General features: G+C 36.6%; 5 protein-coding genes across 6 annotated transcripts; 3 read left to right on the forward strand and 2 right to left on the reverse strand.

The window, feature by feature from the left end:
• Positions 1-8,338: 8,338 nt before the first annotated feature.
• On the reverse strand, positions 8,339-25,584 carry lrrc38b (leucine rich repeat containing 38b). The gene is made up of 2 exons (XM_060858348.1): positions 24,725-25,584; positions 8,339-9,456 (listed from the first exon to the last, which is right to left on the reverse strand). The coding sequence occupies exons 1-2, from the start codon at positions 25,350-25,352 to the stop codon at positions 9,209-9,211; spliced, it is 876 nt and encodes a 291-aa protein (XP_060714331.1). The 5' UTR covers positions 25,353-25,584; the 3' UTR covers positions 8,339-9,208.
• Positions 25,585-47,082: 21,498 nt separating this feature from the next.
• On the forward strand, positions 47,083-56,784 carry LOC132838449 (acyl-coenzyme A amino acid N-acyltransferase 2-like). The gene is made up of 11 exons (XM_060858764.1): positions 47,083-47,176; positions 48,255-48,464; positions 48,559-48,658; positions 48,996-49,213; positions 49,886-50,061; positions 53,171-53,287; positions 53,528-53,607; positions 54,624-54,717; positions 55,180-55,260; positions 56,457-56,592; positions 56,672-56,784. The coding sequence occupies exons 1-11, from the start codon at positions 47,083-47,085 to the stop codon at positions 56,782-56,784; spliced, it is 1,419 nt and encodes a 472-aa protein (XP_060714747.1).
• A 716-nt stretch (positions 56,785-57,500) lies between these two features.
• LOC132838182 (protein S100-B-like) lies at positions 57,501-59,237 on the reverse strand. The gene is made up of 3 exons (XM_060858381.1): positions 59,092-59,237; positions 58,709-58,844; positions 57,501-57,651 (listed from the first exon to the last, which is right to left on the reverse strand). The coding sequence occupies exons 2-3, from the start codon at positions 58,838-58,840 to the stop codon at positions 57,508-57,510; spliced, it is 276 nt and encodes a 91-aa protein (XP_060714364.1). The 5' UTR covers positions 58,841-58,844; positions 59,092-59,237; the 3' UTR covers positions 57,501-57,507.
• Positions 59,238-61,250: 2,013 nt separating this feature from the next.
• inpp1 (inositol polyphosphate-1-phosphatase) lies at positions 61,251-69,311 on the forward strand. The gene is made up of 6 exons (XM_060858599.1): positions 61,251-61,442; positions 63,575-63,780; positions 63,861-63,921; positions 64,705-64,905; positions 65,095-65,269; positions 68,123-69,311. Exons 2-6 carry the CDS (start codon positions 63,577-63,579, stop codon positions 68,622-68,624), a joined length of 1,143 nt encoding a protein of 380 aa, XP_060714582.1. The 5' UTR covers positions 61,251-61,442; positions 63,575-63,576; the 3' UTR covers positions 68,625-69,311.
• Positions 69,312-77,431: 8,120 nt separating this feature from the next.
• On the forward strand, positions 77,432-112,817 carry iffo2b (intermediate filament family orphan 2b). 2 transcript variants are annotated; one of them, XM_060858327.1, is made up of 9 exons: positions 77,432-78,328; positions 102,864-102,924; positions 104,051-104,146; positions 106,352-106,510; positions 108,020-108,165; positions 108,428-108,584; positions 108,966-109,055; positions 109,290-109,414; positions 110,633-112,817. In XM_060858327.1, exons 1-9 carry the CDS (start codon positions 77,853-77,855, stop codon positions 110,736-110,738), a joined length of 1,416 nt encoding a protein of 471 aa, XP_060714310.1. In that variant the 5' UTR covers positions 77,432-77,852; the 3' UTR covers positions 110,739-112,817. The 2 variants fall into 2 exon arrangements, with proteins under 2 accessions (XP_060714310.1, XP_060714311.1); XM_060858328.1 differs by having other exon boundaries at positions 106,352-106,486.
• Positions 112,818-116,178: the final 3,361 nt, after the last annotated feature.

Consider the following 116,178-nt stretch of genomic DNA (forward strand, 5'->3'; position numbering starts at 1 on the left):
CCGTGTCGGATTTTACATGCTGTAATCGATGACTGATTACTGAGGAGAAAAAAACAAGTGCTATTAAATTCTGACAATTTGTTGCAAAGAAATATCATCAGTGTGTTAATATAAAATCTTTAGACACTGTTTGTGTTTGATATAGGCTGACAGACATCTCTTATAAGGTCAGATTCTACCCACCTATCTATCCATCTATCTATCTATCTATCTATCTATCTATCTTTCGGTCTATCTGTTTGTCTAGCGATTTGTCTGTCTATCTGTCTGCCTGGCTGTTTGTCTATCTATCTATCTATCTATATGTCTGTCTGTCTGTCTGTCTGTCTTTCTGTTCATCAGTTTGTCTAGCTATTTGTCTATCTATCTGTCTGCCTGGCTGTTTGTCTATCTATCTATCTGTCTGTCTATCGGTCTTTCTGTTCATCTGTTTGTCTAGATATTTGTCTATCTATCTGTCTGCCTGGCTGTTTGTCTATCTATCTGTTTGTCTGGCTGTTTGTCTATCTGTCTGTCTGCTTAGGGTAACAGCACATAGTGTTCCTGCAATGTCTAACAAGGTTACAGACACAAGTATAGATAGTATACAAGTATATCAACACCCTTTATGTGTTGATTTAGATTGTTACTTGAAGGTCATGATCATGTTTACTTTCCATCAAAGACCAACTAGAATAGAATAAGCCTTTAGTTTTGTCCCATATACATTACAGTGAAATTCTTTCTTCACATATCCCAATTTTGGAGGTTGGGGTGAGAGCGCAGGGTCAGCCATGATATAGCACACCTGGAGCAGAGAAGGTTAAGGGTCTTGCTCAAGGGCCCAACAATGGCAGCACTAGGGCTTGAGCCCCAATCCTCTGCTCAACAACCAAGAGCCTTAACCGCTTGAGCTAGCGCTGCTCCATAACTATCAGAGATAAACAAGTTTTGGGCTAAAGTATCCAGGCACTTAGTGAAACTATCAACCTTCCACAACATCTAATGGAGCACCAGCCCCTAAAAACTGTAATTTAGGTTTAATCTGACCACAACGGTGACTCCTATTCGATGGATTTTTGTGGGTTTCTCTGAAGAAAGGTTTGTTTTGTGCAGTCCATCCATACTGCTTGTTATATTCAGGTCATCTAATAATTTATATGGAAATTTGACAAGATTTAAATTATGCATTTCTGAAATTGGGGTCATTGCAATCTTCACTATTCTTCTTACTTTACACTATGAACATTTTCCCAATTCTTGGCTAATTCTCATCTAATCCAGGGCTTTTATTGTCCTGATTCTGCTTAATGCTAGTCTTAACATCTTGTGTATTTTTCTGTATGCACCAATTTGTGAAGGCAACAACTGTCCACTTCTTTTGAGTTAAAAAGTCATGTGTGCAACCAAATCATGTGCAACCAAATACTTGAGTTCCTCAAAAACAAAATTGGGTGTGATTAGTTTCTCCACTACCGTAATGTATCTGATATAAAATAGTATTATTTATAAACACTGTGCTAGCGAAATTCTTTGAATTATTGTACAACTCAAACATAACAGACATCATTTCTTTGCTGATACTTTTAAGGTTGCCAGTTATTTTGAAAATGTACCGTATGTGTAATTAGCAAGGATGAGAATTTAGATGTTTAAATTCATGTACAGAAACCAATTATGAGCAATGTGACTATAGTACAGATACGATTTACAAATATATAACAGATATGAGACAGAATTAAAAAAATTTCCTCTGAAAATGTTTGATTTAAATTCTGAAATATTTCCAGTTCTATAGATTTAGAGTTTCATTGATAAAGTTCATGAAATGTTTATTTACAGAGTAATAACTACCTACTAGATTTTCATTATAAGTGAGTTCAGAGGGAAATTTCAAGCAACTCGGGTGAAAGAGAAATCGAGGCAAATGCTGATGGAATCATTCGTTACACATATTGACCTTGATTTTACTAAATATCAATATTTCTCTCTCTGACAAAGTAGTTCCATTACTGAGAGCATCAGTTCTTCAGATCAAATATTTTATTGATTTACAAATACATTTGATTGAAGAATTAAAGTCCGCAGTTCCTTAGCGTTTGTTTGACGTAAACTGAAAGTTCATTTGAAGTTCATGGCTGTGGTTATCACAAATATGACAGATGCAGTGGATAGAGATTAGGAAATAATGATGGAATATCCCTTTAAACCTTCATGCATATTTTTACAAATACGCAATCATGAGGTCATGCAGCTCTGGAGGACACGTCTAAACAGATTGAGGAGGAGACGACAGTCCCCGTATCCTGAAGCTCAGGACACACATGTGGCCTAATGTGAGCCTTGCCTGTCTATCACCTTTAATCCTGTTCCCCCCACACACACACACACACACACTTGCCTCTCTCTCTCTCTGTCACATTCACCCAGTCACTGATACATCGTTCAAACACTCCAACTCTTTTTCCCAGCTTGCTGTCCATCCTGTCTTGTGTGTGTCTTTGCTTTCTAAGTTAAAGAGTAATAAAGAGCAATTTATTAATTCAGGGTATGAGCTTGTTCGAACGCATAACCGTCCTCATAGAATTGAAGCTCACTGTTCAAAATTATTAAAAAGATTAAGCAGACAATATTAAAGCTTTTAGCATCAATTTATATGATGACCAATTGACTGCCTTCAAAGTGGAAGCTTTGACCTCAATTCAAGTCAACAACATTGACCAATTTTCTAGTTTTCTAGTTGCGCTTCTTTTCATCTCACATGTACAGTAAGTAATCACGAGCAGGTCAACCATGGAAAGATGTCTCTGATATAATTTATAACTTAAATTGGTTATACAGTGGCACATGTGGTTGGTTGCTTAGTAACAGGCATAGTTATCATGTCTAGGATTGTTTAGGATTGTTTACAAGATATAATCCAGCAAAGGTTTTCTAGGTGATCGGACCCACAATCGACTTAAGTTTACTGTCTGTAATGGAACCGTCACATTCACTTTATTCCACTGATAAAATATAGAAAATAGATACATAGATGGTCCCACTGTTCATGAAGTGTGAGAACGATTTTCCAGCAATGTCTAAACTTAGATAGAATCAAAATGCTCTTTTAGGGAACCGATTAGGAATCATTTAACTAACCTGTGTTTCTGTTTAAGCCCCAGAGGACTTACTACTGTAACCCGAGTGTCCTATTTCACCTCAAATCCACCCTGGGATGAAGAGATAGGACTCATAAATCTCTCCAGAGGTGTCGGCTTACTCCTTCCCTGTTCCTCTGTGGGCTTTCTGGGTCACGGCTTACTTACAATTCACTAGCTTCCTGCACTGAGAGACGAGGCGAGCCGAGACACTGAGAAAGAATATAAAGATTACGCTCTGCTTTGTCCTAGTTTATTCTGTATTCAGAGACAGTGATTGAAAATACAATATGACTGCTTTATTAACATGGACTTAACTTGGACATAGACTAAAATAGACCTAGAGTGAAACTGTGCACTGGATGTGCTCTTCCCTCGCATCTTTTCCCTCGCTCTGACTCCTCCTCACCAGGCAAGATTAGATGCCACATTTGTTTAGTGTAGGTGGGCCAAGCAGGGCAGCAGTGCTACAGGTCATTCCCAATCTCTCTTCCCCCTCCTCTCTCACTCTCTCTCTCTCTCCCTCCTCCTCTCTCTCTCTCTCTCTCTCTCTCTCTCTACGCTCACGCTTTAACATCTAACAGTGCCAGCCTCCAGGCTTGTTCCCATGGCAACCTAATGAGGTAAATGGATGCAGGAGGATCCTCGTTTTCTGCTTTTCCTATGCCTTGAAGCGCTCCCGTTGCCTTGTTTATAACAGTAAGTGAGTGCACAGGAGTATTAGCACTAGTTATTTTGCTTTGAGAGTTGACTGATCAGCACAGTCGTGTCCCGGGGTTGAGCTTCCGCCTCCACTCGAAATGATGTGTGTTATTTAATGTTACACCAAGCTGTAATAAACTAATGAGTCTCACATTTAAGGTTGACATTGTAACATAAGAGAAACCCAAACAAAACATTGTAATGTTTACAACCTTGTTTTGTACACTTTCATACATTTTGTCAGTCTACTGAGGCAAAAACCCTGGCAGTGTTTCTGTATTATCAGGAATTCAACACATGGTGGTGTTATAATAGGACAATAATCAATGACAGGACAGCGTGGATTATTGATGACTGAAGGGTTTTTTTCTTTATACTCCAGATGAATAGATTATTTAAAAATGACACATCATAGAGTTTATTCATTTATAACGCTGCTTCATGTGGAAGAACGTTCCAGAAACGTCCCAAGTTACAGCTTTACTTCTGACAGCTGAGAAAATGAGATCAAGACATTCTGACCAATCAGAATCAGAGAATTTAACAGCGCTGTGTTTTTTAATGGCTTTTATATTGGGAGGAAAATTCCAGGTGACATCTAAAGGTTTCTTTAAACAGTCTATTTTCCGTTGACTAATGAGAGAAAATCTAGATATTTTATCGAATATTTATTTATATATTTATTGCTAGAATGATTCACCTGCTTAATTTCACAAAGTGAGCTTACTTGGTATTTTGTTATTTCATTTTATATAATATTTTTACCTGATTTTATGACTCAATTAAATGATTTCTTTTGTTTTGTTTTTTTTTTGTGACTGGATACCAAATGAATCTATTATGTTTGTGTATTTTATGAAAAAAATATATTTTTAACCTTTTTATTTGAGCAAATGTATTTATTGACACATTAACTTTCACTACTTCTAATATATTTCTATTATAAAACTCCTTATAGTTCAATTTAGATCCTTAAAGGTGCTTGTTAGAATTCTCAAATTAAAGATGATGACTTTATAAAATGATTTCTCTTTTTCCTGGATACCAAATGACTCAATCCTTAAATCTTTCCTACACCACAGGGTATTAATGATTAAGTAAAACCGATGAAACGACATCTCTTACGATCGTACAGGGGTAAAAAAAATAGCCCAACAATGTGTTTTGTTCACATTTTAATGTAACTACATAGTAGTTGGATATCTACTGGTATACATGGTGTTCAAGACTCAGGACAAACATTTTTAACTCCATGTTATCATAATGTTACACACATTACTTTATACTCTTTACAGTGTAACAGCAGTAGCATGGTACAAGACACATATGACAATAAAACACAGAATCCTGCTCTCTTTAAAATTCAGAGACGGGTTATTAGATAACCCGTATAAGTTAATGGTCAGTGACCTTTTTTTTTTCTAGAAATGTCCAAATCTACAGAACTTATACCCAGATGAAACAGTTTTCAGGCGCACTTTATTTTACAGTAAAGAAGCATAGCTGTTCCTATAGTAATTAATATCTAATTATGATGTAATTACAAATATTTTCAAGTACATTCTATGAATATTGAATTTGAAAGTAAATTGAACTCGAGACATCTAGCTAAGTCCGCTTATTAGTACACACTGGGACATGCTGTTATTGGAAAATGATCAATGATTGTACATTTTCTTTCTCTTAAAGCCCATTAATTTGCTGATGAAACAACATACCATATATTTTATCCATTTCGAGTTGCATTTAATCTTCCGGTTATCAATTAACACTTTATAATACTTGTATACTTCTCTGGTAGCTTGTTAGAACTGCTATAAAACATTTTTTTCTTTAGCAGCTTCTCTCTTTTTTGTCTTAATTTCAGGAGAGAAAAAACTCAGAAATGAGAAAGACTCCATCCAAACACCTCTTTACAGAAAGCAGAGCTGACTTTGGCATAACCAAATCAATGCTAATACATTTATACTTCTGTAGAACATGGAGGCACTGTTAATAAAATGATAATATTTGTAGGAACGCTCTAGAAACGGTGGTGGGGGGGGACTTATGCACTGTATTTTCCTATTTAAGTGTTATCTATACTGTAAAATAAAGTGTGCTTTAATTTTACATGCAAATTCAGTCGTTATAGCGTGCTGCATAGAAAGCATTCAAAACTAAATATATAGTTTCTGCTACAGAAGAGTATTTGGTTTGGAAATCGTTTTGATTCACCTTCACACTATTCCATTCATCGTAACATCTACAGCATAACCCGTCTCTGAACATTCTCTCGCAGCTTATCTGACAATTTTGAGCACACGTTCTTTTAAACAATGTGAAAGATTAATGGATATTTAAAATGATCAGGCCACAATTTATATGCTAACACATACACACTGAGTATTGGTACAATATAGATATATTGTATTGAGTATAACCAATCAGCAATATTAGGGCGTACGAGGGTATACAGCTTATTAGTCATCATGAAAATCTTAACTCTGTCTAACTCTGGAAATGAAAAATTATGGAAATTTTGACTACGGTCCCAAACAAATAGGCAGTTTAAGATGCCATTCAGTGTGATTTGGTGCAATCACCGCTGCTTGTTCAAATCCAATGGCTTGGTTTTGAGCGCTTATAGAAACGGGTCAATCATTTTGACTTGCTGTAAAAGATTTGTTAAAGAAAAGTTTTCTTTTCATGATGCAGTCACCTAGAATATATAAGAATATAGTATACTGAACACACTGTTCTGTATTGTTCAATGAGAATTCCCAGGTCAACCACAAGTGTCCAATGCTGTGCCCTTGAACAAGGTCCTCAATGTCTCAGTTGTATAAATAAAATACATGTAAGTTGCTCTGGATAAGAGCATCTACCAAATGTTTAAATATACTTTTTATCTTCTGTTTTTTTTATGTTATGCCATCTGCATTAGTGAATAGAAAAGAAAAGAGCAGATTTTTAAATTCATTCCATTATTATACAAGTGCTTCATCGAAACAGAAGAACACGGCGCTCTGCAGCAGATGGTTTTGGCCCCCACAGAGCCCTGATCTCAACATTGTGGAGGCTGTTCTGGGATTTTTTACCTGCACATACAGAAGCATATGTGCACAAGAGCTGTAGAAGTTCACCAAGATGCAGAAATAATCAAGCAGCTGTGTTCTTTATAAATCTGCACCATAGTGAACTTGTGGAAATGAATGTAGTTTGAAAGGGCAGAACGTCTGTCACACAAATATCGATCGAATTATTATTTTAGTTGTTGCTGTTTACTGCCCTTTAAAATACACATCTTTTAAAATAATTGACAGTTTCATTTCATTTTTGAAGACTTAACTCCTTAACCCTTCCATTCATGTGTATGACTGTGAATACAATATGATCAATATGTAATCTTGTTTTGGCTTTTGTGTTTAGAGTCATTTGATTTGCCCCAAGCTAGCAGATGGTAAAGTGATTTTACATGTAACTCTAAAACTTAAGGTTGATTGAATTTTGTAAGAGTTTTTGTGGGATACTTGATTTTTATTTATTTATATTTTTTTTTTGCTTTTTATTGCCCCTGTTTTATATAGTGGGATAAATTCTCCTTTAAGGTGCCAATATCGATCACGAGATCACGGAGTCGATCACGTAACATGAAACAAAAGAAAACAAATGGAACAAAAATGAACTAAAAATGGATGACAAGTTAGAAAGAACAGTTTCTGGTGGGTTCTTGCTTTTCAAAGATGCTCTTCATTGAAACCACAAGGTTCTGTATTTAAAAATGGAACATTTTAATTGTATAATTTTTAAAGAATTATTCATTTTTTTATTATAATTCTGTGTATATTCATAAAGAAAATAAATAAAACTAGAACCTCTATGTTTGGGGCGGATGTCTTTCTCTTTAGCAAGAACTTCTAGAATTTCTAATGCAAAAACCTGTAACTATCTAAATTCCTTTCTGGGAAATGTATTCAGTCTATGTGAGAGACTTTCACTGTAATTCTGTTCATCTCTTTATGGGAAACTTTAAAAGTTTAATGTAGATCAATGCAGACTGCAGTTTTTTTTCCTCACAGTGAGGGTTTTAGCTAGAAATTTATCAGGAAGCTAAGAATCCATAACTAGCATGAAAGTTCATTTTACATTTTATTTAGGAAAATTCTCAAGTCCAGAGAAAAAGTGGACCATAATTTGTGATGCAATTTTAGAAAAAAAATAAAGTGGGCCTAGTTTTTAATCATTAAGCTTAGTTTTTTCCTGTTTCTATTAAAAACGCAATGTTAGCTTGGTTTAAATATTCGTGCATGTTGTTTCTCTAATATAAGATAAGATATACCTTTTATTTGTCCCACAATGGGGAATATGGCTCCAGTTTTCTTTGTCAAAACCATTTACACAATCTTATGAAATATGGCTTTTTTGGCTAATTTGTACAGCTAAATTGCTAAACTGAGGGCTTTTTTATTATATGAATGCTTTAGTTTACACAGGACAACAATCAACAGATATACCAATATTTCTTTTTTTTTTTTCTTTTTTTTCTTTGAATAAGATGTAAGCAGTGACATATCACAACATGAAAGAAGTGTATTTCTTTCCTTGCCTCCATAACTAAGTGAATATCTGGAAGCATGATGCTGAAGTTAAATAAGCTGTATCGCAAATACATTTAGATATGTCATTTGATTATACATATTCACACGTGTCTGAAAGCAAAAATAAATCTATATATATATATATATATATATTTTGCAACACACCTCCAGCTTTTTAAATCATTTAAAACTCTTATTGTCAGTCATTTCTAAGTATCATCTTTGGCAGATCTGGGCAGGTCCATTAGGTAAGACTGGATGTAGGAGGACATTTATTTTTTAAAGTGCATTTAACATTTGAGCTTTTCATTCCTTATCTAGATATCTTACATTTTTGTTTGTATGATTTTTTTGTTGATTATTTTAAACCTGTGGACAAAATAGGAAACGATTAAATGGTTTCCTTCCTTCCTTCTATTTTTCCATTTTTTCTTCCTTCAACCTGCAACTTTTCCTGTTTCTATTAAAACATTCTTAATTAGGCTTTCCATCCTATCCGCACTAATTTGGCACAATAAAATAGCAGCAAGTCTTTTTTTTTTTAGATTATTAATAATATCTTAGAATATTATGATACTGATTGTAATCCATTACACCATAATGTAACAATTTAACCACAAAATTGAAATACTATGGCTACTTTCCATGTTTTCCGTTTTACCCATGGATTGATCGATTGATGGGAATAATCAGCCATTTTAGTAGTACAGGTGTGCCGTGTTGTTCTTCTTATCCACTTTGCTTGCTCATGTAGCTGGTGTCTGATTGTTCACACAGTCCGATGTGTTTGATCCGATTTCCTAATTCTTATTCTTCGCTCTCTTCATCCTCGCCTTTGGTACCTTTGCTCCAACGCTGGAAGCAGTGCACGGTGGAAGCCAGGAAGAAGCTGGCCATGATGGCCGCCACGGACACGGAAATGCCCGAGAAGATGATGATGAGGAAGTCAGTGAGGGTCAGGGTGATCTGACACTCCCGGAAACTGTCCTGGGAGAGCTGACTGAGAGGCACACGGCGGCCATCAGTGGGCAAAGAGCACTCCATACTGTCCATACCTGCAAGAAAACAGAGGTTTATATTGAATATGAATTCAAAGATACTGTCATGCAGTAGTACTGACTTGTTGGATTCAGCTGTAAGCGAATGAAGTCTGAAATACAGCCAAAAACTTTTAACTCTTTTGCTTATGATTCATTGTGTCCATGTTCAACATTGAACGTCTTTAACATGACTCAATCCACAGTGGTGGTTAATATGATGCTCGTATTAAAGCGGACTTTAAGAATCTGTACTGTTTTATAAGTATTTCTGCTTTACCTAACTGACTATAGGGTGGCAAGGAAAAGCTCCCTGAGATGATATGAGGAAGAAACCTTGAGAGAAACCAGGCTCAGAATGGAACCTCATCCTCATTTGGGTTTCACTGGACAGGAAATAATAATAATTATGTAAATAATGTCCTTTCTACAACAGTTTATAAAAGTGCAACCGAGAGCTCCTGAGGAACTAATGGATCATCGCAAACTCTGAGTTCAGCACAGACCTGATTGCTGATAAAGACCAGACCATGCTGCTGACTGACACAACAAAAAATATTCATAGAAAAGTTTAAAAAAGCGGGTTAAAATGGTTAGCTATATTTTCCACACAAATGTTAATAGTGATATCAAACCCATTTCTGCTTCTTCATAACCATTAAAATTCTAAGTTTATCCCAACAGAGTGAAAACACACATCTCACACTGAAATCCAACAGAGTCCTGGCTCATTTAATATCAGACTTGCACTGAAATAATTCCCTTTTTTTTATTCTGCCAGATAAAAGGAATGCTAGTTTGTACTTGACAATATCTTGATTATGGTGGAATTGATCCAGTCGTTATGTGATTATGATAAAACAAACATCATCCTGACATGTTATATTCCTCTTATAACATAGCACTTTGTCAACAGTTACATTTTATTTTTATTAAGTTAAGAACGACGTCAGACATATCCGTAAAACAAGACAGAAAAACGCATCTTATCGTGTTACCAACGTCTGTTCTGACTCTTACAAAAGGTTCTGGATAAACATTGGATAAACATCTCCTTACAGAAATCAATGTACAATGTAAAACTTACAGATCCTTACAATGATCCATTTTTTCTTTACAGTTTTTTTTATTATTAGTTATAGATTACAGTATGTGCTTCCTACATACTATACAAGCACTTGTTTAAGTGGTTACTATAGAAACACTATAATATTAGAACAGAAATCTCTGATCAATCAGGTTCCAGAATTTAGTAGTTCTGTAGTATAAAAGCATATGAAGCCTATATATAAAGCATCAATTTTTTTTTATTCTTTTCTATATGTTATTTTATTTTCTGGAACTGAATTCTAGCAAGCTGTACAAACAGAACCAGATCACTTCAAGCTTCAAATAGGTACACATCTGTAGAGATAGGTTTAATTTAAATTTGTAGTGTGGTGCATGGATCAACTGACACTAAATTAAAAGTCCAAAATGTCTTCATTGCCTTTAATAAAATTATGAGCATGCTGATCAGATTTCCTCTGTCACAAATAAAAATGTTCAGCTCCTCATTAAAATTATTTTATTTAGGAATGGAAGATGGTAGAATCCAGAAATAGCCCAGGATTTATGGCATCGTTGGTGGGGGAAACCTTGACCAGCTCTAAAGAGAGAGAGAGAGAGAGAGAGAGAGAGAGAGAGAGAGAGAGAGAGACTATAAATTTGACAGCGAGAAAGTGCTCTTGAATTCTAATTAGCTATAAAAGAAACGTCTCTGTTCTCCTTAATGTACCAGCTCTGTCACTCCAAAAGACTATTAAAAAAGATGTCAATAGTTTCACAAGCTGATTCTACTTCCTGTCACAAATATCTTCTGTTTGGAAAAATAAAATTCTCATTAAGTAGAAAGACAGAAATCCGAATTTCACTGATTGGTTCATAAGCTGCTAATATGAACGAATATCTGATATTTCGGAATAACCGAAAACAAATACAAATAAATAAAGTTACACAGTGGGTAAAAAAAAAGCTTTTCACAGCATATGTCCTGCACTCTTTCATCTTCATATGCTGCATATGTAACTGTATATCAACAACACATAATAATACAGTTGTATTAATATTTATTACTTATATGTTCTACTATATGAGATTCTTGTGCACAAGGAAAAATGTAATCATAATTGTATGCTAATCATCTTCAATTCTAATTCATTTCATTTGTAAGCGCTTCACAGGAATATATACAGTCAATGCAATTTATTTGTATTGCACTTTTAATGAATGGCATTGTCTCAAAGCAGCTTTACAAAAAGCTTAGAAATTTTTGGGTTCAAATTTAGTTATTATTTCTCTCTAACATCTATCTCTAATGATCAAGCCTGAGGTAAAAGTTGCAAGGAAAAACTCCCTGAGATGATATTAGAAAGAAACTTTGAGTGGAATCAGACTCAAAAGGGAACCTCATCCTCATCACTGGAGAATAAGATTTTAAATTATTTCTCTTTTATAACTGTGTACTTTTTGTTCAAAAAGTGATTCATGTAAGCAGGTAATTTCATTCTAGTTTGAACATGAAGTCTGTCTTGTTGAAGTTATTTAATGTTCAATAATGGAGACTTGCAAGATGGAAAGTGCAAAACTGTTCCTACCAATTGCAAACCAAAAGCCAGCTTCATGGTTTCTAAGTGGTACCATCTGCAGCAAACGATCTGTAATGTGTTGAAACATGCATCGTCAATGGCGGGGATCAAACCCGGATCACCACCGTACGATCGCTCAGCCACATCAGCAGATCAGACCCAAATTCAGGAATTTGTTATTTAACAAAAGAATAACACAACTTACATTAGTCATGACAGAATCAAATCATAACTACGACATGGAAGCTTAGATAACCTAAACAAAAAATGACTGTGTTATAAAAACCTGGATAACACAATGTCCGGCCTTACGGCTCACACACAACGTTACATCGACAATATCAACATATATAAACATAATGACTGACAATGACCAAGACATCAACACAGGGGAAAAAGAAGGGAAAACACATTAGGAAAGGGCATGGCACAGTGATATATGAATAAACCACTTGCTAGGCCCCCTGGTGGTCTAGCAAGGAACTGTCCCAGTAACTCCTGACACTATAGTGTTGTAAAAAGATTCATACTAACATCTTGCGTGGTTCATGCTAGCATGCAACATTTTAAATGTGCTGCCTGTAGTTTGCAGGTTTTATCACTTAGCCGGTTTTGGTTCCAGTTCCAGTGCACTAATCAGTGTGTCAGTTGATAAGGGTTACATCATGATAGATTTTTAGCAGATTAGCATCTCATGCATACTGTACTAGTTATGTACGTACACTCAGAGGCGCTGATGATCTCTGCTAATTCCCTTCACCAAGTGGAAAATAAACCTATTCTTCCATTTTTTGTCACTCACAGGTATAAAGTAAAGGTTCTGAATGGAGAACTAAAGAAATGTCTCAAAACACATGACACAGGATTAATCCAGGTAATTGTTGGATTTGTTGCTTTTGCGTCGTTCTTTTTAAGACGTCCCCAAAGTTTGCGTACAAACATTTGGATCACCTAGATAAAAGAATAAAGTGCCAAGTAGATGATCATCACACTTTGCTAAATATCAGCAGAGCTTGTATCAGCAATAGCGCTAATGAGATCCATGGGGAACGTAAAGCATTTCATTTCGTCTGTATTTTAAAAAGTTTGCAAATTCTTAATCTCTAAATGTCTGGCCTTAATGATTTCGTCTAAGCATTTAAGAGCAGATTGTAAGACAGCACAGCTTGTCTGATGGGCTATACTTAAGCATCAACCAAACTCACAGGAGGAAAAAGAGATAAATGGTTTCTATTTATATTCTCAGAGTTCTCTCAGGCCCAGACTCATCTCCCTGTACTATGCTAAAGCAGCAGTCTTTGGGGGTTGTTTTGGGAGGGAAGAGGCTGTTTTTTCTTACTATTTGCCTTAAGGTTGTCTCTGAAAGCTGAACAATACATTTATATTTTCTAATATTCTTCTAATGTTAACTTTTTAATGTATGACTAAAGGCTTATTTGGGTCATTAACGGCCTGCTTTCAGGAGACACTGATGGAAGTCATTGTTCTAATGGTGTCATGCATCAATACATTTCTGGATGGGAGAAAATGTTTGACCTCCATTGATTGTGATCCGAAAATGGTGGCTCTGTGATTTACAGTATTTTGGATGCTGAAGTTATAAGGAAACCTGCAATGTCGTAAAATGAGCTCTAACGTCATCTCAAAGCACTCTCAAGCCCTCTCAAGTTCTGTGATCAGTTCAGGGCACAATGTGAGGGTGTACACATCAATGTAGGATTAAAATGTAATTGTAAATCTGGACATTTTGATTTTTTTTACAATTCCTTCAGGAGTTCGAGTTTGCAGAAATGATCACAAAATCTGGTGGAATATGTTAAATTCAAGCGTGCTTGCAATTTTTCTTCAGATTTGAGTGACGTCATCACGACACGCATTCAGCAGAAACCCTCTTCCATTCATGTGCAACTACTATTATTGAAATAATTGCATACTGTATGTGTTTTCACTGGTAGGTTTGTAAAAGAATCCTGTGCTTGTGATTTCTCCAATTCAAGTAGATTATACTATAACTACAAGCACAGAAAACATCAGGTGATATAATCAATCTCTCTAGAGAAACTGGATCAGCTAATATTATTCAGCACACAGGAATGTTTCTAATTTAGCAGCCTTAATTGAGATCTAACAAGTGCTGAGTGAATGGTTACCTAGTTCTGAAGCATACTGGAAATAGTCTGAGTTTTTTCTATTTCACTATATTTTTAGTCCTTGAGAACTCTAGTAGAATCTCTCCTGTTTAATGCCCAAGTCATCAAACTCCATCTGCGTCTCCGGGCGCTGGATGTCCTCTGAGATCGATTATAGAAAGGTGTTTTCTGAAAAAGTGTTTTTTTTTTAAAAAAACTTGTAATTTGTATTTGAGCTGTAAAAAATGAACAGACAGGCAGACATAAAAGAGCGAGCCTTGTTCAGAGATATATACGAAAACTGAAGCTCTTTAGAACTTAGAACTTGTGTTGGTTCTGTTTAGATACAGTCGAGATTTTAAAGAAACAGAGACTCATTTCACCCAGCGGTGGGTCCATAATGAGTCATCCAACATGCCGTCGTTTTGCCCTTTTCCAAAACTCACACAAAAGGACAAAGATAAAGGGCAGGAACAGAAACATTACTCCCTCATGTACATCTGTGTCACTCTGAAAAATCCCAGTTTTTAATGTCAAACCTGCCGTTAGGAATAGGTTTTGTATTCACAGCAGTAGAGTTGATCACTCCCCATGCTGATGAGGGCAAACGTGAAAAGACAGAGCTATTGTTTGTACCGATGTGAAGGTTATGTCGGGCTGGAGTTAATGAGATGAAGCAATCAGGCATGTTTGTTGAAGAGACTCCAATCATGACAACAGCTCGAGAGAAGCCGAACAGACGGCCAGGTTTCCCCCAGTGTCACTACTTGATGGATTGCAGTCAGTGTAAACGGAGAAGTAAGAAGAGATGGAAAGCTTAAGTGGAAACAACTACACTTTTCAAATATACCATTACCATATAGCATTACACCTGGCAATTTCAGAAACAACTGCCACGCCCATAACGAGAAACTGCTTGGAAGAAAATAGAAAATAGGCTTTCCTTAAAACAAGTTAAATAAAAAGGCAGCTTTTCAACTTCCCCAATTTTCATTCGATTTTATTAGATCAGTTCGCAAGAAGGGGGCACGGTGGCTTAGTGGTTAGCATGCTTGCCTCACACTTCCAGGGTTGGGGGTTCGATTCCCGCCTCCGTCTTGTGTGTGTGGAGTTTGCATGTTCTCCCCGTGCCTCAGGGGTTTCCTCCAGGTACTCCGGTTTCCTCCCCCGGTCCAAAGACATGCATGGTAGGTTGATTGGCATCTCTGGAAAATTGTCCATAGTGTGTGATTGCGTGAGTGAATGAGAGTGTGTGTGCCCTGCGATGGGTTGGCACTCCGTCCAGGGTGTATCCTGCCTTGATGCCCGATGACGCCTGAGATAGGCACAGGCTCCCCGTGACCCGAGGTAGTTCGGATAAGTGGTAGAAAATGAGTGAGTGAGTGAGTTAGTTCGCAAGAAAGGCTGATTTAAAAGAACAATGGTTTTTGACCATTGAGCAGGTAGGCTGATGGTGTGGCATCATGAAGGCATAATACCCAGGATATTTTAACCTGAAAACCCGAGGCGTTTTGTTACCGAATACATTTTGCTAAAAACATCAGTTTGTAATCTGTAAATATCTAACACTGTAATCTTTTTGCTAAACCTCTTTGTACATAAATATCATAAATACAATCCTTTATAATGATAGAACACATATTGTTTCATTAAACAACTTGGCTTTATTACATTCATTTAAAAAAACAAACAAATTAAATGTAAAATAAAAAAAGCAGCCTTAACCGTGTGTGGATTAAAGCATCAGACAGGGGAAGGGCTGGGGGAAGCAGAGCTCGTGTAGGCAGAATATTAAATCGGAGTATAAACCCATGGGAGGGTGGGAGAGGAGACGCTCACGTGTCATACACACAGTGTGAGAGAGAGACGGCTGAGTGTGACTCACATGCATCAGGAGAGGTTTCCCTCATGCAGGGGACTTGATGACATCAGTCACATGGTATTTTCTCAAACACAGTAGCTAAACACACACACTTGTAATGTAGAGTCATGTGTAAATACACACTCACATACACACTTAAAAATGTGGAGCCATGTATAAGAACACACACTCACATATATACACACACACAGACACACACACGCACTTATAATGTGGAGTCATGTATTAGAATACACACATATACAGACAGTCACCTACACACACATATACACACACAATCTCACACATACACACACATATACACACAGTCACCTACATACATGTACACACACACTCACACACGCACTTAAATTGTGGAGTCATGTATTAGAACACACACACATACACACAGTGTCACCTACACACATATATACACACACAATCACACCCACACACACAAACATATACACACAGTCAAATACACACACATATACTGTACACACACAATCTCACACACATATATATATATATATACACACAGTCACCTACACACACACACACACACACACACTTATTATGTGGAGCCATGTATTAGAACACACACACTCACACACACACATATACACACAGTCACACACACACACACACATATACACACACAATCTCACACACACACACATATACACAGTCACCTACACACATACACACACACACACACACACACACACACACACACACTTATTATGTGGAGCCATGTATTAGAACACACACACACGATCACACACAGTCACACACATATACACACAGTCACCAACACACATATACACACACGCACACACAATCACACACACATATACACACAGTCACCTACACACACATATATATACACACACTCACACACTTATTATGTGGAGCCAGGTATTAGAACACACACACACACACACACACACAGAGAGAGAGAAACCACAAGCAGCCGGAGAGCCTGGCTCATGATTGAATTTTCTAGTTAAAAAAAATGTATTTAAATAAAAAACTACTAGCAACATAATTTACAAGCAGAGTATTACAGCTCCATAATTATTGGCACCCTTAATGCCTTAATGGAGAAAAAACTGCTGGGATGGCACAGAGCCTTATTTAAAGCGATGCAATTTTTGTTTTGATTTTATTCATTTATTTATTTTGCAAATCTTTAATTTCAAAATTATTGGTGCTTTTACAAATTTCCTTTAATGCTAGAATTGTAATGGTTAATAGACATTATAGTTGACATTTCTTAGAATAAGTGGTCTATCCATCTAAGTGATTTCTTTTCTATTCAGTTTACCTTTGACAGTCATTTGTACACTTGCGTGGGTGTCAATAATTAGAGAGTCGACTCTAATACAAATAGTATGTGGGTTTTGAGATTAAAAATATAGGGAAGCTGTTTTAATATATTATACTTTGGAAAAAAAATATTTTTAGTACACTGATTTAAAAATTATTGGCACCCTTACACCATTGACTGAAATGTTTATCATTTTAATAACATTTTATTAAAGAAAATATAATTTCTCCAGCTGATAACATAAGATATTTAAATTGGGTTTTGAAGGGTGTCATTAATTCTGTATTTCAAATATGGCTTTTTGTAGAAGTTTTCCATAAACCAGTCCTTCTCTGGCACTTTACTGACACATTCTGATTGCTGTAAATGAAATAATCAGTGGCTGGTAATTGGATAAGCCTCCATAGAGAAATCAACACAGTGACCCTGTCACATGAACCGCTTTTTCATGCACGCCTGGGCTTGTATGCAGTCTGGCTCTCAGGACCACAGAGGAGCCGTGACGCAGATGTTCAGCCTGTTTAAACTACCGCTATAGTTTAATGATCAAGCATGAAACTGGTGGCTTATAATTTTCATCATAATCTGAAGCACATGGTACAGGTGCTAAACTTGTGCTAGTTCAGTGTTTGATATCAACACTGCTGACAACGAATGCTCCAAATTAAACATGTGGTTTGTCTGCGTTTAACCAGGACACAAAGCAGACAGCAGCGGATCATGTGTACACACTTTTTCCCATTAAAAGATTCATGGCAGTGTCTAGTGCTATACTGGAGGCCACTGGGGGCTGTTTCTCACCAAACTAGCTCAAAGGATGAGCTGTACAGACCTTCGTTAGGCATCAAATTCTTTACAGACTCTTTACAGACCTTACAGACTCTCATGACAATGGGAACATATGATAAAATAAAAGCTTTCATGGATGTTACTGCGTATTTTTTGATGGATGGTACTCTTCATGTTTTATTCTACAACTGGCTCCACACATTTAAGATTTATTGTTCTTTTTTGTTTGAATTCAATTCAAAGTAAAGACTTTGTATGTAGCCGCAGTGCTGTTTTTGAGACTATGTAGGTCACCGGAATTCACCTTACTATAACGTATTACAAAATTCTTTACAATGACAAGATTTAATTTGGAAACCGGTACTGGGGTTTAGTTTTCATAGCTGAATTTTGTTGCACGTGGATGAGAGTTTTTGAACATCTGATCCTACTACAGAGAGTACGCACAGCTAAAGATATTTTAATCCATTAATCCTGGATTCTGTGTGTACATAATGCAAAGAGAACAGAAGCTTGGTGTGTGTGTGTGTGTTTGTGTGTGTGTGTGTGTGTGTGAGAGAGAGAGAGAGAGAGAGAGAGAGAGAGAGAGAGAGAGAGAGAGAGTGAATGAGACCCAGACCCAGTTAAACACCACAAGGCAGACCCAGATACAGTACAGTGTTGGGTCATGACTACTACAGTATATGAAACCTTGCAGGAGATTATACAGAGATCCTTGTTTTTTAAATGGACTATGATCTGTTACTCATGCCTTGTTTCAATTACACATGGTAAAATCCATCACAAAACACACACACTTAATTATTCTGGTGTGATGGCCATCCATGGACAATAGTAAATAAATGCACATATCTCACATTAACAATTGCATAAAGTTAAACAAAGAGCCTGATTTCACCACAAATTTCATAACAGTGTACTCTACTGATTATGAGGATACAAAGCAGCTAGTCTCAGTCTCAGACATCAATCCCACAAACCATTGGCTGAACGTCTGATGCGTACATGGCACGCAAAATTTAGAAACACTTCAGGAGTTTTGAAGTCGTTGTCTGATTGGTTGGATTGTATGCTGATGTTGTTCTAACTTAGCAGGTCATGTAGCGTCATATTATTCTTTAATGTTCAGTAAAAGCCTGATTTGGTCAGAGTCACCCAGGACGAACATGTGAAGCTTCACACCTGTGCTTGGGATTGAAATGAGGAATCTGCAACGTCTACCTGGATCTGAATCTGAAAAGTCAACACTAAGTCACCTCTAAACACATATATAATTATATAATATAATTATCTCTCTTTCTAAAATATGAGATGTCATGCATGGGCATGTAAGAAAAACGTGATTAAATCCACATTTAGGGACCTGTTCTTTTACTACAATACATTATGGCAGTCATTTGACGAAATGAATCAAATTACTATGAATGAACAACTGAGTTTTAACATTACTTTTAGTACATCAATGCATAAGGGTTGATTTACTGTAAGATGATATCATGTAATTATGATTAAGAACGATTTCCTGCTTGTTCCTGGAATAACATTTACTGTATAACCCCACGCATCAAGACGACAACCAGCTGTAATACACACCCTTACTAACATCACACAGCAGACCATCACTCAACAAATAAATCTTCTTTCCTAGTATTTCTCTTTATTCTCAGAGATATTATAGAAGAATCATTGATTTGCACCAGTCAGAAAATCCATCCTTGTGTTTAAAGGGATTGTCCATCATGTACAGTGAGTAGCTCACATCTAATGGAAAATGAGCAGCTTTCTGAGATGAGCTATCTGAAGTTCAGACTGTATCTCTGTTGGGTTCAAGAGGGTAATAAACCTTCACAGGGACATGAAGGCTGGTGTCATATTTTGATTTAAAACTCTGTCATCCTCAATACCAAATGACCAGACAGTGTTTCTGATGTGTGTCATGAGATAAGATATAACTGGGCCAATATAATGAACTCTTTTATTTCTACTATTTTGAAAAAAAGCGATTATTTAGCATTCTTTGCAAGGCACTCTAGATATGATCAGGGCAAAACATCTTTACAAACTATTTATGTCTCGGATTCTTGCAGGAAACACCCACACAAAAATATATATATATATAAAACTGTAAAATAGAGGTTCATGTTCCATACCTTCTTCCATCTCCTCTGAAAGGCCATAGGGGGTACTAACTTTTGCACTTGAGCGTAAGCTTTTCTTTCCACGTATTTTCTTTTTCTTTTTACGATTTGTGCTTTCTATTCACACTAAAAATGCTGAGAGGATTGGAAAAACATTTATATTCTGCATGTTCATGATACCTAAACCAAAAAGCAGAGCACTTCACCCATCTGTGAAATTTGTAAAATTTTGTTTCTAAACAGGGGGGGCACGGTGGCTTAGTGGTTAGCATGTTTGCCTCTCACCTCCAGGGTTGGGGGTTCGATTCCCACCTCCGCCTTGTGTGTGTGGAGTTTGCATGTTCTCCCCGTGCCTCGGGGGTTTCCTCCAGGTACTCCGGTTTCCTCCCCCGGTCCAAAGACATGCATGGTAGGTTGATTGGCATCTCTGGAAAATTGTCCGTAGTGTGTGATTGTATGAGAGTGTGTGTGTGCCCTGCGATGGGTTGGCACTCCGTCCAGGGTGTATCCTGCCTTCATGCCCGATGACGCCTGAGATAGGCACAGGCTCCCCGTGACCCGAGGTAGTTCGGATATGCGGTAGAAGATGAGTGAGTGAGTGAGTGAGTGTTTCCAAACAGATCTGTTCATTTTGTCTCAATCAGTTCTCTAGCTGCCTAGCTTGTGAATCAGTATATCGTGTACACGGGTTCATTACACATTGAGACTGGTAAAATAATTCTAAATTCCTGATCAGTCACCTTAAAAACCCGAACAAATGAAGTATATAAGTTTGTTTTTGTTCGTTACCCTAATTATACATGACAGAATCATGTTATGTCAAGCAGGATTGTAGGTTAGCTATAAGATTTTTTTTTAATAGTCATTACACATGTAAAAGTTTTTAGACTCTTTAACAACCAAATATAGAACGTTGTCTCAAGTAAGTAATCAATTGCAAGCTACAATTATGATACCAAGCCATTTACATTACAACTCAGCTAAGGGGGTTTTTTGTCTCCCATTTTTATGCTTCAGAAAATATGTTGATGTCTAAACGAGAAACAGCCCTTAAAATGGCCGATCTCAGGATCAGTGCCCTGACTGCTGAACTAGGGAGCTGATTGAGATGCATCCAGCATCTGTGAAAACTACTGAATTAACATGTTTTCTACGTGTTAAAGCTAGATCATCTAACACTGATTTGATCTGTATAAACTGAAAATGTCATTCTTTTTTTTTTTTTTGAAAGTGTCTTATTTCTGTTTTTGAGGATAATGCTGTGAGTAAATGAGGAAAAAACATTCAGATGTGCTTTTAGATACACATTGGTATGATATATATAGAATGCCCGAGCCAGGAATCCCCCTCTAAAAATATGAAGTATCTTTACAAAAATTCCGCCCCTAATAAATCATTCCTTGCTTTTGTGGTGTGCTCACATTTAAGAAACCATTTTGGAAAATCTCCATCTTCCACATTGGAAAGGCCATTCTGGTTTATTCTATTCATGACCAGTCAGAGTTCAGCATTCCCCTATGTCATGAGAAGCCACTAATGCAGAAATAAGCAGTGAGGTGCGATGTAGCTTCTAAGTGTGTTTGGAAGAACAGACATGCTGTGCCAGTTGGCATGTATGCCAAAGGCATGACTCTGTTCACAGCTTCGGGTCTGCTGCTGTCACTGCCTCTGCTGCTGCTGCTGCTGCTGCTGCTTATTTTCTCTATTGTTCCATGTAATGCCAATTCACTGGACAGAACTAAATATCCATGGTGAAGGCATTTGCAACCCCTAACTGATAGAATTCTGCCAGTTTAGCGGATGCCAAAAGGAGCTTTCCTAGTCACTACACTGAATATCCCTCCTGCCCAACCCTTGGCTCAAAACTCTCTAGGAAGTACCAAAGACAGCACAAGGTCACGCTGATGTGTAAACATGCTGCCAGGCAGGCTTCTCAAAAGAGTGCACTGCCAGTACTAGCTCTACACCGTTTGCTCATCTGATTCTCTGTTTATCTAAAGAAATTTACCGTATTTCTGTTCACTCTGAAAGGAAATGTCATCCTGGAAAGTGTCCTTGAGTTCAGACCATCACAAAGTCAAGCTTTAAGTGAGCACAATAAGCATCTGCCCCTTGATGAGAAATGACCTTGGATGAGAGAATGTGTCAGCTGGGGCCATTTGATGTAATATATTCACTTTCCATCTTTTTGTCATTTCAATCTGCTAATGGTCTTATTTGGATGACATCTGCATAGAAAATCTTTATAGTTTGTATTGCAAGTTATTACCTTTTCAGCATGTGCCACCTGATCTTTCATTAACTGGTATCAGTGATTAATTGCTGGTAGATAGTAATTACTCTGCTTGCATTCTGCTCACTGGGTCACATCTCCACATAATCAGATTATGTGGTTCTGTAAATCACTTCATCTTCATCCCTGAGAATTACCAATGGCTGCATCTGGGAAAAGATTTAGACCAGTTCTTATACATTAATAAGGTTTGGGAGAAGATTTGTGTATATTCTTTGTTTTTACACTTTGTATGCTAAACAGTGAAATGACAGACACTGATTGTATGAATTTAGACAAACATAATATTCCTCTCTCTCACTCTCACTCATTTTCTACCGCTTATCTGAACTACCCCAGGTCATGGGAAGCCTGTGCTTATCGCAGGCGTCGTCGGGCATCAAGGCAGGATACACCCTGGACGGAGTGCCAACCCATTGCAGGGCACACACACACTTTCATTCACTCACGCAATCACACACTACAGACAATTTTCCAGAGATATAATATTCCTTTACTGGTGTTTTCTCCAGATGGATAATGTAGCTTAGTGGTTAGTAAACTTGCCTTGTAGCTTCAGTTTGATTCCTAGCCATGTGTGTGTGTGGGGTTTGCATTTTCTCGCCGTGCTTCAAAGAATGTGTGATTGTGTCCTACAGTTTGGCAGACTGTTTAGAGTGGCCCCCACCAAATGTCCCCTTGGATAGACTCCAGTTTGCTGTGACCCTGTGTAGGGTAAGCGGTACAAAAAATATATGGATGGCTGGATAGCTGGATGAATGGATGAAGTTTTCCACGTAAAAATTTTTTTAACTATTTTTTAAAAGATCCTGTGCTGTGATGCCAACAACAAAGGACAAACTTGTCTGAATCAGTTGCTTGAAATGACTGTTGAAAGTATGATGAAGACAGAGCACATCCCCATGTGGAGTGGAATGCTAAATATGAGACGGGCTAAGAATAAGGAAACATGCTGTACCCATAAGAGCCTGACAGGATGCCTTATCGGGCTGGAAATTGTCTAGTGCAATGATGCCAACAAGCACATTAATTTCTACCACAACAAAGGACAAACCTATATTAATACTACTTCCTGAAATAATAAGGTTTGAGCGGTTGTGACATCCCAGGGTTTTTCCTCATGTCTCCTAATGAATTATAATTACATTTTGGAGAAAAATCATGCCTGAAGCATCACTTTCTTTGCAGGTAACCTTTTGTTTTCTACAATATTGATGAAGGTTCTGCAATCAACACCTTCTAGTCAACACCTACCCAATAATCTTTAGTGGCAGATTTCCTACGTAGAGCAATTCAAAAGCAATTCAGCTGAATGTTTACAGTTCCACAATCAGCTTTCACATTATTTAGTGGAGGACACGGTTTCCAATTGAACCCTATGAGACTCAATATGAAGTAGTCTTTTTTTATGCTTTTATGCTTGCTTTTAATCTGTTCTCATTGTTTTATATAGTACATTTTACTTAGATTTTCTAAATGCAGTGTGTGACACAAAGAAAGAAAGAAAGAAAATAAGAAAGAAAGAAAGAAAGAAAGAAAGAAAGAAAGAAAGAAAGAAAGAAAGAAAGGCTGTCACTCCAAAGGTCGTTTCAAAAAAGCTCCTCCATTAACACCCTTTGTTATGCAGATCATCAATCAGAGACACAATGGCAAGTCTTGACAGATTTTCAGCAAAAGAGATTTCTGGAATAAGTATAGATACATACAATATTTCTACAACTGGCTAATACACATACAGACCTGGAGGAGAACATCAATTGCTTGGCATGGTTGTCAAAAGTATGACGTAGACAGAGCACATCCCCATGTGGAGTGGAATGCTAAATATGAGATGGGCTAACAATAAGAAAAGCATGCTGTACCCATAGGAGCCTGACAAGATGCCTTATCAGTCTCAAAAATTGTCCTAGATTATACCTCATTATTCTGGAACTTCATTCATGTTGGTTGCTGAAATAAATTTAGACCATAGGAAGGGTTCCCTGTTTTAATTGAGTTACTATAAATAGCAAAACCTTGACTGAAAATATAACAAAGATGGAACCATTTGGTAAATGATGTTTAAAACATTGATGTTTAAAACATTTGTGTTTGTGTTCAGAAAATTTCAAAAACTTACCATTTGGAAGCTTGTAGCTGTTCTCAACTAACCAAGCGAAAAGATTGGCAAAGTTGCAATTGCACACCCAAGGGTTGCCCTCTAACCTGACAACCCGCAGAGAAGGCAGCTGGCTCAGTGCACCAACCTGGAGACTGGAAAGGGCATTGCGCTCCAATTCAAGTTCTCGTAGTGAGGTCAAGCCCCTGAAGGCATCCTCATTGACCATACTCAGATGAGGATTGTTGCCCAAGCGCAACTTGATGAGGCTTCGCGACTCACCAAATGTCCCTTTTGGGATCTCAGTCAGGTTGTTGCTGCCCAAGTCCAAGAAAACTAGCCTAGAAGATGTGCTCAAAGTTCCTGGTTCAATGTGTGAGAGTGAATTGTTCCGGAGATCCAGATATACCAAGTCACTGTAAAGCACTAGAAAGTCAGCAGGAATGCGAGGAATCCAGTTGTTGGACAGCAGCAATCTGCGCACATCCAGCGGGATCTCCTCTGGGAGACGAGTGAGTCCTCGACCGCTACAATCTACCGTGTGAGGGTCCGGGCACTTGCAGGTGGCTGGACAGGTTTCCCCTCGTGTCAGCAAGGCAAATGAGATAAAGGCAAGGAGAGGATGGACCCGGCAGACACATGGCAACATGGTCAAGTGGGTGTGAAGATAGAGAAGGGAATAGAGGGTTTGGGGCAATTGTGGGGAAAGGGGAGGGTCAGGGTCAAAGGGCAGGAATTTAGGAGAGGGAAGGGGAAGGGGAAAGCACAAAGAGAGAAAGAAATCAAAGCCTGCATGGAAGCATCCTGCTGTCCTGGCGACAAAATGTTTAAAAAGGTCTTGCCTTAAGAAGGAAGTAAGAGATGTGCAGGCTGTTTTTCCAAGAGACCATAGAGGAATCAGCTGTAGAGAGAATACTAGGCTACTGGCTTTGATAAGTGAAGGGAGGAGAGAAACTGTGGGAGGGAGTGAGAGAGTGAAAGCGAGAAAGAGAAAGGGGAGGGGAGGTGAACGGAGTGTAGTAGAAGGGGAATTTTAAGGCAAGCCAAGAGGTAAATGAATGGATTCTTTTCGTTGTCCTCTCCTTCATTTAGCCACCGTCGCTCATGCATGGCAAATAGACACAAAAGGATCACGCTCATGTTGTCTCCAGCATGTCTCTCTGTCCTTCCATTCGTCAACCAGCGTCATCCCCCAGGACTGATCTCAGCGTCTATCAACGTGAGCTTAAGCACCTCGGAAACCAAGCGTCACAAATCGGTCACGATCCTAACAGGAGAATTCCCTCAGTCGTACACTGTAGTCCACCTTTTGCTCGGTCTTCTGTGTGGCATGAATTCAGTTTCAGCCAATAATTTGCAATACGGATTTGCAGCTTGGTTGCTATGGCGCATCCACAAAGAAATCCTCTGCATACAGATTGCACTTGCAGAAATCGCTGTGCTGCTCAGCTGCTGTGCTTTTGTTTAGTTGCCTTCCTCTCCACGGTTATGATAAGTGAATCAGAGATGAGTGAAGCATGCAGTCAACATGTGATGTCACTTCCTTGGGAAAGGACATGCCAGTCATTTTCTTTTAAAAACATTATTCCTTAATGCATGTACAATTCATTGCATTTATTGTATTGTACTGTACTATTCCTCAAGTAAAAACTTATTAGAATTTATATTCATTTATATTCATATTCATTTGAGTTCATAATAATTCCCAAGTTAGTCATTATGTTTAATTGAAATGTTTAAAACAGCTGTGCTGATTTGCTAATGTTGTGAGCAAATCTTTCTTCTTTCATGATTTTCCTTCTACATAACACGAAGCATTTACTTGAATTGTGGACATTACAGTCTTACAATTATATAGGAAATTATATCTTGTCTGGGATTATATTTACTCTCTAAAACTTTTTAAAGTGGAATATGTGAATTATGCCTGTAACACTTTGTGTGCATAATGATTTAAAATGGAAAGCTTTAGGATGTAGAGAAATGTCATAAACCATAAAAAAAGTATTTGAAATTATGACCTATAAATATAGTTTTTTTTAATGTAATAATTGTAAACATTATTATAGTTATGTTGTAAATAACAATAACAAAATATTTGTCATGAATTATTTTTATTTCATGTCACGGTTTATTTGCTAATGTTTGCATGGGTTTCCTCTGGGTTCTCCAGTTTCCTTCTTTTGTCCATAATATTCAGAAAGGTGTACTGATTACAGCAAATTGCCCTTCATGAAGAGTTTCCTGAAGATGAATAAACTAATCAGATGGATGGAATAGCTAGTGCTGTCTAGCTAGCTAAACCAAAAGAAATAAAAAAGTTTTAATAAGTCACATATGACTATAACAGATACTACTACAATATGGCGGCAAACTTAGTAGCTTCAGAGCTTCAGCTAAAGTAACAGCACTAGTGAACACAATAGTAGCAATGTTTTTAGTAAAAATATATATAAATCATCAGGACAAGAGCAGTTCATAGTTCATTCATTCATTCATTCATCTTCTACCGCTTATTCGAACTACCTCGGGTCACGGGGAGCCTGTGCCTATCTCAGGCGTCATCGGGCATGAAGGCAGGGTACACCCTGGACGGAGTGCCAACCCATCGCAGGGCACACACACACTCTCATTCACTCACGCACTCACACACTCACACACTAGGGAGAATTTTCCAGAGATGCCAATCAACCTACCATGCATGTCTTTGGACCGTGGGAGGAAACCGGAGTACCCGTAGGAAACCCCCGAGGCACGGGGAGAACATGCAAACTCCACACACACAAGGCGGAGGCGGGAATAGAACCCCGACCCTGGAGGTGTGAGGCGAACGTGCTAACCACGAATCCACCGTGCCCCCCCAGTTCATAGTTATAAACTATTAAATGATTAAATCATGGATATAAATACACTCAGCAGTTACCAGTTTAATAAGAACAGAAAGAATTCTAACTCAAATAATCACTTTTTATAACCACACTGAGCAAAATAGCATCTCAGAACTCACAACTTTGAGTCATATGGCCTACGGCAAGTGGACTACATCAGGTTCCACTCCAGGAACTGAGGCCACAATGAGCACGGGTAAGATTGTTTGTATAATCTATTTCCAAAACTGTCTGTTTTTTCAGTAGAAGCAAAAAAAGTATTTGCTACTAGAAGCAAAGTATTTGAATTCATTCAGCTTCTACAGGTTTAATCAGCTTCTTCAGTCACTTAATCCTCTTTAGTTAGAGCGTGAACGTAAACGCTGCAAATATAATCATTCTCAATGATGAATTTTCCACACAGCACGTCAGACAGGCAAATGGAATTAAATGAACAGACAGATGTTGTAGCATGAGTCAGAGGAGGACAAGTGTAGTAGATTGAATTGGGAAGGAAATGTCTATGGCCATAATGGGGGAAAACTGGCATGAGCTGAACGGCTAATAGGTTATGACCTTGACTGGCCTGGAATGATTCAGTTAGATAGAGAACCTGCAAAAAATAGCCTTCATGTACAAAACAACATGGTTTACCGGGTGCTGTAAATCATAACGGAGTCAGATTTGTTTACAGGGAGCTCATATCTGGTCCCTTGTGTGCTTCATTAGCCATAAATCAATTCTGACATGTTGGGAAATGAGAAGCTGGAAATGATTGTACAGTATATGATTTACGCTGTCGGACGCAGACGTTTGCATTCCTACTGGGAATGAAAATACACTTAGAGCATACCGCTTAGATCTGAAGACAACTCAAAAGTTTACAACCACTAGTTAATTCACTTGAAAATGATTTAAGATGCAAAAAGTCCAAACAGAGTCAAACACGATAATATAACCGTCAGAGATTTGCAAAAAATAACATCCTGAGAGTGATTAAAATGTATTATTATTAATAGTTAAATAAAATATAATATTGTAATAGTTCATAATAATTTAATCATTAATATTTTATACTTAAAAATGTGTTACTGCTAATACAGAAATAAAGTTGAATTTGCACTAAAGGTCTTGTTGGTTGTACTTTGCACTTTGCTTTGCACTCAACTGAACCTTAAAATTAAAGTAGCACCTTTCAAAAGAAATCCCAAAACACAATGAGACACATTGTGTTGCATATAAAGGTTTTTTAACAGCAGGTTTTGGTAAAATTAATTTCTATATTTAATGAATTGATACGCTGCAGATATTGTGCTATAACAGAATTTAAACTGAACCTTAATTTATTTAACTGTATTTTAGAATAGGCAAACCATAACCTGTGGGAATTTACGGCACCGCAAGGACTCCTAAAATATTCTGCCATTGTGTACAGAACCTAGCCATTTTGTTTCCATGCTGTTGATGAGGAAGGATATTACCTAGTTAGAGGAGACCTGTAATGAGTGACATTTAATTCCTTAAACCCTGCTATGGAATGATTTCCAATGAACATAGTCACCTTCATGGGCTGAAGGAGCTTTAATAGGAATTCAATTTTTATTCTTTAACAATGGACATTTGATTCTTAAGACATTTGATTCTAAAGACATTTTATTCTTTAACAATGGACAATGGACAAGCAGCTTTACTGGAATCTATAAATTCTGCTAGACTACAAAAATGATACAGTTCAAAATTACATTTCATATTTATCCCTAATGAGCAGGTCAAAGGTCACAGTGGTGAGGACAAACTCCCTGAGGCCATATGAGGAGAAAAGCTTGAGAGGAATCCGACTCGAAAGGGATGTCAAATCATCGATAAAGCTGGAAGTTATTGTATCTGTGTACAGATGGATAGATGGATCTACAGTATATGCAACTAAAACCATTTCTCATAGAATATCATAAAATGGACAAACTCACCACTCTTTGGAGCTCGTCTGACAGGTTTACGTCCATGTAAGTGTGTAGGAATTGTTTGAGTGCAAGGCCTAATGTACAAACGGCCCTACACACATTTACCTTTCTCACATGCTTTTTATCGCCCACGTTACAGCATTCAGAAAATTCCCCATGGCAAAAAAAACTAAATGCAATGCATAAAATGTGTTTGGTATTACGCTAAACCATGGTGTGTCACGCTTGAGACGAAAGGTTTCAAAAAGGTTACAAATACGATAACACTCCAGCAAATATTTATCTTGATATTAAAACACGTCTATATTTGGGCTTATCACCATCTCACAGCAAAAATGATTTCCAGTGGATGTTCTTCAAAATGGCACACCATGCTCCATCAGCTTTCGGAAACAAACTAATCCGGGATTCTAACCTTGCTATAGCTACTTAGATACCCTGAAAGTCAGCTCTGTATTTGGAACTGAAAGTTAAGGTTATCTGTTTACTGTGAGTAAACTTATCCTATAAGTATATGGTACAGTATCATATCTTGATTTCTGGAATATCACCTAATCCAGCCATCTAGCCATCACAGATCTTAGTCTCACGTAGCCAGAACTTCAGACTGACTCCATAAAACATTTTATTGGCCAAGGATCAATCAAGAGGGCGTCTGACTGACATGTCAAGCAATGGATCATCTAGTATAGGGGCCTGTTTAGGGGCATGAAAATGTAAAGTCGATGTTTTTACAGAAATAGCCCTTAAAGAAAGACGTCCAGATTAATGGGTCTGTACCATGAACTTCACATCATTTAAAAAATCCAGCATTTAGCTGATCCTCATAAGTGCTCATTATCACAGTTGGAAACATGAAAACTTCCTTCTTCCATACAGTAAGGGAAGTAGAGCATCACAACGGCTTTGTTTCCAGGTGGACCGTTGAAAAAAAGCTGTGACACACAAGTCTCCTGGAAATCCTGTAGAATCCAGAAATCAGATGACCTTTGAAACTCTTGAAATGTTACCAGTTTTGTGTGCTGTACACATCACACAGTTTGTGGGCATGACGTCTGAGGCTGAGACCACTTAGATCCTTTCGCTTGCTCATTTTTGCTGCTTCCAAACATCAACTTTGCTGCTAATATCCCACTTCTTGTCAGGTAACATTTTAACTATATAATTAGTGTTATTCCTTTCACTTCTCATTGGTTTAATGTTATGGCTGATCAGTGTACATCTGCAATTTGTAAATGAAACTGCTAGCAAATCAAGTTTAAAGTTTCTAGTTTATTCTCATGCACAAAAAGACTGTTAAAACATATATAAATTGTGTCATGTGGTAGCCTAGTGGTTAAGGTGTTGGACTGCTGATTGGAAGGTTGTGAGCTCAGATAACAGGTCCACTAAACGGCCACGGCTGGGTCCAGAAGCAAGGCCCTTAACATTACATATAAAATGTAAGTCACTCTAGATAAGGATGTCTGACAAATGGCATAAACATACAATACAATTTTTAGGCTACAATTGTACACCCCTACCCAGACAAAGCATGCAGTCATACAGTGGTATAGTGGGAGATAATGCACATTTTCAATACTAAAGTATAAATAATTAACACAACTCTGCTTTTATAGAAAATAAATGAATGAAACTTTCTCACCAAACACTTTTGAGAAGTAACTAATTGCACTGGCAAATAATTAAAACATTAAAAAAAAAAAAAAGATGACAATGCTCTAATTTCCTCTATAAACCTGCCTGAAGCTGTGGTTACTTTACAATGACGAATAGTCAGGGATAAAAAGCAAGCCATAAAAGTGTATCTGGAGCAGTGCTTCTGCCTTCCATAATTGTCTGGCCTCCCCTAGGTCCAGTTCTCTGTTGTTGCTCCATAGTTAACTGTGCGTGTATAAAATTAAGTCTCTTGCACTTTCCTCCTAACAGACTGAGGCCTAGTACAGAAATGGAAACCTTTGAAGACTCCTTTAAATTATGGTCTTATTAGCATATGACTTTTAACAGTAATTAGTTTATCAGCAAAAACAAACAAGGAGAAAATATGCGACTATTTCATAAGAATTTCATGAGTTATATTTAGAAAATGTGACATATAAAACATTGTAAAAGAAAATGAAATGAATACTCTCCTCTTCTACTCAATACTCTATTCTGATTGGTCATAAGGTGTTCATTTTAATTATTTATATATATATATATATATATATATATATATATATATATATATATATATATATATATATATATATATATGTAAAGCAACTATGTTCTAATATATGATAATATATATAAAACTTCAAAACTTCATATATATGTTCTAATACATTATTGTTTCTACGGTAACAAGCAAGTCATTTTAATAACCAATCCTAAATTGTTTAACCAAGAAGAATTGTAAGAGTTATTTAAGATAAACAGAGAGTTGTTAACACTTGATTTGTTAAAACGTTTTGTTAAGGAGATGTCTATGTAACATTTTTGGTAGGAGTCTCCAGTGCCAGAGACAAAGAAAAAATAAATTGCAATAATAATAATAATAATAATAATAATAATAATAATAATAATAATAATAATAATAATAATAATGTTACACTTCAGGACATGCTGTTATAGTAAAATCAACGCCAAGGTAGAATTAGTAGAAATTAATAGAGACAATTAAACAGGTCGTCACACCACTCCAGCTTTAATGATTTTCATAAAACAGCATCCCTCTGAATGTTTTATTCTCTACACCTCATCTCATGCTATTGGAAAAAAGTCAGTCTTTTTTTCAGCTGAGAAATAAGAAACCAAACAGTTTATGTAATGACTCACGGTTTAAAGTCAGCCTATATTTTTTACATTATGTAATACAACACAAGCAACATAACATAGTTTTTCTGTAACTATCATTATGTCCCAGCAGCATCTTCTAAACAAGGACAACAGATAATTAAACTCTCTGCAATCAACCCAAGGGACCATTATGTTCTTTGTAAAATATTGATTGCTGTACATGAGGACTGTTTGTCAGTCTTCTCAGGTGTGCAGAGACTGGGTGAGAAATTGAAGAGTCATAAAACCAGGTCAGACTGGTGACCTTGTCTGTTGTAGCACCATTGATCCAGCTCATGTCAACACTTGTAATACAGAATAGATTAAATACTGTAACCACCATTGACTGTAAAGATAGAAAGGAATTGCTCTCAAAACATTTCATCCTTATTTTATTGCTCTTCTTTTCCTGTTTAATTACAGTTATCTTCTGTTTGTGATTTTTTTCATACTTTCTTCCCTCTTGGTTCTCCCTCTATTCAGTGAATTTAAGAGTACAAACAAACTAATATATTTAAAAGTTATCCATTTGTGATGAATACTTACTGTCCTTCTATTTAGAGGAATATTTAATTTCATTTTCTATTTAAAGAGCATTAAATTGCCCTCATAATGCACTCAAAACTCTTTTTATGAAAGTAAAGCATATTTTGATAGATAAAATATATCATTATATGTGTAGACTGGACTAATTGCTTGATTTAAATATGTTGAACAAAAGCCACAAAACCACCATACAGTGCATATTGCTCATATCATAAATGACAAAAAGTCACTTAATCTTGTGTTTCTTATTTACATGGATCATCCCTCAGAGAGATCACCTTTAATTCTAATCTAATCTGGTCTTAGATGCATTCAAACAAGGATTTTAACAAGTCCAGAAGGATTACAAGAAATAACTCTGACAAGCATGCAAGAGTGTTTTTTTTATATATATATATTATTTTATTGACCGACTACACAACCAACAACATGCAGCCCTCTCATACATACACACACATACAAACAGGCCATAAAAAAAACTTTATCCATACAAGACTAACGAGACCAATCACGAGCTGCAGGTGTAAACAATCTATGTTTTCAAAAATAATTTATTTGAAAAAGAATTTAGGCATTTGATAGTCAAGGAGGTTTTCTACATGAGGAATAAAAGTATGAAAAATATAATTGTCTGGAACTTAGATATTTATTTATTTGTTTGTTTATTTTTTAGCTTTTATATGTTATATAAAATAAATTATAAAAAAAATATAAAAAAAGATTATTATAATCGTATAATCTTAATTTTAATAATACTCGTAATATTTACTTTTATTTTAATATTTAATTTCATTTCATTTTATTTTAATAACAAATATTTTTCAATAAAGTTCTTACAGTCCTTTAAAAGTAGAACATGGATTGTCAAAAATTGTGAAAATTCTTAGTTATATGATTTTTTTTTAAAGTGTGTTTAATTTGTCATATTCCCTGCATGCCATTTTTTTGGAAACATTACCATCAAATAAAAAAACTAGACCTTGGGATCCATGCTTGAATTTATTTCATGCTTGAATATTTTGTAATATTAGAAATTCAAACCTTAGAAATTCTGATGTTTTCTGGCTAGAGAATTGCTCATTTTACAAGTATCTTTATCCACGTTATCTACCATTTCCTAGCATTGCTAGTTCCCTAATATCAGTAACAATATCTTCAGAGTCCTATGTTGAAGAACTGAAATAAAAACAGCAACTTATAGCAGGTTGATCATAGATTTATTTTTCTTTTTTTTCATGTTCTATCAATTCTAACAATAGATGCTTGGTAAGAACAATGTGATTTTTGTAAACTAAAAGTTCCAATGATAAAATAGAACAGTGTAATCAGGGACCAATAGAAACACCACATAACTATGGCTCCAAAAATACAACTGCATTTGGAAAAAAAGACCTGAATAAAATTACGGTTAATCAGTCTGGAAAGTTTAAAGCTGTTTATCTTTGAAGAAACCCAAATGCTTTTGTCAGCTCATTCATAATATTATGGGCAGCTGGCCTGTGGGACCCATTAAGTCTGAAATGTGTTTTCCTCGCAATGGCTAAAGAGAATGAGGTTATTTTATAAGACGTGTAGTATAAACACACTTCCCATATTGGAAGATTAAATTACTCTGAATTCCTTCCAACACACATACACACACAGTGGTTTCATTAACAACACAATCTACTTCCTTCAGCTTAAACAACTTCTTTATGGATGCAGGGTGAAGCTGCTTGGAAGAAATTGAGCTACTTTTAGACATTGGTTTCAGCACTTTTTAAGATTGGTTCTTCTCACACTGTATCAAATGATCCTAGTAAAATCTTTCCTGAATTGTACAACAGACTGCACAGTACTGTTATCTCTATAGCTGATTATATGATAAAGTTACTAAAACAATAGACTGATTTATAGAAAACTATTCTATTCCATCAATCAATCAGTTGAATAAACCCACATTCTTTGAGTAATAAAGAGGTAATAAAGAGTTGCATTATTAGCTGATTACTTAAACTTATGCTAGCTAGCCAAACTAAGCTAAGGTTTGCTAAATGATGTATGCTCATTTAAAATAAATTTTAAATTTCAAATTTCCAACGCTCTGTAAAAGTTCTCAAATCTCAGTCCGAAGGACTTTAGCTTTGTTATCTTTATTGGAAAGCAACATTTCAGCACTAGCATTTATACATGACTAGCTGGATAGTTTACAAGCTAGTATAGTACACAAAATAACAAAGTAGCATGTAATACCTCTACGTGTTAATACTTAAACATGGCTAATATTTAAATAATGCTAATATTTGCTGGATGGAGCATAAGCTCAAGTGAAACATCAACTTTTCAAGAATATAGAAATGTATCTAGGTACTTTTTCTTTCCAGCTAAACTAGACAAATGTTTTGTTTTAGGTAAGCAAACAAGAAGAAGCAGTACTAATTCAAAGATTCATTCTAGAATGAATGTTGATATTAGCATTTGGACCTTATTCTATTTAGTCCAAATTTTAAAAAGGTGATCAAATCACAATGTTGAAGTGGAAGGGTTACCTGCATGCAAGTGTGAAATTATTTAAAGCTGACTTGCTAAAGGAAATTTAGTTGAACTACACAATGTAGAGACACTGTTTCTTCAGGGCATCCACTGCACTGGTGCCATCCACTCGGGGGTTGTAAATACCACGTGAAATAAACATCTACTTTGGCTTGAATGACGAAAAAGGGCACAACCAACCAACAATACCCAGCAGGAGCTGATGGGTGAATGGCTAGCTGCTGAGAGCACAGAAGCGAAAAGCTCCCCAGACGCAATTAAAATCCTCAGGACATCAATAAGTAATGAATGTCAACAGCAGCGTGTTGTTTGACTTGGCAGGGTGCTGGTGGCACACGGTTTCTGATGTCCAGGGCATACGGGGGAACAAATGCTAGAAAAGTTTGCTCATTATCAGCCTGGTCTGGGATCAGTTTTCCAAGATTCTGAATACAATATACATGCGCTACACTGATCCCGAATCAGCAGAGTAAGGGACTTCTGGGAAATGTCATGTGCCTGTGGAATGTGGCGGACATTCAAGATGTTGAAGCGGTTGGTGTCTTAAATTGAAGTCAGATCTTTATTTGGAAGAATTATAGAACAGCAGATGATCTGACATGTATGTGTAACAAGAAGATTGAATTTAATCCATCAGCAATGTTTCAGTTTTAAAATCAGGTGTTAATATTTTTCTGCTCTGTAATTTTCCATGTCATGTGCAAAGGTTTGTGTACCCTTTGGGTATAAGCATGTGCTCAAATATTGAATATTTGCTTGTATATTTCACCTGAAGCATGTTGTCTTGTATTAACTTTAAAATAGTTTGAAGATTTTATGTCTGCATTCATTTGTTTCACACTTTTGCTGGTGTATGTGTTTCTCCTAGATGCCCATGTCACAATTCTCACTTTATTACCAGACTCAAAAGTGTAAAGTCACACAGTTTCCACTTACTCAATACAACCGTATGAAAGAGATTTGGGGTGGGGCGTTGTATGTGTTCCACTAGATAAATAAATAAAATAAAATAAAAAAACAGGCTTAGATTAATCACATACTGTAAATGAAAGATGTGGTAACTGAAAATGAGTTGTTAGAAATGTCAGAAATTGTAAAATATGACAAATGTAAAATCATACTTTTGTTATTTGCAGTCCCAGAGCTATAGTGCTGTATTATTTCTGGGCTTGATTATGTTCTCAGTATTTGAGCCAGTAAACAAGCACCTCCTTAATGAGTGCAACCTAAAATGTTTGTGGTATGTGTATTAATTTATTCCCTTTTTAAATCTAAGGATGCAAGACACCAGCTCTAATACTGTCCTGGGAATACACAATGCAGACTGTGGTCTTTCTTGTGAGTGTTAAGTGTGTATGTGTCACATCTCACCAGTGAATAACAGGTCCAAATTATGCTGTTCCAAGTTAGTACCTTCGAGAACAGGGGGAGGTGAGAGCGACACGGCCCGCCTTAATACAAAAAAAGAAAGCAGAATATCGCCGCCATCTCTTCATCACTCGGACGTTCCTCGTCATGTGATTTCACTCATCCCTTTTCCCAGACTGACGCGCCGGTGAGATTACGAGATGGTCATGATGTTTCTATTATTCTCAGAGAAGCACATCTCAGCCTGGTTCACACTTGTGCTATTAGAGGAGCTGTTTATGCAAGTGTGACAGGCAGGCGATGAGAGGACCGTCAAAGTGAAGCCGACGGTTTCTCAGCATCTGCACCTGCCTGCACTTGGAGATTTTTATATCCATCAGCCTGAGGGAATTAAAGGTTATGTTATTATTATAATAAGAATAATATTTCTATTTGTACATCACCTCATGGCATGGGTTTTATTACACTGAAACAACTTTACAGGAATCTAAAATCAGTTCAGATAAAATCCATCAGTACAAATAAATAGTGACTGAAAAATTATAAAAAACTACAAGAGATATGGTTGCTTTTGAATTGCAACCATATTGAGTTTAAGAGTCTTGGTGCATATAAGGTGAGTCCAAATCACATATTATTCTGTGCCATTGTGGTATAAACAGTGTGCGCCATGTGTTCAGGCTGACAATGTCAACATGAAGATATTCACTACACCCGTATGATACACTTATTATGCTGGCTTTGTAGCTTTGCTTATGTGGAAGAACCAAGCTCTGATGCTGGATGAAACGAATGTCAAAATGGCTGACAACACTCCAGTGAAATCATGTTGTGTGATTTTTATTTTTCATGACTAAAAAAATCACATTATATGCGTTTTGTAATTTGTCATTGACTGTGAAACAGAAAAAAGTGTTCCATTTAATCCCCATCAAAAATTCACACACTAGACACTAGAATACATAGTGCATAGTGTCTGTTACAACGTTTGGGACACTACTATAGTCTTTGGCTGGAAAATAATAGGTTTTATCTACAATAGATCAACAATCAATACATAATTTCAGTATATACAGTAACTTGAATGAATTGTATAAAAAATTATCCATTTATCATGTAGATTTTTCACCTAACAAAAAAATCCCACTTTTATCAGGATTCAGCTTTAAAGACTTGTTTGACCGAGTAAAAATGTATTTTTGTTTATGAGCTGCTGATATTCAGATGACGTAAATATATACAGTTTTTATATGCATAACTATAAAAAACTAGAAAGAATGAGTTGAGATCTTAAAATAGATCCCTGTGGATCACCACAAGTGATGTAGTCAACAAAAAAAACAACTCCGTCCAGTGCTTTGATTTTAAATGTGACTGAAATGTGATTATACAGTATATTAAATTGATTTATTTGGGATTGGATGTAAGTGTGTTTAATTTTCTGATAATGAAAGTGTCTTGTGGACACACAACCATGGCACTCTGGTGCTGTTATAATCCACATCCACACTTCTTTCAGGATTGAAGTGCGTGGGAATTGAGTGGATTTTAGAGCACGGCTGTGGCGCTTTTATTCTATTGGCAGATAATTTAGCTTGTTTCTGTAAAAAAAATCAAAAAACAAGAAACACTTGAAATAAGCAATAAAAGCCAACAGAATTACAATTTCAACCTTGAAATGAGTAAAACATCTAAAAGTCTAGGCTTTCAAAATCCTGTATTTAAGACTACAACAAAAACATTAGTTGAATTTGCAGATAAAAAAGATATACACAGATACCTCACTGACAGACAAATATACAACAACGAAACAAATTTGCTAAAACTGCATTGCATCTTTATCTTAAATAGCACATTTAAACTATCTTAGAAAATATTGTATACTGCATCGCATTTATCACACAAGTCATTTTAGCTTTGTGCAGTTCCATAAAGTCCCACATGAGCTGAAGGAAATATTATCTCATGGAAAGAGACCTGCATACTAATAGAAAGGGACAAAAGGGTCATAATTTGTATTCAGTTATTGAACTGTAAGACAACAATAAATAAATCTTTAATCCTAAAATGTCACCAGATAACCCGAGGATTCAATTTGGAGAAAAATGTGCCAAAAGAGAGGAAGATTTGAATGGGTTCCAGGAGTTCTGTGAGGTTGTTGGAGACAGCATGAAAATGCACTTTCTAAAGTCTGTAACTTTTAACCTCTGAGAGTCTGGAATGTTCCACAATAGTTTCTCTGAAAATCATATATTCAAGAATAAATAAATAAATAAAAACATATAGAATTCTATACAAGCAATTAGTAAGGAGTGAAAGCACATGTTTCTTGTGTTCGATTGCGAGAGAAAGGAAGGCTTTACAGCATAACAACTATTACTATACAACATACATTTATAGCATTTAGCAGCTGCCCTTATCCAAAGCGACTTACATTTTTATTTCAATTTATACAACTGAGCAATTGAGGCTTTAGGGCCTTGCTCAGGGGCCCAGCAGTGGCAACTAAGCATCCGATCAGTATTCCAACACCTTAAACACTAGGCAACCACGTCCCATCAGCAATACTTATCTATTAAGACACATTTTTATGAAAGCATGCTTTAAAATAATTCAATTGGTGCAGTTTCTACATGGTCAATAGGTGGGAATCAATTCAGGAAGTTACCCACTATGAACAAACTGAGTCAATGGATAGAACTTAAGTGCTTCTGAAATAATACGAGGTCTTGATATCTGGAGGAATAAAACACAACTCATTGTTTTCACCTCATTGTCTCTGCAGTTATTTCTACTTTATTAAGTTTCACCTGATTTAATTCTTTTTACATTTTTCAGTCTCAGTCTTCAGTCGTCTCACTCTCAGCCTTTCTCACTGTCCCTTTAATTATGAACGGAATATAAAAGAAAAAGCTAAATTGCGAACCAACAAACCATAAATTTAGAAAAGGAATTGCCATTAACATTCTACAGATCCTTATGTCCTTGATGCTGGAGAGGATAGAGGCATTTTGTCACACAATTCAAGTCTGTGTGTGTGTGTGTGTGTGTGTGTGTGTGTGTGTGTGTGTGAGTGTGCATGTGTTTACACTCTGGGCCAATTGCAAGAAGATATCAGATACAAGTACGAGACAAAAATTTGAGGAGCTAATGAAGCTGCTTTTTAAATTTAAATATTTTTCACATTTTACTATATAATTCTTTTTTTGAAGCAGATTATTTTCTGCCACATTTGTCTTTTTTCCACAGGCGCATTCAAGCGATGCACTTGTTTTGATCACATCCTTTCCAAAATTGTTTCACAACAACAAGCTTCCCAAATATTTCTTCTATGTAAAGGTTCTTTCCTTTGCCAGTTGCCATGGTTACACTAGTAGCACCAATGTGAGTTTGATATGGCCACAAATGATGAAGTGATGAAAGAAATATAAACTTGAAACAAATTCTCAAAATCAATTCTGCATCAAGTGTCTCGCTGCCCAATAGTGTGACAATGTGAGAGCCTAAAAGATAATAAGCTTTTTGCAAAAGTGTCTATATCACAGTTAAAGGACAAACACAAGCACTTTACTACTGTATATATGTTCAAAGAATACTTTAAACCTCTAATTAATATTCATGATCAAATAGAGAGGTTTATACTATGTCTATGTCTGTGATTATAAACATTTGTTAATTGTGCGAGTTGTATTTTTACCGCTTGTGCAGAATTTGTTCTGAGTCTTATTGAGGCAGTGAATCATTTCACATGCAAGTGAGGCTCTGTGTTTAAATCGACAACTTTCCTTTCCTTTTTTTCCTTTACATGTTCAATGCAGAAATGAATCAGAGTCCCTTGAGTCATTGAATCAGTATAGTCATAAGTAAGATTTGCTTACTCTTGCACCAAAAGTCAAAACTGAATCAAAAACTGAGTGAATCAGTTGATTCAGTGATTTGAGTTTGATGAGAAATGTTCAACAAATTCATTTAAATATTCAAAATAATTAACATTCATAAACATTTTGAAATTCCTCACCACCACTGTGGAATATGATCAGAATTCAAAACAGTATCAAAATATTTTAACATCCAGAATTAGGACTATACCACTCTCCTTTGTGAGACAAAATCTGTCTCGGTGGGATTCTCATCTCTCAGTGGAAAAATAAACAAGAAAATAAATTTACACGGTCTGCCTCTGCTGAGTAAGTGACAGGATCTGGATTCTGACCTTCACTTTCCGTTCCAGTCTTATAGTTTTGTGTCACATCTCTGAGATTGACACTCTTAGTGAAAAACCCAAAAACAGGCCACACATCCAAAGCTTTTAAGCCAATCGATATAAATTGGGGTGGGTTTATGGGGCTTCACTGTAGCAAGATCCCTATTATTATGTTTGTCTGTCTGATGTGACACTACAGATTTTCTATAATAAGTAGGAGCAAATGTTAAACCTGTCTTCACCAGATGAAATATAGAGTGAGGCTTTAATGCATTCTTTCAATGGACGAAAATAAGAAATCTTTCAGAGAAATAAATCAAAATACAGACACAGTGGCAAACATTTTCAGGACCGTATTGAATTCAAAGGTTTTCTGGGATGGAATCTTTAATTGTTTATTGCAGCATAAATATTTCAGTATTTGTATATTTAATGTATTCGTTTGGATGTCGCTTTTTAATTTAATACTTCTGGATATTTGAATTTCATGGTGAAACTCATATAACATTTACATTTAAGGCTTTTGGGAGATATCGTTATACAGTGATGAACAAAAGTACTCAATGAAAATATCAACAATGGTTTACAAGGTCACAGTGCTAGTTGAAGTGTTTCAGGAAGAAGTAGGTCTTCACCTGTCGTTTGACGATAGCCAGTGACTCAGCTGTTCGGACATCTAGGGGAAGTTCATTTCACCACTTCTGTGCCAGAACAGAAGAGTCTTGATGTATACCTACCTCTTACACTGAGAGACGGTGGGATCAGTCGAGCAGTGCTAGTAGATCTGAGGGAGCGAGGTGCAGTGTGAGGAGTGATAAGAGCTTTGAGGTAAGAAGGAGCTGGACCTTTTTTTCTTTGTAGGCAAGCATCTGTGTTTTGAATCTGATGTGTGCAGTTACCGGAAGCCAGTGGAGGGAGAGCAGCAGTGGGGTGTGGTGTGGGGTCTTAGGCAGGTTGAAAACAAGTCATGCAGCTGCATTTAGGATTATTAGGAGAACAAATTGCGTTCATAGGTAGACCTGCCAGTAGGTGAGTGATCAAGTGACCGAAGACCGAACAAGCACCTGAGCAGCCCATGTGGATAAAAACAGCCTGATGTTGTACAGAAGAAACATGAGCATGTCACATTAACAACATGGAAGGAAAAGGACAGTTGACTGTCCATGGTTACCCCAAGGTATAACACAAGAGTCTATCAAACTAAACGCTGTAGAACACAAATTGCCACCATTTATGAAACTCTCCCTGAATTTTTCCCAGTAATTTGGATTGATGTGGTGCATATCCAGCCTTTTTTCCATCATGCGTATATATTTATTATAATTTAGTAGGGCTTCCTCATATCTCATCTTTCACCTTAATGGCAAACATTTCCTCCCAACAGCATTGCAGGTGCACCAATCTCAATTCAGTCATGCATTAAGAATATAAATGAACCTTTCGCATACTACTGGGTTGTTTCCACCAGAAACATCACAACAAACCCCAAATGCATGAACATCATTAATATGGAGCCACCCAAGGCCAGGGAGAGAGGAAACCCAACCCTGAGTTTAGAATAGAAATAATAAATAAAGAAAAGAAGACTCTTAATCTGTCTCTAATCCTAAAGCTTCTTTCTCAAGATCTATTCTGAGACATATCTGATAACTGAAGCTAAAAAGGGATCCACATGATTATATAGCGTACACAATCTTCCTGAATGTCTTCAGGCTTCTCTCCCATTTTTCAGCCTCGACATTAATCAACTTGTTCGTAATTATTGCCACCCTTTGCGAATGAAAAATAGTTCATGAATAAAATAAGAATATTTAAATTAGCATATAAAATTATGCATGTTGATCTATTTTGAACTTAACCCTTTAAAGTCTTAAGATGTTTTTGGTGGTTTTTTGTTATTAGTCTTTTTTTAGTTTTGCATTATTATACTAATTGAAAATGTTTTTACGTCATATGTCAATGTTTTAATTCACTTCTAGGTACTGTATTGATGTAGATCATTGAGACGTATGCATCAGAACCGTTTGTGTCTTATAGCTGATTGAAATGTCTGTGCTTGGTATGTTGATTCTTTGGTAAGTCTTAACCTCCTGTTAGAGACAAACAGAGTTTGGGTTCAAATCTAAAATATCTTGGTACTTGCCAAAATTTATGATGTCTCCACTGATCTTTAACCATTTACAGTAGTTTTGTACTCTGACAAGTCACCCCTTTTTTACCAAGCGTACCGAAAGGCCAAAGGTTTAATTTTGGTCTCCTCAGACTACAAACACAATATAATTGTATAATTTCTTCTGTGAATTCCAAGAGCCACCATTTGGTGGGTTTCTCTCAAGATCTTTGAATAGCTTATTCAGAGATTTATGAGCCAATGCGAGTTCACTGCGTGACCTTTCTGCTGAAGGGTGCCAATAATTCTGTAGGAAGGTTTTGCATAGCCTCAGGAGTATGATGAAACGCATAGAAAGGACAGTTATCTCCTCATTTATTTCTCCTCTTAGGAATGGACGTGTGATAAAGCAGATAAAGTCAATCACTGTCATGTGGAAAGGACACACAGGCTGAGCTCCATAGGAGACGACTCTAAAGACATCCTTCCTGTTCACAAGTAGTCAGGGACATTTTGTTGGAGGGGTGATGGTGAGGACTGACACACACACACACACACACACTTGAGGGATAATGTGATGACATTTGAGCAGTGTGGGATGTCAGCACCCTTCTCCCAGACCGAGAGCTGAGTTCTCTCAGCAGGTGATGGAGAGATCCGGTAAAGGGAGATAATCTGTCACACACACACACACACACATACACACAGACAGAGAGAAACATGTACTGTCATATTAAATGAAGCTAATTTCAATCTCTAATTAAATGCACACTTTTCAAACCATGAACTGAGAAAAGTCCATTTAAAGACATTTGGGAAAAAATGGAAATGAATAATGTTAATGAGTTAGTGTGATGGTCTGAAAAAACCCATCAGACCCATCAGTTTTGACCAAACATTATTTTTTTTTTTTTTTACGATGAATATTTTCCAGGCTTTATTAATCCAAACACATAATTAATACAAATAATGTGGGTGTGTATTTTTTTTTTCTCTGTAATCTTTCTGTCTTTCAAATCCACATCACAGATAACAGGCTTATCAGAGGAATGTTTGTAGGATGTATCTGATCAAATTCCAACTACAAAACTGTAATCTTGGCTTTTCAATGTCAGAAGACGGTACCCGTTTCTCAACGTGTTTCTGAGCAATCTTGCATCTTTGTGCACTCGTCTACTTCATCGTCCGCTGCCGAAATTAGATTCCAATACTGAAGACTTCAAGTACTGGTGAAATTGTGAATGCTCTGAACTTACTTGAACTCCCAGAAGTCAAATGTGGCAAAAACAATGGTGGATCATGAAAGCCTGACCCAAAACATTTTAACAGCAATAATCTAAATCTGAATTTAAAACGAATTATTTAAAGGAAGGATTTAGCTTTAGATATATATGAGATTGTTCCATCAGAAGTATTTTTAATTAAATTATGGTTTATTTTACATTTGTAAAGTTCTTAGGTTTTTGGCAACACATTTTGTGAGTAGTGTAGAGGACATACTGCAAAAAATATATATAGGGAAAGGCTGTTATTTAAAGACTGTTATTTAATTATTGCCAGGTCTACACTACTATCTTGTGGTCAAATGGAAGAAATGCATGTGTGTGTGTGTGTGTGTGTGTGTGTGTGTGTGTGTGTGTGTGTGTGTGTGTGTGTATATGCGTGTGTGTGTGTGTGTATGTGTGTGTGTGTGTGTGTGTGTGTGTGTGTATGTGTGTGTATGTGTGTGTTTATTTTTTTTAATTTCCTAGTTTTAAACTGTATTGTTAATAGCTACATTAGCTACACTACATTTAACAAGGTAAAATCTTCTACTTTAAAGCAATGTTGTTGAAGTTTAATAGACAGTCAGGAGAAATTGCTTTAGCAGGTCAAAGCTCATCTCTACGTTGTCTTGGTAACACCTCCTGACTCTACACAACTGATGTGCGTCTATACATTACATCATTTTAGCGTATTAAAATACGGATATTTTTTGCATAATGATATATACTATTTTCATTTTTTTTTATTATTAAAACATATAACGAATGTAAACTCTGAACACAGTCAAATTTATTACGCAGTTTAAAACTACTGAAGGGCAAATGAGTCTGTTGAGCACTGAAAACAAGGCACAGCAAGATCTGGTGGTGTGCAGACATTACAGCAGTCATATATTACAGCAAAACCTTTTTTTTTTTTTCCAAGGAGGTCCACATGCCTGTCTATCTCAGCAACAGCCTTCATATGGCCTTATTTTTTCTCTATTATCATCATCATCATCTTCAAGGCCTTTCTACCAGGGATGATCTATATAGGGTTCAGAAGATAAAAGACCTTGAAGCCTTCATTTTCAATCACTGACACAAGTTGGACATCCAGCTGAGGATCTAAAAGAAAATATAATCCTATGCCAGTGTCATTTAATCTTATATCAATGGTTTTAATAATTAACAAGGTAAACAAAAATGTAATAAAACACTAAGTAGTAAAGAGTAAGTTTTCAATACGGGATGAAATGGTCAAAGTGACATTTTAAAAGGCATCTTGGACATAATGTATTAGTGTCAGTATATCAGAAAAAACAGGATCAGTATCAGAATAAAAGGAAAGATGTAGAAGACAGTAGTGAGACCAGCTATACTGTATGGGTTAGAGACTGTAGCGGTGAGGAAAAGACATGAGGCAGAGATGGAGGTACAGTAGCAGAGATGAGGATGTTGAGGTTCTCTTTAGGAGTGACGAGGATGGACAGGATTAGGAACGAGCACATCAGAGGGACAGCTCAGTTTGGCAAGGTCAGAGAGGATAGACTGAGATGGTTTGGACATGTACAGAGGAGGGAGATGGTTTATTGGTAGAAGGATGTTGGAGATGGAGCTGCAAGGTAAGAGGTCAAGAGGAACACCAAAAAGGAGATATATGGATGTGTTAAATGAGGACATGAAGGTAATTGGTGAGAGAGTATACAGGATGCAGAGGATGGAGCTAGGTGGAACCAGATGATTTGCTGTGGTGAGCTTTGACTGGAAAAGCCAAAATAGAAAAAGATATCAGAAGAAACATGATTTGGATAAAGTATAGAATAATTACGGATGCACTGAAGGATGTGGTGCTGTGGTAGTTTTTCTCTGGCATGAGGACACAACTGAACCTCAAAATAATATAAAATAATGATTCATTTGGCAAAATTATTATTATTATTATTATTTAAATAAATAAAGGAAGGAACATTCATACATAATACACATATTTGTGACAGAATAATAATTTACCTTAATTATAAATGATTAACATTTCTAACATGTTGTTCCTATATTTTATTAGGTCTTTCTAAGCCTGTCCGTGTCAATACCATTGTAAGGAGGAGGCATACGGCTGGGGATCCATTTGCAGCAATTTATTAAATACACACAAACGAAGTCAGACAGGCAGTGATCAGGACGGGCAAAAACACTAGTATCAGAGGACAGGCAAAAATCAGAATCGAGAACAGGCAAAAAGGTCGGGGCAGGCAGCAAACAATCAGAAAAGTCAGAATCAGGAAACAGAGTCGCAACGGGAAATCAGAATACATGAAAACGCTCAGAATGACCGTACAAAGACAAGTCGAGACCTCGCACTGGTATGAAGTTCAAGTGTGGTTAAATAGAGAGCGGAGATGAGGATCAGGTGGCGGTGGTAATCAGAGTGACGGATGGTTGATGGGAAGTGCAGTCCGGAAGCGCGCTACTACTCCGGGGACGCGTCTCTATGGTGACGCTCGGACGGCGGCTCGTTGCTCGTGACAACCATACCCAGCACTTCACACATTTACACACACACACACACTGAGCAAATGAGAATTTCTAGCAGCGTTTTTGTCATGTTCTACGTAATCAGTCACGTGTTAAACGTAATTCGACCCAAGTTTCAAACCAGTGGGAGAATAAAGGTGTTATTCTGTTGAGAGCAAATCAGTGTGCGAAAATCAGACGATGATGATGATGATGATGATGAGGGGGACAGTGCGTGTTCGGTCTTTCTCAGAATTGTTCCAGAAACAAATTCTTTGTCCTCGCACATTAAAAAAGACTTTACAAGGTAAGAGCTGTAACATCAGTTATTTATTTATTTATTTATTTATTTATTTATTTATTTATTTATTTGACGCGCCTATTATAAAATAGTTTTTATTTCTTTGGATGCTATAAATTGTATTTTATTGTTAAAAAAAATCCCTTAAGGACATTTTGCTGATTTATTCTAATAAGATATTTAGTTTGATAGTCTATCACTGTTAATATCTGTCTATAATAAAACTCATATCTTGAAAAGCTATTAACACGTTTATGTTTTAACACGTTTTTATAAACACACGTGACCTTCAGCAGTAAAACGTTAAACAAGCACACAGGATGATTTCAGGTTTATTGGCTAAACTGAGAGTCAAAACATCATTCATTTTAAGCATCAAAATTTTTAATCAATTATTTATTTTACTGATATCTTGAACAATTTATTATTATATTGACTTAGTATCGTTAAAATAATGAGATGATCTATTGAAACATAATAAATAAATGAGTTCACGATAAAGAGATACAGTACTCAATTAAACAGATCTCTTGAGTTAATGAGTTATCAAGGCAAAATTATTTGTAATGAATTATTAAGTCGTAATAAGGTGTCCAAGTTTAAATAATTACACAGAGAAAAATTTGTTCACACCTGGTGGTTCTTTGATACAGAAGTGTCCAGAAATTAGATTAATTCATGGGAGGTCATATAAGAGTGTGTGCTCATAATTAAACTTTTGAGTTAGTTTGATTGATTTTTGAGTATCTAAAGGTGTTGGGCATTTCAGAGAGAATTCGCTATGACTGAGCCATCTTCTAAGACTCTCAAAGAAGAAATTTGGACTTTTGTTTCCTTGGACATTTTTCCCCTCTTCTGTGTCATATAGACCTTCCAAAGTTCACATTTTCAGCTTTTCTTAACACTTTAACTTTGTAGATCCTTAACACTTTATTATTATTACATATTTATTATTACACTTATTATTACAGAAGACAACATCCAGGATGAATCACTACACCAGCTATAAACCTGCATCTAACACATAATTTCTAAATGTCTCATGTACTTTCTATTTCATGTACTTGCTCTCCACTCTGTGCAGGTCCAGTGAGATGGACTGCAACATGTAGACCAGCTCCATTATTAAAAGCAACACCTTCACGTGCTTTAATTGATGAGCTGATCACTATAGAGGCTCATTATCTGCCACAAAACACCCCCGTGACCATGAGAGCTCAGATGACCTGTGAGGATGGATATTTGTGGCAATCCATTGCTCATTTTCACAGCGATGAGGATGGAGTCGTAAACCGTAAGTAATAATAGTTCGTTTTCTTTCTATTAGAATGTACAAAGGTAAATAAAAGGTAATAGGTAAAGGTAAATAAACTTTACATCTGTAACAGTGACAAAACATTCCTCTGTCGGTGGTTCGTACGTCGGCTGTAAACCGATGGGCCTGTTTTGGAGTCTTCAGCATGTAACTGTTGAAAAACAAGGTATAAGGTAGGAGGACAATTATCTGTGTTTAGTTCTGTTTATAATGAAACATGAAGAAAACTTTTTTTTTTTTTAAAAAAAGAGACAATTATTTTAAAATTGCCTATTAAATAAGATAATAATACAGGCTTTTGTATCCTTAAGGGAGTTTAAAGAACCACAACCTTTGTACATCTCTGTTACATCTGAAGTTCAGCAATGGTTAAACAGATCTGGTTGTATGTCACTGCTTGACCTTTGACTTTTAATTACTTGTTACCAAGAGCTCTGTAAAGATTTCCTATGATTTATTAAATGAAATTGAGAAACATTAGAATATCCATTTTCTGTTCCATTCTTTAAGGTTGAAAAAGAAAGATGTGGAGACTCCATACACAGTGGAGGTGTCTGTGCTGGAAGGCCACATTTCTCCTCTTAATTCCTCCAAAGATGAGCAGGTTAGCAGAACGAATGAGCGTGAGCTGGCTACTGTTTCAATTCAGCGCTGGTACACGGCGCCAGGCATGAGGAGGTTAGAAATCCGGCAAAACCGAGTGGTGGGGACTTTATTCCTCCCTCCAGGTAAGTTTGAAGCTTGTACACCACATTCATTTAGATTGACTGACACAAAAACCATGCCTTCTTTTGGAAAGACTGGTACTGCATCTGAAATTTCAACCTACTCCCTACACCCTATAATCACGTGCATTCTGTAATCCCTATAATCAAGTGCATTCTGGGGGCTCGGCTTTTCATAGGGCACATTTTGTGGGATTTAAGAAGTGAATGGTAAAACCTCCTAGCTGTTTCCCTATGTAGTGAATAGGTTGTGGAACAATTGAGATGTCAGAGGTGCATCCTGAACCGAATACTTGAGGCGGGGCTACTAGATGCTGATACCATATGGACAAAAAAAAAAATCAAGATGGCTGATGGCACAATCTTAGAAATGTATTTTAAATTAGCAACGTCATTTGCCATCAACTGGGAAACATCCTACATTTCCAGTTAGTGTTCCATTTGAGATGATGCCACCATTCTAAAATGTATACACTAGATAACAGAGTACACAGTGAAAGTGCACAGTGTTTAGTACATCATTTGGGATACAGCTCTAGACTTCTAGATCTCACTATAAAAAACAGAAACTACTCTCTTATCAGTATCAGTATTATAATCGGTATCAGTATACCGTACTGAATAGAATGTTGTGTGAGGTTTCCTCAGAGAAGAACGTCTCTCAATTTTTTCAAGGTCCAGGTCCGTTTCCTGCAGTTATAGATCTGTTTGGTTTGGTTGGAGGTCTGGTGGAGTACCGAGCTGCTCTGCTCGCCTCACATGGTCTGGCCTGCATGGCTTTATCCTACTTTGGTCACAAAGATATTCCCGGACCCCCAAAACGTTTGAACGTTGGAGACTCTTACTTCAAGGTAAGCTTCCAAAGAGATATGTGTGCACCCATTATTGCCCCTTCCAAAGAAATTCTAACCACTTGTTCCCACGTCTACAGAAAGTTTCAATAACTCAATAACTCACTCACTTCAATAACCCACTCCCATTGTTAATATTGCCTACCCGTCCTTGCTATATTATCACTTCCATACTTGATACATCTTTCACATTTCAGTTGATTGCTGTTTTGCACAATACATTACATTACCTCATGTAACTGCTGCTATAATACTAAAGTGTTCATTCCAGTATTTCTGCACACATAATATTGATTGGACAAACAGTATTAACACCGGTTGGTTCAATTTTTGTGAATTTTTTTGTGTCTTGTCTTTTGTGTAATGTCTTGTATTTTTTGTTTGCAGTCTTTTGTCCTGCACTGTCTTTCTGTCTGTTGTCCTGCACTGTCTTTCTGTCTTTTGTCTTACCCTGTTTACACCAGGTTGCACAGATGCACTTTATGTAGCCAGGATTACTTACTAAGTCCTTAGCTCTATCTTTTGTTCTGTGTAGCACCATGATCCTGGAGAAACGTTGTCTCATTTGTACCTCAACAGCTATATATAGTTGAAATGACAATAATAGCTTCTTGACTTGACTTGATACTAATATATAATATGAACAAGTTAGTAATTTTAACAACTGTGATCTTCTGCAGGATGAAGGAACACAAGATGTACCCCCAAAAATCTTTGTGTAATATCATGTTATCACCTGGGATTTTATACCACTCTTATAGGGATTGACACTAAACTCATCTTTTATCCTTTCATCACTTTTCATCCTTTTATACTTTTATCAACGTCAGGCATCCTCATCATGGATCGCATGATGAGATCTTTAGCTGAAACATGATCAACTGAGCTGTTGTACATCCCTGAAGACCAATCCCCTTGTTAAGACCTTGTGATCTGCCTGGATAACTCTAAGATCTGTCACGCAACCTTGTGGTAACTATGAGAGCCCGACGGTACTTCTCTCCTTGCATCGCCTCGCCTCACATCATCAATAACATTAGGTGTTTATTTCTATCCCCAGATCCTACACTGGTGCTTGATCAGTTCCTTGTTATGTCAAGTCTGGTTTACTTCAACTTATCACATCTTACTTTGTGCATTGCTTTCTTAAAAGCTCTAGCACTGCTTGTTTGCACTTATAATCGCACAGGGAGCTAGAAAGTCATGGATTAACACTCTTTTCCTGACCTGGCTAGTAAGTCATGGAATAAACTTCCTCTGATATTTCAAATCTTTTATATATATTTTATATATATATATACAGGGAGTGCAGAATTATTAGGGAAGTTGTATTTTTGAGGATTAATTTTATTATTGAACAACAACCATGTTCTCAATGAACCCAAAAAACTCATTAATAGCAAAGCTGAATATTTTTGGAAGTAGTTTTTAGTTTGTTTGTAGTTTTAGCTATTTTAGGAGGATATCTGTGTGTGCAGGTGACTATTACTGTGCATAATTATTAGGCAACTTAACAAAAAACAAATATATACCCATTTCAATTATTTATTTTCACCAGTGAAACCAATATTACATCTCAACATTCACTAATATACATTTCTGACATTCAAAAACAAAACAAAAACAAATCAGTGACCAATATAGCCACCTTTCTTTGAAAGGACACTCAAAAGCCTGCCATCCATGGATTCTGTCAGTGTTTTGATCTGTTCACCGTCAACATTGCGTGCAGCAGCAACCACAGCCTCCCAGACACTCTTCAGAGAGGTGTACTGTTTTCCCTCCTTGTAAATCTCACATTTGATGATGGACCACAGGTTCTCTATGGGGTTCAGATCAGGTGAACAAGGAGGCCATGTCATTAGTTTTTCTTCTTTTAGACCCTTTCTTGCCAGCCACGCTGTGGAGTACTTGGACGCGTGTGATGGAGCATTGTCCTGCATGAAAATCATGTTTTTCTTGAAGGATGCAGACTTCTTCCTGTACCACTGCTTGAAGAAGGTGTCTTCCAGAAACTGGCAGTAGGACTGGGAGTTGAGCTTGACCCCATCCTCAACCCGAAAAGGCCCCACAAGCTCATCTTTGATGATACCAGCCCAAACCAGTACTCCACCTCCACCTTGCTGGCGTCTCAGTCGGACTGGAGCTCTCTGCCCTTTACCGATCCAGCCACGAGCCCATCCATCTGGCCCATCAAGACTCACTCTCATTTCATCAGTCCATAAAACCTTAGAAAAACCAGTCTTCAGATATTTCTTGGCCCAGTCTTGACGTTTCAGCTTGTGTGTCTTGTTCAGTGGTGGTCGTTTTTCAGCCTTTCTTACCTTGGCCATGTCTCTGAGTATTGCACACCTTGTGCTTTTGGGCACTCCAGTGATGTTGCAGCTCTGAAATATGGCAAAACTGGTGGCAAGTGGCATCTTGGCAGCTGCACGCTTGACTTTTCTCAGTTCATGGGCAGTTATTTTGCGCCTTGGTTTTTCCACACGCTTCTTGCGACCCTGTTGACTATTTTGAATGAAACGCTTGATTGTTCGATGATCACGCTTCAGAAGCTTGGCAATTTTAAGAGTGCTGCATCCCTCTGCAAGATATCTCACTATTTTTGACTTTTCGGAGCCTGTCAAGTCCTTCTTTTGACCCATTTTGCCAAAGGAAAGGAAGTTGCCTAATAATTATGCACACCTGATATAGGGTGTAGATGTCATTAGACCACACCCCTTCTCATTACAGAGATGCACATCACCTAATATGCTTAATTGGTTGTAGGCTTTCGAGCCTATACAGCTTGGAGTAAGACAACATGCATAAAGAGGATGATGTGGTCAAAATACTCATTTGCCTAATAATTCTGCACTCCCTGTATATATATATATATATAAGTAATCAAATTTTTTTCTTTCTTTCTTTATATACTGTACCAACCTCTTCTACAGGGATTTCGACCTAAACTCTGACCTAGTGAACTAACATTAGGTTTTGTGGAGATTTGTTTTTGATAGAGACAACAAAGCACATCTGTAAGGTGCTCTTAATAATCTATCAATGCTGTGTGTGTGTGTGTGTGTGTGTGTGTGTGTGTGTGTGTGTGTGTGTTTCCATTCCCTAGGCAGCATGGCAGATTCTGTGTGAACACCCCCAGGTGTGTGAGGATCGGATTGCGATCATTGGGATTTCCTTTGGGGTCTTTATAGCTCTGCGGATTGCCACATCCTTGCCAGTTAACGTAAGAAACAGTGATGCTAAGCAACTCATCACATTAAAAATAATACTTATATAATGGCTTTGATATGTTACAGTACAATAGCAATCATTTTAATGCACATGTACTGTATACACTGATAGCACTTGGAGACAGCATCAACTAGCTTCTACACAAAACTGAGTAAACCACTAAATTCACTAAGCAGCTTCTGATATATAAGTGTATATATATAAATTTGTATTCCTTTTGTAACCTGTCTAGCCGAGGTGCATTGTTGGCATCAACGGGCCGTTCTCCAGCATCAACAAGATTTTCGGTGAAGACGGAGAGAATATTGATGAGTGAGTAACTGTTCAAGTGTGATATTTTATAGTACACACAAATTTTAAAATGTGCACTATGTATCTGAGCATGAGGAAAGAGGACAGCTTTGTACTTTGTAGTCTATTAGTAAATAACAAGCTGCACATTTTTGTCTTTGTAACTTCAAGATGGAAAAAGACAGGCTGTTTATAGCTGCTGTAATCAGTCCCTCCAGGATTTAAAGGTTTTGTAATTAAAGACATGAACACAAAATCAAGCAAACCTCATGATATTCTGAGGAGCTTGCGGGAGATTTAGGAGATTTTTTTATTTTTATTTTTTTCAAATTACCGAAGACTTTCCGTAGATTTAGGCCAGAATGTGTGAAACATTTGTACAGCTATAACAGAAGGTAATTACATATATGTTTAAAGGAAGAATCCTGTGCTTGCAATTTTGCCAATTTGAATAACAAAATAAGCAAAAAACGGCAAATTTTGGGGGGAAACGCTGCAAAATTAAGCATTTTTGTCACAACATCCACAAAAAACTCCCAAAAGGACTGTATAATGTAAAGTACAACAGGAAAAAACATCTTTCCTGAAGATTTTATGCAACGTTAAAAGCAACAATTCACAAATAGAGTAAAAGAATTGGTAATGTGTTGGCAAATTCCAGCATAAGACAAGAAGAGGAAGTCAGGTAAAGTCGATTATTTTTTTAGAACATTCATGTCACATCAGCACGCATTTGTCATTTTTATTAGAATACATATTATAGCAGCTTACCTTGTCATTTTTATTAGAATAAATAAAATGTTTGCAAATGCATTTAGGACTTTCATCTTCAGAAATGATGACACAACAATAGTCCCTAATAGCTCAGATATGCAGTGTTTAGTGTTGTGTAATCTTTTTACACTACACCAGCAGGGGGAGACATTTTATTATATTATTCATGCATCACAATTTCTTATGTGTGCCACATTAACCTTTTTTTGTTTGTTTGTTTTGTTGTTGTTGTTGTTGTTGTTTATCATTTAACATCTTTCCAGAGAGCAAAAACAATGGTACATTAATGATCAAGGCTACGTGAGTTTCAGGGACTTCTCTTTACCTTGTAAGGTTCCACCTGAAAACGTTATTCAGGTAAATAATCACAGGTGAACTGGATGAAATGATTCATTCACTTTATTATTATTTTTCAGACATTGAAATAAGAGGCTTGTTTGGAGCTCAATGTCCATTATCTGTTTTTAACTTTATTGGAAATTATGTTTGTATTAATTATATTAATAATATCTGTTATATTTATGTTCTATTAGTTGCTCAAGCTGCAATTACGTAATCGTGCTTAGTTTACATCATTATTTGCAGTAAAAGGGACATCACAGACATTTTTTTATTTTGAACTAAACTATCCCTTTACGGTTCTGTTTATTATTAATACAGAGTTAAAGGCTTTTCCATTCCTTTTACTCTCTACATGTAGCTTTTATGTTAAAATCTGACTTTTTGGCCACAAATTTACCGGTTCTGATGTAAATTGATTATGTTGCTATGGTAACACTATGACCCATGCATGAGCTGAAACACTGTGTGTGTCAACAGGTTGAGAAGGTGCGCTGCCCTCTGCTCTTCATCATCGGAGAGGACGACCTGTGCTGTCCATCTTTAGAGATCACATACGAGGTGAGGGAGACGTAAACGTAGAAGCCCACAGAATGATGTTTAAGTCATGTTGTAAACTGTGATAACTTCATAGATATGAGAGATAAATGTAAGATTTATATCCAGGATGCAATGCTGCATGTAATGAACCTCTTCTTATGCACTCTATCTATCTATCTATCTATCTATCTATCTATCTATCTATCTATCTATCTATCATGACATTATCACACTACAGACAGGATTAACATTAACTGATTCACCAAACCAAATGTAGCATTTTTTATATCTCATGACCAGTAGGTGGCGTCATTCTGTAACTACTCATGCCTCCTCAATCAGGGTTCTTATACACAAAGTATGTAGTGAAGGAGCCTAAGTGTTACAGAAATGTTCATTTTGGAAGTAAAATTAATGCTAAATTCTTTCAGAAACTTTCTTTCTTGCTTGCTTTCTTTACATTTGTTCATAAATTCTGTATCATTTGTCCTAAAAGCATGTAACTGCTATGTTTAGGTTCAGTAAAGCATGAGACAGGACAACGACACAATGAAATGGGATATCATTCCAATGATATCCCATTTCATTGTGTCAGCCATTTTGAAGTGTGTGTTACAAGCACATGAGTACCTTTACAAAACTAAGTAAGCATCATTGTCTTGTTCCAGCTCCAAATTAAGCACTTGCATGCTTGATAACTTATACATAACATTTTTGTGTGAAGGCACATAAAGTGCTTGAACCCTGATAATTGCTGCTATATTTTTAATTGGTATGATGATACAGTACCTTTGTCCCCTCCTACAGAATCCTTTTCTTGTATATGTTTTCACACATTTCTATTATAGCTGATGTCAGATGTTGGCCAATAATCTGAGCGTTGCATATCTGCATATCTGTTAATCTTACTGAGAGTTTTACTGAGAAATTAAATCTGTCCTGTTCAGCTCTGAGGTGAGTTGAGAAACTATCATTTGTCCTGGCATGTTCCTTTTCTACAGAAAATCGCTTCGCTGTGTCCTCATATCTGATTCATTAAAGTTAGATGTCTTTCCTTAAGTGTACAGAGAAAATCTGAATAATGTAACATATCTGTGTAAATATGTCTAAAAGATTCTGCACAAACACGAAAAGAACAGGTCAGTCAGGTATAGCCGGAAATAATTATTGAGTCGTGACTCACGTGCTTGTTTCAAACCGTTTTATCTGATCTTCAGATTGAAAGACGGCTTCGCATCGCAGGTAAATCTCACCTGTTCACTCGGGTGTCGTACCCTGGAGCTGGTCACCTGATCGAGCCACCACACACACCCACTTCCCACAGCTCCACCTGGGCCACTCAACCCACTCAAAGTCAGTGTGCTTTCATTCTTTAATTACATCCCTGCTGTACAATTACTGTAGCTCTTTTTATCATTTACATGTTATTCAGCTGTGATTCAATGGGGAGGAACTCTGGAGCAACACGCAGCCGCTCAGGAAGACTCGTGGCCACGCATCCTGACATTCCTGGAAAGTAATTTAAGAAAGGCAGACGCAGCTTAGTTACAACACACCCTTTTTTCCTCTCCCTTCCTTGTGGCCTATTGCTCATCTCAAGGGTCGGTCCTTTACATCATCAGCTCGCATGAAATGAATTGCATAAATTAGTTCATGCATCAGCAAGTATTTACTTGAATGAGTATTTAAATATTTTTTTTTGTATGTTTTCAGAATCAAGACGGCTGATCAAGCTTTAATTTTTCTAACTCCAACAAATCTGCACATCAAGGACCGGTGGAAAAAATGGGTTGAAATTGATTGGTTGGATGGAGTTGCTGATTTGTTTGTATGTTTCTCTTTTACCAGCTAGATCTTCAATATCATACAATGTTTATCATGTAGAGAAAGTAAAGACTAGCATGTGGTTTATTAGAGACACCTTGAAGCCAGCCAAGCATAACCAACTGGTTGTACTTACGTGAGCTCATGGACACAGACATAAGCTCATAGAGGTGCGCAGATTGCTTGTCAATATGATTGACAGGGGAGAGTGTACGGTGATTTTACTTCCTTGACCCTCAGCTAAGGTTAGGCTTCGAAGTCACAATCTCACCTTAATTGTGCAGGTACTTCTGTTACATCAGTGGGGCGTCCCGTGATGGCTTAATACATCATGAAATAAATACAACAGAACCAAGTGCAGGATTCTTTCAATAAAAATCCAAGCGTCACTGAAAACAGAGTTTATTATTGGTGATTATCTGTAGTTTATTTGAGTCGAGTGTGTTAATGATCTGCCATGAACAGATCATGGCACGCTGATGTCACCATGGCGATAAGAGGAATGAACTCTTGAAAGTCGATCTCTCGATCTCCGTTCTGATCCAGATCAGAAAAAAGCAAGTCAAGGGTATCCTTGTCCTGAATTTTCTGTGGGGACATAGAAATAGGCACAGTCATTGTTACCATAACGATGTATTGATGTCAGTATTATCAGGCATTTTAAAACTTTGGTATCTATTTGATATATATATATATATATATATATATATATATATATATATATATATATATATATATATACGTATATATATATATATATATATATATATATATATATATATATATATATATACGTATATATATATATATATATATATATATATATATATATATACGTATATATATATATATATATATATATATATATATATATATATATATATATGGATTGAAACATGCTGCTCTGTAAAAGAAAAATAGAAGTCATTGTTATGGTGAAGCTTTCTGTAAGGAGATCTTTATTTAGCATTCACAGGAGGAGTTTTAAGTGTCTGGTATCTGACATTTTTTTCCAATGGGTTTAAAATGTTTTGTGAAAGCTCAATTCCACACAATGATCTGAGTCACTGAACTATAGGTCTTAACTGATTAACAGCATCCAATCTGAAAGTAAAATAAGTCCATTTTTACACTTATACTAAATATACATTGTTACTTGTGTTAATGAACAAACGTCTCTTTTTCATTTGCTTTTCGTTATCGAACAAAGAGGGTCTACAAACTTTTGAACTCAAATACGTAAATCCAATCATCTCAAATTTTTAGTGATTAGGCCATGTTAAACATGGATTGATTAGTGTGATTTAAATTGAATAGTTTATGTGATAAAATTAACCTGTACTGCAATATTATCCTGTTGCTGAAAAAAGATTACAAATATTGTGCTCACCTTCACTGTACATTAAATAAAACCTATTTTGTTTTAAAGAATAGTGACAGTGATTATGTCCCTTTTTTAATATTTTGGGTGTGTCATTGTGCTTGAGAAAGCTCAGCATAGATCTGCCTCATACTTTGTTTGCATAATTTGGTAGTAAAAATGTGGTCCATAAACCACAAATGCAATGAAAATGAAGGTGAGAGACTCCTTTCACACCCATTGCATTGATTCATAACAATGTCACAAGACTGATCTAACACTCACCATGATAAACTGGGTCATCTCGTTGTTAATGAGATCCTTAAGGTCGGCTTTTTTCAGCTTACACTTGTGTCCGGAGTATTTGTGGAAGATCTTTACGATGGTTATCATTGCTTTCTCGAGCTCTGAAGACATAGTTCTGAAGCATACCAAAAAGAAAGGGTGTTAGAATTATTTTGTACAGTGGTCCAGTGCACATTTCATTCATATAGCTGTCATAACCAGTTCGCGAATGATGTAATACTAAAAATTGTCAATCACATTAAAGATAGAAATGACCCAAATAATCTGAATATCATCAGGATCATGCACTACTGTCAATATATAAAGCTCATGAATAATAATAATAATACACCCTATTTTTGTATTATTACTAATATAATTACCTTTAGAAGAATGTCAGTGTTTTTGCTCAGAGTATAAAACGTCTTTCCCTGTTGCAGCACCACTCCCTGTGAATAGGACGACTATAGAGAGATGGAGTTGAGTGTGTGAATCTATATTGATTTTTTTTCATCCTTGAAAGGCTAAAATGTGGTGAGCACTAACAGCAGAATGTGGTTTGGAGAAATAGATACCATTAAATGTCATTGATGCAGAAGTTGCGCTGCTTGTCAGGACTTCACAAATTAGTCAGCAGGCATAACAACAGAAATTTCAAAACTACAGTCAATAAAAGTGACTCAGTGTGCAATTCATTAATTTCCTCGGAACAAACTTGTATCCGTTCAAAGTAAAGGCATTTGAATGCACTCTGCATGATTTGCATGCATTTTCATATTCATCATGTTTAATCATGCTACCATTTCTGCAGAACTGTTCATACTGTACCTGTAGCACCTCATTGTTTTCAGTTTCCTGTGTCTTGCTGAGAACCAGGCTATTGATAGACATATTTGAGGTTACCCATGCTTCCTTTCAGCGTATTTTTCTTCTTTAGAAAGTTTTACTTCCTAAATCAAAGTTTTCTATTCCAAATTAGACATTCTCTTAATTTCTACCATAAGGCAGTCCAGCTACTAAAGGAGGATACTTGAGAGAGAGTCTGCATATTTCTACCTCACAAACATACACAAAACAGTTTACACTATAATTAATCATTCTTGCACATGGTATAGTTTTTTTGTATATTATATTACATTCCACTGTAGTCTTCTTCATCTACTTTTGGCTTTTCCAGTTAGGGGTCGCCACAGCGAATCATCTGTACATTTCTCTGAAATCTATGATATTATATCCTGTGTTTATTGTTTGGTCATATGTCCTTAGTTTATTACTTGTGACTCTATGTGAACATTACACATAGTTTTTCATCCATTTTCTATACCACTTATCCTACACAGGGTCACAGGAAATCCTGGAGCCTACCTCAGAGGACTCACAGCACAAGGCTAGGGACACATTTTAATCTTCGTGCACACGAACACACACACACACACACACACACACACACACACACACACGCCAAGGAAGAAATCAGAGTACCCTGAATAAACTATTTTTTTGTTTCATTCTGCTTGCTTTTTGGGATACCTAGGAATTTTAGGAAAATTAAATTAAAGACTGAAGTGAGAAAGTCAGGCATCTCTGAAGCCCCGTTCACACTGCAAGTCTTAAGCCCCGTTGACACTGCAGGTAAAAGTGGCCCAAATCTGATTTTGATCAGGCCACATATGGAAGTGGTCTGAATCTGATTTGAAAAAATCAGATCTGGGCTAGATTTGAGTGTTCACACTACTCCTGAAGAAGTCTGACCTGGTCACTTGACCCCAAAAAAAATCAGATTTACCTGCAGTGTGAACGTGGCCTAAGACTTGCAGTGTGAACGCGGCTTTGGAGAAGAATCCTTCAAGCAAAGAACTGTTGTATAAGGGATGACGTGTATAATATATACACATAGACTTATATTTATTTATTCGCTGTACAGTACATACATATGACATATATATATATATTATATGTAAACATACTGTACATACTGTACATACTATATATGATAGAATGTATTTAAAACATGTTTAACTCATAGAATATCAGAATAGTTTAAAAAATATATATATTACATGCTGTACATATGTTTACATATATATATATATATATATATATATATATATATATATATATATATATATATATATATATATATATATATATATTACATGTAAACATATATACATATTACAAGCTGTAAATATGTTTACGTATATGTTTGCACTTCTGGTAGATGCCAAACTGCATTTTGTTGCTGTGTACCTGTACTGACAATGACAAGAAAGTTCTATTTATCTATCTATCTATCTATCTATCTATCTATCTATCTATCTATTAGTAAATAAGGGATAAAGATGGGATATTTTTGAGACCACGACAAGCAGGAACATTATTAATTTAACAAAAGGTTTCTTTCATAAGTTGCCTAGCAACAGCATTAGCATCGTGACCGGGGTGAAACGTCAGAAAATCGTCAGAGAATCAGAAAGGCCACCGAGACGGTTCTGCAGCCTCTCCACGCAGTGCGCATGCGTCAGATCCCTTGCGCATGCGCAGTGCCCTGCAGACTTCAGTTTTACAGCAGCGACAGGCGTTTGTTCAGTCAGATGGAGGTTTTGATAAAGGAAGTGCTCTTGTTCTTATCGCCTTTCCTGCCCTGTGTCGATAACAAACCTCGAATGAGCGCACTGACCATCTCGAGTGAGTGAAGTCAATCCAGAACACACAGAACAGCTCGTATTTATAGGTGAGTATCAGCTTCCTGGATTTGTTTTGTTTGTTATTGTTTGTTTATTCTGTGTTTTCTGCTTGGATTTGTACAGATGTTGACATCCAGATGTGTGTATGTCGAATCACAGAGATCTCTAGAGACTTTAACTTACTTATAATCTGTAGGTTGATGCAGTAAATGTGTTAAAAACATTAAAAAGCTGAAGCTCTTCAGCATCACAGTGCAAAAATTTTGCCTATATTATTTATATTTGCATTGGATTTGGATGCAGCCTCTGCAGCTGGGCTCGAGAAATATTCACAAAATAATGACTCATTTCAGTTTATTTTTTATTCGTAATAAATGTCCAATAATTAGATTTAATCATTTAATATTTTGGGTTTAACTATAAAGAAATGACTGATATTGACAGTGGGGGGCACGGTGGCTTAGTGGTTAGCACGTTTGCCTCACACCTCCAGGGTTGGGGGTTCGATTCCCGCCTCCGCCTTGTGTGTGTGGAGTTTGCATGTTCTCCCCGTGCCTCGGGGGTTTCCTCCGGGTACTCCGGTTTCCTCCCCCGGTCCAAAGACATGCATGGTAGGTTGATCGGCATCTCTGGAAAATTGTCCGTAGTGTGTGAGTGTATGAGTGAATGAGAGTGTGTGTGTTTGTGCCCTGCGATGGGTTGGCACGCCGTCCAGGGTGTATCCTGCCTTGATGCTCGATGACGCCTGAGATAGGCACAGGCTCCCCGTGACCCGAGGTAGTTCAGATAAGCGGTAGAAAATGAATGAATGAATGGTCATAGCATAAGTGATAACAGGAACTAACTTGTTTTGTAGACGTGCCACAACAATAAACATAACTATTAATGGATAAAATAAAATGTCTTGTTCTTTAATTTTAAAACATTTTAGCATTGGACAGTTGTTTTGGTGTAACAAGAATAAAACACTTCAGGACTATTAACAGGCTGTTATTGATAAATTACTGTTATTATGACAGGATGTATAACACCACACAGATGTTGATAGTCCAAGTAAAGTCCAAAATTGTCATTCAAAATGTCATTACTTGCCACATTAAAATCATAGGATCTCTTTGGATGCAAAAGTTTGTATCCCCCTGATTTCTACTGTTTATCTTCCAAAAAAAACATCTTTTCATTGGTGCTTACTAAAGCCACAAAAAAGACAGATGATTAATAAAATAATTAACACTCTCTGACAAAAGATCTGAAAAGGCAAGTGGAATAATTGAGCGTTTTTTGTTTATAATTTCATTTGGATGTATGACATGACATCATTTGCTATGGTATTTGGTCTTGCTGGAGGGTGGGGCACATGGTAGATTAGTGGTTAGCTCATTTGCTTTACGCCTCTAGGCTTTGGGGTTCACTTCCCACCTAATTTAGTTGTGTGATAAGTTTGCATGTTCTCTGGGCTTCAGGTAATATGTTGATTGGTCTCTCTAAATTTTGTGTATTGAGTGTGTGCATGATTGTACCCTTCGATGGTCCAGAGGATGGGCTTCAGGTTCCTTGTAACACTTTGGTGCAGAAAATGAAGATATCTATCTGTCTGTCTGTCTGTCTGTCTATCTGTCCGTTGTCCGTCCGTCAGTCAGTCAGTCATATAAACCATTCATTTAAACCCTAATAACGTTTTCTATCTGTCCCAGTTAGTGTGATATTTTTATGCCCTGTATTTTAACAGCCTGGCCTGAATTTCTCATTATAATCCTCCTGGAGCTAAAGAATAAAAAGGGTACAATCAGCACTAAAGCTGTAATGATGATAATGCTCATATAATAATAACCAAGAATGTCATTAACCAAATAAATATAATTTAAGAGAAGAACAAATGACCACAAAGAGTGAGACTCAAGGCCCTGTACACTACATCAGTAAATTGTTTATGAATCATCAGTTTCACTGCTATGTCATACAAGTCGACTACAGTATACTTGTCTAAACCATCAGGTGACATGAGTGACACTAAGTTACATAGTTTTTCAATCAGCACAAGGATTAAAATGTCAAGCATGTTATTAACAGATGGTGTAGAAATTAATGACTGTCAGTCATTTCAGTCTTGTCACAGAAAATCATAAATTCCTTTTAAAAAAATGTTAATATTCTGAACTTTTCACTTGTTTATTTTCAGCGATGGCAAATTTGCTGCGTCTGATCCTGAGCGTGGCTGAAAAAGCCGCCAACGTGGCGCGAGTGTGCAGGCAGGAGGCGCCGTTATTCGAGTTGCTGGTGCAGGAGAAAACCGGAGCCGACAAGAACAAAAAGTTCGTCCAGGACTTCAAGACGCTCGCAGACGTTGTGATACAGGAAATGATCCGACATGACGTCTGTGCACAGGTGAGTGTTGGATTCTCACTGTCACTCACATCTGGATTCTCACTGTCTAATCTTTGTCTAATCAAAACTCTATGTGGCAGTTTCCAGAGCTGAATGGCTTCATTTACGGGGAAGAATCCAACAAGTTTGAGAATGGACTCGGTGAGCAATTGATTCTGTACAGTCACTAAGTTTACTAAAATAAAAAAGAGGCAGAGTTTCCAAAGTTGCAGGGTCGAGGAGAGATGTTCAACCATAACGCAGCCATTTCTTAGGCTTTAAGAATGTATTTAAAACATGTTTAACTCATAGAATATTGGAATAGTTTAAAAAAAAAAAAAAAAGCAGACTTTTTTCTTGGTTATTTGTCTTACTTTTATATAAAGCAATGCTGTAAAGCAAAGATGCCTACAAAGAAATCATGAAATTAACATTTGAGTACATGAGTAAACATTGTAGAGAGCAGGAAAAAGTAAGAACACAGTAATGTCAATATTTCGGTGTGAAAACCAAGTAAACTTTGTGCATTTGTGTTCAGATTATTATTATTTTAAATCCTGACTCATAAAAGCAGATAAAATATAAATAAATAAATAAAATAAAAATTATAAAGTTTAAAATTAATTACTATTTATCTCTAATTACTATTTACTATTTATTGGTTCTATTTTATTTAAAATTAAATAACACAAAAATAAAATTGACCATTTATTCCTAATGAGTAAACCACAGGCAATAAATTCCTCTATTAAACTCTATAAGGAATTAAAAAGTTTCAAATTGGCGTTTTTACAGGTTTCTTAAATCATCTGCACACCTGTCATTAGTTAGGATCAAATTTCTAACACCTAACGTGATCTTTGATAAAATAGAATAATCTGTTGTGTTTGATCCACACAGTTATAAGGTAATGTATGATGTTTACCTTTTTTTGCCATCTTTAAGGAGAGAGCGTGAACGTTACTGTATGCGCTAAACAAGAGGACACGATGACTTTACTAGCCAAAGTGCTGGACGGAGACGGAACGGCCGCTTCGCTTCTCGCCGAAGCCATCCATCAGAATCTGCAACTCCGAGACGAACTTGCCGAAAAGCTACAGCTCCCTCTGAAACCCGAGGACTTGGCCATCTGGATCGACCCCATCGGTATTAAAGAGTCTACCGTATGCTTTATCATTACTGATAAGAGATTATGAAGGTCAATATTGTGAGCACTGAGGAACACATTTGTGTTAAACAAGCATCCCTGATAGATTTAACACCATTTTTTGTCTATTATTGATTATTGCCTTAATCCTTGTTATGAACCCCTCAATAATTCATCCTTCTGTGCAGATGGTACAAGTCAGTATATTGAAGGGAAGGAGCGGGAGATAGCAGTTGAAGAGTTCTGCCCTTCCGGTCTTCCATGTGCACTCGTTCTTATCGGTGTTTACCTGCGTGCAACCGGAGAACCCGTGATGGGGGTCATCAATCAGCCATTTACACGCAAAGACTCAACCGGGAAGAAGTAAGTATCACCACTGTGTCATTACTGTTAAAACAGACATATAGGTGTCATTACCATGAAGATAGATGTAGACTAGAAACTGCTTATGATCCAAATCATCTGATTTATACACCATTATGTTAGATTAATGTGTTTGTTCTAGTGTTACTGCTTCTATAGCCGAGCTATTCAATTGGTGGACCGTGTTCTGTTAAATTCAGCACGAGTCACAGCACAGAGCAGGAGTCATGTGACATTAGGCGAGTGATGCGAGCAGTGCTTCCTGTGAGACGCGATGACTGACAGGATGATGACAGAAAAGAACTTTTGTTAGAATCATTTCTTCTGTTCATTTCTTCCTTCAGTTTTTTTTTTTTTTTTTTTTTTTTTTTTTTTTTTTACAAAATTGGGAAATTCGGTGAAACATCATCTCTCATTAGAATGTAGCCTAAACATTTGCCAATTATTGAGATTGCTGTTGTAGATTAAATACTCATACTAAAATCATTTATTTTGACAAAAAATACCACAAAACAATATTTTCAATATTGTGAACTTTTTTTATGTGCACTTAAGTCTCAGTTAATTGAGTTAAGTTCTAAGTGAGTGTGATACGGCTCACTGGTTTACACATTTGAATGTAGAAAAAAATCCACTTGGGCGTCTTACAATACACTGATGTTGTTATGCAGAAAAAAACAAAAGTTGGCTGTCTTATGGTGCAGAAATCCAACATATCGTCGCTGTCAGGCGGAATCCTCGTATCTCCAAAACCGTTATTTTTCAGGAAATTAAAAAAACGCCGTACCTTATCTGCAGTGCACAGGGTTTAGTCCGCGTTGCAGTGGATTGTCTTGCGCAAAATTCCTGTCCTCAGACGAGCACCAGAACTAGCGGGGGTCAAGATTTTTTTTTCTTTGAGCCCAGTGTTTTGAAGACATTTACCTCAGAAGACGTGTTGATTCGTTGCGACTCTTCTTGAGGAGAAATATGCCGTGAAGCTCTCCCGCGGAGTGAGGAAGAGGTGGACAGTTGAAGTGTCCAATGGAGTTATGAGATTTGCGCTCAAGCTATTTTCAAGACTTTAGATTGGTTAATAACTTGTAAAAATAACAGACCCACGTGGGGACTGACCAATAGCATCGATATGTGAAAAAATATGAAATTGACCAAATTTGGACATACGAATTTTCCGCCCGACAGCGACGATATGAGCCTCTTGAATTGCTCTGATTTATAGTCACAACTAATTCACCAAGACTTGCAACATGGAAGATTCACATAATCTAAGACTAATCAATTATTCCAAGCAAAGTCTTCAGGACGCACTGGACTGTAACAGGACAAGCCGTGATTTTACATGAGGAGCTTTTAGAGAAAGGAATAAAGAGAAGGTGGTGAGGAAAGATTTTATGAGCACAGGAACCAGCTCGCTTTACCGAAACTGCATAACATGAAATGTCATGTATAACTGGATACAAATAGGACTTTCTTTAATCAAGTAAAGCTTAGTGTTGGGAATATTCAGTGATGTACACTAAGTGTGGTGTGTTATTAATGTATTAATGGTGTGATAGTGACATCACACAACACCGAGGGGTGGATTGTAATGTGACTGGTTGAAACATCTGAACGTGCCGCTACAATTATCCAAATTGTTATCCAGTCTTTCATTTGAAGCTTGTGTAATATTTAATTCAATTCAATTCAGTTTTATTTGTATTAGCGCCTTTAACAATGGACGTTGTCTCGAAGCGGCTTTACAGAACATAAGAAACAAAGATTAATACAATACAAAAGTTCAAGATTAATATTTTACTTATTATATTAACTTGTATTAAGATATTAACTTTACTAGGATAGCTTTCTTTCTTAGCAGATGAATTAATATTAATATGTTAATATGTTAACATGCTCTAGGTCGGATTATTGTAATGGCTAATTGTCCAGAGAGATGAATATTCTCCATAAAAAAAACTTCGGGAGATAGTTGAAAATATTCGTCTGTGGTGTGATAGTGACATCATACCATGCCGTTATTTATCATTATTCTCAAATCAGCACACGGTGACAGTGTTGGCACAAAACTGTAATAGGATACAGGATATCTTTGCTGATATGAAGGTTGTGAGTTTGAATCCCAGGTCCACCAAGCTGCCACTCCTGGCCCCCTGACTTAATCTGTAAGATATAGTCGATGTTTACACAGTGAAGTCATCCTGGCAGACTTTCTTAAAATAATACTATGTACTGCTAGTGACGGAGCGTTCAATGTGCAGTGTGATTCATCCCTAAAGCATGTAATGATGTTCATAAATAACTGCTTTTATTTTCATTCCTTTTTTTCATGTAGACTCCTGTATGAACATCATGTAGAATCACTGCTGCTTTTATTCGATTCATTCAAATGCATTCTTTTTCTTTTCTACTATTCATCATCTGATAGATTATGATTGTCAATATACAATATTTGCTCTTTTTTTTTTTTTTTTTTTAGCTCCTTTTTCTCCCCCTACACTAAACCGTGGCACTTTATCATCCGAGATGTTCCTAGTGCTTTTAAACTCACCACTCGGTGATAACTGTAAGCGAGGATCACAGTGGAGCGGCTCTTGTGTAGCTCTTAGACGAATACGAGCACCTAAAAAGTAGCGTGCTTGATAATATGTAGCTTAAAGGTGAAATCTCTTGTCAGTTTCGCTTTTCCTGTTGAAGTGATGTGAACTAACCGAGTGATTTAATGAGCAGCGAGTTTAAGACTTGAGTTGCAGTGATAATGCAGCTAACAGGAATGGAAAAGCTTTCAGTTCAGCATGCCGCTTTACCTCTCACTTCCCTTACACTGTGCATCATCGCTGTTTTTGTTTCTTTCAGATGGCAGGGTCGGTACTTCTGGGGAGTTTCGTATGAAGATATCAACATATGCTCCTTCACACCATGTCAGCGGCCTATGGGGAAAAACCCAGACTCTCTCTCTGTGGTCCTGAGCTCCAGTGAGAAGCAGGAAGTGAAAGATACTTTGTCACAGCTCTGCGATGGCCAGCTGACCTACGCCTCAGGGGCGGGGTATAAAATCCTGTGTGTGATTCAGGGCTTGGTGGATATGTACGTGCTCTCAGAGGGCAGCACGTATAAGTGGGACTCGTGCGCTCCTCATGCTATACTACGTGCCTTTGGAGGGGGTATCTGTGACCTCAGCCAGTGCCTTTCTGCTGTCAGGAACGGCAATAAGGACCTCAGGGCAGAACTGACCTATAATAACCCCTGCGCTGGGTGTCAGGGGGCTGAGCAGTGGGCAAACAAGGGGGGTTTAGTGGCATATTTGGACTCTGCAGTTCTGGCCAGAGTGGTTGAGGCACTTGCTAAAAAAATATGATTTTTTGTTGTTGTTGTTTTGTTAAGATGTTTATTTTAGGGCAAGACTGGTTTTATATCCTTTACATTTTCGTGCAATTTATCAACATATTTATGCCATAATAGATTTTGACAATTATGTAAAACAATTTTTTTTTAGGCTGCCTACGTAGGCAACTTTGCCAGGTTGCATTAGCTATAAGTCCCGGGTCTCTTGTCTGAAAGCTTGAATCGAAGCTTGCAAGCAAATTCACATATACATGGGGTGCTAAAACTTGTGACATACGGTAAAGCCTTATTCTAAATCATCGATAGTTAAAGATGAATTCCAAATGCAATGTTGTGATCTCATAAGCTAAAAATAAATGTAAGGAAATATTGTAATGTCACATCAGCACATGACTACAATTATGTGTCCATTTCTATTATATAATGTACAAGGCTGCTGGTTTCTAAAGTGTGTATAGAAATCTATAGATAGAAACAGTTTCTTAGTGAATTGTGTTGTTTATATCAAAACAGCAAATCCATGAAGACCTCTGTCATTATTATATTTACCTTTATATTACTTTATTAAAATTACAGTTACTGGTTAAAGTCTGTATGTAGCCAGTATGCAATATACTATTTTATAATGTCCTGTACAGTTTAAGATGCAAATGTCATTCTGTTATAAATATTAAAGATATGTATTACTGGGTAACTTCAATTGTTGTTGCTGTTTTTTGGTTACAGCTGCAATTACATTCATGTACACAGCTACACTTAAAAAAAATTACTTTCAGGATTTTAGAATTCTTATTGAGATGTTTTGGTACTGTTTGCACATTTCGGATAAGTTTATATCTCAAACTTTAATTATATCTTACATTAAAATTTATATAATTTCTCTGAAGCTGCTTTATAAATTTAGAAATTTGATTGATAGAGCCTATATGAATTAAAATGTAATTGTAATGAATTGATGCTGCTGCCCCCTGGTGGCCGCTGTCTGTATTTCTGCTAATGGTTTACAGTTGGCTATAAATGAAACTTCAGTTGTTAACCGCTAGATGGAGACAAAGCTTTCATAAAATCCACAAAAAAATTAAATGTTTGGCTGTACTGTAATATTTTATTAGCAAAATGTATAATAATAATAATAATAACAAAAACAACAATAATAATAACTACTACTACTACTAATAATAATAATAATAATAATTTTCCTTATTGATCAAAATTATTGATGGTAACACAGCAGACTACAAAACTGTACAATTAATTTTAACTATATTCTTGTAACAAATGTACATGATCAGCCAAGACGAGTTGAATGGGCAGTTGATCTCTTTTGCACAGTTAAATTGTAATATAATTAAATTAATATAATTTCTGTAAAGCTGCTTTGTAAATTTAGAAATTTGATTGATAGAGCCTATATGAATTAATATGTAATTGTAATGAATTGATGCTGCTGCCCCCTGGTGGCCGCTGTCTGTATTTCTGCTAATGGTTTACAGTCGGCTATAAATGAAACCTGTTTCTAACCGCTAGATGGCGACAAAGCTTTCATAAAATCCACAGAAAAAATTAAATGTTTGGCTGTACTGTAACATTTTATTAGCAAAATATATTATAATAATAATAATAATAATAATAATAATAATATTTTGGGGGGGGGTCGATTCCTGCCTCTGCCTTGTGTGTGTGGAGTTTGCATGTTCTCCCCGTGCCTCGGGGTTTCCTCCGGGTACTCCGGTTTCCTCCCCAGTACAAAGACATGCATGGTAGATTGATTGGCATCTCTGGAAAATTGTCCGTAGTGTGTGATTGCGTGAGTGAATGAGAGTGTGTGTGTGCCCTGTGATGGGTTGGCACTCCGTCCAGGGTGTATCCTGCCTTGATGCCCAATGACGCCTGAGATAGTTCGGATAAGCAGTAGAAAATGAGTGGGTAAGTGATCAAAATTATTGATGGTAACACAGCAGACTACAAAACTGTACAATTAATTTTAACTATAGTCTTGTAACGAATGTACATGATCAGCCAAGATGAGTTGAATGGGCAGTTGATCTCTTTTGCACTGATTTGCACAGTTAAATTGTAACTGACCATTTTACTCACATATTTCTTACTTAGGCTTAGTCCAAAACATTCATTCATTCATTCATTTTCTACCGCTTATCCGAACTACCTCGGGTCACGGGGAGCCTGTGCCTATCTCAGGCGTCATCGGGCATCAAGGCAGGATACACCCTGGACAGAATGCCAACCCATCTCAGGGCACACACACACTCTCATTCACTCACGCAATCACACACTAGGGACAATTTTCCAGAGATGCCAATCAACCTACCATGCATGTCTTTGGACCGGGGGAGGAAACCGGAGTACCCGGAGGAAACCCCCGAGGCACGGGGAGAACATGCAAACTCCACACACACAAGATGGAGGCGGGAATCGAACCCCGACCCTGGAGGTGTGAGGCAAACGTGCTAACCACTAAGCCACCGTGCCCCCTAGTCCAAAACAGAGTAATGAAATTAGAAAATCTCAAACATATATTGATCAAAATAGTTATAAGTGCATTGGAAAGTTACCTGTTAGTTAATAAAGACAGCTCGGTCTTTGAAATTCCTCAATTTCAACATAGCAGCCTAATTTCTTAAAATTTATTTTTACTTGAATATTACTTGAAAGTCTAAATGCACGCCTTTGGATACTGATTTGAAGTGATGCCAAACTATGTCCAGTGTTAAACTCTGCACTTTTGCTAGGTTTTATAGGTCCATGTTGTCCACAGCTGCATTAGGAAGCCTTTATGTGGTAGCTCTTGACAGCATCACTGAAAGGGGGGTGAAGCAGCATGGGAATAATAGCAGCACAGAAATATATAACTTTTTTGGCAAAACAGATTTTCTTTGAGTAAAAATTTGGGCACTTCATAAAAGGCATTTTTATAAAAATTGACTGCTGTCGAACTGCTGTCGGAGGTCACCAACGAGTACAGATATGCCTTTAATAAAATATTCTCATAAGCTGTCAAGACTACCGATTAACATGAATGAATTATTATTGTGTTGTCAGGTCAGGCTATGAAAAATAAATATTTTTTAAATGTTCAAATTTATGCAATGCACAACGCCAAGAAATAGACAGACATTTAGTACAGCAGAACTTGATTGTCAGTTGATAGAAATCTGTTCTTCATAAGATTGCAGCAATCTTTAATTTTTAATCATAGCAATCTTCTCTAATTGACTTTTACATGCTTTTACATGTTTGGTCTTTTGCTTGATTAAAGTGAAGGCAAACTCACCTGTCGAGTAGATTGCAGTTATCACACAATTAACTGCCAAAGCCAACAGTGACATTTCTCATTTTCTGACTAATATCAGGATCAACAGCTGCTTATGTCCATAATGTTTCTAACCATAAAAGTGCTGAAGATGTATTATATTCAGTTGTGTGGTAATTGTGTGTAAATATGTGTGCATAAGTGCATGAGTAAGTTTTGCTTCATTGTTAAACTCATTCCTTGTATATTTCATACAGTTGTTATGACTGAATCATTACATACAACAGTTACATACAATCATTACTTTCAACTTAAAGCCTTAATATCTTATCATGTTAGTAAAATAATCCTAAACTGTTTAATTAATTTTGTGCAGGACAATTATTTTTTTGTTTTTGTTTCATTTATTATTAAGCAAATAATTGCATGGTGTCTCCTGTGAATCTAAATTATTCCAGTAAACAGCATTATACCTTTCTACAGAACAATACTGTATGTAGTGTTAACTTAAATAAAGTTACTAGGTACATGTACACTTCGGTAATGAAGGGTAGAGATTTACACCTTTAGTATATATCTTTTAATTGTATATATCTTTTAATTATCTGATTTCTGAATATATTGAATGGAAAGTCTGAATATATAGAATGAATCCTGAATATATTGAATGGATCCTGAATATATTGAATGAAAAGTCTGAATATATCGACCTGTGTCAAGTAGATGTGCAGATGGTCCGCTGTGGCGACCCCTCAACGGGAGCATCCGAAAGAAAGAGTTCGCCTTATGACTATTTTTGTTGTTTGCGCATCAACTGGATGCCTAACTTCTTCTTTTTTTATAGCCTTTGAGCTGTGTTTTTGTTTTTTTTTTTACATGACTTCTTTGTTGAATATGAATCAGTGAGTGAACCCGTCTCCACTCTCGCTACTAAACATGAATGTATACAATACTAGGGTTAGGGTTAGTACCCATCGTTGGACAGAAAAGGTTAAAGCTACAAATAAGTTCAACAGCTTTAATGTAATCAGTCACCGAAGCATACTCATGGAAAGTTGGATGTAAGGGAAAAGTGTGGTAGGAAAAGGTGCACAAGCAAAAGGGATGACTGCAAAAGGCAGTCAAAAACTTGAGAGAGCTTCACAAGCTGTGCATCAGGAGCCTTCACTCACAGATGTCTTCAGGAAATGGACTACGACTGTTGCCTTCCTAGTGTCAGACCACTCCTAAACCAGACACAAACACCAGAAGCGTCTTACTTGGGTAAAAATAACTGGACTGGTGCTCAGTGTGTGAAAGTCCTCTTTTCAGATAAAGATTAATTCTGCATTTCATCTGTAAATCAAGGTCCCAGAGTCTGGAGGAAAGTGGCACAGAATCAAAGTTGCTTGAAGGTCAGTGTGAAGTTTCCACAGTTGGTGGTGATTTGAGGTACAGTACCATGTCATCTGCTGGTCTTAGTCCAGCTGTGTTTTGCCAAGTCCAAAGTCAATGCAGATGTCTACCAGTAGATTTTAGAGCACTTCATGCTTCTGTCTGCTGGCAAACTTTATTGAGATGCTGATTTAGGACTTGACACCTACCCACAGTGCCAAAACTACCACTAATTGGTTTGCGCACCATGATATTACTTGGTATGATTGGCCAGCCAACCTGCCTGACCTGAACCCATAGAGAATGTGTGGGGTACTGACAAGAGGAAGATGAGAAACACCCGACCCAACCAAGCAGTACAGACAAGCTGAAGGCTGTTAACACAAAGTAACCTGGTCTTCAATAGTGCTTCAGCAGTGCCACAGGCTGATCCCCCTCCCGTGACATGCTGCACTGATCATTTTTAGAAGTTGGACATTTCTGTATTGTACATGATTTCTTTGATTGATCTAAGTAAATATTTGGATATTTTGAGATTCAGGATTTTTTTATTTTCATAAAATGGCATCACAACTGGCATGTTACACACATTCAAGTACAATATGTTTTCTTTAATGAGAAACAAGAGATCAAAAAATGCAGATGAGTTGAAGGCCACTGTAAAAGAAACCTGGGCTTCCGTACCACCTCAGCAGTGCCACAGACTGATCACTTTCATACCACGCCGAATTGAGGCAGTAATTAAAGCAAAAGGAGCCCCTACCAAGTATTGAGTACATATACAGTAAATGAAAAAAAACTTTCCAGAAGGCCAACAATTCAATAAAAATGTTTTTTCTATTGGGCTCATGAAGTATTCAAATTTTTTTGAGATAGCGAATTGGTGGGTTTTCGTTAAATGTGACCCAAAATCATCACAATTAAGTGCCAAAGACTTAAACTACTTCAGTCTGTGTGTACTGAATTTACATAATACACGAGTTTCACTATTTCAGTTGAATTAATTAAATAAATGAACTTTTCCACGACATTCTAATTTATTGAGATGCACCTGTACATGTGCCTCCTTGAGGAGGGGGACCTTGTGGGCGCTGAAGGATTTCAATCCATGGCGGCGTATTGAGATCATTCACATGCTTCTACCATGTAGTTCTGGACTGATCCTTCACTTTCCTCATGATCATCCTTACCCCATTAGATGAAATCCTGCATGGAGCTCCAGACCGAGGGCGATTGATGGTTATTTTGTATTTCTTCCATTTCGTGTACTAGTCTAGTTCTCACCAAGCTTTTATACAGTTGTTGTTAGGAGCACCTTCTTAAATTAATCTGTGTACCACATGAGCCCATAACCAGTCTGTGGGAGCCAGAATTATTGTTGGTTGGTAGGGGATCAAATACTTATTTTACTCATTGAAATGCAACTCAATTTATAACATTTATATAGTATGTTTTTTTCTGAATTTTGGGTCTGTTTTCTGTTGTAGTTGAGCCTATTTTTTTTTCTGGAACCAAGCTTAAACCAGTGGCATTTATACATGTATGAATAGCGTAGGATTTGTACCATTGTAAGAGGGTAAACCTTTTGTCAAAGACATTCAAACTGTTTTTTCTTCTAGGCTCTGTGATGGCTTAAAGGCGCTTGGTGTCTTAGATGCTCTCCAGAGATACCCTCTGCAAATGATGTGTCTTTTGTGAAGCCTAAGAAGGCTTCAATAGCAGCTGATCTGGAGAGTCTGTTCCAAATTATTCATTCTGTTGAGAGCCAGTGGCATGCACGAGATGTTATCAGACACTGGCATGTACGGGATGGAGTTACGGGACTCTACATACCTGATTTTACATTCTGGTTTTCTTAATACTGGTTCTCAGGAAATAAATAATAATAAATATAAAAGGTACACCACAACCAATTATTAACTTATCCGTCAGTAGACAGACGGACATAGATAATACAAAGAGAAGGAGAAATAGGGAAAGAAAAGTGAAACGTAAGGTGAATAAACAAAGAAAGATTGATGTTAAAATACAAAAGGTTAAAGAATTGGTTGAAGAGTTGAAAGATTTGAATATGAGTGTTTAGAAGAAGACACAGAGGGATCAGACGCTGTACCTAGACAGCTGGAAGAAGATTCCAAAAGAAAAGAAGTCTATAATGCATTATGTGTTATTATGTTTTATAATATCCAAGGGAAGTAACAGGGAGTAACCTGCATGCTCAGTGTTTTATAGCTTGCTATATTCCACGGCGAGAGAAAGCTTGAGTCCTATATAATCACAGCCTGAGAAGTCGCAGGAAGTATGACCATATATGGAAGTGTTAACCTTGAGGATAGAGAAAAAAACAGAGCACACAGAGTCAACGGCGAGATATGTGTGTGAAATAAGATGGTAGCCTTCTAAAAGGCACAAAGCCAACCAAACCTGACAGCCAAATCCAACTGGCCACAGTAAAAAAGTATAAAAGCCCGCCTTGAATCACACTGTGTGTGCATTCTATTGTAGACAGCCTTAATGCATGTTATACTTTAGGTGCATCATAGAACAAACGCAAGTTTACACTTGAAGAGTGTATTCCTTGGTTTGTTATAATCTTTGCATCTTAATACCTGTTACTTATTCTAGTGCTGTTTGATTATTTGAAGGAAGTTTTTATTTGTAATTTTTTCTTTTTATTTTACATATATTACACACACCTATCTGTATTACACTATTTTTAATAAAAACAAGGCCTCCCATTGTGAGGATCCTGAAAAGACAAAAAGGTATAAGTCTGCCTCCTTCATTTAAAGATTCAAACAATAGATTAAGTAGAAGACTTTGGAGAGGAGCCTTTGTTAGAAGATAGAGGGGACTTCGAAGGACACCTGCGTTCAAGGTAAGACCAGCTTTGATAGTTGATCTTGTGTTTCCAATACGACCCCGTGCCAATTAAGACACATTCCTTAGCGGGGGCGCGCAGGGTTTCCTACGCAATCCGAAAACGTGTCGCGAAGGGACAAGTACGTCAGTATAATTACTTCAATTCTTAACGGGGGAGTAATCGATTTCAACAGGAGTGCCACACTCTTGCTTTTTGGCAAGACTATCTTCAGGATGCTGAATTTAAGTTCCCTGTATAGTACAATGTTTCAGAATAAAAATAATATTTCACTCAAATGTTCTTTACTCTCCAAATTGTTTTGGTTGCATTTCACGATTTTTTTAATGTAACTTGTTCCTTGTGACATTTTGCCATTTATTTTATTCAAAATATAGCATGCATACTTTAAGCTTTGTTCGTAGATGACTTTAACTTTGAAATTTCACTTAAACCTTAAAACCATCACATCAAGCTGACAAAGAATGAACATCTGTTATGCCACCTGTTTACATATCTAGCAGACATAAATCAAGATCACTAATTTTGGATCTCTTTTTGAAATAGCAGATTTGGTTGTAAATTTTAAATAATTTTATTGTTATAAACTTTCAAATTACACTAGGTCATCTCATTGTACCCCAAAGACAGATATTTGAGGGTTTAAAGAAATTTAACCAAGTCACCGGTCTTGTATCACTTTTCCATATTATGTCAATTCAGCAGCAATATTAATCATCATTTTTTCTTGTTGCTCTAATTCTGTTTTTGACAGTTGAGAAAGATGTCTCTCTGGAAGAAATTCTTGTTTTCTTTACTGGATGTGACCACATTCCTGCATTGGGTTTCTCTCCAAAGAGAACTCTTGAGTTCATCACCCATTCACCATTTTCATTGGCCAACACTGTTAGTGTAATGTTAGTGTTCCTTTTAGATAATACCCAGACCAGTGGTGCACAATGTTACTCTCAAAGATAACATCCTATGTATTAACACCACAAAATATGTAATTTGCTGGAACCACAACAATGAGAAGGAAAAGTCCACCTCGTACAGTTAGAGATAAAACTGTCATGTCATGTTAATTCCTTCTTAAAGTCCAGAATGGATTTATTTATTCATGTATGTATTTATTTATCTAGCTGGCCTTACATGGAGGTAAACTAAGCAATCTGGCAACACCTCGCTTGTGTCTTATTTTGCGCGTGAGTGTGAGTGTGCGTGTCCGGTGCGGGTAGGGGGGGCGCTGGTGGGGGGGGCGGAGCGGTTCATGCGGTAACAGGGAGCCGGTTAAAGAGCTGTAATAAGATCCAGAGGCGCTGTAACAGTTTAGATATCTGCGCGAGGACAGTAACGTGCGCTCCTGAACACCGTGTTGTACTACCAGGACCTCTTGAACACCGTGTTGTACTACCAGGACATCCTGAACACCGTGTTGTACCAGGACCTCCCGAACACTGTGACTGCGGCAGAGCGTTAAAGGAGCTCCGGGGTTTGAGCCGCTGCTTTCCGCCGCATCCCAGCGCAGAGAGGATGATGATGATGAGTTGACACGGAGTCGACTCCGTCTGAATCAACTAACGCATGTGTTATCGAAATGTGGATTTTTAACATTGCGACAAAACAAGACTACCGACAGCTATGGTGACATCACGTGCACTCGGTTCTGCGGATCTGGACACTCTCATCTCTGACCTCCTAGTTCTCTGCCTGTTCTAGCGAGCTCGAATCAAACCATGAACTCGCTGCTGTTCGGAGACACGCTGTCCGCCGGGATGCTCGCCATGCTGCCCGGAAGCGGTTCCGGCGCGAGCGCGCTGCGCGACGACCTGGGCTCGAACATCCACGTGCTGAAGACACTGAACCTGCGCTTCCGCCGCTTCTTGGCCCGCGTGCATGAGCTCGAGCGCAAGAACAAGGTGCTGGAGAGCCAGCTGAAGCACGCCGCCGAGAGACTTACCTTCCGTCCGCTGTTCCTGCGCGACGTGGCTGTGCAGACCGACTCGACCGAGCCGAGGCTGCCGGGCACCATCTGGAGCTTCACGCACGTGCGGCGGCGCGGGGAGCGCGTGGAGACTTTACACGGGCCTGGAGTCTCGTGGTCGCACCCGGACGGCGTGGGCGTGCAAATAGACACAATCACACCGGAACTCAGGGCGCTTTACAACTTTCTGGCCAAAGTCAAGCGAGAGCGGGAGGAGTACAGGAACAAGTGAGTTACATAAAAAAATAATAATAATAAGTAATAATAATAAAACATTATTTATATATAAAACAACAATTATTGCACCTTTTAAAAATGTTTTGATAGGTTGCGCCTGAAGTGAGAAAATAAGTTATAGCACTTCATCATTAGAACACGTTTTATTTTCATTGGGCATTGTATGTTTGTCTACTCAACATCACATCCATGTGTTTCCTGAACATCCCATTCAACATGTATCCCCCTTTGCTCTTATAATAAGCTCCACTCTTCTGCAAACGCTTTCCACTAGATGTTGGACCAGAGATGTAGAGGTTTGTGTTCATTTAGCTACAAGAGATTTAGTCAGATCAGATACTGATTTCAGACAAGAAGGTCAGGTGCAGTTTATGTTCATGTTCAGGACTCTGTGCAGGACTCATAGAGCTCACACGCTGGACCCGGTTTGGATTCCATAACCATAGGTGACTTAAAGGTGGCTAAAATAATACTTTTAATTTGTGTTATGAAACTTAGTACAGTGACAAACATGTATTCAGTCTGCAAAAAAACACAAAACATTTATCTATTCTATAGTTTATTCATTTCTAATTAATACACGTGCGAAAGCCCAGCATCATATGAAGCAGTGCACTCATGACATCCCACAATACACTAGAGTTGGTTTGTGTGTAAAAGATGCAACTAGGGATGCAGATCATCCATAATGCGATTACAGGTTATATGTAATTAATTACTCAGCTTAGTAACATCTCACCTTCTTAAAAAGTCAAAATCAGTGCCACTGTGCAATGCAAGAACAGCCACAATTTTAATTGCTTCCTTCAATATTTCGGGACGTTTTTTTATTCTTGAGATAAAAATGTTTGATTTTGCTGCAGCTTTTTCACAATTTGCAGTGCAAGTTTTGAAACATTTAGAAATCTCGATCCACCGAACTAACTTGGTGCATTCAACACTTCGAGTTTCAGCAGTTTTAGAATACTGTCAAGGTTGCAGAAGTGTATTAGTACATTTGGCCGAGTTACCCTGTGTAAACTCACTACTCGCGCTAAAACTATGCGAAGAATGACATTTGAGATACAGTTTATGAGCTGGTTGGCATTTTGGACCTGAGGCTAGTTTTACTGGATAATTATAGTACAACACATGTAGAGGTTTTTATTTCAGGTCTAATGTATTTCCTGTCTAAAATGGATTTGTGAAGGAATAGGTGTTGTGTAATAATCCTTATTTGTATGAGGAAAAGTTTCTATCTCTTACTTATCATTTACAATGAATCAACTGACTGAACATTATATACCTGAACCATATATATATATATATATATATATATATATATATATATATATGTGTATATATATATATATATATATATGTATATATATATATATATATATACATATACATATATATGTATATATATATATATGTATATGTATATATACACATATATATATATATATATATATGAACCTACTGTAAGCTTTAAAAGACATTTGGAGTGTCAAACACCCACTTTTTAAATATTGAGGTTTTTTTAATTATGTCCAGGCCATGTTGAGTTGAGTTTGTTGAAAAATTAGATAAGGGCCAGTATCTTTCCAAACTGCTCAGACTTGACAACAGCATGACATTTTTAGAGTAAAGTCATATCCACCCTCGTCCATATACCTTAGCTCACAGACACTCATAATTAGCCAGTTTTGCTTTGAGTGACAGGGGTGGGAGAATAAACTATCCCTTCCACCCAAATATTTGACTCTTGTTGTCTTAATTGATAGCTCTGGCTACATCAGATGGAAGACATTTGATGCATGATAACTTAAAACTGCTTGAACCCAAAATAGAGCCTCATGATATTTTACCAGAATCTCATTCCACTACCTGGACCTACGAAGCAAACAAAGCTTACCCAGCAATAAATCCTTCAATCCATGAATTAGCAGTGCCCAAGCTACATCCCAAAACCCTCAATGTTTCTCAAATGATATCTTAATAATGTAATAATCCTGAATTGGTGCTTTTGATTGGTTTTTATTTTACCTTCGATCCTGTTTAAATTGCAGACAGTCCATCAGACTTATTGACTCTCCTGTGCAGCATGCTCTATTATTAACAAGCTGTTAATATCGTCTTATGGTCTCAAACCCTCTCTGTGTTTGTTCTGACACCACTCATATGCTTCAATAACATGACTTCATGACGTTAGTATGACTGTTAAAGTAGGAGAAGTCCAGGGGCGTAGGAATGGGAAACTCACCCAAAGCTTTGTGCTGCAGTCTAGTGCCTCTGTTCTACATTTTTGAGGTCAGTGATTCATTGCAGTTTGAAATCTTGGTAGCAGGACAATAAACAAGTAACAGAAATGTGAAAAGAAACTTATTTCTTTTTTAAGGTTCTATTTAGCTGCTTGGATGAAATATAGAGGGCTTTTTGACATGTGTATAGTTTATTATTTTGTTAAAATTGTTTTAAAGTCTAAACTGTAAAAAAAATTCTGTGTTCTGTTTGAGCTTTCTGTGTGGTTTTTGCCTTCTCCAAATTGTAATTGTGCTTTCAATCACGGTTGAGTGCATTTCTAAAGAATTACAAAATGCCTATTTAGGCAAAGACCCAACACAGAAGGAGCTTTGTGTATTGTTAGGCTTTATTTACGGTCCTTTATTGAACGGCTGCTACTCTTTTTGGAGTTTATATCCAGCTGTCTGGAGATCCTTTCACTGTAACTTATGCTCGAAAGGTTTACTTGGGATGTGACATGCTATATGCACAGGAGATCTCTTAATTTTGTCTGCAATCAAACACACTGGTTGAAAATAGAACAATTCATTTGCTGTATGTTTTCAGTAATTCAAAATGTACCCCCAGATAAAGCTGATATGTAAAGTACATAGTTAAAAGGATGTGAACAGCTGACATCGCCATCACACACATACAGTATGTGGCTCTTTCGCAAAAGTTGGGAGTACACAAAATTTTATATAATGTGTGAGATTTTTCTGGCACTAAATGGTCCAGACCTGTTCCAGCATGTCGGCGTTCCTGTGCATGACTTGCCACAGTTGGCATGGAAGAACTTCAGCCCTGAGTTCTGACCTCAGAACATGAGGACAACTTTGGGATGAATTGCAACAGACCTTCCATCTTCTCTTTCAGCGCCTGTACTGACTTAATCCTCTTTTGTCTGAATGAGCAAAACCAAAAAAAGTCCAAACAACCTATCAGTTTCTTATAACAGTTATAAGTTTTATACGTTTTTATAACAGCAAACAATTCAGAATTAAATGCCCATGTTGTTCTTTTTCTAATTTGGGCACATATTGGTGTTGGGCACATGCTTACTGATTTATTGTGGTTCAGTTTATTATTCAGTTCATTTAGAGGAATGAATTGTGAGAATGAATTATGTCCCATAAATCTGGCATGTGGCAGTATTTCATATACATTTGAAGTCTTAATTCTGATTGGTCCGTAGGTGTTGAAACAGCAGCTCTGTCTGCACATCCAGTGGTTGCATGTGAAGGAAATTTGTGTTGTTTTTTTTATCTATTTAAGTTTTCTTTGGGGTATGTTTTGAAATCAGCACTCAGTATTAAAGCTATAACAGGAATGATGTCAAGATGGCGGAGATTGTGGTTTGTGTTTCTCTGTATTACATCTTTATGTGTCTGATATATAACTTCGAGAGAGACTAAACAAGGCTGGTGAAGGAACAAGTGATAACAGGACTTAACTACCGTACTTGTATTCCACTTTGCTAATAACTAAACATTTATATATGTTTCTGTTTCAATTTTGTTGGGTTTGAATTTCAAATATGAAAATGAATTTTTTTTTTACATAATAGCTAAAGTATCACTTAATATTATTTTTAAAAATAGCTTATCATCTGCAGTTGCTGTTTTCTCCTCACATTTCATTACCGTTTTAAGAAAATAAATGAATCTCAGTTACTGACTAGTAATTACTATATTGCAGTGTGTTTATATGTGCTCACATATTAATTACAAGCGTATGAACATTAATGCAGCATTAGTCTGCGTGAAATAGCTAATGTAAGAACTCAGTAGACAGTGGTAGTATGAGGGTAATGCAGACATGAATAAAACATCCCTATACTAGCTGACTGTCTTTAGACTGATGAGTATTTTGAGTAACCACAGCCTGAGGTGTTCTTCTGAACCATTGTAAGAATGTACACACACAGATCTGAGCACAGCTCCAAATCTGTGGTTGTCCTTATCTGTCCTTAAATGGAGCCGTTATGAATGAGATTTCATCTTAATTTTGGGGGTAGATTAAATAATGCATGCCTGAATGATCACACAGAGTTCACAGAGGACGCAAGAGAGAGCGAGAGTGTGTGTGTGTGTGTGTGTGTGTGTGTGTGGTTCTGCTACTGCCTTTTCATCCAGGCATGTGCTGACTCACTGGCAAATGCAGCTTCACTACCCAAAAAGACCCAAAAAGCTGATGTCACGTGTACTGACGTCACGTGTAGCCCCGCCCCCAAAATGAGCGAAATCAAAAATGTGCTGTTTTGCTTATACTTTATTTAAACCTGTGTGAGTTTGTTTCGTGTCCCAATAAGCGGTTGCTTCCTGAATAATGGCTTTGTCCATACCGACACTCTTGGCTGCATTGCCGTGCTGTTGACTGGAGCCTGTGCCAACATCTGCTGTTCTTGGTCTAATTAAAGAGAAATGTTAGAGAGACTATTTAAAAGCTGGAGTTCTTCATTTTATTTTGCTCGAGAAATAGCTAAAATGGCTATTTTAGCTAATGGCTAAAATCATTCAAGAGAAAATGTACACATCCTTTTACTTGATTTCCATTGAAATCAAATGATCTACAAAGTTAATGTAGCTAAGAGTTACATGAGGCATATGACAACCAATTAGCATCAAGCAGACTGTCTGGCAAAATGATCACAAAATGATTAATATTTAGTAAAAGCTTTTTATTTTAAGTACTAAGGCACTTCAGGTAAAACTCTATTATTTTGTCTTATTGAGTTATTTATGACTTAATTTCTGACAGCAATATTAAATTATGCCATCGTGTGAGTTATTCCACAGCGCAGTCAAATTCTCAATTCTGATTGGTTTAAGAACATGTCTAATTGTTGATACAGTGATGTTTTCTGTAAGGACATGTTTGTTTAACATTTATAGAAAAAGACTCGGTGCTTTATAACTGTCAGAAGTGAATTATGGGAATGTATTCAGGACGGACGACTTGGCGTGTTTTTTTGTAACATGACAAACTGGATGTCTTAGTAACTTCACAAGCGTGAGAGAGAAAGAGAGAGAGAGAAATATCAGAGACATCATAAAGGAATGAAAGTTTAGAGTTGCTAACAAAAGCGGTAACAGGAACTAACATTCACAAAATCAAATAGATGCAAAAATATATAATGCGTTGTTAATTAAAAAATGTCTGCAAATTGCCAATTTGGGTGCAGAGAAGCCTTCACTTGACTGCACAGGTGAGATGAAAACAATAGGTAGATGTTTTATAAGTCTATTAGTTTAATGACGAGGAATTTTGTTTCAACACGTCAAATCTGCATTATTTCTAAAATAAGTCTTTTCCAAAGAAAAAGAAAATCAGAAACCAGTCTCAGGGAAATAAATCTCAGAAAATCACTGCAGCAGAATAGAGCAGTTTTGTGTGGTTTGGCATGCGTCACAAAGCAAAGACAGGTTTTCTTTGTGTGGAAAATTAATATCTTGTATAGAATAAATTCAGTGCTTATATAATAAATATATTAAAACTCAGTACATTTACAGTACACTCAGTGTTTAATACAGCAATGCTATGAGTACAGATTCCAGAAAGACCATTTAATTACATCACATTGGCTCTCGTGTAATCTTTTCCTTACTCTGCTCTTTGCTCAGCGGATCTTTTTATTTTTTTAAAATTCGGAAAGTTACTCTAACCATAAAGTTACTCTAATCTTACAGAAGATTAATTTAACTTTCTGAAATATTTGTAAATGGAAACATACTTCCACCGTTGCTGTCATTTGCATGGTCACCAGTCTCTAATTACTTCTTCTACATTCAGCTTTTCCCTGAAACGGGTCGCCACAGCGACTCATCAGTTTCCACCTAGCTCCATCCTCGGCATCCTCTACTCTCACGCCAATTACCTTTATGTCCTCATTTAACACATCCATATATCTCCTTTTTGACCTTCCTCTTGACCACTTACCTGGCAGCTCCATCTCCAACATACTTCTACTAATATATCCATCTCCCTCCTCTGTACATGTCCAAACAATCTCAGTCTATCCTCTCTGACCTTGTCCCCAAAACAGATAACAGATGTCCATCCTTGTCACTCCTAAAGAGAACCTCAACATCCTCATCTCTGTGCTGTTTGCTAGCTAGCTAAATCACACCATTCTTTAGCTAGCATAAATCCACTTAGCGCTAAAGTCTCTATGACTAGGCAACTTAGAACTTTAACATATGTGCTAAACATGTGTTTTAGCTTTTTAGCTGCGGTAAGTTGTTAGAACAAATGCTCAAAATAAAACACACAATTTTACTCTACATAAAATCTTAGTGACTTGGAAGAAGTGGATTCAAATCTTCAGCTCTTTATTACTTTTCAGTATTTCTTATCATCATTCTTTAAAACACCACAGTAGTTTAGCACTCCCTGGTTGCCAGTCAGATGTTTAATTGTGATGTGAAAGTTGCTAGCATCATCTCACTCCACTGGCTTATTACATTCTCACAATGTACATGTGCACAGAAGTAAAGTGATTGCTTCCAGTCATATTTTTAAAGCTTCGGTATTTGATTATGTCTGAACACAATGTGGAAATCTGTTCCTGGTGTGCAGAGTGGATTTATTTACAAATCCCTGTGGAAAGCATCAGAGTACAAAGTTGTTAACAGAAACTGTTATTTAGAATGAATTCAAGTAATCTGGGTGAGGCTTAGGAACTTGTTTTGACATTTTCTGGCATCAATCCAATATTTTACAAAAACATATCAGGATTTTCCTAACACAAGACAAAATGCTCTGACAAAGATTCTTCATGTTTGGTTGTTATGTAATACCAAGCTGTTTTCATTTATATTCATTTATATTCATGTTTAAATTATTTGTGCCTAATATTTCCTTTATTATTTTCCTTTTTTAAATGAAATCTATTTAATATTCACTTACATTAGGACTGTACTGTATGACATGCCTTGTATTATTTAACATATTTTTATGAGATTATTACATTTAAGATAGAAAACGTATTTTAAAACGTAAAAAAAACATTGTATTTTTTCCTATAGATTTATTTTTAAGTGCTATGTGAGTCATTTAACTAAGCAAATGAGGGGAACCTCCTGTTTACATAGTGCCTTGCACGGTTTTTGTGAAGTCATGTGTTTTTGTTCAGATTTCAGTGCTTGTATTCTGCATATAGCTATATACATGCTTGGAGGAGAGCACTAACTAGCCTCTTACATCATCAAGATTCAACAGTTGCACAAATCAGGACCTCAATTTAGCTTTATGTAACTCAATCAATGTACTTGCAATAAATAAAAATTCTCATATATTTTGTCAATTTGTATTAGCACCATTATCAGATTGTCTTTTTTTAGATTTAGCTCTGTTACCTACAGTATAAACACATGTGGAAAGTCAAAAGTCATGTCATGTGTTCGTGCTGAGGAACAGTATGAGACTTATTCAATGTGCATAGACTGTTTTTACCTTATCACTTGCATGTGTCTTGCAAAACCCAAAGCTGTTCCAGACACAGAATAATAAAAGTATTGTAAGTGGCTTGTGGTTAAGCTGTGTAACCCTTAACGAAGCTCTTCAGAGCCATGAACGTAATGGTAGTCTGAAGAAAGGGGCAAAGGCTGACTGATTACTCCTTTCACCTCTTTTTCTCTCTAACAGCTTTTTGTAGGGTTAAAAGGTAACATCTGTGAATTTATGGTCACTTTTCTATTGAAATGAGTTGAATTGAATTAGACTTACACATGCATGAGTGGGCACATATACACCCAGCCCTTAAAGGCTAATAATAAATCACCTGAAAAACATCTGGCCATTCACATAATAGAATACGCTTTAAGAGGACCGAATATACCATCTGTATCACTGACTTTTTGTATGTGCAATAGGAACAATGTTTGCTGAGCCTATTTGATGCTTTCATTTCAAAACATACTCTGCTTTCAACACTTTTTAAATGTGTGATGTGATGCTGTGTTTTTATTTCACTCTGACACTAGCACTAAAGCCATCTTGAGTATTTAGTACACAGGTTTTACGCCGGTGTAGACATGTTGCAGTATTAAACACTAATGACTTGTTTGCAGAACAATCTTGGATTTCAGAATAAACCAAACTATACAATGTAGTAGGAATGTAAGAGGTAGGAATGTAAGTCTGGACCTGGTTGATGGCTCATGCTTATGTTCTCCAGAATAAGGTTTATTGGCCAAGTGTGTTTACACACACAAGGAATTTGGTTCCAGCTGTTTGTGACTCTCAAAAATATAGACATAAATAACACTGAGTAAAATGTAGACATAAATAACACTGAGTAAACACTCAACATAAATAACACTGAGTAGACTAAATAACACTGAGTAAAATGGATTTAGTTTTTTCTTACATTGAGAGGTACAGTTGTAAAGATTAGTAATTTGATTTATTGAGTTACTGTAGCCTTTCTATCAACTTAAATTAGTCTGATTCCCTACTCTACTCCCTGCCCTTTCTCAATACAGCATTTATACAAAATAATAGTTTAAGAACAGTCAGCACGATGCAATATATTTTCTCTCTTTATTCTTTAAGCACAGGACATAATCTGCTTGCATTAACTTTCAAATGTATACCAAAATTCCAGTGGGTGGAGCTGGATCTCATCAAACTCATCTTATAAGCCTAATATTATACCTAACCCTTAACTATAAGATGCACAAAGAACAGCACTCTTAATAAACTAATCCAGCCTAAAACACAATGAGTTGTCTCCGACCCCCTTGGCTTTAGGTTTGACTCTACCCAGTTTTATCTCAGTCAGATCCAACTCTATCCCATGGATTTAGTTTTTTCTTACATTGGGAGGTACTAAGATATCGGACTTTGGCAGATGTATCTACTGTATTAAACACACGTCAGTGGGCCTAATTAAGCAGTGATAAAGAGTTATGTTCGAGTGCAGGCAACATTTTGTCTCGGTCGGAGGAAAGATTATCGATTTCACAGTTCCTGTGCTTTTTTATTGCCATAAAGTTCAAAAAAATGTTTATAGTCGCTGTAGCTGCAAAGAGATGTGCTTGCTTTGACATGCATTGATATGAATCAGTGTGCAGTTTACTGTTTGAGGTATTCTTTAGTCCAGTGCTGCAGTCAGCATGGTCTAGAAGATTGATGCGATGTAGAGCCATTGCCCACTCAGCACTGTGTGTGTGTGTGGTTGGGCAGAAAGCCACAGAGAAATCAGTGCAAAACTGCAGTCAAGCCAGGGCATGTGTATCGGTGTACAGATGAAGATTTTTCAGTTTACATCATATAATTTTTCAAATTAAAATAGTGTTTCAATGAAAACATAAATAACTGAGCAATCTGTCAATGAGAGCGCTGAGGTTCCTACTGTACATATTGAGGCTGTGTTGCTAATTGTGAAGAATAAGCTAAAAGAGGAATTAATGCTGAGGTCACTGAGGTAAAGGTTATTGATTATCATGTGTGTCTCGCACCTCTGAGGTTGTGGGTTTGATTCTTGTCTCCTGCCTGTGTGAGTGGAGTTTGCATCTCTTGCCCTGGGTTCCAAGAGTTTCCTCCAGGTTCTCGGTAAAAAGACGTGTTGTAGACTGATTGGCTTCTCTAAATTGCCCATATTGTGTAAATGTTTGTGTGAGTGAGGCGCCCTGAGATGGGTTGGCACCGTGTCCAGGGTGTCCCCAGCCTTGTCCCCCAAGTCTTCTAGGATATCTTGTAGGTTCTCTGTGACACGGTGTAAGATACTCAGTACAGAGGATGATGGATGGATCTTACTGCGTCTATTATTTATTTATTCAATAGACAGAAATAAAGAAAAAAAACATGTTGGAATAATGTTCTAATGGTAGAAAGCAGGGGAAATCCACATGTAGATCAGTGACTTTAATGCAGGAAAGTCTAGAGCGTGTGCTAGGAGCATCAGCCTTGTTATTCATCAGCACAAAGCAGGTGCCACTCTGGGCCTGTGGACATGGAACAAGGCCTGGCACGTGCCAGCTAATCTCCTGCACTTCAAATAACCCGGGTGCAGCTCAATAAATAAATAAATAAATAAATAAATAAATAAAAGCCTTTCCTTCTTGATCTAAGATCAGCAACTCCGTCAAACTCTTTCCCTTTCATGAATAATTAAAGCACATCAGAATTTAGCTCTTTGCTTTAGATCAATAGAAGTAAGAGTAACATTTTGGAGCTTTCTGTAACAGTCAGTTTTATAGCTGAAAAGCACGACTAGCATGCCAAGGCTACCTAGATCCCTTGAGAAACATTAAGCATGTTTTTATTCTATCCGTGTACATAAATTTGCCACCTTGGGAACCGTAATTAGATGAAGAGGAAGTGGTTCAATCAGTAACTACTGATCAAGCTGCTCCACAACAGTCTGCTAAAAATATATACTGGATATTATTATGGAATCTTTCAAAAGCTTTACAGAATCTCTTTTACCTCAGGTTTACCATTATATTCTGTGTTTTAGACTCATTTTCAAAAGTTAAAAAATTTAGACCCTTAGCTCAGAGATCTTGAAATTTTTGCACTTTCTGGTTCCTTAGTAACATCGACTTGGGATAAGGGAACGAACTTTTATAGCTGCTGCAATCAAGTGATAAGTGGGATAATCCACAGCAGTAAATGTAGCTATAAAAAGATAGCAAGTACATGTTTGATAAATTAAAATGTCCAGTGGTTAGAAAGTTGTTGTGGTATAAGGGAAACTAAGCACTTTTGGACATAAAAATAATTAACTTTGAACTGGTAACAGTAACTAGTTTTGTAACTAGTAACCCCAATGCTGATTATGTTTCTATAATAGCATTTATTTTAAAAAAAAATTTTTTTATTGTAAATGGTGCTTGGTTTTCTTTTAGTTTCAGAGATAGACATTTACTTCCTAGGGCTTCTTTATGCTAAATATAAAAAACAATTCTACTGCTCATTTTACTGAAGGTAAAATTGTCAAGGAATGTGGGGATAAAAGCAGACCCAAGTACAGAAATAACAAAATAAAAACAGATTTTATTAACAAAACACAAAAAATGAATACAGGAACCGAAACACAGAAGCCGACATAAAATAAGGACTCTGCGAAGCTAACCGCAACTAAAGCTTACTTGGGTTTATTTTTGCAATTCTTATCGTTACCCAAGGAAAAAAAGTGAAACTTGGTTTTGTTTTGGTTTAAGCAATCAAGGATTTGCTTCCTGGGGTTTTTCAAAAAAACTATGAAATGTCTTGGCACACAGGAGATAAAGGAATCTTTATCAATTCAGATATACAGTATGTTACTCAGGGTTAATTTTCCTGGATGTTTTAAAGATAAAATACAGTATAATCTTTCCAGATGCATGCTCACACATTCTGTAAAATACTGACATGACTGAAATCCCAGAGCTACTCCGATAATAATTACTTTGCCCCACTTTGTCGTTTAAAACTAATTAAATCTAAATACTGCTTAAGATGCTAAAAATAAATTAAAAAAAGAAGTACCTTCCTGATATTAATGAGTGTCTTAAACACTGTCCATATCTTTTATTAGTTTTTTTACTGTCCATATATAAGTTTTTTGGTAATCCTTATCAGTTACCAGGGAAAAATAAAACATTTTTGATTTAATTTTTGGGTTATTTTTATGGTTTTTTTTTTTTTTTTTATAAAAAGTTAAGAAGAAGGGGAAGAAACTTCCTGAGATCTGTAAATACTATTGTTTCTATCTATAGCAGGTTCAATGGAAAATCTGAAGAAACCAAACAAGATAAAACATGTAATGCACTTTTCCAAAGACAGCTGATACAAAAATTGCCAAAACAGTCAGATGGACAGCTGAAGGTTATAAATTGTTTTACTTCCCATATGAAATCCAAAAGGAACACTCTCCATGGGTTGTAATTTGGATAAAAGTTGCGTGAGATGGAGTTCACAAGTCACATCACAAACGTTCCAAATTATGCAGGCTTAGGCTTGACTTGGGTTGGGACTGAGGTGTGGCACTAAATTCGAGAGTAAGTTAGCTTCAAATCGGTACTGCACCCTGTACTGGTATGAAATGGACAGTTATATGCCACACATACGCACACACACAGACACACACATAAAACACTTCTGAATAATACTTATTTGCTTTCAGACTAGAACCCATTTTCCAGCATAGAGACAATGAGTTCACAAAAATATGAGCAACGATTCAGGTCACAGATGAGACATGCGAGCTGTTGTCATAGTGTTACCAAACAAAATGTCAGGCTGGACATCAGCCAGCCACTCAGTGAGCCGAGTCAATTAATCAGAGAGACGAAGCCCAAATGTCATTCCTCTCTCTCTTTCTCCCACCGCCTGTTTCCCCCATCCCATCTTTCATTCATCACCATCTACAGAAGCAGTTGCTTCTTAATGAACTGCTACTGTATGAAACGCTGTCTGAGACACATTCAGGATATTCCGATCTTTTAAATAGCTCAACTTTTCATTTACGGCTTTTAAGGAAATAGTGTCAACTTCGTGTCAGCTCAAATGGAAAGCTATTAAAAGGCTTTTCAGTGTTCTCGAACATGTGAGGAGACTGAAACACCGAACCTCCCTGTGCGTCGTACAGCAGACACTTCATACGAAGGACATCCGGTGACCTTAATGCTGAAAGAGCTTGCAATGTGATACTCGCATGCCTGAGGACTTTCTGTGGCCAGACTTTTGTCTGCTGGCTAAATGAGCTGGAAACCACAATAAAGCTACACAATTAACCAGATTTAAATTGGGATTAACAATTTTGTTAGATGTTGTTCTTTCTAAGTCCAGTGCATTAATTTATAAACCCTACATTAGACTGTGGGTTGTTGTTTTTTTTTTTTATCTCAACGGGATGCTGGCAGAGATGGAAATTATAACTATATTATTACATTTTTTTAGTTACATATACATTTGAATAAAGTCAATTTCATCTGCATTTTCACAATTTGCGGCACCAAATCTATTGTATTGTATCTATTGTATATAAATATAAGGACTTCTTCCATTTTGAAGTGACCTATAGAGACCCACTGTTATACACACATACAATGGCATTAACACACTTGAAAGAAACAGGGTATTGAAGACCCTATAGTGAAAGATCAACATCCTGCCTCATTGTCATTAAGCACTTCTTTTAACATGTGGATGATTGAAAGACTTTTTTTTATCTTTGCAAACAGTTCTTAGAATGGGTTAGTACTCAGGACTGAAATGGCTTTACTGGTCAAAGACCATCCTTTGTTGATGATTCAGAAGCATATACAAGCGATCAAGGCATTCCTGAGTGTAGAAAAACACTCATTGCCAGGCATTTGTTGGCAGTCCTTGTGGTGAACTCATTTCGCTGCTCTTTGTTTTAATCCTGTTTGTGCAGGAGTTCCAACAAACTTTCTGGTCCACCCAGATTTACCGATTAATGCAATTACCTATTCATCGATGTTAAATCATTATCACTACTCTTTTATTTTGTACATGTTGCTCCAAGCAGAGCCATTTTACATTCTCACACAGATATATATATCAGGGTTTGGCAGTTTTCTAGCCACAGTTACAGGCAGTAATGTGTTTTCAGTAGAAATGGCCTTTGATCAAAGAGCTGTCAAAACAAGGCTTCGTGACCACACCTCGTCCCACCTGTTTGGAAAGGTATATCTCAGAGCCAGGAACATATTCGTTCAGGGTGTGACCCTAATAAAACGGCTTAGTGTCTGACGGTGTATAGCTCAAGGGGTGATGAGATGGTTTGGTTAGGTATACCACAATGTTTCGTGATGAGATAATGAGTTTGTACTGAGGAAATAAGGTGTGGACTGGGTGTTGTAGGCATGGATGTGAAGGTGGATTCGTGAATAGCCTGGGATTACGAATTAATCCTTAAATCATACGAATTAATCAAATTAAATCATTCCAAAACCATTATGTAACCAAAATAACAGTTAAAGGAATATAAAAGCACAATTGTAAGTTAAGCAACCCATATTCATATCCATATCCCAAATGTATATTGATTATTGATATATATGATTTTTTATATATATATATATATATATATATATATATATATATATATATATATATATATATATGATTATACACACACACACATGAAACATTAATAGGGACACTTGTACACATTCTTTCACATTCATGCAATAGCAGTGAAGTGTATGAAATAATGCGGACTCAGGTGAAGAGCTACAGTTAATGTTCACAGTAAACATCAGAAGGAGGGAAAAAATGTGATCTGAGTGACTTTAACTGTGGCATCGTTTTTGGTGCCAGATGGCTGGTTTGAGTATTTCAAAGACTACTGCTATCTTGGGTCTCTACAGTTTACACACAAAAAAACCCTCCAGTGAGGACAGTTCTACAGGAAGAAATGCCTTGTTGAGGAAAGAGATCAGATGAGAACAGACAGACTGGTTTGACCTTCACAGGAAGGGTACTCTAACTCACATAACCATCTTTACAACTGTGGTGAACAGAAAAGCATGTCAGAACCATGATGCCAATGGACTACAACAGCAGAAGACCTCATCAAATCCTGGTATCTAAAGACAGGAATCGGAGGCTACAGTACACACAGGCTCGCTGAAACGTGACAGATTTTAAAAAAAAAAAAACATCACATTTGGATAATTACATGACTGTGCAGGAGGTAAAACGCCAGTATATTGTCAATATGTCTTAATCTTTGTTATAATGATGATATCAAAATATTCAGATTCATATTTATAAACACTTTCAACCACTTGACAATAAGAAATAATTTCATGATTTCATTTGATCCAAAATCAGTCACTCGTTTCATTAATCTCAGATCAAACAATCTGAACAACCTCTCTGTAAAAAAAAAAAAAAAACATTATTTTTATTAACGAAAAGCATAATGTTTCATTTTTGGAAAGTTTGTTTTTAGTCCTATTTCACCTCCACACACATTCCTCAGTGCTTTTGATTCCCAATCTGATAATGTTGGCTCCCGTATGATTTAAAATCTCTCTGGAGCTCCACACCTTTCTCAGAAAGCGGGCACTGCCAAGGTAAAAGGGAATTCCACTCGTTTCATTTCCCTTGGAACTGTATACTGGATCTCCTATTGTAGATGTGCGCTTTGTTCATTTTCCCCTATGCTCCATGTTCAGAGGAATCTGTTTGTATCCTGTCCTGAAGGTGTGTCCAGACTTGAATGGTCTTGATTTTGTGCCCTGGTTTGCAGGCACATGAAAGAGGAAGTCTCTAGGCAAGGAAAAAAAAGCATCATGTCCGTGTTATGCACGTTATTATATTATTCATTACGGAAAGGGTTAGTTATTTTATAAACATTTCTGCAATACTGAAATGATCTAATCCAGTCAAGCCCAGACTGATCATTGACTACTGAACAGTGGCTCGTGCCAATTCAGGATTTAAGGATTTGTATGTACCATACTGTTATATAAACCACAGCTGTGTCTGTAATACTAAAAGTATCCATGAATATTAGTTTGAGCTAGGAGTTATTAAAGCCTGGAATAATAATGTGGTTTGTTATTAAATACTGATGGACTGGAGACATTCTCTGTCATGTGGCCATAAAAACTAGGATGGCCTCAAGGCCCTCTAACAGCAGTACGAGCTTGTAATAACATTGAAACTCTCCAGCTTTTTATGTAGATGGGTCTTAAGAATCAGTCAAATAAATACATTTACAGAATAAAACACATGGGGTTGTTGCGATGTGGTAAAATAACCAGCGATGTGTGATGTGACTGTATGTGAGAGTTACTGTGTCCATATGAAAGTAGATTATTTTCCTACACCATGTTTTTTTTAATAATTAAAGAACCATACACACCATACACACCATACTTTGTAACTGTTTATATAGCTATTTTTTTGTGGAAATGGCAGAAAAATAGCAAAAATTCCTGTTATTGCTTGCATTGGAGCAGTGATAAATAGTTGTTTTACTTACAAGCTATGCTTTTTTTCTATTACGACAAAAATTGTAGTACAGTTTGATTTACAGAGAACCTGGTTTCCTGAAGACTTTGTGCATTGGGTGGAAATCACGCTGACTAATAAAAAGCACTAATGCTGGACACGCCTTGAATAAATGTTGACAAATGTCACCTGAAAAAAATTATCATTTCAACAACAATTTGATTTAATGTATATTAATTACATTAGATTATATAGTGTGATTGAAAATTAAGCAACGTGTACTGACCAATAAGATTTGAGTACACATTAATTAATATTAATAATTTTCACATACTAAATGTCCAACATGCCATACATTCTACGAATTTTCCAACTATCATCTTGGTTGTGAATAAATTTTGACTTTTATTAGCGTTTATGTTTAATATGAGAGAAAAGAACCCAGGTGTTATATAAAAAAAATAATCAAATAAAGTGTCAATTAAATATGGTGCAACAATCACAGAGCTACAAGCTCCCAACAAATGAATGTTGTATATCGTCGCTGTCGGGCGAAAACCTCGTATGTCCAAATTTGGTCAATTTCATATTTTTTCACATATCGATACTACTGGTCAGTTCCCACGTGGGTCTGTTATTTTTACAAGTTATTAACCAATCTAAAGTCTTGAAAATAGCTTGAACGCAAATCTCTTAACTCCATTGGACACTTCAACTGTCTGAGAAATCTCGTAACTCCACCTCTTCTTCACTCCACGGGAGAGCTTCGCGGCATATTTCTCCTCGAGATTAAGAGTCGCAATGAATCAACACGTCTTAAAGTCATATTTCGAGGGGCTCAAAGAGTAAAAAATCTTGACCCCCGCTAGTTCTGGTGCTCGTCTGAGGACAGGAATTTAGCGCAAGACAATCCTCTGCAACACGGACTAAACCCTGTGCACTGCAGATAAGATAGGATTGTATCTTACAATGTCAAGGCAAACCGTTATGTTCAACCGTCATGCTCATCACTTTAAGCAAGCTGGCTGGCTTTTTGCCTCGTTATTATACCTAAACATGCCGTATAACTTAGTGAAACGATAATTTGAACTTTATTAATTTTATTTTTTGGGTGAACTATTCCTTTAACTATGATTTTATCAATGTTTATCTGTGTTATTGATGTATTTTAAATATCTATTTATTACTGCTTATTATACATGTTCATTGACGTTTTAAAATGTTTTTTTATAATATAATATTTGAATTAAATTGAATGTTTTGGATACCACTATTAAATTATTATTTTTATTATTATTTTACTGACTTTAACTCAGCCAACTTATAGACAATGCCTCTCTTGGCACTGTGCATGTAAAACACTGTTTTTTGGACACTAACAAGTGACAACAGTTAGGTTAGATACATTTGAGTAGGTCTGTTTTGTTAAAAATCGATAGCTGTAATGCTTCTGTGCAGAAAGAAACCCGTGAGCCACGAAGGTAAGTTTGCGAGCAGATTAGACTAATTTCCACCTATTAGACAGCCTAATCAGCTTATCGTGTTTTGTATTGCATCACTTATAGCTCTTAAACCTTTAAAATAGAGTTTAGGAAGATGTATGTAACTACAGTCATTAGCTTTGGTTAACTATTGAAGCCTTTTCTCTTGTCAAAAGGCTCAACGTGACCGCAGACTTTATTGAACACTGCTGGCAGCAGCGACATCTGTGTCCGTACCATTCTTATCAATGACGGCATAATCTCGTATCTCCCTGCTCCCAAGTCATAAAGCTTGTATCTCTGATAAAACGTGACTTTGGGAAGATGTTGTGTTAATGTTGGTACACAACGGTATATGATAGCAATATAAGGTATAATAACAACTTTAACGATACAATGTTTAATAACTCAAAAAAATACGGCGTTTCCTGAAAAATAATGGTTTTGGAGATACGAGGATTCCGCCCGACAGCGACGATATAATGTGGTATACAAAAAATGTTCATTAACAGTTAATAGGCTAGTGAGAGCGTGGGACATCATTCACACAGCATATATTTTACTGAAAGCTGATAAGTCTGTGCCACTCATAGCACACATTCCATTAAACAGATTTCCTTTCAGTGACACTATACAGCTGAAATACAGGTTAAAATTGTTTATGTGGAATGTTTGGAATATATGACCTCTGTATGACAAAAAAAGTTCTTTTTTATCATGTGAATTATGAATCGTGTGAGTTTAAGGAAATACTTCTACTCCCTACACTTTGTCTCTCTTAGTTCATCTACATACTTGTACCAAATGCTCATGAGCCCATCAGCTGTCCTCTAAGTACTTAGTGTTATTGATACATTTGGAGATTTGAGGTGGAGGCTATTTTCTTCTGCTCTATTTAAAGTGCTCTAATTCTGACTTGTCGAAAGGGAATCTTGCCTTAACAAACTACGGCCATTTGATTTAAAAAAAGAAAAAAAGAAAAAACGCCATTGTTTGCAATAGTAAGTTTTGTAAGATTGTGACATCATAGGAGATATATATTAATACTATTGGTAAACATGTAGTTATCATAAGAGAGTAAAACCAAGCTACCATATCATAGTACCAGATTATAGTTTCTTAGGATACCACACATAGTAGATCCAATGTCGTAGATCCAACATATACCTCAGTAAAGCAATAGGGTGTCATATACCATGGGTAAATATAGTAGTATACCATGGGGAAAACGATAGAATACTATAGTAGAACTATAGTGTTCACTAGTAGAACCAAAGTGAATCATTGGGAAAAACCATAGGGTTTTATAGTAGAAACATTGAACATCAAAATAGTCATTGTATCATAATGAACCCAAACTAGTACAGTATATGCAGTAGGTCGAGGAAGGACTCAAGTGTGTCCTCAGCTTGTCCTTTATTAGCTTGTCCAAATCCAGAAATCAGCATTACCACATAGGTTGGAGGCGTGAAACAGGGGGTAATCCATAATCACAACCCGAATACATTATGTTCTTACTATAACATAATCATTTTTATATTAAAATAGGCAGAGCCTTCTGAACATGAAAAATATGTGTCAGGACAGATTAATTGTTACTAGAAATGGACAAGAATACAGAAAGAGATATCACAGGTTATATCAGCACAAAAAAGCATCTAGATCAATTTAGTAAGCCCTGGTTGTAATCTGTTGAAGCAGGGAGGTTTTGTCTCACCTACACTTTCTCCAGACTGAATATTCATTAACACTCTGTATGTGTCGCAGCCTCTGTGGACAGAACAGATTCCTTCAGGCTGTCTGCATTACACCTAATCAATAATGAGCAAAACCCTCATGGTCTGTCTGTGTGTGTATGCATGAGTATGTATGTGTGTGTGTGTGTGTGTGTTTGTGTGTGTGTGTGTGTGTGTCTGTGCTTAATAAATGGATATGGGGTTTCACGAATTCAGTATGGAGCGAAAAGGTGGAATCGAAGCAGTATGGAAGCACAAATGGGCTCTCCATAAACTATATCCATGTACAGTATCATGACCCAAAATTGCACTGGGATTATATATTTCATGTATTCACTCGGCATTCATTACAAATGGGGTGCAATGGGATATGGTGGTGCTTGAATTTTAACTCACAACATTTCAGTCATTACAGTAGCACAGAACCATAATCCTGTAATTTCTGCCTTATGCCCTGCATCCAATATTTCCATTAAGAAAAAAGAGCCAACTCCATTAAATAAATGAGCAGATAGGTAGGGTAATTATTGACTTAATTAAATATTGTTTGATTGATAAACATATATAAGTGTGTATTATTTCTGCACAAATTACTTTTATTTTATTTTAGTTTAAGTTTAACTTCCATTGACTTATGTTATAAAAATATTGCCATTACATACAGGAAATATGTCAGGAAACAGGAAACATACAGAAACAATATGATTCCTATTAACACTTTCTGAAAGGGCAAAAAAAAAACATTGACATAGAATGAAAAGTACCAATGACAGGAACATGACGCTTTTATTTTTTCATGTAAATGCTAATAACAATATAAAAAGCTTCTCTGAGACATCCTTAGCTGCATTAGCATATTCATGGATGAGGTATTTACATACCAAAATCTAGCCTACTTTTTAAGTTTTGTTTTATTGTGGTAAAAAGTCTTTACTCTCTGGTGGTTAGAGGCATGCCGGGTTTGTTTTACAGTGAAATAAAGTTTAAACATACTGTAGCTTCTTTTAACAGGTTTAGCCAAATGTGGTGATTTATGTAGTGTTACTCCATGCTAACTCATTAGCTGATTGTCTAGCAGAGTAGCTGATGGCTAGCTATTTTATTTATTTCACTTGAAACCTATAAAATATACTTTTCTAACTTTTTCTCTTCCTTCTGACATTTTTAAATGTTAGCTTTAATCCTCAGTATACATACATATTAGCTAGCATAAAAAAACACAGCTATATTAATAATGCTCTCACTCAGTTAAGCTCATACTTACTCAGCATGCAATCTTTCCTAACTACTCAGATGACTTTGGAATTTTTGGCCACCCTCTCAGGCAGTTCCGAGTCCTTGTAAGGTGACTCTTTGTCTATTTACAACTCAGACAAGAAGGACAGGCAGTCCAGAGCTCCTTATAAGCAGTGTGATGGCTGAGAATTGAATGATTTCACCATGTGCTACAGTTTTAGGGTTGGTTGTCATTCCAAACTAGTCTGCTTTGCAGAGCTGCTCTATCTTAAATATTGTGATGCTAGTATCCTTCAGATGATTGATTCTTGATAGTTGATCAGTGGCACTCATCAGTGGTAGTGGACAAACCACTGGATTGTTTATTGTTGATTGGAGGTTGGAGTTCAAGCTACAGCACTTACATGTTGGACCCCTGAGCAAGGCCTTTAAACCCTCTCTCTGCTTCAGGGGTCTTCTATAATCTCTGACCCCAACCTCCAGCTTTTTAAATCAGCTTTAAAATAGATAACACAAATATTCTGGGGCTAGTTCAAATGTGGAATCTCTGAACATGTGGGTTGAAAATAATATAAACTGTGATTCACGCTTGTGGGGCATATTAAAGTGGTATTATAATGAAAGGTTTACCATCCCTGGGCTCTGAGACCCATTCTACTGCCAGTGTTTATTTATGACAAACTGGATTGAATGGGTATGTGCTTGATTTTTTGTACCTGTTTGCCATGAGTATGGCTGAAACACCTGAACTCAGTAAATAGCAGAGGGTCCACATACCTTCGGCCATATAGTGTGTATAAGCTTGAATATGTATGTACATATTTTGTTAGGAAGGCTTTAAAAAAGGTTGTTATTTTGTCTTACTATCTTGTATTTTCAAGACAGCATGTTAATAACTCATTACTTTGACTTAAATATTCAGTGATTCAAGATATGCTATGTTATTTTCTGATTTCATCATATCTCGATATCATTAAAGACATTACTTTAATATTTTCATATTTTTTTAATTACACACTATTTCAAAATAGTTATTTCGCTTTTTCAAGACAGGACGTAAATAATTAGAATTTATTTTATTTAACACTATGCACTCTGCTTTTGCATGATCTTGTTAATTCTACATATTATTATTACAACTTTATATTTAATACTTTTAACATTAAATATGATATTTAATATTAGTTTATAGTAATAATAATTACTAAAATTGCTCTGTAGTAGCTGTATCTTCACTATTATTGTAAAAAAAAAAATGGAAAATTGTAAACCTTCCACTGCGTGCTGTAATATTTATCCCTGACAATTTCGATCATGCTGTACGCCCTAGTGCTCATATTACATTCAGTCACAAAAGAAATTGTGCTAAGCTGCTGTGTGTGTGTCATGACGTGATTGACTGGAAGTGATGTAACTGTGAACCTCAGAGACCTTTACGGCTCATCACACCATAGCTGTGTGTGATTTAAACACGGGTGAAGCAGCTGAGACAGCAATCTGGACACAAGTCTCTGATTATGGTTGCAACCTTTTAGCACCAAAATTAAGGGACTAGGGCCTGATCGATACATCGTTAGATGATACTATTGACCGATCATATGGATTCCAGGATTTATTGAACTGTTGAGGATTAGAGTGATGTAAGAATCATGTCTTTGTAAAGGTTGTGTTAGGAAATCACATGGATTGTTATAATAAGCATTTCATATTTAGCAGGATATAACAAATTTAAAACGAAAAAATTTTAAATGGTTTTTCTAGAGATTTTGTCTTTTGATTTGAATTGGTGTATTTTATACACATTGAAATTACTTTCCTTCCTATTCTTTATTTTATTTTGTAAATAAATTGTAAAATAGAAGTACATTTTGTTTCAAATACATAAGGTGTACATTCTTTTGCACTTAAATGCTTACTGCTGTTTATGCTGTTCATGTTCCTTTAAGAAAAGAGAATCAGAGAGTCATATTCAGTAAAGAGAATCAATTCAGTAAAGCTAGTTCCTACTTATTATATTAACTTATAATTTATATTATCAGAAGATTCAGCTCTTGTTTTTAAATCTTAGATGGATGATGAGAGACTATTATTATGAGTATTTATAGACCATGCATATATGGTTAAAGACAAAAAAGACCTTTTTACTTTTCTGTGGTTTTACATATGACTGGTTCTCTTTTAGATTAGAACCGAAAGGCAGAACGGAGAGCGCAGGCTTCTGTTTCAATCCCGTGAATCTCTTGTGGTTAGAGGTTCGTGTGTGTGTTGTGGTCCAGTCACTTGGTTCAGTTCTCAGTGAAAACAGAGCAGCAAGGCTTATCTGTATGCCGACACTGCAGACGCTATGCTGCATTGTATGGGACGGTGTTTACCGTTTACTGTTTGTGCACCATGGAAACAGACTGTCCTCTTTAAAAGTGCAGCCCCGATATATCACTCAGTGTGTGACAAGAAGCTTGATGAGCTATTTTGGTGTCTCCCACGAGGGTTGCCATAGCAACCCGGGACTTATTCTTTTAAAATGATCTGAGTCTCAAAGAGCCCTGCTCCTTAGGTGGTCAGGAAATCCTTCTTCTTTACTGCCACCAGCTCCAGCTTTAGTTTAGTTTTATACTTGACATTTTGAAGCAAATGATCTTACAAGTTGTTTATTCACTGCATTGCAGGGTGGGTGGGTGGGTGGGGGTGTGTGTATGTGTGTGTGTTTGTGTATTTCAAAGGGAAATTACTCAACATGCGGAATTAAACCATGACTCTTAAGCCATTTCATGGGGAATCTAAGTGCTTTCTGAACTGGGATTTCCCTAACAGAAGATAAAACCCCTTATTTATCCACTGAATATTTAAAGTACTTTCCAAGCGTGAAGGTCCAACATCAGACTGAACATTAAATGTTTCCAAACAATTCCTGTGGCTTTCTGATTCAGAGACTTTTTTGAGATTTAATGCATTGCAGCACTAGGAAGAGAGATTTTCTGAATGAGCGGATTCTGTGCTAGTCAATGCACCCATTTTTTGCGTTGTTTTCCATATAAATGCAGAATCTGTCACGCAGCTCAATCTTTGGATGAACCCTCTGCCCTCAGGCTGCTGATTCCTGGTCTGTTCTGCTGCATCGAGATTAAATTACACTGTGGCCTGATAAACAGACTACAGACGCCTGGGCTTCACCACCTTGAGCCATTTATACCTGCTGGGTTTTAAGGCGATGTTTAATACTCGTGTGCTTTCCAGTGAATAGCAATAAATATCCTGATGTCTGAAACACTCATATTTTCATCTCTTTTCTAATCAGTAGAACCCGTATTTATGGAACAAGTTGTTTCCTGTGTTTAGGGAACCTCCTTATGGCAGAGTAAATAACAAATGGATGGAAAACAACACATTGCAATTTTAGAATGTTAAAATAAAATAAAATTTAGGAAAACTTTTATTAATTATTAATTTATAAAAATTTTTATTAATTATAAGAGTATGAGGAAATACAAATATGTATTACATTTATTTTTTTCAATCTTTCAAGCTCACTATATCAAGCTTGAAATGAGGTTCTTCTTTCATTTCAAGCATTTATTTCTAGAAAGCTGCTCTGAAAGTAAGAATATTTTAAGAATGAATGTAAATGTTTTTAGTTAAGATCATTATTTAAAAGGCAAGATTATTGAGGTCATATGATCTCTAATATGGATATGATTTGATTTTTAAGGTTTATCAAAGAAAATATATGCAGCAGAATCTTTCAAGGAGAAGTTGTGTGTTTGAGGGGAAAAAAAATTTGTGATAAAACAAATGTAATATGGTGTTAATTTTCTCACTTAAGCTCAAATGCACATCTGTTTTAAGTACATTGGTCATGCTCTCAATTCAGGTGTGTGTTGTGTGTTGCAGGTGGCAGGAAGAACTGTCTAGACGAGAGCAGATGGAAGCGATGCTGGAGTCACTGCAAGAGGTGAAGCTCACCTTCACACTCACACATGCACACACACACACACACACACACACACACACACTCACACACTCTCTCTTTCTATCAAGACATTTGGGTTCTTTCCTTTTAAATATACTTTTATATATTTTGTAGCACATTATACAGCATTAGAAACCTGTTAGCAACCTCAGCCATGTAGCTCAATTGAGAAACAAAAAAAAGCAAATTTCAGCTGAGTAAATACAGTTAGGAAGAAAATGTATATATTTCACTGTATTAAAAAAATCATATATCGTAAAATTAATCGCTCGAATAAAAAGTTATTACCCGATCATCCAAAAATCATCCAACACACAAACCATGCTGGATTTTTGTCTCAGTTTCTCTACGCTACAGTGATGTGCAGTAGAGTTCTAGGTAAGACCAGAGGTAAGACATCCAACACCATAAAGAAATCCTGCACACATTACGAACCAACCCCTGCATCTCTCACTCGACTGGACTCGATCAATAGACAACTGCGCATCTGTTTGTACAAGTGTGTGGTTCGGCTCAGCAAAAAAGCATGAAGAGACTATTCCCATGAGAGCCTCAAGTTCCATATAACCTTTAACATTTTGTACTGAGCCACATGGGCTCACACATTAACCTTCATCTTTTTCTCTGGGCCTGCAGAGTTTCAGTGCAGGTGTGGAAAAGAGAATGACATTTAAAAGAACTCATTATTAGACCAGTATGTATAATTCAAGCAAACTTTTGGGGGGAAAATATAAATATTCTTTTAATTATAGTTATCTTTTAGTTATTATTATATTTCTTTTAATATTATTTACTTGTTAACCATTTTTCCAAAACGGTTATCTTTAAATATCAGCCTGAATCCTGAACGTAGAAACTTTTAATAATAACATGAAAACATTAAACAACATTTTCAGTTATTATGTGAACACACTATAAAAGAAGGTGTCATATGGTACAGTGGGTATCACTGCCCCGTCACATCCTCCAGGGTACACAGTTTGATCCTGAGCTCAGATTACAGTCTGAGTTCCCACCAGAAAAACAATGGAATAGCGTATAGCATGTATAATGAAAAATAGATTTCTTTTTTTTTGTTGTCACTTGAAACGTGTGTGTGTGTTCTCAGAGTGCTCAGGAGTCAGAGGCCATTCAGGAAGAGCTGAGGAATAAAGTGGAGAGGTTAAAGGCTGAATTGGTGGTCTTCAAAAGCCTCATGAGTGATGTAAGTAAGCTGTTATAGACCTCTATAGACTTTATTAGTCTCTTTGCTCTAGACATTGTGGTAAGGCTTGATCAGTTATCCACAATCCAGCATTTTGTCATAGTTGCCAGTGTTAATTGAGTGTACATTATGTAAGTGATTATATTTGGTTCCTCTTCTTACCCAGTTCCCATATTAGTTAAGCTGGACTATATACTGTAGGTGGAGCTTAATATAGTGCAGAACCCTAAGTGGTCGAATGGACTTAATTACATAACAGTCCTGATAAGGTTTCTGGCTGGAACTAGAACTGCATGGCGATCTTCATTAGTAGTGTCATGATTTTATTATAGAATAATTTAAGTTAAGAATTAGATTCATTTCTTAGCACTCTCAGACCATGCCAAGTTCCAAATGACTTTCTGTTGACTGTTTGCTCTTCACTTCAAACAAGACATAATGCAGTTCAGCTCCTTCTTAGGCACTACATTTACAATAGTTTAACATCTCCTAGACCACACAAACTTTAAAATCAATGGTTTTGTTTTCCCAAAAAAGCTCTTAACGTTTAGTCATCTTATTCAGCGGCAAGACAATAAACCAGGTGCACTCTAGTCACATCATATCAGCCATCTCTAGTCATAATACGGTTATCATGTCTTGTGATAGGAGTGATGTAGCGTCAACCTAATTTGTACTTTTCCCTCCAGCTATGTGAGAACACAGCTAACACAGTATACCAGCAGTGGCTTGGTAAGGTCTGATCAGCTCGAGACATGATCTCAAAACTTATAAACTACAAGCCTGCTGTAATGCATCATCCCTGACCTGATTTGTGAGGAACGAGTAAACAGTTTATTGAGGTGTCGTCTGGATTTCCGTCTGGATTGGTCTTGTGTTCTTTATTTTAGTCACACTGACTCATCCTGTCAGCTAAGGAATTTAGCAGATGGCTTAAATATGTCTATAGTAAAACAGCTTGTTATCTCTTATTTCTTACTATTTAAAAAAAAATAGCCAAACATAATGGACTACATAGTCCATATACACACACATAGTGGCTTATAAACATACATAGTGGCTTATACACATACTGTGGCATATGTATATAGTATGTAATAGCCAAACATAGTGAACTATAAACATACATAGTGGCTTATAAACATACAATGGCATATAAACATGCATAGTGGCTTATAAACATACATAGTGGCTTATAAATATACAGTGGCCTATGTATATAGTAAATAATAGCCAAAAATATTGGACTATACACATACATAGTGGCTTATAAACATGCATAGTGGCTTATACACATACTGTGACATATGTATATAGTATGTAATAGCCAAACATAGTGGACTATACACATACATAGTGGCTCATACACATAGTGGCTTATAAACATACATAGTACATCATCAATTAAACAAGTGTATAGAGGCTTATACATGTGCATCATGGCTCATGCAAGCATACATATGCACACATTTTTCTTTAATAATGGGAAAATAGTTTCACGGTTGTCAAAGCTTTCCTAATATGTTATCATTGACCTTCACTGTAAAGGGTCGCCGGCATCCTGCTTCTCAGTCTAGAGCTGCAGAAAATAGGAGAAGGTTCCCTGATCTGAAAGTAAGGAAGAGGTTAACATGCAATGTGTGTTCTGCAAGACTAACGCCTGGTGTGACAGTCATTACAACTGATCCATGTTGAGTATTTGACAAGGAGAAAGCAAATCAGAAAATGCTCTGTGTCTGTGTTATTCTGGTTTAGTGCTGTCAAGTAGCAATGATTAGGAATGTAACATCAACTTGTAAATAAAATGAGCTTGTTTTGTTTAAGCCTTAACCATGTATACATAAAATGTGCACAATTTTCTCATTATCCCAAAAAAAAAATATATATATATATATATATATATATATATATATATATATATATATATATATATATATACACATATATATATGGATTCTAACATGAAGTGAAGTGTGAAGTGAAACTTTAACCATTTCTCATCTGCGGGTCTTATACAACTAATAATGTAAAGGTAACTGTTGGGAATTTGTTATAGTTACATCATGTCATGTGACGCTGCATCTTTCCTCTGTTTATCCAATGCAGTATGCTCAGTCCAGAGAGGATAAGTGGTATTAATAATATTTTAAAGGAAAGTTTTAATAAGCACAATGCTATATAAATAACCAAGCTATTTATTTGTAGCAAATGTCTGAGCTGGACACTAAAATCCAGGAGAAAGCCATGAAAGTGGATATGGACATCTGCAGGAGAATTGACATCACAGCGAAACTCTGTGATGTAGCGCAACAGAGAAACTCTGAAGAAATCATTTTCAACGTGAGTCCGTCCAGGGCCCCAATGGTGCGTCTTACAAGCACACAGACACACACACACACACACACACACACACACACACACACACACAGTGAGTTGTCATTTCTCATTTCTCTGTTAGACATGTCTCTCTCTCTCTCTATCTATCTATCTAGCTATCTCTCCCTCTCTCTCTCTCTCTCTCTCTCTCACACACACTCACACTCACACACACACACACACACACACACCCACACCCACACAAAACACAGAGTCTGTTTGACATTAAAGCATATTAACACAAAAGTGACCAAACCTCACATACACATGCATAAACACACACACACACTCACACACACACAAACCACACACAGGGACAAAGCACAGTCCAACAGATGTGCTGATGCAGGATCTTTGCACATCAGGGTGTCATATTCCAAGTACTGAGCTGACCAATGCCTAACACTGTATCTGCGCAGAGTTTACAGAAACGGTTGAGATTTAGCCAGATTTATGAGTCTCTTGAACAAATCTTTACTGTCACACCCTTTATAGATTGCTGTGTCATTATGTCAGAATATCACTACAGTGAAAGAGCTGGAAATCTGGCCGTGTGTTTGTGTCTATTTCCAAGGTCAGTGTGAGGGGGGTGTGAGTGACACAGTTGTGTTATAAATCTGCCAGAACCCTTGTACATCTCTGCTGGGTTTATGTCATTATGCTCAGGAAGTTTTTTATTGATAACCTTCAAACCACAGCATTACAATTAATAGCAGTGAAAGATGTCTGCAGTAAATAATTTTAGTTTAGAGTCTCCATAGCTACAATGTCAAAAAAAGCTATTTAAAGCTACACTGCACACGGCTTGATGAGAAGGCTGTATCTTTGGACAGCAATATTCTGCATTTACATATACACATGATTATAAACATGTAATAATTTTTAACCATGGGTTTGACTTATAGAGATTGGTATTTGGGTCAGAAAGCTGGTACTAGACAGCAGCATTGTATCAAACAAACACTACGCTACTGAAATAGTATGCTAATTCATCTAGCTTCCCAACATAGCTAGTTAGTGACAAACAAATCTGTAATTGTCTTATTAATTAAGTAATTTACCTTTGAATACTTACATTTAAATACTAATATTTTGAGAAAATGATAAAAACATGACATCCCAACAGGAAAATCCCACTTATTGATGCTAGCTTGACTAGCGTACTTAGCTAACGTTGTTAGCTAACTGTTTGAGGTGACCGGAGGACATGGATAACATTCACTTTATTTAACAGATTCATTTGATTGGATTAATGGATTAGCATTAAATAAATTACAGATTATTTTAAATTAAACAATGCAAACAAAATGCGTTATATAATTAAGCGGAAATATTTCACGATTTTGGTAAAACTGAATCAAATTAATCAAATGTATTTATTAAATCCTATTTGTCTTAAATCATAAAGTGATGGGTAATAAGATCAGGTGTATGTGATGAGGGTTTAAACAGCTCTCAGATTTTGTGTGACATAATTCTGCACGTGTGTGGTCTCAGGGGCCTTTAGCCTGCAGGAGAAAAGAAAAGAAAGCTTTGTCAGATGAGGAAAACTCAGAGATGGATGCAGATCCGAGCACGTCGGAAGAGGAAGCAGCTGGACCACTCAACATTACTGATGAGATGAAGCGCATGCTCAACCAGCTGTGAGTTGTAGTTCAGAAAAATGCACTAGTGATCATAAAAATCCTCTCTCGCCATCATGTGGTGAAATGAAAAGCTGCACATAAAAATAAATAAATCTCTGTCTAGATCTGATCTTCTGTCTTTCCTAAATTATTTCACATCTTTGCTATATCAGCTATCCTTTCTTTACTCTCTGCTCTTATTTTCCGCCTTTTTCCGTCTCTCTTCCCCATTTTATTTCTCATGCTGCAGACATTGCTCAGATAATTCATTTGTTGATAGGCGGGAGACTTTTGACATTGAAGACGATTGTGACAGTTTGATATGGGAAGAAAACGAGGAAACGCTGCTGCTGTGGGAGGACTTCACCAACTACAACGTGCCCTCCATTAGCACCACAAACAACGGTGCAGACTGCGGAGGAAGCAGCCAGGAAGCCGTGAGTTCATGTTTAGCTTTCAGATGCCTGGCTGAGCAGCCTAATCTCGACCTATTCGTCTTTTACACTTTACCAAAAATCATTTCCATATTATTTTCCATGTGCAAAGAAAAGAATGGAAAAAGATGTTTCCTTCAGACTCACTTACAATTAAAGTCTAATGCCAGTCTTAGACAGTAACATATTTGTGTACCTGAATTTTTCAACACACTTAATTTTTCCAGTTAAATTCATACACACCTGCAGAAGCAAAATATGTTAAATTAATGATGGCAAGAAAGAGTACTTAAATTAATTTTAGTTGCTGGTATGCATTCTTTCTGCCAGTGAGATTAACTAATAAATTCCCAAATCTGGTTTGTCCTTTATCATGTTTGGCAGGATTGCAGTCTGGGAAGTCTCATCGATGAGACCGAGATGCTCTTCAAGACCAGGGAAGAGGAGTACCAGGCTACGATCGGCCAGATCGAGGTTAATATCATCTGTTTTTCTGTTTGTTTGTCTTTTGTTTTCCAAGGGTGATAAATAACCTTTTTGTTCCACAATGTAATTTACTCTAGTATAATCTGCCAGATATTAAAGAAAGACTTGGTTCTGTTTTCACACTATGATTTGCGAGTCAGAAGAATGTTTCCAGCCAACTGGCTCCTTGTTCACTCTTACATTTACACTCTCGCTCTTTTTACTCCCCAAACTTTTTTTCAGATGGAGTTGGCTACAGCTAAGAGTGACATGAATCGGCACCTTCATGAGTACATGGAAATGTGCAGTATGAAAAGAGGGCTGGATGTACAGATGGAGACGTGTAGGAGAATGATCAAGGGGGGGAGGTAATGACCTCTGACTTATTCACAATTCATAGCAATTGCATTTTCTATACCTTCATGGTCCTGGTCACATAGTGCTCAATGAATCGGTCACTTAATGGTTTAAAAGATTTGCCTAATCAAAACAGTGTTGTGTTGTGGGGTCAGATGAGATGTTTTAATGTAAAAAGAAAAACAGCTATAAATTACAGTAGTTGATCAATAATATTTTCAGGATTGTCTTGAAAGATTTATGAGAATTAACATGATCATGAGTTCTTCCAATTGCCTCTGCCACGAGGTTATTACTTGGCCATAGATAGAACTTGAAATGCAGTGTTTTGCAATTTTTTCAGGGTCAAACCTATAAATACAAAGAAACAGATATTCTGCATGTAAATGGATTTAAGATCACTCTTACCTTAGTCTTACTTTGTAAGGCTAATCTTATTTGCTCTAAGAGAGACTTACTCCTTTTATATGTCCACTTTTGCTCACTTTCACAATACATGCAAATCTTTCTGAAGCTGTAAATTAAATACTGCTCTAATTGAATACTTTATACAATCTCTAAACACAAATACAGCTTTTAATTAAAATAGCAAAGGCACTGTAGCAGATTTGAGTCCTATATTTGCGAATGTTGAAGTAATATTTTTGATTATTGTTTATTTTAACTTTGATGGAGCTTTGATAAATCAAGATAAAGATTAAACCTTTAAAAATGTACTGGAGATAACAGTTTTAATGCTAAACCTGAAAGAAAGCCCCTTAGCCTCTAGCGTTCGCTAATTAGTCTGATATGTTTCATCAGTAAACATGGCCTCCAAAGAAAGAGCATATTTTCCCAGGAGAAAACATACACGGTTATCTTATTGCATCACCTGTGGCTGCTTCACATAAAACTTCAGTAACATTTAAAAATGGTGTTTTGCATATATAAAAGATCCAATCACTGAAGCTTGCAGCCAGAAAATGGGTATAAAAGGTATAAGATGATTATCTATTACCAATTGGCGGCCTTTAAACAAAAACAAAATACAAAAATCAAAACTTATTATTTAAGGGTATTAATCAACACTATAGTCCCCTTTCTTCACATCTTAGAAGCATAATGTCATTTCTTTGCATTGCATATATTGCATGAAACATTTCTTCATATCTGTGTTATATAATGAAGCATTGCATCATAATATTTTATTAACAACCATTAACCATTTTATTTTTCTGTTTGTGCCATAGAAACTCTCCGTCTTTCAGCTCAGTGGCAAGCAGTGACTCAGGGAACACCGACGAGATCCAGGACGAGTCAGACAAGGACGGAGACACAGAAGGAGTAATCAGCTGATATTTACCCTCCCCTCACCGAGCTCCTATCAGCTCCGAAGCGACTCAGCATTCGGCCAATGGTATCGAGCAGGATCAGTCCAAAGGAACTCTGATGGACAGGTCCCTTTTTCCTGTAGGTGCTTTAACGTCTCCTTTCTAGTGGCGAAAGGGAAGAGGGACGTTCCCTTGACTCTTAAGTATTGTGCCTCTGCACTGATGTCTTAGGGTATTCAGTCAGTCAAATCAGTCTGACCAATCACAAGCTTCATTTACAACCGTTTTACAGAGTAGGCAAGCTGTACCGTTTAAACCACAATTCAGTATCGGTATCAAGACGTGACAGAAATATACAAACAGAAAGAGCCATTTCGCATGTGTGAACCTTTTCAAGTGGATGGATATCCATTAAGATGCCAGAACAGTTCTATTTTCTGTCTTGTATTATTCAGAAGGCAAAACAGTAGCTTTGACGGCCATCTTGCTGCCTCTTAACACTAATTGACAAAAACCCAGTATCGTGTGTGGACGGAATGCAGCACAGCTCAACCTATCTCTAAGGTCTATGCAAACGGTTAGCCTTATTTCGTATTTTCATGTTAACTGATATTATGTGTATCCTGATTGCCATGTCCGCTGGGAAGAGGGCTTCTAGAGGAAATCGCAAAGCCTGTAATGTTTACAAGCTCAACGGAGGGAGCTGTTGTGAGGAATAGGTGCCTACTCGACAGAACTCTACTTAAAAAAAAAAAAACCCTGTGTTGAAACATCGTCATTCTGGATTGAAAAGAGCCATGTGCCTGATCTTATGACTGGACTTTTTTGATTTTGATGGCCATAATGTATCCGCTTGCTTTTTTATTTTTATTTTTGCAGCCTACATATTTGCTTTGATAGACATTTTGTTTTGTATGTCTTAAGGTTTTTTGCTGTATTTTCCAAAGACAAAGCCGCTTTATTTTGTTAAGCGGCTTGAACGATTTTAAGAGTTTTCGGGTAGCAATTCTGATTGTGGATATTTTTGTTCAGTGCCGGTTACTGTCACTAATTCTAATATATAGTGACGATGACCAACCAGATATGCCAGCATAATTTCAACCATAATATATGTAAACGTCTCACATTAGGCCAGCAGAGAAAAATTAAGTCTGTTAAGTTTATCTCTGTAACTGGGATCAAGAATGCTCTTGGGGTTTCCTTTTTTTTTCATGTTTTGATTTTTTTGCCATTTATGTTATCAACTATATTTTTTTATATTCATTTAAATTTCATTTATCTAGGATTTCTCTAGGATTTTTTTTTCATACTTGAACTGTGTATTTGTGTAAAAGGAGTCCTAACATTAATAACAAATGATTTAATGACAAGGTAAAATGATTCCATACAAAACCTTGAACATTGCACAAAACACTGTTGCAGTCATTTGAGCCTCCATTAATACACAATTATTAATCCATAATATTCAGCTTTTTATTATAATGTGTTATAATCATATTGTGGAATTTCATATGAAAGACCTGTTTAAGGGTTTTGTACGAATTTCCTTTTTTAAAAAAAAAAACAATATTCAGGGTTATTTGGATGCTTTCTCTGGTAAATAAGTTATGCACTATTCAAAATTTTGCCTTTTAGCCTCAATGCTTCTTTTTATATTCTTTAACACAATAACAGAAAGCTCATACTACACTTCTTTGTACCGGGCCAAACACCAGAAATTTCAGTAATGACTTCCTTTAGTGACTAATTTAATCATTAATATTTAAAAATAAACAGTTTACATGACTGTAAAAGAGATGTCAGGTTTAAAGGGGCAGTTTGTAAAGTTATAGACCTATACCAATTAGACCATTTCAAACTAACCTGACTGACATTTGCCACACACATTCAACAGATCCTGCTATAGTTTCTTCATATAATGCTTCCCGTTGTGAAATTTTTAGTTATGTCCATTTTTCATAAAAGGCAATTCACAGGGATCCAAAGTGTCAACAGGATATTTACTGTGTTTGAGGGGAAGAAAAAAATGCTTGTCAGTTTTTACCCCAGTTTCATGTAATCTATTGTACCAGAAGGTGTATTAAATTACAAACTGCACCTTTAAGTCTATGTTACAGCAGTAACTGAGTGTTTTTGTGCTGTGAGTTCTTGAGCAAGACTGTTGGCATCCTTACAGTTTCACTTTGTAAGTTGCTTGTAAGGTCCATATGAATGTGCCGAAATTCTGTCATTGTCGCTGTCAGATGCTGGAACTTTACTGAAAGTAGGAAGAAAGATGTGGCCTGAAACACCTGGTTTTATTATTTTTAGTAACATCTTTCAATTCACTGTTAATTAAATCCTGATACCTCAATCACTGAATATCACAGTAAACATCATTCAATTCACTGTTAATTAAATCCTGATACCTCAATCACTGAATATCCATTATGTCCATGTCCATGTCCATGTCCAACACATCACATGTAAGGAAGCAGTACTGTTTTTAACACACCCTCATCGACTTCCCCTCACCACCATTTGAGCTGTTCTACCATCAATGTAATAATCTAGTTAGCTAGTTAAATTATGATAGACCTAGGTCTGTATTCATGACAATTCTTAGTGCAAAGAGTTTCTCCCAATGACAAAATTCTTAGTAATGAGGTTTAAAATGAAAGAGAAGATCCTAGTAAAGATACGTTTTTCATAAAGCATCTTAACCCTTAGAAGAGATCATAAGGTCAATAAGTGTTGGTGTAGTGAGGAGGACTTTTAAGAGGCTTAAGAGTTTCTTTATCAGAGGAGAAAATGGCTGAAAGGTGAAGAGGAAGAATAAATGTATTGTGTACAATATTTAATAATGATAGTGAGTTAATGAGACGGTACAGAGTAGATCGTGTAGAGATTATTTTTCGACCGATCGTATTAGAGATAACATCTCAGACACAGTACAGAAACGCCACGCACAGTATATAGGCTCAGATGCGTCATTTAAAGTTGATGTGAAAAACAGAATTAGATAGTAGATAGTGCTAGGATTATTTTTGTTACCAATCATATTTAGAGATAACATCTCAGACACCTCAGAAATGATATAGTTTGGCGCTATGACATTTCTGCTCTGTTTTGGAGATGTTTACATTTACATTACATTTATAACATTTGTAAAATACAGATGTTAGCGCATCTCTAATATGATTGGTCACAAACACAAATCTCTACACGATATAGTCTCAAATATCTTAACCTAGAGACAAAGTGAAGGTTTATAATAGACCAAATTTTTTAAATCTTTTTTTTTTTTTTTTTTTATTGAACACCCAATCACAATCTTCAAAAGATTGTGTCACCTAGTAACAGGTTTAGCCCCGCCTCCTCTCTAAGTTGTATTTTCTTTGCTCAGAGTTGCTCTGAGTTTGGTCCTGAATCACTGTTAAGATTCCTGATTAGAAATTTTCAGGCTAAATTAGGAGCTCTCTGAGATCATTTATAGAAACGTTATGAATATGAGCCCTGGAGGATAGGTTGCTTGAACTGTTTAGTGAGCAGTTTTGACTTACAGCTCATACAGAAAAGCACCCGCAAGAGCGATAAGGGATAGAGGGCACAAACGCAATACTTTGTAAGAGCACACCTATCCCCAAACACAGGAGTCTCTATATTCATTGACCACAAATTAAAGCTGCACACAAATTAAGACCTTCAGAGCTCTTAGCGGAATTAAAAAATTTTATCTTGCTTTTCATGGAATTGATCGTTCAAATCTATATAATCTGTTTATGACAGAATGTCAATATGTTACTGCAAGAAAAAAAAAAAGCTTTAAAATGAACAATACCATTAAGAAGAAGAAGAAGAAGAAGAATGTGGAACTAAGATTGGAAAAGACTGTCCTGTATAAACGTGCTGTCCAGCTGTAGCAATCGTATGACCTTATATATACATTAGAAAAACTGACAAGCAGCAGACTCAGTGGGTATGAACTACACACTCACATTTAGCATCAAACAGTTTTTTGATCTGTTGCATTGTAAATAGTTGGGAATTAACTGGGATCAGCAAAAATAGTGGGCGTTATTGAACATGTGTTTCCTAAACCAGAATCACTGAATGATAGCGTAAGAAGGGGGAAAATGATGCAACGTTTAGAGATGCCTACAATCAGAGACTAGGAGCACCACATACACCAAACCATTTACTCAGAACAGATATTAAGAACTGTATGGAAAGAAGCTTTAAAATGGGATTTAAAGAGCATTATCATGAGATGGCATGGTTAATAATAAGCATCATTAATGCAACAGTTAACAATGTATACTTTGTCCCTGATATATTTTATCCCCTTGTGCTGCAAGTGGCCACTCATGTAGCCTGAATGGGAAGTCAATAAGTGTGCTTTAAAAACAATATTGGAGTACAGGGACAGTCTTCCAGTTTTAAGTAAATGTGTCATGTGTCAGCAGTGTGTCATGGGGAGGCTTCTTGATATGAATATTGCCTCAAATGACCGGTTTCAGCATGGAATAAAAGACTGTTGGACCGATCAGCCTCTTATCACAGTCTTCTGTGATGTTGCACAGTAATATCGTAAAAACGCAAATACAATTTCCATGCTTACGTCACTGCATTGCATAACATTGCCCTTTCTCTTTATCAAAGAGAGACAAACATTAAGTAAGAAAGTCAACATTGTGGTGTATTTTTTTTAAGGAGACCAGTCCTGTCCGTATACTGTATTACATGCATTTCCAATATCTCAGCCATAATTTTCATCAGTAGTACGTCTTCCGGTGTAAATTTACGTCTTCCGTCTAGATGTCCACACATACGCATTTAATTTTTTTTGACATTTTTCATGACTTTTTTAAAGTCAAAAATTACACATATGTATATATTTAAAATGAGCTTTTCTTGTTATTTGTTAATGTTTTAAATATGTAAGCCTTTGCAATCTGGTGTGAGGGATGTAAAGATGTTAAAATGATGAATGTGGTTGGTGCTGGGGTTTTAAACCAAAAATATATATATATAGATTAAAAAATATATATAGATATAAATAAAAGATTTATTTCTGGTTTGTGTTGATTGGTTGAAGGTTATTTGATAATACTTTTGATTGGGCCTCGATGTCACCGTTATCTTTAAATATATATATATATATATATATATATATATATATATATATATATATATATATATATATATATATATATATATATATATATATATGTATATATATATATATATATGTATATATATACATATATACATATATATATGTATATATATACATATATATATATATATATACATATATATATATATATATATATAATCAGAATAAGATTCAGGTTTATTCTATAAATAGAACCTTCCGGTCAGAAACTGCTGCCATGTGATTGGCTAAGGAAAGACGTCTCGAATGGCAATTGGCTGGTTAGAGAATCGCCTCTCCGGCGCGTTCCATTTCGCATACGCAGGGG

This window comes from Tachysurus vachellii, chromosome 22 (assembly GCF_030014155.1).
Source record: "Tachysurus vachellii isolate PV-2020 chromosome 22, HZAU_Pvac_v1, whole genome shotgun sequence".
NCBI classification, from domain to species: Eukaryota; Metazoa; Chordata; class Actinopteri; order Siluriformes; family Bagridae; genus Tachysurus; species Tachysurus vachellii.

Coding starts and splice junctions, on each gene's coding strand:
- lrrc38b (XM_060858348.1), bottom strand. CDS start 25,352: ATGTTGCCATGTGTCTGCCGGGTCCATCCTCTCCTTGCCTTTATCTCA. Junction 9,457..24,724: donor CAGCTACAAGCTTCCAAATG/GTAAGTTTTTGA, acceptor GTTTTCTTGCAG/GTATGGACAGTATGGAGTGC.
- LOC132838449 (XM_060858764.1), top strand. CDS start 47,083: ATGATGATGAGGGGGACAGTGCGTGTTCGGTCTTTCTCAGAATTGTTC. Junction 53,288..53,527: donor CCACATCCTTGCCAGTTAAC/GTAAGAAACAGT, acceptor TAACCTGTCTAG/CCGAGGTGCATTGTTGGCAT. Junction 54,718..55,179: donor CACCTGAAAACGTTATTCAG/GTAAATAATCAC, acceptor GTGTGTCAACAG/GTTGAGAAGGTGCGCTGCCC.
- LOC132838182 (XM_060858381.1), bottom strand. CDS start 58,840: ATGTCTTCAGAGCTCGAGAAAGCAATGATAACCATCGTAAAGATCTTC. Junction 57,652..58,708: donor AGATGACCCAGTTTATCATG/GTGAGTGTTAGA, acceptor ATGTCCCCACAG/AAAATTCAGGACAAGGATAC.
- inpp1 (XM_060858599.1), top strand. CDS start 63,577: ATGGCAAATTTGCTGCGTCTGATCCTGAGCGTGGCTGAAAAAGCCGCC. Junction 63,922..64,704: donor CAAGTTTGAGAATGGACTCG/GTGAGCAATTGA, acceptor GCCATCTTTAAG/GAGAGAGCGTGAACGTTACT. Junction 65,270..68,122: donor AAAGACTCAACCGGGAAGAA/GTAAGTATCACC, acceptor TGTTTCTTTCAG/ATGGCAGGGTCGGTACTTCT.
- iffo2b (XM_060858327.1), top strand. CDS start 77,853: ATGAACTCGCTGCTGTTCGGAGACACGCTGTCCGCCGGGATGCTCGCC. Junction 106,511..108,019: donor GTCCGTCCAGGGCCCCAATG/GTGCGTCTTACA, acceptor GTGTGGTCTCAG/GGGCCTTTAGCCTGCAGGAG. Junction 108,585..108,965: donor GAGGAAGCAGCCAGGAAGCC/GTGAGTTCATGT, acceptor CATGTTTGGCAG/GATTGCAGTCTGGGAAGTCT.